Source organism: Choloepus didactylus, chromosome 15 (genome assembly GCF_015220235.1).
Source record: "Choloepus didactylus isolate mChoDid1 chromosome 15, mChoDid1.pri, whole genome shotgun sequence".
Classification (NCBI taxonomy): Eukaryota; Metazoa; Chordata; class Mammalia; order Pilosa; family Megalonychidae; genus Choloepus; species Choloepus didactylus.
Genome location: NC_051321.1, coordinates 58,429,051 through 58,573,229, shown reverse-complemented (window position 1 = coordinate 58,573,229; position 144,179 = coordinate 58,429,051).

Genomic DNA, 144,179 nt, shown 5'->3' with positions numbered 1-144,179 from the left:
TCTTTTAATATGCTGTTGTATTTGTTTTGCTAGTATTTTGTTGATGATTTTTTCATCTATATTCATGAGAGATATTGGTCTGTAGTTTTCTTTTCTTGTGGTTTCTTTATCTGGCTTTGGTATGAGGATGATGATGGTCTCATAGAATGAGTTAGGGAATGTTCCCTGCCCTTCAATTTTTTGAAGAACTTGAGAAGAATTAGAAGAATTGGAATTAAGTCTTCTTGGAATGTTTTGTAGAATTCCCCTGTGAAGCCATTTGGTCCTGTGTGGTTCTTTGTTGGGAGGTTTTAGATTGCTGATTCAATCTTTACTAGTAATTGGTTTGTTGAGATCTTTTATTTCTTCTTGAGTCAATGTAGGTAGTTTATGTGTTTCTAAGAATTTGTCTACTTCAACTAGGTTATCTAATTTATTGGCATACAGTTGTTAACAGGTAACCCTTATAATGCTTGTTATTTCAGCGGGGTTGGTAGTAATGCCTTCCTTTTTATTTCTGATAATCATTATTTGTATCCTCTGTCTCTTTTTTTAAAAATCTCTGTCAGTCAGGCTAAAGGTTTGTCAATTTTATTGGTCTTTTCAAACAACTAACTTTTGGTTTTGTTGAGTCTCTCTATTGTTTTTTTTGTTTTGTTTTACATTTATTTATCTCCACTTTGATCTTTATTATCTTCCTTCTGCTCACTTTGGGTTTAGTTTGCTCTTCTTTTTCTAGTTCTTCTATTTTTGCAGTTAGACCTCATTCCTTTTTTTCAGTTAAGCATTTAGAGCTATAAACTGCTCTCTGAACTCTGCCTTTGCAGCATCCCATAAGTTTTGCAATATTGCGTCTTCATTTTCATTTTCCTCAAGATATTTCCTAATTTCTCATTTGCTTTCCTCTTTAACCCATTTGTTGTTTAAGTGTATTCTGTTTAATTTCCACATATTTGTGAATTTTCCATTTTTCCTTCCAGTATTGACTTCTAACTTCATTCTGTTGTGGTCAGAAAATATACATTGTATGATTTAAATACTTTTTATTGAGATTTGTTTTGTGACCCAACAGATGGTCTCTCCTGGAGAATGTTCCATGTGTGCTTCAGAAGAACGTGTATTCTGTTTTCATTGGGTGCAGTGTTCTATATATGCCTGTTAGGTCTAGTTGATTTAGTGTAATGTTCAAGTCCTTTACTTCCTTATTGATCTTCTGACTAGCTGTTCTATCTATTATTGAGAATGGTGTGTTAAAGTCTCCTACTATTAATGTAGAAATGCTGATTTCTCCCTTCAAATCTGTTGGTATTGGCTTCATATATTTTGAGGCTCTGTTAGCTGCATATGAATTTATAATTGTTACACCTTCCTGTTGAATTATCTCCTTTATCAGTAAATAATGACCATCTTTGTCCCTCATAATTGTTTTTGACTTGAAGTCTATTTTATCCAATATTAGTATAGCCACCCCAGCTCTCTTTTGTTTACTACTTGTACAATATATGTGTTTTCATCCTTTTACCATCAATCTACTTCTATCTTTTACTTTAAGGTGAGTCTCTTGCAGACAGCATAAAGTTGTGTCATGCTTTTTCATCCATTCTGTCAATCTTTGCATTTTGACTGGAGAGGTTAATCCATTTACATTTAAAGTCATTACTGATAATACAGGAATTTCTTCTGCCATGTTACTATTTAGCCTTTGTGTAAGTCTCATATGTTTTTTGTCCTTCACTTCCATAAAAGCCCACTTTTATATTTATTTGCTTTGTTTTTTTTTTCAAAATCTGGATAGATTTTTCATCTGCTTTCTTTGTAGTTACCATAGGGTTAAAATTTAGCATCCTAAATATGTAACAATCATATTTGGTTTGATATAAACTTAACTACTCCAGTAGTTCTGTCTGGTTCCTTTTCAAAATTTCTACCTCTTTACTAAGTTTCTCATATTGTTCATAGATTGTTTTCCTGATATCCTTTAGTTTGTTCTCTGTACTTTCCTTCATCTCCTTGGGCAATTTTAAGATCATGTTTTTAAAAGGCTTTGTTCAGTATGTCCACATTCTTGTCTTTGTTGGTGTTTTCTGTATCTTTATCCTCTTCCTTTGATGGGTCATCATTTCCTATTTCTTTCTCTGTTTTGTACTCTTTTTTTTGGGGTACACTTTACATTTCAATATTTTAAAACATTAATTCTGGGAACTACTCCCTGGAATGTCTGTTTCTTGGTTTTGTAAACAGCTAGTGATAAGACAGAGATTTTCTTGAGCTTCAGCCTTCTGATCAGGAAGGTCTGTCCAAGGTGCATTCAGTGTGCAGGATTTTCCCTGTCTTTCTGGGCATCTGTCTTGTCCTGCACTTTCGTTTGTTAGTTGCTTTGGAGTCCCTCTGTTTATAGGAGTTTGGTTGTCCCTTCTGCTTTCCAGGAGACATACCTCCCTCTCCCAGGTATTTGAAACCAGCAGTTCTTTTTCCCAGACTGTTGGCCTCTAAAGACTTTTACACTCCTTTTGTTGTCTCACACTGCTTTTGCCAGAGAGGACTTTCCCAATTTGGTCTTTCCCAGCCAACTCAGGACCAAGGATCCACAGATGTGGCATAGACTGGCTCCAAAGTGCCCCAGGGAAGGGATCAAGAAGGGCACCAAAATCTTCTCTGATGGCTCCCCAAAGCTAAGCTTTCCTGGCATGTCCAGAAAATGCAGCCCTTCAGCTAACCATCCCTTGCAACCCTGTGGAAGCAATGTATCTTTAAATCTCCACCACCTTTGCCCCTGTAGGGGAGGGTTGAAACAATGGTTGCACTCAGAGCCAGGTCCCAGAGATCCCATCCAAACTTGCTAATCAAAACTCATGATCAGTGATAAGCCATGCCCAGCCTTCTTCTTAGGGAAAAGGTCCTCTGTCTCCCTTTATACCTTCAGCATCTAGCCAGGGACATGACCCCGTGGCAGCCTACTGTGGGGGTGGGGGATGGTCACTGATAGCTACCATGCAGAGACGGCAATTTACAGCTCTTTAAAATAATTTATCAGACTCTCCTCCCACTCTTCCTTGGATGCTGTACAGTGTTTTTCTGGCCTCTATAGTTTCAAAATAGTTTCAGACAGTACCTATCTTTGATTTTGCTTTGGTAGAAGGACTGAGTTCTGGAGCTCCCTACTCTGCCATCTTCCCTAGAACTACTTTCTCTGCCTATTCTTTTAGGAAGTAAATAGGAACCTTGGGTCATTGTGGGAAAACTATGAGTGTGTATATATATATAATTTTTTTTTTCTCTTCCCATAGAGTTGTGCAGGTGCTTTGGTTGGTAAGTCTGTTTCTGTACCTTGGGTTTCTTCTGTAGTTTTCTTAGAATCAACAGTTTTTGAGTAGGAAGGTTCACTCCACAAATCTCTGTTTTAAGACAAGTGAGGAAATGGTTTAATAATATTCCCAGGACCACATGGGCTGGTTAGTGACAGGGAGAGAAACTGACAAGGATGAGCAATTCCTAAAACTTTGAAAAGAAAGATGAAAGATTTAAAAATGTGACTGTGAGGGACAGCTAAAGATAATGGACATGTTTATTGGAGTTGGAGAAAGGACTTAAGAGGAATTTGATAACTGTCTTATTACTTGAATGGTTGCCATGTGGACTTCATGAATGCTCTAGAAAAAAGAACAATAAAACTAGGATACATTGTGGTGGCTACCACAGAGGAGGCTTGGGATCCTACTGAAAAGGAAGAGGGATAAGCAACTGGAAATCTTCAACAGAGCTATTAGTTGTGTTAAAAGTACGGAAAACCTTTTATTTGAAGGTTACCAATGGGACACTGAATGGCCATTGTCCAGGATTGCTGGTGAATGGTTTGCTGCATGGAAGAAATGCTGGACTATGAGAAAAATCACCTCCTTTTCCAGGACCATAATTCGTTCATGTACAGCAATTCAAAGGCCCAACTCCACAAGAATAAGAATGTATGTTGAAATCTAAGTGACATCTGAGCGAAATCAAGAGCAGAAACAAAATTGGTTCTAGTTTGCACAGAAGTCTTTGGGTAAAATATCCAATTATTAAAATATTAGTGGGCCTTTTGCTATGCCCCCTAATGTAAGTGGTACATTTAGGTCCAGAAACATAGGATTCCCAAGCTTCAAAGCTATCATTGGGAACTGTTAGAGTATTGACTTTGGCAGTAAGGATTCCACATCCCACCCAGAGAAGGAGGCCATGAGGAAGCTAAGGAAACGGAATTATGTATAACACACTTGATTAAGTGAAATACGTTCATTTTTCTTCTGTGTAGGGTCTAATCAGTTAGCCTGTATATGAAAGCATGGCATTAATATAGTCTAGAAGCAAGCAAAACAAAAATCACCACATTGGCAATAAACCAAACCAATAGGGAAATGGCATAGAGGTAGTAGAATAATAGCATAGCCCAAGATGACCTTATGTTTTTCCACAAATAGAACAGGAGTGAACATTATTCCTAAATGCTGTGCAATATCTGCAAAGGTAAGATGATCATTATAAATCAAAGTGTTGCAAGGAGAAGAAAAGAGCTGTAGGTAGAGACAGATGCTCCAATTAGCAAGATATCCATTTCCAAATTATTATGTTTTCAAATAAATTCTGACATGTAATTTCTGAACATTGGAAAATAATACTAAAGCAGCCCAAAAAGAAACAGGAAGTAAATCTTGGCAGAGCTGTGCGCCTTCAGCATATTACTAATCATTCATTCCATTACTGAGAAGGGGGGTGAAAAGAATGATATTCAAAACCAGACTTCAACTTAAGATGGTTTTGTCAAACTTGGAGTTACAAATAAAAACTGGCAAAAGAAGAAAAAAAATCCTGCAACTGCTAAAGCAGGCAGTTCAATCAGATAGTTTAAATTGATCTAAAAGGACCCTCATGTTCCAAAGTATCAAATAAAGCTGAGAAGTCTTATGAGCTTAATTTTACCCTGTGGTACATGGTACACATCATTATGCCTCTCAGAAAATCTATACTATTCCTACTTGCAGACATAAAATTCTGTTTTCTTTTCAATAAGTTCATTCATGCTACACAGTTGGGACCGATGTAGGCCCATAAAACTATTAACTCCAGTTCCATCTTCCCCAACCCTCAATCCATATAAGCCAATTTTTCATAGAGGAAAAGAACATGATGATGTTTGTATTGACTTCAGAAAGATGCTCTCTTGATAAAGTAGAGCAAGGGGTGGGGGGTAAGGCCATGTTTTTAAAAGTATGATTCATATATGACCTATATTGGAATCAGCTGTATTCCTTCCAACTAATGCAGTTATCTAGGCACCTCCCATACCTACCAAAACAGATTCTGTGGGGGTTACACCTGCATTTTATATAAGCTCACCAGCATTTGTAAGTACATTAAAGTTTGAGTATCATTGGTTTAAGTGGGTGTGTAAGGATTCTCTTCTCTGGTACCCTTTCATAATTTCTAGAATTTGTGGGTGCTGTAAAATTATTGTGAAGGAATGAGTGCTCAGTGTATAAAAAACCTGAAGGTGAGATGAAGAAGAAAAACATGAAGAATGACAAGTTTGAGATCAAATAATTTGAAGTCTGCATGTCTGGGTACAGACTAATGTATGACATATGTAGACATAAGCTATTGAAATCAAAAGCAATGGGTTGGGGATAAAGTGAGGGAACAATATAAAATGTCTGTGTTCTTAAGCTGTCATTTATGTCAGCCTATTGCTTGTCACTGGAAATAAGCTGAGAATCCCCTTTGTATAACACAGTGATGAATCTTGGAAATTCTTACAAGCATGTTTAAGTATCATTTGAAACCCAGCTGAAGCTTTTCTGTTTGAATTCAGTTCATACAGCTGTGGCCAATGTGATAGTAATAATGATGTTTTATGCCAGTCAATTTTCTAAACTCTTTAGATCTATTATCTCATTTAATCTTCACAACACTTCTCTGAGATAAATGGTATTATTTTTTCTGTTTTATAGACGAGAATACTGAAGCTTGGAGAATTTGAATACTTTGCTCAAGGTTTCAGTTAGTTAACAGCAGAACTAACCTTTAAACACAGAAGACTGATGTTAGGGGTTGAATTGTGTCCCTCTAAACAATATGTTGAAGTTCTAACCCCCTGTGCTGGTTTGGATGTATTATGACCCCCAAACGCTATTATCTTTGATACAATCTTGTGAGGGCTGATGTATTAGTGTTGATTAGGTTGGAACTTATTGGTTCATTGTTTCCATGGAGACGTGACTCAATCAACTGTGAGTGAAACATTTGATTGGCTAATTTCCATGGAGGTGTTACCCTGCTCATTCAGGGTGGGTGTTAATTGGATCACAGGAGTCCTATAAAGGAATTCACAGACAGAGGGACCTCAGAGCAACTGAGAGTGACATTTTGAAGAGCAGCTGCAGCTGAGAGACACATTTTGAAGATGGCCGTTGGAAGCTAACACTGACATTTTGGAGAATGCCATTTTGAAACACAACCTGGGAGCAAGCAGATGCCAGCCACATGCCTTCCCAGCTAACAGAGGTTTTCCAGATGCCAATGGCCATCCTTCAGTGAAGGTACCCTATTGTTGAAGCCTTACCTTGGACACTTTATGGCCTTAAGACTGTAACTTTGTAACCAAATAAACCCCCTTTATAAAAGCCAATCCATTTCTGGTGTTTTGCAAAATGGCAGCATTAGCAAACCAGAACACCCCCATACCTATAAATATGATCTGATTTGGAAATAGGGTCTATGCAGATGTAATTAGTTATGATGAGGTCAACCTGAATTAAGGTGGGCCCTAATCCAATATGCCTGGTGTCCTTATAAGAAAATGAGAAAAGACAGAGACATAAAGAGGGAAGATGGCTCTGTGAAGACAGAGGCAGTGTTTGAAGTTCTGCTGTCACAAGCCAAGGTATGCCTGGGCAAGCAGATGCTGGAAGAGGCAAGGGAGGATCTTCCCCCAGGGGCTTGGGAGGGAGAATAGCTCTGCCTACATCTTGACTTTGGACTTCTGGTCTCCAGAACTGTGAGAGAATAAATTTCTGTTGGTTTAAGCCACCCTATTTGTGGTAATTTGTTATGGCAAACCTAGGAAACTAAGATAATTGACACCAGAGCCTGTGCTCTAAAACAAGATGTTATCCTGCTTCAAACATTGGGAACATGTTATATAGCTTGGCTCAGCAAACCTTTTTGGTAAAAGGCCAGATAGTGACTATTTAAGGCTTTGTGGGACATACAATCACTGCCACTGCAGTGCAAAAGTCATAGGCAATACGTAAATGAATGGGTGTGGTTGTTCCAATAAAACTTTATTTACAAAAACCAGTGCCAGGCCTTGGTTTACCAACCTCTGTTCTATAATATTTTTTAAATGTCTGACCTTTATGGTGATGTAAAAGTACTACAAGTTTCTACTTTCTGGGTAAGACTTCTATGAATGATGATTTTATATTCTCTTCTGGTGTATTTGAAAATTCTGCTCTTTCTTACTGTCCAAGAGGCAAAAGGGCATGTGCTTAGAGGTGATTTCCAGAAGTGGTGATGTTTGCTTTGAGGCATTCACACTGTCTCACTGAGTTGTCCCTGTGATCAGAAACATGGATTTATGACAGCTAGCTGGACTCAAGTGCTGGGGTTTTCTAAAAGGAAAATAGTGTCTGCACTTGGAGATTGTAACTCGTGTGGGAGAGTATCAGACCTGTGCTCCAGGCTTCTTGATCTCCATGCTTTAATCCAATGAGGTGCCCAAATGAGACAAGATCAACAATTCTGAGGACTATGCTGGTGTGTATCTGTAAGCTTTCTTGCTTGGCAAAGCATATTTCAACTGAACATTGCCTGAAAACATTTGCTTCCTATTTGATTAAAATGAGGGGACACTTCCATCTAAACTCTTCAGATGGCTTGTTAAAGAGCAACTTGCAAATAATAAATATTATCAATAGTGGCTTTTGGAAATTCTCTTAACTCCCTAGAATTTCAGTTTTCTCCATCTGTGAATGGAGGCTGTCTCAGCTGCCATATTCCACACAAGTGGGCAGACTGAATGAAGAAACAGAAACCAAAAAGCCTTAATAAGCTCAGAGGACTAAATAACTGTTGTTGGTAAGGGTATTTTTAAAATTGATTGGGGTAAGGATATTACACTCCCTATGTGAGTACATAGGCTTGGTAAGTTGATAGCAGCAAAGAAGATTCTCACTATAAAATAGCTCTGGGAAAGAATTTTAACAATTCATATAAAAGTGCATTGGTTATAGGAACTGTAGAACACTCTCGAACTGTTTGAGGGTGAATCTGTATGCACTATGAAAGGGGAGTGAAGGCCTTTACGCACCATCTGCCCCCAAATGGCGGGAGTGGATGCTGACTGTGAATTCAAATGCCTCACAATGAAAATAGCCTCTTAAAAAATAAAAAAAGAAAGAAAATAGTTCCATGTGTGTTTTTAGGAGAAAGGTAAAAGAATTAGCAAGTCGGTCTTCATTCTAACAAAACTGGAAGAAGCTGAACTGTCAACCCTTGAATGGAGTCAGCAGAAGAATGATTCCTTTCCCTTACTGTTTGCTCTTTCTTTTAGACACATCAGCATTCATGTGGGCAAGGGTATGAACTGTTCCAGTGACCAGCAACTACTTGTGATACTGGGGAGACTGAAGTCCACATAAAGGAAATTAGTTCCTAAGGTATCCACAAATTAAGTTTAGAGCTCATTAAATGAGGATTATTTACATATGTGAGTTTTGAGTGCTTTTTTCTTTTTTGAAAGGAGTTTGGCTTGACGAAGGTGACATAAAGCTTAGTCAGGAATAATGCAGAGTGACATGAACCACAGTTTTTCAATAATAAACCCACTAAAGTTCTGAATAAATTCAAATTCAAATTATTATTATTGTTATAAATGCTATATTAATTGAACACTTATCCTGTATCAGGAACTTTGAAAAGGGTGAGTATAAATTAATTCACTTATTCCCACAACAACTCTATAAAGTAGTGATTTTGTTTCCCCCATTTTTACAAAAGAAAGTGGTCAGAGGCACACAGCTAGTAAGTAGAGACAGGATTTTAATCCAGATCTGGCTGATGCCAAAATACAAGGCACTTAATCACTAGCTAAAAAAATACAGGGTATCTGGGAACTGAGCTTGGTTTATATAGAATTGTAACTAGGTGAGTACAGATCTTGAATAACTTTGAAGATATAATTAAGGAAAGGGGAAAACAGCATTTTTCTTTTCTTTGGAGAAGGAACACAAAAGGTCATAATAGAAGACATCTATTCAGCAGAGGGTCCCCAAGCCAGTGTAAATGGCCCCAGCTTGGACCTTCCGAAGCCACTTTACCTAAAGTGCCACCACACATTATTTTCTTCTCCCAGCATTCTGTTCATTTCTATTATATATCTTGTCCCAATTTGAAATTATTTCATTCACTTGTTTTATGTTTATTTTGCTTATTACATTGTGAGCTCCATGAGTACTGGTTCCCAGTCTTTCTTCTCCACCATTGTATCCCTAGCACCTACCACAGCCTCTGGCACATTTTAAACACCCAATAACCCAATAGTAATAACATTTAGTGAGCATTTTTATATGCTGAGTGCTCTTCCAAGCACTTTACATGTATTATCTCATTTAATCCTCACCATGACTCTCTGAGGGAGGTATTGATATTAGACCCAGAGAGTGGGTTCTTTTATCCATCATTGATCCTTTACATTCCCTGCCCGGCACCATGCCCCCACCCCTACCCCAGGCCACCATTTAGATATGTTTTCTTTGACAAGTCCAAAATAAAACTGCTATTTATTTGTTTATTATGTGTGTGTGTGTATGTTTTAACCTTACTCTGGGATTCCTTGTCCCTGATGAATGGTCTGAATGGGAATGATTTGAGCTGAAGAAGTAACATATTTTCCCTAAGTAGCTTTAGGATAAAATAAATAAAGTCTGTGGCAAAGGGACACGTGAAAATGTTAGATTCCTCTGATATCTGGAAGGAACCACTGTTTCCTAATTGACTGTTATAGATTGGTCTTTTGGGGATTTGTACTTTCTTTTGTGAAGTTGGGCTCTTCTTGTTGGACAAACCTCAGCTAATGCCCAGCCATAAAGCTGAATTAAAGTCACTTTTATTTATCAGGTTAAAAAGGGAGAAAATAAATTTCGCTTCCAGGAAAGAATAACATCTAACAAAGGAAGGAATAAAGTAAATTTAATAGTTATTTATTGAGTATCTGGTCTATTTATATACCTGTGATTGTAGAGAATAGACGTGAAATTCAAGAACCAGTCCCACTTAAGATGCTTACATTATTTAAAGACATGAGGATATGGGTATTCTTGAGAGAAGCCTTTGGGCAATAAATCACACATCCCTTGAGGTTTGAATAAAGCTGTTGACTTACACTTTAAGTTGGTTGCTGTTAAAGGGATTTACGAGGAACCATAGTTTGTAGTTTGGTAAACCAACTATTCCAAACAACTACCTAGTATACATTTGGGTGGGAAAAAAGGACTTTGAGACTTATTAACTTAGAATATCATTGGGAAATAGGAGCTGAGAAAGACTGGGTTAGAAGATCAAGGAGGGATAAGAAGCAGAGGTAAATATCAACTAAACTTTAAGTGAAGCTGAACTAGTTCTAGTACAGGAGATGAAATTAATAGAGCTTATACATAGCACACATTTTATAAACATTTGTTTTGACTGATTTGATTTCAAGAGTGCTTATAAGAAGAAATGCCCCACTTCTCCACCCACATGTCAAGACTTGTACTCAACAAGTCTTATACTCCAATGGAAGGAAAGACAGATCAGCTGTTTATTTTTAATCATCCTTGAGAACAAGGCTCATGGAAGAGATTGCTTTATTCTCTTATCTTCCGGCCCCATCCCACACTTTGACCATGATAAATTATTCTCTCTCTTCCTCTGTTCTGTGCCCATGGGACCTCTGACTTCCATTCTTAGATGCATCTATGCCATACGGGTAAAAGAACAAAGCGAGGAGTCATTTCCTCTATTTTTTTCTGTAAACAGTCCAGGAACACTAGAGTCTGGATTGCAGGAAGTTTATACAGTAAAATGCATAATGTGTTAATGTGGTGGGCTAAAGCTGGGTTAGTGACTGAAGGAGATCAGAGGTATCACCTTAAAGAAGAGCTTGAAGGTACACTGTTATATGGAGATGACTGTTTTTAAAGAGCTACAATCTTGTTACAAAGAGCTAATCATTAGAATTTGTTAAAGATTTAAATTAATCTGATTTGCTTTTTTCCCACTTATTTAAGGAGTACCAGTTAAAGGCATGCCCCAGAGCTTGCCAGGAATCTGAGTTAAAATGCCCCTGTTGAAAAAGTTTGCAGCATCATTGGTGGATGCTATGCCAAAAAGATGCTTTACAACATGCTTCTGTCATGCTGAGATGGGGGCAGGGGGACCCCTAACTATGGGCTTTCCACACAAGGGTTGATCTCTTATCTTCCTAAGATGGAGATATGGAATGGCAGCTTTCACAGCAGTTTGATTTATCGAATATGCACAGGACAAGAGCAATATCTCTGATCACTGATTTCCAAATTATGTATGCAAGGCTGTAGGAATTTAATTGTTGAAATTGACTGGAGAACAAATCTAAAAAGTAGGCAGATACTCTGCAGACCCTGCTTAGGACTATAAACCTGAAAGTTTTTCCCAAGACATATGCACACCACTCTGCCCCATAAGATGGAGGAAAGGCTGTAGAGTAACTTCAAGGAGAAGATCTTGCAAAGGGAATTCTTTGTCTATTTTACTTCCTTAATAGCTGTGATCTCATGCAGACTATCCAAAATAATGTAATGTTTTCTTTTCTCTCTCTCTCTCCCTTTCTCTCTCTCTCTCTCTCTCTCTCTCTCCCGTCCCCTCTCTCTCTCCCTCCCTACCCCAATTTTCTCTTTCACTCTCCCTAGCCACTCTGGAGAGTTATAGAGGTTCTGCAATATACATCTGTTTCCCTCCATTCCTCTATTTGCCTCACACTACCCATTTTTGTGTTATCACTTGATAAAGTTTGTGCATATTTGGTATGGTTTATACTTGTAGTGAAATAATAGGCTTTTTTAGCAATTGAATAGGAGCTAGCAGAAATATAGATATATAATACTTTGGAGAGGGTCATAAAAGTATGGGGGTAAGTGGAACAATATATTTAGGCATTTGCCAATATTGTAATTCAGTTTTGATGGACAACGTTGGTACAAGAGTGTTTTCTTGAATAGTTGGATCCTTTAGTAGCTGGAGAAGGGAAATAATATTTTGCGGAGCTGGGGATAGGGGAGTAGTATTTTGCAGTTAATTTAGAATCACTCTGTTTCTAATTGGAGAGAATAGGACTGAGATTAATCTTTTTTAAGTTCATTAAAATGTATTTATTTGGATGGAAACTCCAGCTCTTCCCTTCCGCAGTGGACAGCAGAAAGCGTTGGGAAACTCTTCCCTTGACTCTATAATAGTTTCTGGAGCATGTGGTAGGAACTTCAGTTATTTCAGAACTTTAAAACTAAAAGTCACTCAAGAGACCCACCTCAAGAGAGATGGGAGACAGACTGACTGCCTGGACTGATGGCATGCCACCAGGAATGCTGTGCCCAGAATGGGAAAAGGACCAAACTGGAAGTGAAAAGGACTGGGAAAGAGTTCAACATTTACTGGCACTACACTCTTATATCAGAGATTTCCTCTTTCTGTGCCTCTGTTTCTTACTGTGTAAAACAGGACAGTCTAGCAAGGCTGTGATGAGCAGTGGTGTAGATTTTAAAAGTCCTGTACACAGATGACTTTAGACAAGTTACTTAACATCTTTGAGCTTCAGTTTAGTTTTTTCAACTCTAATACAGAGATAACACCCACCTCATGCACCTTTGTATATAGTGGGCTGAGTATTGGGTTCACAATAAATGGTAGGAGTGGTAGTTATTATGAATATTTTTAGTATTATCATCTGTGTTTTCAAATATCCTTGAGGTTTTGGTTCGGTATACTCCTAACATGATTCTCTGTTGTGGAACTTTGGAAGATGCATGGGCAAAAATGGCCCCAGGGAGATTTTTCAATATTGCCAAATTAGTGCAAAGAAAATTTTAGGAAACACTTAAACCCCAGCAGTGAAGATATTCCCATCTAACTTAGAACAATTTAGTAGCCATACCTACTAAAAATGTTTTTACTGGAAAGGATAGATAAAAATGTATAACAGACTGAAAAATGCAGCTATAAATCTAATTTAAATTTCTAAAGACAGGACTCTTATCTGGGCAAGGCATATCATTTAGATTTTCATGGAGACATAAATTTGTATTATGTTTAGGATAAGATATTATGAAGCCAATTAGAGCAATGTAAAAAGTTATATTAATGGGGCATTTCATCTTCCTGGCTTTGTGTGTTTTCATGATTTAGTGTCTTTTCTTTTCCCCAAGTTGAATATACCCTGGTTTACAGCAACCACTCTTTTGCTTACAGGCCATTTCTGCCTAGTTTATCCTTTTAAGTTATTTCTTTTCCCAGGATTCTGATGTTAGTCAGTGTAACATTTAACATAATTTGGATTCCCCTTTTGCATTTGGTTTTTAACAATCACATCCAGATGTTGTTTTCATTACAGCCTGATTCTCATTCATTAAAGTTTGGGTATTTCAGAATGTTTTACTATCAAAAGCATCCTTCACATTCCTTTTGGTTCACAGTGATTTAGATTTTCTCATAATCTATTTGTTTCCAACATAGGGTCATAGCATGGAAAGGAAATTTAGAGGTCGTTTAGAAATGAAGAAATGAACCCTTAAGAGACTTTATGACCAATGCTAGTGATATATCTAAGATTTGGCAAATCTAGGAATAAGCCATGAATCTTATTTCCCCAAGCCAATTCAAGGTTGAGTAACATGTGGTTGACCACTAAAATATTTTTTAGCTTTTTTTTCTTTACATTTCTCTCACTTATCTACGATATCCTAAATTTAACCCAGAAAGATATTTAGATATCTCAGGGAATGACTACAAATTAAACATGTTACATTTTGACTTTTCTTTAAATATGTGACTTTTAAAGCAAATCGTTATTTTTGTGCCTTTAAATTTGAGACAAAATTTTTACTTCTTCAATTTCTATATTCTTTGAACATTTTAAACAAAGAGGTCAAATTTTAGGCAATAAACCTTACTTGTTTAAGAAGTTTCCGTATGTAAGTCTGAAAATGAAGAGCAGTGAAGTATTCGGTAGCTCATGTGTCACTTAAGGGAATGTGTAAGACTTCAATATTTTTATCACTAGAAAAAGAAAAGTTTAAAATCTAATTCACGGGGCAAGGAAAATATCAAGAAGAGCTAAACTTTTTATTAAGTGAGACCAAAAAGAATATATATGGAAAACATATACAGTAAATGCTAGTGCATAAAAATGTTTCAATTTTAATCAAAATCCACTTTTGATTTAACTGGTATTGAAATGAGGAATGCAAAAGCAAGTTTAAGGTCAGTTTTTTTTTTTTTTTTTTAATGGGATATGTGCCAACTACTAGCAATTGAGTAATTATTTTTCCCAGCAGGATGCTCTGGGCTCACTGGAATGTGGCTTAAGATAATAACTACAGTCAAAGAAATCCTAATGCCAATGCAACATGGAATTTGTAACATATTAAGCTACATTTATATCACATAATATGAGTTTTCAGCAGCTGCTGGTAATACAGAACTAGTATTTTGTGGAAGATGGCAATGTTCACATGGAAATAACCATTGTGACACAAAATGTTTCCTTTCCCATGGCCTGAGATTTTTTTTTTTAATTTTATATTACACAATTTTAGACATACACAGAAATAAAAGTATAATGAATCCCATATGCCTATCTCTCAGATATAACAACTATTAAAATTTTGCCATATTGCTTCATCTATTTTTGAGGTGTTTTAAAGCAAATACCAGACATCATAATGTTTTATCCTTAAATACTTTGGTATGCTTTTCTTAAAAATAAGAAATTTCCTTACATATCCACCATGCCATTATCCTCTCTAACAAAATTAACAGTACTCCTCTAATGGCACCGAGCACACAGACAGTATGCAAATTTTCAAATTGTTCCCCATATATTTTTTTAAATGTTCAATTTCAATGGCTTTTAGTATATTAACAAAGTTGTGCATCCATTGCCACAATCGATTGTAGAACATTTTCATTACCCCCAAAAGAAGCCACAGTTCCCTTTAACCATCACTTCCCATTCCCTTACAACATCCCCTCCCTTGTTCTGGGCAACTATCTATATAGTTGCTTATTCTGGACATTTCATATAAATGGAACCATATGATATATGTGGTCCCTTGTGACTGGCTTCTTTCATGTAGCAAAATGTTTTTGAAGTTCATCCATGTTGTAATATCTATTAACACTTCATTCTTTTTTATGGCCAAATTATATTCCATTGTATGGATATACACATTTTATTTATCCATTCATCACTTGATGGATGTTTGGGTTGTTTTCACTTATTGCTGATTTATTTTAAAAATCCTTTTTATTATGACAATTTTCAAACACATGCAAAAAATATGTACTGACCTGGATCACATGTTCCACAGTTATCAACTCCTGGTAAATCTTTTTTCATCTATTTATCATCACTCCCTTGCTTCCCAGGTTACTTGAAGCCAATCCCATACCATTTTATCCATGAGTATTTCAGGATGTGTGTCCAAATGATAAGAACTCCTTTTTCTAAAAGAAAACAAAGCAAAGAAAAACATAACCATATTACCACCATCACAACTGATAATAACAACAGTTCCTTAAAACTATCAAATATATGGTTCATTGATATCTTAATATTAACCAAGATGTTGTCTTCATATATTAGATTTTATCTTATACTTAGTGGATGTTGAAATTGTCAAAGCCAATCGATTTATACATAGGATCATTTGATGAGCTAGTGGTAAATGCTTCCTCTTTTTTTGCAATTGCTACATATGAAGATTTTCCAGGATGAGACTACTGCATGCAGGGTTTGCCTCTGCCTGTCACTCAAATACCCTTCTCCAGGTTTAGAGGTACATAACCCTGGAGCTCAGAGACATCAGCAGAGTCAGCATTCTGAAATCTGGCAAAGACAAGTTGAGTCAAGTCTCCATGAATTGGGAAATTGGAGCACTGTGATACAGAATCCATGATCCTTCAGTCAGTAATCCTGTCTTTACATCCTAGTCGTAGATTATAGGCTAGCCCAAGACTATAGCCATGAAGGTGCAAGCAGTACCTCTAGTTGGGATGGGTGCAATTAATGAAAGTAAAAATTCCAAGTAGGAACCTGGCAGGCAAATTGAGATTCATTGAATATATCAATGCATATCTGTGTTGATTTTTTTCCTTTCTTTCTTTCCTCACTGGGGAAAAATTGTAGTGTTCAGTTTTCATTGAAACCATGAATTAGAATTTAAAATAATGTTTAAAGGCTTCTAAAATTGTTTCTTCATATGCAAAAATCTGCGTTTATCTAAACCATACAAATAAAAAAACTACTCTTCCCCTATTCTTTCTACTAAATAGTTATAGTTTTTGAGACTGCACATTTTATCTTGCAATAGAGAGCTGCATTAACTCATGGTGAATTTAGCAAATGGTGTGTGCATGCGTGTGTGTGTGTGTGTGTGTGTGTGTTTGTGTGAGACAGAGAGAGAGAGAGAGAGACCTGATTAATGTTTTCATCTCTCAATTTTGTAAACCTGACGTATACAGCATATAGTGTTAGAGTGAGCACTGAGGATAGCAAAATGTGCAAACTAATTGGGTGTAGACCACCAGCAGCTAACTGATTAGGTGGGTTTTCATCCAAATAGTGATTCTTAAGCAATTATTTTTGGGTAAATTTTCAGGACACTTGGAAACACTTGAAGCGTAAACATTTGTGTGTTTGTCTGAATTTCGTTTTGTTTTGTTTGGCAGGTCCATACCCCTCAACAATTTCTCTAAGGTGTTTATGACCCTTCTCTCTCAAAATGTGATTTTGGCCAAATCAGTGATCATTTATTGATTGCTTCCAATGATGCTGTAAATATTCAATAGGAGGTCTAGATGTGGGGAGAAGACTATATGCCCCACGGAGAGCTCAACACTTCCAGAGGTTACATGCCCTTTACAGCAATAGTAACATGTAAGTGCCTAAGTGGTAGGTTTTAAGTTGAGTTCAAGGATACAGTTCAGTGGTTCTGTATCTGTATCTGAGGAAAATGCTAGGGAAGGTTAAAAGTCACATAAAAAGAAGATGTATTTGGTATGCTAGATACAGTTTGGACCCATCCATCCTCTTTCCATTAACTTTCTTAGAGAGCTGAACCATTGCAAATGCAAAGCATTTTGCAATCTAATTAGTTGTCATTTGGAGAAAACCGGAATTAAGTCAAACTCTGGAGTTGGCAATTCCTTTGAGATTGTTACCATTTGTGTAATTCTTTGTTTTGTGAATTCTAGTCTCCTAATTCCTAACTCATTAGTGTGATGACATTAAAGATAGTAGAATATAGATAATATCAAGAGACTAACACACTGGTCATCTCAGGGGACTGGCTGAACTTTTCACATTGACACTGAAAAAGTATCTAAATCATAATCCCTTCAACTTGTGCCAATAAAAATACTGCCCAGATTCCAAATAAACCTGTTTACGCAGTTGCAAAAGTTGTATGATACAAAATACTCCTGAAAGAACGTGTAACAGCAAATTAGGACAGGAAGTGAAGCCCATCATTCCAATTCAAACTAAGAGTAGTTTTCCCCAGCTAGTATGTTAGCATTTAGTCAAAATACTTGCAGGACAAGTGACCTGGGGTTTTTAAAGGCCCTATGGGTGACAAGATAGATCTATTTCTTATTTGGAAGAGGTGATCCAAAAACAAGGGCATAATCTTTCTTAAGTGCCTGCCTCAATTTGCATTTTGGAACCAAGAGAAGAAAAATTCATTTAAAATAGATTATCTGATGATAGGGAGTCATATTTATGAAAAGAATAAGCTTCATACCAATGGTAGGACAAATAAAATGTGTTTTCTTATTTGGAGCATAATCTTTGTGTAATTAAACATGTATAATGATAATTCTCCAAACATGTAAAGATGCCCTGAGATAGCAATGAAGTCATGAATAGAAAAGATAGAAAAAATATGACCTCATCAAAGAGGATACGTACACACACACACATAAAATTACACACATATGTGCATTCATGTACTCTGGCAAATTGTTCACCCTACCAAGTTAATGGAATGCATTATATATGAAAGTAAGATTAATATTAGGGAAAAATTAGTTTCAAATTGCTCCTGAATAAAATTAAGGTAAAATATTTAATATACCACAAACTTCACATATGTCCAAAAGATATGTTCATGAAGATGATAAAATATTACTTTAATGCCTTTTGGGAAATTCAGATTTGGCATTTTCTTTTTCATCTAAGTTCAGCACCCTAAAATTCTGTTTCCTGCTTATATTTAGATATGTCTTCATGAATGTGTCTGTCCAGATAAAGTAAAATAGAGACAGAAATCAAATCAGGTGTAATTTGTTAGAAAAAGGCAGTTGACTAGGAGTTAGGCATTCTAGACATTTATTCTTCCACTACTGCTATTCTTCCTCTAGAGTGTGTCTTTGGGCAAATAGCTTAATCTCTGAACGTCAATTATCTGAGCTATACAATGAATTGTCTGGACTAGATCATTAGTGTCCTTTGTGTTCTTATAAAAATAAAATTCTAAATTGGTCTAAGTTAAATCAACATTGCCAATCCAGTTAAATCTGAGCCTCCAGCCCTTTTAAAATGGAGAATAGTTTATATGAATTACATAAAAAATTGATTGATCTCTTTTCCACCACACTTTGCCTTTGAACATACAGTCTCAGATTTTTAGTCTGTACACTGTCATTGTGGGCCTATTTATGTTTCCAAAGACCTTTTACTCTGATGATTTGATAAGAAACAATATTTTTTTTCCAAATGTATTGAGTTTTTCCCTTGGTTTGTATTAGGGTAGATAAGTCCTCTGAGTTTTTAAATGAGTTTACAGTTTCATTCCATCTCTTTGATTCAAGTTCGAAAGGATTCTATTTTGGCTATTTTATCTTTCTGCCCCTAGGAAAGCCAGACTAAGTTATCCCCAAGGTATCACTGGCAGCATTCCACACCATCTGTAACATATAAATATATTCAGTTATTCACTATATTCCAACTTAGCTAGCACTAGTAATTTTATATTACTGGGGTCTTTGAGGAGAAAGGCATTCATTCTCTACTGATTTATTCCTTGCTGTTAGTTCTGAACTTTTGATTCAGCTTACAGGTAATCTAATACAGAAACAAAACTCTTAGATTCCTCACAATGAATTAAGTAACAGAAAGTTCTGGAGCCCATTCATTGTCTTTATTGTAGTTGACTGGCTAAATACATTTGAGCACTCTTGACAGACTCCAGATTTGAATTTAGGAGACTTAAGGCAGGTCAAATCATTCTCAATAAAGGATGCGTGTCTTTGGATCTCCTCACTTGATAAAGCCTTTTGTTCACCTTCTGGACAGGGTATCGGATTGGTTTCTTTAGTTATTTATTTTCTATTTAAAAATTCCTAGTCTTTTATTTTCCTTTCTTTTCCTATCAGTGTATTAAAGGAAAACACACCTCCCTCACACTGGTGAATGGTTTCAAGTGTTTTAAATCTAAACATTGAATATTAAATTTTTGGTCTTTCATTCATACACAGCTCCATCTCCTTGGAAGTTCATAAGTACAGGAATGCTTGCATGCTGTAGATAAGTCCTTATAGTGTGAGCTCCCAGTCAGGTTAAGAAGTACAATGAAGAATGAGGCTGATTCTTGGCACAAACCTTAGTGATGATAAGACAGAAAATAATTCTAATTCCAGGTTTCCTATTACCAGTTACCTTGAAAATGTCTTAACTTTTTCAGCCTCAGATTTGGCATCTGTAAAATTGGGACCCCTGTTGTAAAGACTAAATTAGGTGAATCTGTAAAAGGTACCGTGAACAGTAGGCTTTTAATAATTGGAAGTTATTATTTTTAAGAGCTTCTTCTGTATTTAACATTGTGCTTGCCTTTGGATAGGATACTGAAAAATCACAAGGTCTGACTGTCCTCAAGGGGTTCACAATTTAAGTTTATAGTTTCTATAGATAGATTGTAGTAGACTTCATACCATGTTTGTTCATTCTTTCATTCATTTATCAATTCATTCATTCATTCAATGAGTGCTTCTTATATTCCAAACAATATCCCTAGGATCTGGGGGTATATCAGTGACATAAATACATAGCTAGAGTCTATAAAAACATACAACTATAAACTACTTTTTTCTTGCAAACCAAAACATAGCACATTTGATATTTTAGAGTAGTTATGAAAACACTCTGGCTCCAGACTACCTGGGTTCCAATCTCAAATCTATCCTTAACTATATAGTTAGTTTGGGTAAGTTATTTTTAACTGCTTTGAACCTCAATGTCCTCATCTGCAAAATGAGGTAATAACTATGTGTATCCTGATGTGAAAGATTAAATGAGTTAGTATTCATAAAGCTTTATGTATACTAACTAAATCTCGGTGTACATTAAGCATAATAAAATGTTAGCCTTGTTGTTATTGCCTATATTTCAAGTATCAGATTCTCAGTTTTCCTTAGGGAAACAGCCTCCTACCCACTCTCAGTCCATGTTTTGGCCGTGATGCATGCCTGTGATTTAGGATTGAGCTAATTAGTATAGTCCATTTTTCTCCACCCTGGTGATTGGTCAAATTAGGACCAAAGCAAGTCAATCAAGTTCAATCAAACTCCTTTCTAGGAATTTTGCTTGAGTGTCCAAGAAAATGCATGCTCTCCTTTCTAGCAAAATTTAAACTTAGTTGATACAGCCCTCCTCTTCTTATCACTCTATGGAGCTAGATAATAAAACCATCACGGAAGAGGGCAGAACAAAGAAATGGGGAGAAACAAGACACTGATAATAACATATAAGCCTCTGGATCAAAAAATGCCAAGACACTACTCCTGAACTTTTCAGTTATATGTGCCAACATACTACAGTTTCCCTATCCTATTTTATTTTTAGTGTTTGGCTAATTTAGCCAGAGTTTTTTTCTGTTTGCTTACAAGTAAACAAACCTATTGAACAACTTGTTTACTTAGAGGTTGATACAAGTTTCAGAGCATTAAATTTCTTTCCTTCCTTTCTTTCTCCCTCTACCTAATATAGTCTTTTCTTATGCTACTTTATCAGCATAAAGTTTCTACATTTGGGTAGACACCTGTGATTGTATTTCCTAGGAATGGAGCATTTCCACAATCCAGTCAAGGTGACCAGGGTACATAGTCAGGAAGAAACGACAGGGTAGAAAAAGATATAGATCGATTTAAGGTAAATAGTAGCTTTGTTTGTGTGTGTGTATCGGTTGAAAAAGGATGCTTGAATAGAAGTTTGTTACTGCATTTGTAGTAATATAAGAGATTAGCATATTTATTCAAGGAAAAACCACATCTGGAGTAATGAAGCACTACCAATTAGGCTATGAAAATAAATATATGGTTTTAAATTTTGGTAACTGCTATGAGGAAAAAATATAGGGTACAGATGTTAGTGTAAACAATCAGAATACTGTCTCATTCTTTTGTGGCTGAGGATATGAAACAATCAGCAAATTTTTTAAAAAAGTGGCAGTGACATGCTTACTTTATAACTTATTTGATTGTTATTATCTTCATTACTATTGACACCAAAAATCAAAACAAAGAAAGCTATCAACAGTATAGCTGACATTTGTCAAACATGCTGAGAATTTGCCAAGTGCTTTACATATGTAACCTGGGAGCCAAATGGGGTATCCTGTCCTTTGACAGTCACATGAAATTCATCTGCTATCTCATCCTATTTATGGAGGGAACTAAAGGATCCCTCTCAAATTCTCCAGAAAAGCTTAGAGTTGGGGGCTTAGTTTCTCTGGTTCTGAATGCTTTCTTCTATTGAATTAATACTTTTTTTTTTTTTTTTTTTAACCTCTCCTTTTGAGATTGCTGTCACAGATTTGTTACACCCACACTAGATTCTACTTTGGTCACTTATCCTTCAAAGGAACAATAACACAAAATGCAGTGTGGAAGAGATTTGTATAAAAATTGGGGGGGGGAGTGCAGAATTGAGCCAGTTTATATAGTGGAGAGGAGTTCAAATTGTGTTATTGCATGACAGATATCTTTAATGTTGACATACAGCATCCATGATCTAGTGAAAGTCTCTCAGGCATTCTTGTTGGCCATTGTCTCTCCTATAGCCATGGCCTCTGCATACCTCCACCTTCCTAGGTTTCCACTCCCCTTTCTGCTCCAAGTAAGTTCCTTTCCTGAGCTATCTACTAAAAATATATTACATTATTTAAACTTCCAACCACTTAATGAGCTATCTATGCTATTAATGTCAGATGAATAAATTTGTCCTAATGAAATAATTTGGGGTTGGGAATTATCAGTACAGGTTGAGCGTAGGGAAATTCCTTGGATTTTATATTAATATTTGGCAGAAGAAGCAAGAACATGCATAGCTTCTTGACTCCAAAGTGAGCATGAGGTATTGGGTGTGTGTAGGAAAAACAGGGTTAGTGGGATGGGGAAAAGTGGAAGATATAAACTATGAAATAAATTTAAAAAAAACCTTTGGAGTTTTTATAGTCTGGTTTGATAAATAGAAGATAAGCTAGGAAAACAATTCAAAACCCAGGTACATTTTATGCATGATTGTTCTGCAAACCCACAACTTCTCTTATAAAAGAGAAAAAAAGATATGTTCAAGTCTTACAAACAAATCAAAACGAAACAAAAAAACCTAGGCACAGGTGCCAAGAAATAGAAAACTTCTTTTCCTTCTCCCTGACCTTCATAGCAGTCATGGTTTGCAAATTCTTTTATGACTATGCAATCAAGATGTATTGCTTTCTTTTAAGATAATTATTTCTTATTTTTTGGGTAAATGTATAATTCTTTATAAGGAAAGAATTGAAGAATTTCTCCAAACCGAATTTCTCCTATCTAATGTTAAGTTAGAATGCTCATGTCAAACTGGAATGTTCTGTGCATTCAAATTTATTCCCTATATTCATTCCCTAGGGTAACAAAGAACCATAAACCGGGTGGCTTAAAACAACAGACATTTATTCTATCATAATTCTGGAAGCTCGAAGTCCAAAATCAAGGTGCTAGCAGGGCCATGCTCCTCTGAAACCTGTAGGAAAGAATCCTTTCTTGCCTCTTTTAGCCTCTGCTGTTTGCCAGCAATTCGTGGCTTTCTTTACATACATCACTCTGAGCTCTGCCTCAGTCTTCACATGACCTTTTCCCTTAGGTGTCTCTCTGTATCTCTACTCCTCTTCTTATAAGGACACCAGTCATATTGGATTATGGTCCCTCCTTACCCCACTATAACCTCATTTAAACTAATTACATCAGCAATGAACCTATTTCCAAGTAAGGTCACATTCAGAGGTGCTGGGGCTTAGGTCTTGAATATATAAATGGTAACCACAGCTGAGAATTTATCTGTAATAATTATGATGACGGTAATAATGGGTAATATTTATTGAGCTTTTATTGTATAACAAGCACTGGCTTTATATATACAATTCTTTGCAAAATTGTTATCTCCATTTTATATTTGAGAAAAGAGAAAACAGATGCAGAATTGATTATTTCTTGATTATTTTTTCCATCTTTCATTGAATGCTTCTGTGTTGATTCTTTTGCAAATTGGCATTTATGTCCTCAACTGGGGGGTGTGGGGGTGGATGGGTGATCACTACCTAATGCTTTCTTCCCATTTTATAATTAATGAAGAAATGAGATGAAAAAAAGACAAGGAAAAGAACCTGTCACCACAAATGTATAATCATAGAAATTTTAGAACTGATAGTTTCCTTAAGGATGAATAATAAAATACTAAGAAATCTGAGACATGGAAAAGTTTATTAACTTCCTCAAGGTCAAACAGGTAATTATATAATCAAATTTTCATTTGTCAAAGAAGTTAAGTGTATTAAATAACTAATTTATTTTAATGTTGTGAAATCTCTATAAATCCTCCTACATTACTTAAATAAATAATTCCCCACTAAAATTGTTTTTCAGTAATTTCATTTGGCTATTTTAGTGTGTGTTTTTCATAATCTCCAACGCTGGATTTCTCATCAATTCAGTCCTCCAGATTTTATTAGGTTTTGCGTGCTCAGGAAATAACACCATTAAAGCAGAGTTATCTTCACATACGCAGGACAATTATATTGATGTATCATGTGCTGTATTTTAATTTCAAAATTATTGCCTCATTGTTTTCTCCTGGAGCCCAGTTTTATTTCTTTCTTCTTATTGTTAAAGGTACAGCGACAAGTAATTCAGAAAAGAAAAGAAAAGGTTTGCTTAAAAAATGTAGCTAGAAAAAAATCTCCCACAGAGTGAATTCCCACAGTGTTATGGAGAATGTAAATTTAGCCCACAGTGACTCAAACAATCAAGTTAGGAATTTTAATTTAATGGTCTGTTCCTTTGAATTGTTAGACGCTCACCTCATTGTGCAAGTTGTGTTTGAATTGGAGAAAATTAAACTAAAATGTGCTGAATTTGCCCCAATCAGGTTATTCAGGGAGGTTTGATTTACAAGTTGAGTGATGGACTAAGAAGAATGAATCAATATATATAAGAGGAGTAGGTTTAGATTATTTCACTTTAATAATGATTATTATCCCTCAACATTTTAGAATTTAAATATTTGTATTTTTTTTTTTTTTTTTGCATGTGTGTGTGGTGTTTTGCTTTTGTTTTTGTTTGTTTTTGCAGTGGCTATATCATCTTAGCTGTTTTAATAGGCGTGGGAAATTATTTTATTTTCATTTCATTGTAACCCACATTCCCAAATTCTTTGTGTATTGATCAGAAACCTCAGTGCGTCACAGATTAGAAGGTTTGTGAATCAGTTCCTGCCAGAATGACTTGGTTGTGGTAAATAAATTGCTGGAGGAGAAAAAAAAAAATGCTGGATGAAAGAAAAGACAAGAATAAGAACCAGTATTTTGTACAGGACCTTAGGGAATAGTCCAGTAGGCCAAATGGGTCTAGACAATTGTGGCTTATGTTTGGGATTACAACCATAAGATTTAGTAAGATACAGCAATTTTCTTGGAAAGTAAGAAAATATATAAAAAGCTTTTCAAGAGGAAAGTTGCTTGGATAGAAAGCTTTTTATGTGCTTATCCACAAAGGAAGAAATGTTGATAAACTGAGCTCTCTGACAATAAAATATAGTTTCTACTACTTAGAGGCTTTAAAAATTAGATCTGATAGGGGTCTTATAACCACATATATTGCTTAACTCATTTCCTAGACATTGAGACTAAGGCTCAGAGATAGTGTATGCCATGCAGAAGGTCACACAGGCACAGATGGAGTAAAAAAGGTATACATGTTCCTTTACATGTCATGATGTCTCTTTGCCTTCTCTTGGCAGAACTCATCTCAAGTAGTTATTGTTGCCCCTGAGTCCCTTTCCTTGAATTTAACTTTGCTTTTAGTTTGCAGTATCCTTTTGAATGACCACAGCCATGTCACACATATAGTAGCATAATTATTCTAACCACAAGTCTTACATTAAGTAATGATAATGTAAGTTGTTCAAGATCATTTTTCTGCCAAGGTGGTTCTGAAAGCCTCCAGCCCCTCTGCAGGCAGATCCAGCTCCAGCATCATGGTAACTGGGACCAAATGTCTGATTCGTCAACTCTGGGGAGATGGCACCATCAAAGGTTAACTCAGACAGTTTTATCCACATCATTTTGGTATTTATAAAAGGCATTTCTCATGTGTTGATGAAACACTAATGCAAAACAATTAAGCCATGTGGAACAAAATGAAACTCTGAGAAAGCAAACATGAAAATATTTTAATAAAGATGGAGTATTCAGCCCTGGTACTGATTTTACCAAGGACCCCCAAAGCTGGGAAACCTGTGCTACTAAAGAGCTAAGTGGTTTTAAGTCCCTTGACTTCTCAGAATCACAGTTCCTTCACCTGTAACTCAAGAATTTGGATTAGCTTATTGTTAAGTTTCTGTTGAGTTCTAGCAAGCCACTTTGGGCATTTCTATTATCATTGTTTGAAGTGAGAAAACAATTGATAAAATGATAAAGATTGATAATCTTTTTTATCTTGATTGCAAAATTGTTCTTAGCTAAGATTAACCTCATTTATCTAACTTCCCACTGGACCCAAGGCCTTTACAAAAATCTGGATGCTTTTCAGTTTAATATGGGTTAACATATTTGTTCAGACCTTAGTACAGTAATTTTTGGAAATACTTTTCTCTCCAAATTCCTCAACAAGCAATCCTTAAGCACCAACTGAGTACAGGATACTCTTAGTATTGCGAGTTGAAAGAATTATAGAATTTGGTTGAGGTCCCAAGAGTAGGGATTGTGGTTCTGTTAGAGGGAACAGAATTATGATTGAGGGCACATTTAATTAAATGGTAAATAAGTAATCTAGAGAATAACTGTTTGTAGCCTGTTTTTATTTAACCACTTAGTTTTTCTATATAGAGGATTTCTGATCTTCAAACTCTCTTTTACAGTTTAAATAAATCTCTTAAGAATGACTACTCTAGCAGTGAATGACTGTTCTCTTGCTTTCCTTGAGTTAATTCTCAATTTAAAAAATTTCTTGGCATTTGAGTCTAATAAATTGAAGGATTATGAGAAAGAAATAATCCAAATGATTAACTCTCTCTATATTGCTTTTCTGCTATGTTAACACAGTGCTCAAACCACAAACCAAGAGATACAAGTGGGTAGAAATGATTGGCCAGCAATCATATATAGTGACTGGATAACATTCAAGACACCACAATACTGCTTGGTTCCTATGTCATCTAACAGTGTTTCTTTACTAACTGATCATCAATTTCACTTGATGTGGGAATGGTCATAGCTTTAAAAACAATCACATATCCTAGCTTTCCTTGTAGCAAGAGTAGCCATGTGATAAGTACTGTCCAATGAGATTTAAACATAAGTCACAGGATGGGGCACCCACAAACCTCATTAAGGTTAAGGAAGAGAATGACTCAAATGGTAAATGATCTTTGCCTTCATCCTTCCTTTTCTCTGGAATGCTGATGCGATGCTGGATGTAGAGAAGCCATGTTGAGTTCATAGGGTATCTGTGGACAATAGTGACATCCTAAGTATGATAGAGCAGATTGCTGGAAAGAGCCTGGGTTCCAGATGGCATCAAGGCACCCTCATACCAGCCCTGGACTCATCACCTCTCGACTTCTCATTCAATGAGGAAAATATAACTTCTGACTTGGTTAAGCCTTTTTGGGAGCATTGCTTCTATTACCTATGGGTTAACATGTTCCCTAACTGATTCAAGTACATACTATGCGGCAAAGCGCTAGAGTTAGCTTGGTAATCTGAGAGCCTTCTTGGAGTTCCTATGTCTTGTGAGGGAGACAGAAACATATATACATTACTTTAATACTATTGATGGGTATGAGTTAAAAAAACTGGCTCCATGGATATGGAAGAGAAGATAAGGAAAAGAGATTAATCCTGATTGATACCATCTGAGAAAGCTTCTTTGGAAAGGTTTTGTTAGGCCTGTTGTATTTTTTTTGTAAATGCAGGGATGATATCCATAAGCAAATGGAGACCAGAAAGACACCTGGGCAGAGGAACAACTTGAGGAAAGCTCAGAGATTCTCTGGTTTGGTCTTACCAGTTGAACAAATAGATATAAAGCAGTTTAGAATAAACATACATAAAGCAGTTTAGACTGCTCCTCCAGGAGATGGCTTCATGGAATAATCTTTTTCTAGTATTCACCTTAAACCTGCCTGGTCATCCACAATGCATGTAGCCTCCTCAGCACTGGTCATACTGAGCAGGTAATCTGGTTTAATTTTCTGACTCATAAGCAGGAAACTTTTCCCTTTAAAATTGTGGGAAAACTGATGAAATACTTTTAGAACACTACTTCTTATGTACCTACTTATATTTCCTATTCCTGTTATGTTTCCTAGGTACCTTCTTATGTTTCCTATTGCTGACATAACAAATTACCACAAATTTAATGGTTTAAAACAACACAAATGTATTTTCTTACAGTTCTGGAGGCCAAAAGACCTAAAATCAAGGTTTTGGCAAGGTTGCGTTCCTTCTGGCTCTAGGGGAAAATCCATTTCCTTGTCTTTTCCAGGTTCTAGAGTTGTCTGTATTCCTTGGCTCATGGCCCCCTCCTCCATCTTCAAATCTCTGTCTGACAATGATACTCCTGTCTCTTTGTTATAAGGACCCTTCTGATTAAATGGGCCCACTCAGACCATCTAAGCTAATCTCTCCATCTCTAGATCCTTAACTTAATCACAGCTGCAAAGTCCCTTTTACCATGTAAAGTAACTCATTATTAAGCTTCAGAGATTAGGATGTGGACATCTCTGGAGGCCATTACTCTACCTACCCACCGATCCGAATGCTCTTGGTCATTTGATTGCTAACTCATCTTCACCACTTCATAGATATCCATTGTGTAAAATATCCTCATGCATAAGCACATAAGTTAGATGAAATTATCCACTTTGTCTGGAAGATGAAATGAAGATTCAGAAAGATTAAATTAGTTGCCTATGATAATAAAAGTGAGGTAACTGGGATTCAAACCCTGTGTGTCCAACTCATAAATCTGGGACTTTAACCAGTGTACTATAAAATCCTCAGCTTTCATTCACAATAAGGCAGTGATTTTTCAAACTTTCTTTAGAAACAAAGACTTATGTTAAATGAAATCTCACATATGTAACTGATACGTCCCACTTTACCAGCTGGGAGTTCAAAACAAGGTCATCTTTCTTTTAATATTCAAATTAAAATATTCTGAGACCATCTTACTGTCATAGAGATGCCTTGTTTTGCTCCTTGGACCCTCCTTCCCATAACAAACTCAAGCACATGGGAGGTGTGTGTTTAGTACAAGACCTAGAAGCCACCACATGGAGAGAAAAAACAAGATTTCCGCTTCTTTGTTGCTGTTGCTGCCATCCGGTGTCACTGGTAGAGACGGGAGTCCAGCAGCCACTGGAGTGTGTGACTGTGGGGAAAACATGGCAGAGACCCTAGGCACGCTCGCCCACATCCTTGGCTGGTGGTGGACTCTGGATGAGAAGAGTAAAGAGAAACCTCTCTCGCATAGTGTTAGGTAAAGCTGTTCACCTAGTGTTTCTCCTGTTACCGCTTCTCTGTGAAATTGCCTCTCAAAATACAGCCATGGCCCTTTCCCCAAGGCACCTCCTCAGTGTTTCCTGAGACACAGCTCACATGCAGAACCAGGCTCCCTTACAACATCAGCATCTTAGTCCTGGAGAGTAGGGAAAATCCCTCCCCTTTCTCAGTTCCAAAATCTATCCCATTTGCTGCATGTGAATGAACGGTATTTCTTTTGAAGTGTTAGGGTTAAGATTAGGTTGCAAGTAACAACAACAAAAAACATCAAATACTAGCAATGTGAACAAGACAAATTAATTTCTTTCTCACATTCTATCTTGCTGCTTTACCATGTGTTCCTTCCTTTCCCCAGGCCCAAGATGTCTGCTAAAGCTGGGAGCTGCAGCAATTGCATCCACATTCCAGCCAGCCGGAAGGGGGAAGAGGCAAGAAAGAGCATGCCCCTTCCTTTAAGGGCCCTTTCTTTACATCCCGCTGGCTAGAATTTAGATCACCAGATGGCCATACCTATCTGCAAGGTAGCATAGGATATGTGGCTTGTATTCTGGACGGCTGTGTGTCTTTTTAAAATTGAAGAATGCTGTTTCTAATAAAAGATTAACAAGCAGCAAGCTCTGTTATAAGGGGAATACTCTACTTTATTACACAGTCACCCCATCGTATAAAAAAGATGGCAGTACAGTGCTCTGGTTGAAGCAGAGGTGGTTTCATTGAGTCCTGCCCCCCTGAGCCTTCTCGATGCCCTTACTACAGTCCCTGGGGCAGTGCTGAGATATACAGGATTCTGCAGAGATCCCTTTGAAGACCACTGTGGAACGATGACAATACATAGCTCAAAGGGTCACTTGCATTTTTTTTTTAATTAAATTCCGTTTTGAGATATATTCACATACCATGCAATCATCTATCGTTACAATCCACTGTTCACAATACCATCATATAGTTATGCATTCATCACCCCAATCTATTTTTGAACATTTTTCTTACACCAGGAAGAATCTGAACTAGAATAAAAAATAAAAGTAAAAAAGAACACCCAAATCACATACCCAATCCCACCTTATTTTTCATTTAGTTTTTGTCCCCATTTTTCTATTCATCCATCCATACACTGGATAAAGGGAGTGGGATCCACAAGGCTTTTACAATCACACTGTCACCCCTTGTAAGCTACCTTATTATATAATCGTCTTCAAGAGTCGAGGCTACTGGGTTGGAGTTTGATAGTTTCAGGTATTTACTTCTAGCTATTCCAATACAGTAAAACCTAAAATGCATTATCTATGTAGTGTATAAGAATGTCCACCAGAGTGACCTCTAGAGTCCATTTGAAATCCCTCAGCCACTGAAGCTTTATTTCGTTTCATTTCACAACCCCCTTTTGGTCAAGAAAATGTTCTCAATCCCAAGCTGCTGGGTCCAGATTCATCCCCAGGAGTCATATCCAGCGCTGCCAGGGAGATTTACACCCCTGGGAGTCAGGTCCTGCATAGGGGGGAGGGTGAGATCACCTGCCGAGGTGGCTTAGTTAGAGAGAGAGAGAGAGGCCACATCTGAGCAACAAAAAGGCATTCAGGGGAAGACTCTTAGGCACAATTATAAGCAGGTTTAGCTGCTTCTTTGCAGCAACAAGCTTCATAAGGGCAAGCCTCAAGATAGAGGGCTCAGCATACCAACCCGTCAGTCCTCAATATTTGCGAGAACATCAGCAACAATCCAGGTGAGGAAGTCCAACACCTCCGCATTTTCCTCCAGCTCCTCAGGGGGGCCCTGCATATATATTTTTATTTTCCACCCAAATTACTGTGGGATGTGTTGCTATTTCACTCTAACCTATACAAACCTACCCTATCTCTCTTCCTATTCAAAGTTCCATGTAATTGTGGTATTTGAACAAACTGACTGTAGAAGTTATATTGTTTAGAAAATATAGATCCTGCACCAAATAAGCATTTCTTCCTTTGGTCTCACATGAAAATTGAAGTTTTAACACAGTCAGTTTCAACCTTTACCCTTTGGCCCTATTTGCTCTAATCTTAACCAGATCTGCTTCATTCATATCTCTAATTGAAGTCTGGGCTTTTTTTCAGATTTTTTTTTTAACAGTTGCTGTACGCATTAATACTGACATTCATATCAGCCTAGCTCTAGCTCTGAGTTTCAGGTGTCACACAGATACCCAATGTTCCAGAGACCAATCAGGTTATACACTAAGGGATCAGCATCTCAGAGTTTGGAGACAGCCATTACAATTCAGGAATAGATTTGACTGCTGTAAGAGCTTACAGTCTAGGGACCATTACAGTAATCATTTCTCTGATTCAATTCTGAGTTTACACATGGTAGTTAGTCCATATTGGTGAGGCATTATAGTGTTTGCCTTGGTTTCTGGCGTACTTCACTCAAAATGCTGTCTACAGGATCCATTCACCTCATTGAGTGTCTCTCAGATTTCACTCCTTCTTGTAGTTGCTCAATATTCCACTGCATGCATACACCACAGTTCACCATTCTGTTTCTCAGTCGGTGTACCTTTAGGCCACCTCCAACCATTGCAAATCATGAATACTGTCTCCATAAACACCAGTGTGCAAATGTCCATTCATGTCTCTGCTCTCAGATCTTCCAAGAACGTACCCCATGATGAGGTTGCAGGACCTTATGGCCCCCACATACTTAGCATCTTGTGGAACCACTACACAGACATCCAGGAAGGCTACACCATTCTGCCTTCTCATCAAAAGTAAATAGGTAAATCCTTCTCTCCATGTTTTCTCCAGAAATTTTACCCCTATTACTTGCATTCTGTTTTGGCAAAAACTATTTATGTTTTCTGATAAATTTAAAACTTACAGAAAAATAAAAAGAATGGTATAGCAATAATAATATACTCACCACTCATATTTACCCCCATCATTTGGGTCCTTGTATAATTTTAAAGAAAAAAGCATTTCAGATTCAGCTAGAATTCCTTTTAAAAACCACAGAGACACCTTTTCCCCATTTCTGCGTCCAACCCTGCCCTCCCCAACCTGCATTATAATATTGGTGTGTGTCCTTCCAGCCTTAAAAAAATTAACACAAGTCCATACTTTATTCCAATTTCCTTAGTTTTTACTTAATGTCCTTTTTCTGTCCAGGATGCCATCCAATATACCATAGTATATCTAGTCTTCATGTCTCCTTAGGCTGCTCTTGGCTGTGACAGTTTCTCAGACTTTCAATGTTTTTGATGACCTTGGCAGTTTTGAAGAGTACTGGCTAGACATTTGTCGGCTGCTCCTCTTTTGGAATTTGTCTGATGTTTTCCTCATGATTAAACTGGGTATATGGATTTTGGGGGAGGAAGACTACAGGTATAACGTGCCATTTTCATCACAGCATTATCAAGGGGACATACTATCAACCTGATTTATCATTGTTGATATTGCCTTTGATCATCTGGCTGAAATAGTGACTGTCAGGTTTATTCTCTATAAAGAAACTCTTTACCCCCACTTTCCAGCCTGTACTCTTTGGAAAGAAATCACTATTGCAGCCCACACTTAAAGAGTGGGCATTTATGTTCCACCTCCTTGAGGGGGTAATATCTATATAAATTATTTGGAAATCTTCTGCACAGAGGATTTGTCCCTTCTCCTCCATTTATTTATTTATCCAATCATTATTTATGTCAGTATGAATTCATGGATATTTTTGTAATGCTTTGGATTATAATCCAATACTACATTATTTATTTTGTTGTTCAAATTATTTTAGCTTTGGCCTTGGGAAGCTCTTTCACTGGTGCCTATGTCCCTTTGACATACTCTTGTCAATGCTTTTTGTTTTGTTTTGTTTTGTTTTGTTTAGTGCTTCCTTATTTTCTGACACTGTAAAATGCTCCCAGTTTCACTTTATATTTCCTGCCCCAGTTCTAGAATCAGCCATTTCTCCAAGGAACTCTGGTTTCTTTTATTGGAGAATGGTAATAGAAATCAAAATCTGGGTACTGGGAAGCTTATAGTCTATTTTTATGCTTGCATATACATATATGGAGAGAATTTTCATCTTAGCAGGATTTGGTCACAAGCTCACTGGAATAAAGTTTGAATTCTGGGATTTTCAGTGTTAAGGAGACAGGTGGTAGAATTTTTAGGGTGTGGTCCTTGAGAATGCCTCCCCCAATCACAGCATGAAAGCTGTCACTTATTCAAATTAGAACTTAACCTTAATCTTTCTTTGAGTCACAAACTCCTCTTGAAAAGCTGCTGAAAGGTAAAGAGAATTTTTGCCTTGGAAAAAATGTATACATAATCCCATACAGAATTTTTTTCCCTATGATTTCTGATATTCCTGGGCTCCCCATAGTTCTGACCTAGGGAACGAGTACCCTGTGGTCAGGGCACATGGCTTTAGGGAAGAGCCAGGAAGCCCACATACCCTGTTTGCTGGATTTGTCAAACCCTATTTCCTTTGTGACCCTTTTTCTGGCCAAGGAATTGCTGCCACTTAACAAATAAATCAGAATAGCCTGACCCAATAATATAGCTTGTTTCAGTTAATTCAGTTACAAACATTTATTTTAAGCTACTCCTTTCATGTAAATCACGGTGAAGTTGTTTTGGGTCCTTTTTTGGTTTTTATGATTTTTAAAAAAACCAGGTAATGTGCATGGGTTCTTTAATTCATATCTCTTTCGATTTTGTTTATGACTCACTTCCCCTTTGCATCAACAGTTCCTACTCAAAACAGTACAGTAGGAAGGGGAGGGGGTTGCTATCTTTAGCATAAAACAGCATTTGTGCCTGTGAGGACTGATAATGGTGCAGGACTGAAAGAGTTAATTCAGTTAAATCTCAGTACATTTTTCTGAAGCTGTGTTTAACACTGATTATTTCAAGGTGGTTTTTATAATCACTTCCAAATGTTTTAATGATGCTGTTTTTCATTTTTCTCAAGACTTAAAAAAAAAATTTTCCTCTCCATATTGATTTTCCAGCCACTTTCCTTAATGCCGCTGGTTGGTGGGCCCTGTCATGCACTTTTACAGTTGGTTCCTAAAGCTTCTCTCCATCTCCCAGCCCTGTCTCTGGTCTTGTCTTCATCTGTAGAGAACGCTCTTCTCGTCTGATTCCTTGCATTTTCTCTTGCAGCCGCATACCAGTCCACCTACAGGCTCTATGTCAATCTGTCAGTCTTTGTCATAGCAACCTCCTGTTGTCATTTTATATCTTTTAGATCCCTCTGGAATATAATATACAAGATTTTTTATTTTATCTAATTTATTTATTATAAGCTTTGAAAATTGGCTTAACTCATGTTTGCATTCCTTTGGTTTTGGTTCCTTTGATATAGAAACACTTCCCTTTGCAATTCTGGCTTTCTCCAGCCTGGTGAGGGGCCCCTTGCCTGCTGTATCAGGTAGCGATAGTCAATTAGGCTGCACAAGGAAGGCAGGGCCATGACACTTGTCACATGCCACAGCTTTTGGACAGCTCTGTGTAAACACACATTACCAGACAACCCAGGCTGATGTCAGAGATTAGAGTCAGAACACGCCTGCCATTCCTTCAGACAGAGGTCCTGGTAGGTCACAATAAACAGCCACAAGATTTATGGCTTCCCAAAGAGGAAAACCAATTCCTCAGACTGTTGCTGGGTGTGATATCAGTATGCTGGACACTTGCTAACATGACACAGAGACAAGATCACTCATCAAATGTATTGCTGTAGCTTGGTGCAAAGGATGGTGGGTGTTTTCTAAAAGGTAATGATAATAAATGGGTTTGTTTTCCGTATTTCCTTTGCCTCTGTTGTCTATCTAAGTCCAGAAGCCTATTCTCAATTTAATCCAAAGTATTTATAAATATATAGCTTTTTTTCCTGGACTATGTAACTTCCAAAATTTATTGAGCCATTCTGCATTTTTATTTTGAAATCAAAGTGGTCAGGATACATGTGTTTTTAATGAAGACAAAGGGGGCGACTCAGGTTAACGTCAAGGTCTCTGCCAAGGTTAGCAGAATTGAAGCATTAATGTAGTGTCCACTATATATGTGCCTGGGTATCTAAGCTTACCAACTGTCAATTCCCCCAGGGCGAAGAACTATTTATGCATGAATAATACTAAAGTAGCTCAACCATTCAGTGAGTGGAAGGCATATTAGGTAACTTTGTGCAAAGTGTTTTTTTTTTTTTTTCTTTCTTTTTCTTAAGTTGAATCTTGGTAAAGTGTTAACATTAAATTTCAAAGTAGTGGTCAGACTAAAATAATAGTAAATTATAGACAAGTAAAAAGAATCCATGCTTTCCTACAACTGTTCAAATGTAACAGTGAAGATTGTGCAAATCATTTGGACAAACACTGTCTCCAAAACCCACCTGTTGTCTCTACACAAATCTAAACACCTGAATATTTGGAAATACCAATTTGGGGCCGATGTCTTCTCCTTCCAATCAGATGTTTTGCATCCTGGTAACAGGGCAGTGTTTCTGGCTGTGTGGTTATAAATTCTCTTTTAAGCAAATTCATCAGCAGCAGGGATTGAAGGGCAATGGCCTATATGTACAAAAAAATCTTTAGAAAATCACAGTCTCAGGGTCTCTTTAACATGACCTGGGTTTCCAGGAGATACACTTTTGTATCAAGATTTCTTCATTGATGCCCATGGAGACAACTGATTTTGACTCTGAGTTCTTTCAAACTCAAGGGAAAAAAAAGTTACTTGAATCTGGGATCTTTTATTAGTAAGATTAATTGGCATAAACTTTAATAATTGAGAAAGGATACCAAAAAGGAAGATAAAATAGGGGTTCTAATGAGAAGCACAAACCCATCCCCAAGGAAATAAATGTGAGCATAGATATAACATTATTACAAAGAACAGGAAAAAATGTAAAAACGTATAGCTGTGGCATGCAGTGATGAGCTCCCTCCTAGGGCTACGTACTGTCTTCCAATTCTGCTCCTCCTGTCATCTCCAACTTGGCAAAATTTTGCTTTTGGAGTTGAAATTCTCCATGCTTTGTTTTACCCTAAGGGAATGCATTCAGTTTTTCTGGAAGTTTTATTTTGTGAAAGCTAAATCTTTTTTGCTTTTATCTAGGCAATGATGTATTTTAGCAAACACAGGGCTGGCAGCCCCAGCGACAATTAGTCCAATCTCTGCATTGCCCCATGAGGGGATGGGAAACACCAGCTCACACCCACTGGCATCTGTAGCCACATTCATGTTTTATCTTTTTTAGTATGCCTTTCTTTCTTTTTGCTTATCTGACTGTGACCAATCGCTAGGTCAGCTTTGTTCCATTTGCTCCATGAGGTCTTTCTTAAGGAATCTGGTCCCCTTGATCTCCCTTTCCTTTAGTGTTGATTGACACTCACTCATGATTTAGCCCTTGGTGTGTACCATCTATTTCTCTTGTGCACGTAACATATATTAGCCTCAGTCTCATCAGCTAAACTGTAGGCTGCTTGAGAGACCAGAGACTATGCTTTCTGTAGGGTTCCTTCATAAATGCGAGCATTATGCTGGCCATTTAACACTGTAATATGTGTTATGTCTATACTTGTGGGTTTGATAGGCTTGGATAATCAGGAGAAGGCCCTTCTTGTGAGGAAGGAGCCCCTGGAGAATTTATTAAAATTTTTTTTTCTAATTATACTGTTCATGAATTATAAGAGATGACTGAGATTTCACAGAAAATTGCCATGAGTCAATTATTGTCCACTTATTGTGAATAAATTTCAAAAATGTTTGAGGCCAATTATTTCAGACAAAATTATCCTAACATCATTGTTTTAGCAAAGTATTTGTCAAATGCTGTCTTTTCATAATCTCTTGGGACATCTGTAGTAAGTCAGATCAGTACTTTACACATTTTTTTTCCAGGCATTAAAATCACTTGCACCTGTGTTTAAAAAATGTGACTTAAAATTATTAAGAATGCCATTTTCCCAGTTGACCCAGATCCCATAGTGCACTAGACCAGTGTTTTTCTAGGAATGGTTATCACATTTCTGGGGTAAGGTGGATGAGGTGTTTGGGGGGCACCAAAGAACATTTTAGATTTCAATAAGAGTATATTTTGGTATGTAGTAAAAAAATACAGTGGTGTATCAAATCTTGATTTCACTCATAATATTGCATAGGAAAAAGGATGCAAAACATGGTGAATGACATTAAAGAAAATGATCAAATATTTAAGTATTTACTTACTTTTTATATGTTGGAACATACATGAGGCAAAAATTGTGAATGGAACATAGCCTAAAGCCACTGATGACCTAGCCATTCACCTGGCTTTTCAAGGTGGCAGCTCTGAACATTGGTGCTATCACATGCTGGTGTGTCCTGTGAGGTCTTAATTGTTAATAGGAAGCATTCATGTACCAAAGTGGACACGATTTTCTTTTAATTGTAAGCTAAAGCAGATCTGATGGCATCTTTATAAATACCATTGCATTCACTCAGAGCCCAAAATTTTCTTTTGCATAAGAAAAGATGAGGAGGTACAGAAGAGAGTGGAAATTGATTCTATCTCCTGGTCTAACCTTGAGATTGTGTCACATGTGGGGCCACCATCCATCTTATGTGGTCATGATTCATAAACCCTACTTTCTCTTCGGTCAGGTCTGAAAACATGACATACCCAAAATCTAAAATGCATTTCTAAAAATTGGCAGTAAAGTCCATCTTTGGCTTTTTCCAATGGTAGTAATATTTGGGAAATTAAAAGACTATCCCTGCTCTATATAAGTACCACTTTGAATGTCAAGTACACAAGAAGATGGTAAAGAGCATGTCACAAATGGAAAATGGCTTATGGCTTGGCCAGTGTTGTACAAGGTAGCCATTCTTTCCAAGCTACAGAATTCACTGGCTATTTTATTACAGATCAGAGACTTATTACTGATTTCTTTCAGAAGAGCTATATGACGAAATAAGAGCCACCATTCTCTTGTTCTAATGAGGCACTAGTAGAAACAGGAATCAGTCCTCAGTGGAAATTCTAATCTCTCAGCTCCTCCAGGGAGGTAACATATCTTATTCATTGAGAAATCCTTGGTACCTAAAGCAGAGCCTGGCCTATGGAGGTACTCAGCAAAGGTCAGATGAACTCATGTGAGGCAACACAGTATCATGGAAAGAGTCTGGGTCAGGGAATCAACAGGGCTGGGTTGTACCATCTGTTCTGCCACTGGTTAGCATTTGATATTGGAGAAGTCATTCCCCTTCTCTGGAAATCAATTACAGATCTGTCATATATTTGTAAAATCAGGGTGCTTGGAATATACGATTTCAATTGTAGAAAAGTATGCCTCATTTTCATATTATGTCTATTGATATACCATACCTCTTTGTAACAAAATAATAACCACAAGCATCATCTTATGTTGAACACATTACTGAGGACTTGATGTATATTATTTCATTTGCTCCCCCTATCAAACTATTCAATTCCCATATCACACATCAGAGCACCTTGAACATGAAACCATTACTTGCTGAAGAGAGCATTCTGGTAAGTGGTAGACCCTGGAATGGGGTACCGGACTACCTAACTTCTCAGTCATGGTCCTAAACCAATTTACTGTCTCCCAAAATGCAAATTTTGTTTATAAATCCATAAATCATTGTTATTGTTACTATTAATTTTTATATTTGCTCATTCATACATGTATGAACTTACTGTATTCAATGTTAAAGAATTGATAGATAGTTGTGCCACTAATTGAAAAAGTGGGAAAAAAGGGGGAAGAAATTTGAGGTGCAGAGGAGATCATGATAATCTAATTTACTAATGATTCATCAATTAGATTCAAACATACTTTTAATTACTGGAAAAATCACTAGGCGTAAACAAAAGTTAAAAACCTTTAAGGTACATAATTGTTTAAAGTTGGTTTCTTTTTACTGGCTTTAATAGATCATAATTACTTTTCATAATTTTGATACTAACAGGGACATTTATTCAATATTTTAGAAACTTTTTAAGAGAAGCAAAACATTGACTTAGACTGAAACAAGAAATTTTGTCCTTCCCATCCACTATGAGCCCTCTTTTAAGCACAACAAGATAATAATGTAGTGTCACTATTGCTATTCTCCACCTCCCTTTGCCTACAAATCAAGACAGTCATTTTCATGATTACAAATGTGTTCATTTGAAATCAGGAATGTTACAGAATTGCTAAAGTCAACAGCATTAATGCAACTTAAATTGAAATAGTGGTTCTAATATTGCAATTATCCTAAGCTGAACCCCTCAGTAGGGAATCTGGAAATATAGTAAATGAAAGTGGTGATTTAGAACTGGAATCCAATATGGGTAATCTTTTCTCTCTCTTTTCTTCTCTCTCTCTTCAATCTTTCATCCCTCCCTCCCTGCCTCATTGTCTCGCTCTTCCTCTTCCCTCTCCCACCCTCTTTCTCTTTCTCTCTTTCAGATGAAATAGACACAGCATTATTTTCACCCGTAAACTCTTCTGGTGTAAACATTTGAGGGAATGAAAACAATATTTCTAGCTACTGTTCTTTCTTAATACAGGGGCCTGGTCTATAATAGCAAACATTTCTTCTAATAACAAACATTCTGCATTAAATGTTTATTAAATTAATTACAAGCTTTAAATCTTAATTTATGTGTACAATGTGACACAATAAAAAAAGAAAACCAAGGAATTTGATTATGAAGATACATTTCAATTTGTGAAAACTCCTACAAACTGGTCAATGATGTTTGTGTTAAAGACAATTGTATTTACTACTGTATTATCTGAGTGAATTTAATGCATCAGTAATTTAGATACCTGGAATCCTCTAAGACTGTGGATTTTGGGCATTCTCATTATATATAAAAGCATCCTGCAGTGTTCTTTGCTTAGCGAGTACATCCTGTATATATAAACCTTATCAAGGTTTCCTTGGCTCACCACAGGGGACCCTAACAAGCAAACAGGGAGGTTTTAAAGTGAAAAGGAAGAAAAACCCATCTGCCATAATGACAGTTCTACAATACTTGTGAGGAACAACGTTAATGATCAACACTGGCAGTAGAGATGACTATTTGGGGTGTGTGTGTGTGTGTGTGTGTGTGTGTGTGTGTGTGTGCGCGCGCGCGTGTGTGTGTGTGTGTGTATGCTTTACATTTGCAAGGGTACTTAAAAACCCTGCAGCAGTGACTTGCAAAAAAATTGAGGACAGTGCTGGATAAAGTATTGCTTCCCTCTACCCTTGCTGATTCTGGGACAGCCTGGGAATGCAGACTTTCTGACACAGAATGAGGCGATCTGAGGTATTAGCAGGCTTCACAGCCTAGAGTAATTATCTAGGAATGGTCAGAAATTTCCTGTGCATAACCCTCTACCTCACTCATTTTAGTTTGTGTTTGTTCTTTTTTTAATTTAAAATAGTAGAGCTTTATATCCCCTCTAAAATCTTATTCAGTACCCCAACATGAAAAACAAGAAAAAGCAGAGCAGCTGATCTTGGTGGCAAGAACTTTGGAGCTCTTGCCATTGAGGTTCTCTCCTGTTCAAGGATCTCATTAAAATTAGTTCCTTTATGGGCCATATAAGAGTATACAGAATGCTTTATTCATTCCTTTTGGTTAAGGCTCTGAGGGCCTTAACTACAATGTAAACATCTGGGAAAGTATTTGCATTCTGTCATTACTGACTAGCTATTCCTACCTTCTTTCTCCTTTGTTAGCTAGCAACAAGGTGAGTCTGAGGGGTCTGGGACAGAGAAGAGGTGAACTTTAATTTGGGGGAGAGTGAAGAGAAAAGTCAAGCATACTGTACTGTATCAGAGAGGATCTGAAAGGGCTAACATGATAAGAGGCACCAGGCATTTGGGAAACAGTTGTAGAATACAGGTTGTCTGGGAGAGGGAAATATGTAGACCAAAGGGAGGAAAGTATTGCTGAAAGAGAGAAAGTGGGTTAAGAAATAAAGCTGATACTTGCCTTTACTTTCAGGCAATTCCTAGGCTTACCAATCTGGTACTGTATTTGTTCCCATTTGGTGAGAGTCCTCATTAAAACAGAAGACCCTCTACAAAATTTTTGACCAGAGGATGGCCTGGGAGACCAATATAGTACTCCAGAAAGGAAGGAAAATTGGCCCAAACTTCCCTAGTTTTCCAGATGTAGATCTTACCTGTCAGAGCACCTTTGGTTTGGGGGTCTATTTGGGAATATTCTGGAGCACAACTAGATGATAATTGGTATCTGTGTCCTGCTTGCATTAGATATCTATCTCTGGGTATGCCTCAGAAAGGAGAGACAGGAATGCCTTCTGTTCTAGTTTGCTAAAGCTGCTGTTCTGAAAAATACCAGAAATGGACTGGCTTTTATAAAGGGGATTTTTTAGGTTACAAATTTACAATTCTAAGGCAATAAAAGTGTCCAAAGTAAGGCATCAACAAGAGGATACCTCACTGAAGAAAGGCTGGTGGTGTCTGGAACAACTCTGTCAAGCTGGGAAGGCATGTGGCTGGCATCTGCTGGTCCTTTGCTCCTGGGCTCTGGTTGCAAAATGGCTTTCTCCAAAATGTCTATGGGCTTCTGTCTCTCTTAGCTTCTCTCTCTCAACTCCTGGGCATCCTTGCTTTTTCTCCCAGGGCATTTCTCTTTAAGTGTCTGGGGGTCCTCTCTTAGCTTCTCTGGGACAAACTCTGGGCTTCATCTCTTAGCTTAGCATCTCCAAAGGTCTTTCTGTCTGCATCTCCAAGCATCTGTGTCTGCGTGGGCTCTCAGCTCTCTGAAGGACTCCAGAGATCTAATTAAGACCCACCCTGAATGGGTGGGGTTATACCACCATGGAAATAATCTAATCAAAAGGTCTCACCCATAGTTGGGTGGGTCACATCTCCAAGGAAACAACCTAATCAAAACATCTTACCCACAGTAAGTCTGCATTCACAAGACAGGATTAAAAGAAAATGGCCTTTCCTGGGGTACATAACATTTTCAAACTGACACACCTTCTCTCATAAATTTGACCCAGTCTCTGCTGGAGCCTCAAATTCTTTCCTTAGCTTTCCATGTGAGTTGGATGAAAGTTCTGAAAAGTTATCCCTATTTTCCAAAGATGGGGTGGAGAGAAGTAGTACATGTGTAAAGAAATTCAGCTGAACAACTCTGCAGTAGTTAGTGGCTGGCTTGCTTAGAATTTAAGTATACAGAAAAAAAAAAAAAAAAAGAGAATAGAGCAATTGAAAATCAGAGTGGGCCAGTTTTCCCACATTATCTACTAAATATCCTTTCTTTTCTCTTTTAACTTGTGGTGCCATTTTAATCCCATAAAAGTGGTTTTGGTGATGTCATCAAAAGTGGCAGAGTAGTGAGCTCCAGGGCTCCATCCCTCCACAAAAACAATTAATAAGCTGGAAAAACTGTCAGAATCAACTTTTGCAGAATTTTGGGCTCTAGGAAAAAATTTATCATAACCAGATGAAAGCTTAAGGAAGAAAGAAGCTTCTGTATTGTGGTAAGAAAACACTGTGGCATTCTAAATCACCCATCTACTATCTTCCACTCCCAAGACTAGGACTGTGAAGACAACAACACATACTTCTGGGGCAAGTTGCTAGTGCCAGAGGAAGCCACATGGACCTTATTCTCAAGGTGTGCTTTGACCTATCTGGTGGCTAACTCAAGCACTGTTGAAAGGGTTTGCCTTTGTTTCACCTGACTCAGAGTGTTCCCAGAGCAGGGGCAGCTTCCCCAGTGGCTTTGATCCAAAGGCAAAATTATTGGTGGAAACAGCCTGGGGCAAGGGAAAACAGTTGGGGAAAGCAACATATGGGCCAAAAAGTCTGGGAAGCAAGAGGTTAGAAAAGGAGAAATGTGGGGGAATCAGGGTTTATAAGAGATCCAACTTTGACAGGAAATTGGGAAAGCTACACACATTCCCAGGACTGCATGCATGCTCAGAAAAGGTTTAAGAAGACCCCAAGCTTTCTCCTCTGGCTGACCTTCAGGCTCTGTGCAAGCAGAAAGTGAAGGCTAAGGCAGAGTTGTAAATAGCCTGACTAAGTGTTGAAGAAATGCCCCAGCACAGAGCCGTCTTGCAAAGACTGAAAGAGTATTGTTTTTCTTTTTCTATTTTTTCTGTTTTCTTTCTTTTCTAGGTTTCAGATGCTTAAGGAAATTCTGTTAAAATACTAGCTGAGCACAAAGCTAATGCGACACAGATTTCAGTGGTCAAACATAATAAAGAAAATAGACTTTACAAAAATAGTTTAGAAAAGTCACTAAACAAAAAGAAAAACAACCAACAAAAGCAGCCATAATAAACTCCAGAGAAGGAGAATAATTTGATTTCCATAGTCACCACATTTTTATATTAAAAATGTTCAGTTTTCAAGAAAAAATATTATTAATATGTAAACAAATACTAAAATGTGTCCTAGTCACAGAAAAAAAGAGAAAGGACTATAAACTCTCCCTGAAGAATCCCAAGAATCAGTCTTAGTAGACAAAGACTTCAATATGCTCAAAGAACCATAGGAAACCATGGACAAAGAACTAAAGGAAACCCAGAGAATGATGTCTTTCCAGATAGAGAATATCATTAAAGAGCTAGAAATTATAAAAAGGAACCAAATAGAAATTTTGGAGCTGAAGAGTCCAATACCTGAAATGAAAAGTTCACTAGAGGAATTCAATAGTATTTTGGAGCAGGTAGAAGACAGAATCAGTGAATCTAAATTTAAGCCAATTGTATTTATTCAGTGTAAAGAACAGAAAGAAAAGAATGAAGACAAATGAAAAGAACTAAGAGACCTGTGGGATATCATCAGACATACCAAGATACAAATAATGGATTACCACAGAAGAGGAGAGAAAGAAGGGGATGGAAAAAATATTTGAAGAAATAACAGTTGAAAACTTCCTAACTATGATGACAGACATGAAACTACATGTCCAAGAATTCCAGCAAAATATAAGCAAGAAAAACTCAAAGATATTAACAATGAGACATTATAGTCAAATTTTTGAAAGCCAAGGGAGAGAGAATCTTGAAAGCAGCAAGCAAGAAGTGACTCATTATGTACAGGGAATACTCATTTCTACTAATTTGTCACTTGTAAACCTTTCCTACAAGAAATGGTAAAGGGAGTACTTTAAATGAAAATGATTATACACTAGACAATAACCTAAAGTTAAACAAAGAAATAATAAACAACAGTAAAGGTAGTTACCTTGGTAAATACAAAAGCCAGTATTATTGAATTCTAGGTTTGTACCTCATCTTTTTCTTCTATATGAGTAAAAGGACAAATGCAGGAAACAAAATTATAAATATATGTTAATGGGCATACAGTGTATAACAATATAATTTGTTACAATAGCAATATAAGGTAGAACAAAGCTGTAAAAGGAGAGTTTTTGTTTATTATTGAAACTAAGTTGGTATTATTCAAATGTAATATTTATAAATTTAAAATATTAATTGCACTACCCAGGGTAACCAATAAAAAAACTCTAAAAAGTATACAGAAGAAAAAACTAGAAGGGAATCATATGATTAAGTAGACCAAATCAATTAATCATAACAGAATATGATGATGGAGAAATTGAGGAACAAAAAATATATGACATATAGAAAACAAATGACGAAAAGGCAGGTAAGCCCTTCATTGTCAATAATTACTTAAAATATAAATGGATTAAAGTCTAATTAAAAGGCAGAGATTGGCTGAATGTATTAAAATAAATGATCCATTTTTTAATGGATAGCATGATATATGCTATCTATAGTAGACTATTCTAGTTTGCCAACGCTGCCAGAATGCAAAACACCAGAAATGGATTGGCTTTTATAAAGGGGGTTTATTTGGCTACAAAGTTACAACCTTAAGGCCATAAAGCATCCAAGGTAAGTCATCAAAAATCGGGTACCTTCACTGGAGGATGGCCAATGGTGTTCAGAAAACCTCTGTTAGCTGGGAAGGCATGTGGCTAGCATCTGCTCTGGAGTTCTGATTTCAAAATGACTTTCTTCCAGGATGTTCCTCCCTAGGCTGCAGTTCCTCAAAAATGTCACTCTTAGTTGCTCTTGGGGCGTTTGTCCTCTCTTAGCTTCTCTGGAACAAGAGTCTGCTTTCGATGGCCATCTTCAAACTGTCTCTCATCTGCAGCTACTCTCAGCTTCTGTGCATTCTTCAGAGTGTCCCTCTTGGCTGTAGCAAGCTTGCTCCTTCTGTCTGAGTTTATATAGTGCTCCAGTAAACTAATCAATGCCCATGCTGAATGGGCAGGGCCACACCTCCATGGAAATTAACCAATGAAAGATATCACCCACAGTTAGGTGATCACATCTCCATGGAAACATCCAATCAAAAGTCTCCAACCCAATCAACACCAATATGTTTCCTTCCCACATAAGACTGCATCAAAGATAATGGTGTTTTGGGGGACATAATACATCCAAACTGGCACAGAGACTAACTTAGATCCATACATGAATAGGTTAAAAGTAAAAGAATGGCAAAGGTTATTCTATGCAAAGAGTAACCAAAAGAGCAGGAGTGTCTAAACTAATTCCAGACAAAATAGACTTTAAGACAAAAACTACTACACTAGACAAGGACATAATATATTGATAAGGGATCACTCCTCAAGAAAACATAAAAATCTGTAAACATAATGCACCAAACAACAGAGCCCTAAAATAGCTGAAGCAAAAGCTGAAAGAATTGAAGAAAAATAGACAGTTCTACAATAGTTGGAGACTTAAATACACAACTTTCAACAAAGGACAGAAGACTAGAGAGGAGATTAATAAGGATATCTAGGCAAACCTAAGACGGCAGCTAGGAGAGACAGGGCAAAAAAACACCTCCATGAAAAATACTAGATAAAAGCCAGAAAGTGACCCAGAACACCAGTTCCAGTGATGCACCAGCTGGAAAAGGTCTGCTGAATCCACAGGGACCATGCACTTGGTGAAACCGGGAGTCTGTGTTCTGAAATGAGTGAGTGAGCCTGCTGATTATCTGGCAGCCATGCTGCAGTGTGGGGAAACCATGGGTTGGTGTTTGGAGGTGGACTAGCTCTTTTTTAAAAAACCCAAAAGCAGCTGCAGATATGGCAGCGAGAACCGCACAGTGAAGCATGGCAGGAACGGGCTGTGCGAACGCCTCAGTATCTGGCGTGGATGATAGCCTTTTGCACACCTGCTGCTAATTGTCTCAGAGTGAGGAAGGCAGAGGTAAGCCAAAAGGGGAAAAAACCATGCCCCTTGCAGCCATCTTCCTGGTGGGCTGGGAATGTTCCTGCCTGGTGTAGGCATCATAGACCAGAGCTACACCAAAAAAACCCAGTATGACAGGAAGAGTTTCCAGCAACACATGCACATGCCATAATATCAGGCATGGACAATAGCCTTTCACACACTCACAGCTAATTGTCCTGGAGCTGGGAAGGCAGAGCTGTGTGAAAAGGGGGAAATTAACACTCCCCATACAGCCATCCTTACAGCAGGCTGGGAATGCCCCTACACGGCCTGGCAGCCCAGAACTTCCCTTGAGGGACAGCATGCACTTGTGATGTAGCACAGCCTTCCCTCAGTAGAGGCCCTAGAAGGGCACAGCTTGGAAGAGGGACCCACTTGGAAATCCCAGGGACCATATGCCAATACCAAAGACATGTGGGTCAGCGACAGAGACAATCTGTGGTGAGACTGAAATGAAGGTTTAGACTCTTGCAACAGCCTTAAATCTCCAGGAACACCTGGGAGGTTTGATTATTAAAGCTGTCATCCATCCCTAACCACTCAGACACACGCTCCACATCCAGGTGGACAGCACCAACAACACACCCAAATTTGGTGCACCAATTGGACCCCACAAGAATCAGACCCCCACACACCATAAAGACAAAGTTGGGGAGAACTGGCTTGAGGCGAATAGGTGGCTCGCAGATGCCACCTGCTGGTAAGTTAGAGAAAGTGTACACCACCAAGCTGTAAATCTGATAAATTAGAGATTTGTCTTTGAATAATCCTACATATCCTAAAAGAACCCTATCAAGTTAAGCAAATGCCAAGAGGCCAAAAACAACAAAAAATTTTAAAGCATATGAAAAAACCAGATGATATGGATAACCCAAATCCAAACACCCAAATCAAAAGATCAGATGAGACACAGTACTTGGAGCAATTAATCAAAGAACTAAAGACAAACAATGAGAGCATGGTAGAGGATATAAAGGACATAAAGAAGACCCTAGAAGAGCATAAAGAAGAAATTGCAAGAGTAAATAAAAAAAATAGATGATCTTATGGAAATAAAAGAAACTGTTGACCAAATTAAAAAGATTCTGGATACTCATAGTACAAGACTAGAGGAAGCTGAACAATGAATCAGCGACCTTGAGGACCACAGAATGGAAAATGAAAGAACAAAAGAAAGAATGGGGAAAAGAATAAAAAAAATTGAAATGGACCTCAGGGATATGATAGATAAAATAAAACATCCAAATATAAAACTCATTGGTGCCCAAGAAGGGGAAGAGAAGGGTAAAGGTCTAGAAAGAGTATTCAAAGAAATTGTTAGGGAAACTTCCCAAACCTTCTATACAATATAAATATACCAAGCTTAAATGCCCAGCAAATTCCAAATAGAATAAACCCAAATAAACCCACTCTGAGACATATTCTGATCAGACTGTCAAATACTGAAGAAAGGAGCAAGTTCTGAAAGCAGCAAGAGAAAAGCAATTCATCACTTACAAAGGAAACAGCATAAGACTAAGTAGTGACTACTCAGTGGTCACCATGGATGTGAGAAGGTAGTAGCATGACATATTTAAAATTCTGAGAGAGAAAAATTTCCAACCAAGAATACTTTATCCAGCAAAGCTCTCCTTCAAATTTGAGGGAAAGCTTAAATTTTTCACAAACAAATGCTGAAAGATTTTGCTAATAAAAGACCTCCCCTACTTCAGATACTAAAGGAAGCCCTACTGACAGAGAAACAAAGAAAGGAGAGAGAGATATAGAGAAAGGTTCAGTACTAAAGAGATTCAATATTGGCTCATTAAAGGACAATAAGAGACAGAGGGAAAAATATATCTGACAAACATAAACCAAAGGATAGGATGGCTGATTCAAAAATGCCTCCACAGTAATAACATTGAATGTAAGTGGAATAAACTCCCCAATCAAAAGACATAGATTGGCAGAATGGATCAAAAAATATGAACCATCAATATGTTGCATGCAAGAGACTCATTGTAGACAGAGGGACACAAAGAAATTGGAAGTGGAAGTATGGAAAAAATATTTCATGGAAGCTACAGCCAAAAGAAAGCAGGAGTAGCAATAGTAATCTCAGACAAAATAGACTTTAAATGCAAGGATGTTATGAGAGACAAAGAAGGCCACTACATACTAATAAAAGGGGCAATTCAACAAGAAGAAATAACAATCATACATGTTTATGCACCCAATCATGGTGCCACAAAATGCATGAGACAAACACTGGCAAAACTAAAGGAAGCAATGGATGTTTCCACAATAATTGTGGGAGACTTCAACACATCACTCTCTCCTATGGAGAGATCAACCAGACAGAAGACCAATAAGGAAATTGAAAACATAAACAATCTGAGAAATGAATTGGATTTAACAGACATATATAGACCATTACATCCCAAATCACCAGGATACACATTCTTCTCTAGTGATCATGGCACTTTCTCCAGAATTGAACATATGCTGGGACATAAAACAAGGCTCAATAAATTTAAAAAAATTGAAATTATTCAAAGCACATTCTCTGACCACAGTGGAATACCATTGGAAGTCAATAACCATCAGAGACTTAGAAAATTCACAGACACCTGGAGGGTAAAAGTGAGGGGGGAGATGAAAACATTCCTGGAGGGAAAAAAGCTGAGGGACTTCATCACCAGTAGACCAGTCCTATAAGAAATGCTAAAGGGAATTGTGCAGGCTGAAAGGAAGGGGCACTAAACAATTGACTGAAGCCACATGAAGAAATAAAGATTTCCAGTAAAGATCACATGGTAAATATAAATACCAATACTACTATATTTTTGATTTGCAACTCCAGTATTTACTTCCTACAGGATCTAAAATACATAAACTGTAATGATAAATCAGTGGTTTTGGACTCAATGTCAAATAAGTCATCTTTGACAAGAACTACATAAAGGTGGGGGAATGGAGGAGTATAGGAACATAGTTTATGTGTCCTATTGAAGTTACATTGGTATCAAAGAAAAACAAGATTGTTATAGATTTAGGATGTTAAATTTAAGCCCTATGGTAAGCACAAAGAAAGTATCAGAGAATATGACCATAGAGATGAAAAGTAGAGCATGGGTTATGAGAAGTGGGGGAAGGGGCAATGGGGAGTTAATAAGAAATGAGTGTAGGGTTTCTGTTTGGGGTGAAGAGAAATTTCTAGTAATGGATGGTGGGAAGGTGATGGCATTGCAACATTGTGAATGTGATTAATCCCACTGAATGGAATGCTTGGGAGGAGTTGGAATGGGAAGATTTATGCTGTATATATGTTCCCACAATTGAAAAAAAAGACAGTCTAAATAGATAATGACAATTAAATGCCATAGATGATCCTGGATGAGACCTAAGGATAGAAGAGAAAAGGCTCAAAAGGACATATTTGGGACATAAGAAAAAAATGAAATATAGAATATAAGCTTTATATCAATGTTAAATTTCTTAAACTTAACTACACTTAATGTGATTACATAAATGAATATTCTTGTTCATAGGAAATGTATATGTGAATTACATTAGTTGTTCAAGGATGTGTGCAACTTGCTCTCATATGTTCAGAAGACAGAGCAGCAGATGATGGATGACAGATAGGGAGGGAGGGAGGGAGGGAAAGAAAGAAATGGTAAAGTGACAAAATATTACATTTGGTAGATCTGGGTATTGGTGGAGGGGGCTTGGGTGTGCTGGAGTTCTGTGTATGGGGTTTGTATTATTTTGCAACTGTCCTGTAAGTTTGAATTTATTTCAAAATAAAAAGTTAAAAAAAAAATAAGGATATCTAAGACTTGAGCAAAACTAAACCAATTAGACCTAACAGACATATATAAAACACTCCATTCCACAACATTAGATTTTTTCCCCCAAAAGTACATAGAATATTCTACAGGATAAGCCATATTTCATGCCACAAAATAAGTTATTCACAATTTTAAAAAATTGAAATCATACAAAGTATTTTCTGTGACCATAATGGAATGAAAGTGGAAATCAATAATAGAAGGAAATCTGGAAAATTCACAAATATGAGGAAATTCAACAACAAACTCTTAAACAGCCAATGAGAAGAAGTTAAAAGTGAAATTAGAAAACATTTTCAGAATGAATGAAAACAAAAATTCGACATACCAAAAATTAGGTATGCAGTGAAATCAGGGCTCATAGGGAAATTTTTAGCTATTAAAGCCTATATTAAAAAAAAAAAACCCAAACCAATAACCTAATTTATACCTTAAGGAACTAGAGAAGAACAACCTAACTTCAAAGCTAACAGAAAGAAGGAAATAATGATGATTCGAGTGGAGATCAATGAGAGAACAGAAAAACAAACCTTAGAGGGAATCAATGAAACCAAAAATTGGTTCTTTGCAAAGATCAACAAAATTGACCAAGCCATTAGCTAGACTGGAAAAGAAAAAAGAAAAGAAAAGAAAAAAAAAGAAAAGAGAGAGAGATTCAAATTAAAAAACAAATGAACAAAGATAAAGTGGAGGAAGACATTACTACATATCTTACAGAAATTAAAAAAAGGATTTTAAAAGATGAGTATGAACATTTGTACTCCACCAAATTAGATAACCTAGATGAAATGGACTAATACTAACAACACACAAACTACCAAAACTGACTCAAGAAGAAATAGAAAATCTGAACAGACAAAACTCAAATCACTTGTGTTTCTGTACACTATAATGAACAATCCAAAAAATGTCATATTTTGTCAAATGTTTTTCTGCATCCATTGAGTGCTCCACTGAATTGCGGAATGATAAGCATCCCCTGGAAGTTAGGACTGCAGAATCTCAGGCTCCATATCAGAATTATTGAATCTGTATCTGCATTTTAACAAGAACTCCATTTGTGACACTTATTAAAATTTGAGAATCACTGTTTAATATGGTCCTCCTTCTCTCTCTCTGTTTTCAGTTTTTGTTTATTGGAGTAACTGGATCATCTATCTTATAGAGTTTTGGGTTTACATTTGCTGACTGCTCCCAGTGGTATCCTTAATACATTTTGCTGAACTTTCTAATCTTCCATAAATTGGTAGTTAGATCTGGAGTTTGGGTTTCATTTTTTTGAAAGACTGTTATAAGTGATGGTGGATGTGTACATCCATTAAGAGATACCCAATGTCTGGTTTTCTCTATTTTTGCAATCTTTGTCAACTATTTGTTACCATGAGGCACAGATCATGTGAGAAAGATAGGAAAAATTCCTGATTCCTTCCCTTTATTTAAAATTTCTCAAAATGGAATAGATCAACATCCTCCAGAGTGACAATAGATTGTTTTGTTTTGTTTTAAGTCTGTTTAATTTTGTTTGCTTTTGTTTCACTGATTGATTCACTAACTTTAACATCCCTAAGAATTCATGGATTTAAACACACTTGATCTATTTCAACCCCTTTCAGGTATTATCCTTATTGATGCACAAATTTTTCCATCTTAGACCAGTTCACTTTTGAATCCTTTTGGCTTAAATTTAGTGGTCTTTTATAACTTCTCTACTTTTTAGTAGGATGAACTTTCTGGTACGTTAATCTTGTACCTTGCCTGTCTCAAACCGTTAACATTTCTTCAAGGAGACTGGTTCCTTTTGGTGTGATGTGGTATTCCAAAAATCTGAGTATCACAGGGGCTCACCCATATTGTAACTTTTTGTCTGGTGAAGTGAATCTTCATGAAATACACAGGAGACACACTAGGTTTTTGAGACTATTACATCAGAAGAAACATTTCCAACTCGGGCTAAAAGAAATAGAGAGAGGATAAAATGAAAGAAAGCTGCCAGACTCCAAAATTCTACAAGTAGGAAACAAGCTGATAAAATTATTCAAATACAAACATACACTACTTTTCATGAGAAATGAAGGGTGACTATGAGGGCAGAGCTCCAAGGGCAGAGCTGTAGGCCTAGAGGGTAGAGCTGCCCAGCACAGAGGATTATTTCCAGACCTTGAAACCTAATGAAGTTTGCCTGGTTGGATTTCAAAATTGCTTGGGACCTGTGAACTCTTTTGCCTTTATTTCCTCCTTTTTTCGTTGAATGGGAATGTCTATAATTACTATCTAATGCTTGTTCCACCATCATATTTCAGTAACAGATAACTTGTTTCTTGAGTTTCACAGGTTCACAGATGGAGAAGAATTTTGTCCCAGGATGAATAATAACTGGAGCCTCACCTATATCTAATTTAGATGATTTAGATGATGAGATATTTGACTTTTGAAAGATGAGACTTAGATGAAATATTGAATTGAGTTGAATCTGAAATGGTTTTAAGATATTTTGGTTTCTGGAAATAGTCTGAATGTATCTTGCATGTGGAATATATGAATATTTTGGGGGGTAAAAGGGCAGATTATGGCAAGCTGAAGAATGGCCCCCTAAAGATGTCCACATCCTAATCCCTGGAACACGTGAATATGTTTCCTTACATGGTAAAAGGGACTTTGTAGATGTCATTAAGTTAAATGTGTTGAGATGGAGAGATAATCCTGGATTATCTACTGGATTCAATGTAATCACAAGGATCTTTAGAACAGGGATGCTATTGGATCACAGTCAGTAGTAGGAGATGTGACAATGGAAACAAGGGGTTGGAATGACGTGAGGAAGGGGCCATGAGCCAGAGAATGCAGGTGGCCTCTAGAAATGGGAAAAGACAAAGAAGTGGATTCTCCCTGAGAGTCTCCAAAGAACTATCCCTGGCAACACTTTGACTTTAGCCACTGGAACTGATTTTGGACCTCTGACCTCCAGAAATGTAAGAGAATAAATTTGTGTTGATTTAAGTCATTAAATTTCTGGTAACTTTTTACAGTAGAAACAGAAAACAAATACATTGTTGATATTGGTCATTGTTTCTAGGTCTTTTCAGCGGCTAGAGCAAGACAATATATATATTATTTATATTTTAAATATATATATTTTAAAATATATATATTTTAAAGATAAAACACATTATGAGTTTGTATTGTTACAAACTCACATTGTACTGTTACAAATAGTCAAATTCACAACTGCATTTTTACTTAACTTCATTGACTTTACATCAGTATCTATTTTCCTCATAACTGAAAATCTCAATTTTCAGTGACAACAAAAGTATTCACTTACTGTATCCCAGATTACAAATACACAGGTCTCAGAGTGATGATACCATTACTACCACCAAAAATATGATTACCAAAAATAGTTTATTCTCATATTATATCCCACTGAGTGTACAATCAAATTACTGTCTTAAAGTCATTTGAAGTAGGTCTTCTCTGTGTGATTATGCCACCAACTGGAGAATGAGTTATCATCCTTTGTTTCATTTTTAGATTTTAATTATTGCTTTCTAATTGAATTTTATTTTATAACAATATGAAATATTTTTATGGCTCCAACATTAAATCTACAAATTAAATAAATTTGGCTTCTATCCCTGTCCTTTCCACTATGTCCTTTTCTCTTTATAAGCACATTTTTTAAAATCACTGGGCAAATATTATTGAATTATGTTTTAAAAATAGCTCAGAGAACACTTGCTCTTTACTATGCATTAGTAATATATATTAAAAAAGTTTGATTTTGGAGGTTTTAAAACATATTAAAAGTACTCAGAAAAAATTTGAACCCTTTGGAATCACCACTAACTTTGCAATTATCAACTAATGGCCCATGTTATTTCACCTTTGCCCCCCTCCACCCCACTTTTCTTACATTACTTTGGAGCAAAATCCCTAATATCATATAATTTTATCAATAAATCTTTTAGAATCTCTAAAAGATAAGGAATATTAAAAATAAAATTACGTCTAAAATATATCAGTAATACCTTAAAAGCATCAAATATACAAAATTTAAACCTCAGTTGCTTATATATGTCAACATTTATTTTTATAGTTTTTTTTTTTTTAAACTGGAATCCAAATAAGTTCCACCTATTGTGATTATAGGTGGAAATTTTCTCTTTAATCTATAAGGTCCCTAGCCATAATTTTTTTGTTTATTTTTCTTGGAAAAAAATTTTGACCTATTTTTTGGTCAAATCAGTTGTTTTTTTAAGTATTTTACAGACTGAATCCCTGTAATGTCATTTAATGTATTTCCCTGTTCTTTGTATTCCCTGAAAATTGGTATTTAGATCTAGAGTTTGAGACTTCTTCAAAAGTGGTGTTTGGTCATCAGTCAAGAGACACATATTTGGTTGCTTCTTTTTTGTGTGTAATGATCATTAATTCATTAGGGTTTGCAAAATGACGATATTTTAACAAATGATTACTTTCTTCAGTTTTAGATGAATTCTTCCATAAAGTGAAATGTCTCATCTATTTAGTCACATAAAGAAAGATAGGATAAATGATTGATTCTTTTCTTCATATTTACAAGTTTTCAAAGTAATGAGGTGGTTCCCTGGTATACTTAAATAGTAATCAATTATTTCCTTTTTATTTTTCATTCTTTTTTATTTTTTCAGAGTCACCATGAACTTATGGATTTAAGTATATTTGTAGTGTTTCAACCCACTGAAATTCTCTTCATTATCGATGCTCAAATTGTTCCATTCTTGAACAGTAGAAGGCTCTTCAATTTGGCTCCTAAATCCTCTTAACACAATCATAGTAGTTTTTGATAGTGTCTTTGCCTTTTGTAATGATATTTCATGCTTATATTGCACATTCCTTGTCCTAAACCTGGGAACAGTCATTTCTCCAAGGAGCCTTTCTTCTTATTAGAGGAAAATTGTATTTCAAGTCCATAATTTGAGGTGCTGGGGATGCACTTTACTTATTACCGGTTTGATCATTATTTTTAGGCCTTTTCCATAGGTAGAGCTATGAATATATAATTAATTCTTATGACTTTAATTCAGGGCCATATTTTTGTTTGTTTATGTCTTTGTTTTTGTTTTACTGAGCCTCTTACATTATATCAGCACATTCTCCCATTATGAGAACTCCAGTTGCCAATAATCCTGAGCCTCCTAGAAATACCATATCAAATAATGACTCGCTTGCTTGATCCCATTGAACACACACATCAGTATTGGAAGAACAGCACTCACATTACTACTAACAGAATTATGAAAACAGCTTAAAGTTATTTTACGGTTAGTTTTTCCTTATAATATATCCAATAGGAATATGTAGTCAAATTATTATGTTTTAAAGTCACTTGGAATAGTTTCTCTTTGTGTGCTAATGCCACTAACTGGATACATATAAACATACATTTGTTTCATTTTATTTTCAAATTTTACTTGTAAATCCTTATTTTTAAAATAATTTACATGATTCCACAGTCAAAACATAACACAGAATTCAGAGAAGTCTAGCTTTTGTCCCTATTTTTCTATCCTGTTCCTTCTGTTCTCTTGTAGGTAACCACTGTAAGAAATTACATATCCTCCCACTCTCTTAGTAAAAGGTTGCACACTATACATATACTTTTCTCTTATCTAATTGCATTGGTGAATATCCTCAATACAACATTTAATAGCAGAGGAGATGGTGGACAGACTTTTTCCCCTGACTTGCAGGATAGACATTAGTGTTTTCATATTAAGTAAGATACCAGTTTTTGGATGGATAGGTAGGTTAAGTAGATAGATAAAATTATGTCAAGAATGTCTCCATCATTCCTGTTTTATTTAAAATGAATGGATGCTACATTTTGTCAAATTCCTTTTCCACATCTATGGAGATGGTGATATGATTTTTCTTTTTAACTTGTTTATGATGAATTACATTAATGGATTCCTGATGTTTAAGCACATATGTGTTCCTTGAGTTAACCCTACTTAGCACTAATAATCATGTTTTAATGTGTCATTGGATTCTGTTTGCTAACACAATTTATTTTAAAACTACACAGCATTATTTGGAAGTAAGACTAGTTTGTGGTTTTTTTTTTTATGTGGCATTCTTTATCAGGTTTGGGGAGCAGGTTACATTTGTTTCATAAAAGAAATTAGGAGATTTCCTACTTTCTTCTATGTTCTGGAATAGTTTGAGATGCCTAAGGATCATATGCTCTTTAAAGTAGAATTGGTAAGAAACCATCTGGGCATAGCAATTCTTGTGGTAGATCTTTTCAACTACTATTTCTATTTTTTCTATGGAAAATGATCTCTTTAGACTTTTTGTCTCCATTCTGGTTGCTTTTGGTTAGTTGTACTTGTCTAAAAAATTATATTAATTTCTTAAACATCTATATCTTTCTCTCCAAAAGATGAAAATCCTCATGTGTTATTTCCTCTCCTATTGATTTTTCTAGAGTATTAGTTCTAGTTTGTTTTGGATGTATTTTTATTTTCATTGTTCTTTCATTTTAGAAAGCGATTTGATCACATTTACATTCCAAATCTCTTAAAGTACCCTTCTGGATTTAGTTCTATTAGTGTTTGAGTATTTTCCCTAAGAGTGGTTTGAAGGTGGCACTTTATATGGCAAATCTTCTGAGGCCTTGTTGCCTTCAGATTTAAATGACAAATTGTCAAATATAAAATCATAATCAAAGATGTTTTCCTTCTACAGATTAGAAATAATATGGTATTGTCTTCTTCCTTATTTCTTTTTAGTCTAATTCTTGTTCCATTTTAGTATAACTGCTTTCTCATTCTGCAAGCTTTTACAGTTTTTAAGTTTGTCTTTGATGCTGTTAAGTGTTAGGACAATATGTCCAGGTGTAGGATTTAATCTATTATTTGGTACTCTACAGGACCACCTTTCAATCTTTTCATCTTCTTTAAATGTGCATTATTTTCCTTACTTTATCAAATATTTCTTCATCTCTATTTTAAAAATCTCCATCCAGGGGAGGAGCTAAGATGGCGGTATAGAGAGGAGTGGAAGACTGTTAGTCCCCCCGGAACAATTCATAAATGACCAAAAAACTAGTAAATAACCTGGAATAACTGTGGGGAGACAAACATGACTGTCCACTCATCATCCACCAACCTGAATCACAGCATAAAATCTGTCAGTAAAACTGAGGACTCATGCTGAAAGCTGAGAGCGGAGAGCCCTTCCCTCATGGAAGCCTCGTGGTGCTAGAGAGCAGCACTCTCTCAGCCCAGCTCCAACTGGGGTTTTAATGTTAACTGCTAAATACAGACAGTGAATCCTCAATAAGCAGACAGAGGCTTTTGGTGACAACTGACCTTGGGAGAGTTGGGGGACATATCTGTCTCAGGACGGGGAGCCCAGAGGATCGGGTGCTATCTCTGGTGGATGGGTGAACCTGGGAGCTTTTCTGTTCCTTTCTCTCTCTGTGGAGAAAACCTCAGCCATTTTCAGCCCACAGTGCTTTGCAGTAAAGACAGCCTTGGCCATTTTAACATCAAAACACTTTGATCAGCAGAGTCAGAGAAACAAAGAACTTATTGATATGCAGATGACCTCTCTGGATGGGGCATAGCTTCCTAAGAGGAAAGTGAGGGGCCCAGCTCTACTGCCTGCCTTTCTGGAACCAGATCCCAAAGTCTGGGGGAGGAGAGCCACAGGCCACACCCTCTTAAATCAGCCAGTGACAGGCTGACAGGTGCACCTGACAGGCAGAAAAGCACAGGTGTATCAATCCTCTAAGAAAAACCATCAGGGAAACCAGATACTGAACATTTCCTCCTTCTGTGACCTGAGACTGTTCTCGTCTGGGAAAACCTGATTGGGGTGGCCTAGGAGGTCAGATGTCTAGACAACAGAAAACTATAACCTACACTAAGAAAAATGAAGCTATGGCCCAGTCAAAGGAACAAATGTACACTTCAACTGAGATAGAGGAATTTAAACAACTAATGCTAAATCAATTCAAAACGTTCAGAGAAAATTTCACAAAAGAGATAGAGGCTGTAAAGAAAACACTGGGCATACATAAGGCAGAAATTTAAAGTTCAAGAAAACAACTAGTAGAATCTATGGAAATGAAAGGCACAACACAAGAGATGAAAGACACACTGGAAACATACAATAGCAGATCTCAAGAGGCAGAAGAAAACACTCAAGAACTGGAGAACAAAACACCTGAAAGCCTACACGCAAAGGAGCAGATGGAGAAAAGAATGAAAAAATATGAGCAACGTCTCTGGGAATTTAAGGATGAAACAAAGTACAAGAATGTACATATCATTGGTGTCCCAGAAGAAGAAGAGGAGGGAAAAGGGGCAGAGGCAATAATAGAGGAAATAATTAATGAAAATTTCCCATCTCTTTCGAAAGACATAAAATTACAGATCCAAGAAGCGCAGCGTACTCCAAACAGAATAGATCTGAATAGTCCTATGCCAAGACACTTAATAATCAGATTATCAAATGTCAAAGACAAAGAGAGAATACTGAAAGCAGCAAGAGAAAAGCAATCCATTACATACAAAGAAAGCTTAATAAGACTATGTGCGGATCTCTCAGCAGAAACCATGGAGGCAAGAAGGAAGTGGTGTGATATATTTAAGATACTGAAAGAGAAAAACTGCCCACCAAGTATCCTATGTCCAGCAAAGCTGTCCTTCAAATATGAGGGAGAGCTCAAAATATTTTCTGACAAACAGACAATGAGAGACTTTGTGAACAAGATACCCACCCTACAGGAAATACTAAAGGGAGCACTACAGAGTGATAGGAGAAGACAGGAGTGCGTGGTTTGGAACACAATTTTGGGAGATGGTAACACAGCAATGTAAGTACACTGAACAAAGATAACTGTGAATACGGTTGAGAGAGGAAGGTTGGGAGCATGTGAGACACCAGAAGAGAAGAGGAAAGATAAAGAATGGGATTGTGTAACTTGGTGAAATCTAGAGTGTTCAACAATTGTGATAAAACGTAAAAATATGTTTTTTTATGAAGGAGAACAAGCAAATGTCAACCTTACAAGCTGTTAAAAATGGGGAGGCATTGGGGAAGGGATGCAATCAACATAAACTAGAGACTTTAACTAACAGAATCATTGTATTATGCTTCCTTTAATGTAACAAAGGCGATATACCAAGGTAAATGCAGATAAGAGGGGGGGATAGGGGAGGCATGTTAGACACTTGACATTGGTGGTGTTGTCTGACTCTTTACTTTGATTTAAGGTTAGTTGTCCTTTTGCTACTTCCTGGCTGTCATTTTTTTTCCTCTTTCTTTTGCCTCTCTACCTTCTTTGACTCTCCCTCCTGCCTTGTGGAAGAAATGTAGATGCCCTTATATAGACAGTGTTGAAGGTGGTGAACACATAAATATGTGACCATACAGAGAACCATTGATTGTTTACTTAGGATGGAATGTATGGTGTGTGAACAAAACCTTCTTAAAAAAAAAAAAATGGGTTGATGACAAAACCTCAAGGGCAATATACTGAGTGAAATAAGCCAGACACATAAGGACAAATATTGCAGGGTCTCACTGATAAGAACTAATTATAATACGTAAACTCACAGTCATGAAATATAAGGTACCAAAATACAGGACGAGGCTTAAGAATGGGGAGCAGTTGCTTAGTATGAGCAGAATGTTCAACTAGGATGAACTTAAATGTTTGGAAATGAGCAGGGGTGTCGGTAGCAAGATGTGAGAACTAACAGTGCCGAATGGTGTGTGAATGAGGTGGAAAGGGGAAGCTTAGAGTCATATATGTCACCAGAAGGAAAGTTGGAGGTCAAAAGATGGGAATGTGTGAAACTGAATCCTATGGTGGGCAATGTCCATGATTAACTGTACAAATATTAGAAAACTCTTCCATGAACCAGAACAGATGTATGACGATACAACTAGAAGTTGATAATAGAGGGGCATATAGGGAAGAAATATATACTTATTGCAAACTATGTACTACAGTTAGTGGTATTTCAACATTCTTTCATAAACAGTAACAAATGTACTATACCAACTCTACGAGTCAACAATTGAGGGGGGTTAGTTAGGGATAGGGGAGGATTCGAGTTTCCTTTTCTTTCTTTTTTTTTTTTTTCTTTTTACATCTTTCACTTTATTTCTTGTTTGGAGTAATGAAAAGTTTCTAAAAATTGAACAAAAATTAAGTGTGGTGATGGATGCACAGCTGTATGAGGGTACCAGGGGCAACTGATTGTACACTTTGGATCTTTGGATAATTGTATGGTATCTGAACAATCTGAATAAAAATTAAAAAAAAAATCTCCATCCAGAATTTCTATTATCCATATTATTTCACTTCTATTTCTAACCTCCATATCTCTTATTATTTTTTTATGTCCTAGCATTACTTTTCCTGTGCCTTTTGGGAAAAATTCTTCATTTGATATTCCAGCTCACTCATTTGTTTTACATGCAAACTACCATAATTCTCATAACCTCCTATTTCACCTTGTTCTTTTTTTCTGTCTTCTTGTAGTACTTAACACTACTAATGTCCTCCATTCTGTTTGGGAGTAATCCTTATATTTATTTGGCTTTCTAACAGTTCTTCTTCATGCATCATTATTGTTCAGTTTATTATCTTTATTTTATAGAAGTTTTGCTCCTCAGTTGTCTGTGAGTTCATGCTTTCCTGGGGATATCAGTCATCTATGGGCTTTCAAACTTTTTTGACCCTATTTTACAGTAAAAAATACATTTTCCTTCATGATCCATGTGCTCTATATTGATACAAAACATTATTTACCACTTTCATGAGCAATGCACTTTGTTATTTTCTGATCAATTTGATTTTATTGAAAAATACTAGTTACTATGCATTAAATCGATTTTATCATACATTAATGGGTCAGCACCCATAGTTTGAAAAACTATAGAAATGTATATTGGGGAAGGACTGAAGATCACACAAGAGTTAAGGAGGCATGAGAAGACTAAGCACTAGAACTTCAGGGACCACAGAATCCCTCAGACCGATGCAGTTTATTCCACTCCACTTTGCTTCTAAATTCTTAGACAGGAACAGCACCATGAGGTGGCAATCCCTTTATGTTACAAATTACCAGCACCAAAAGTTTGGAGGTGAAGGGGTTGGAAAAATAAATATCCAAGGGTGGCTGGTAAGCTGATACCTACATGAGATCCTCACCCCCAAAAAGATGCGCTAAGAATATCCAAATCCATGGGTCTGAGCAGTTCTGCTGATTTCTGAGGCAAAGGAGCAGTCAATGATCAGCTCAAAGCAATGCAGAGCTGAGACAAGAGCAGAACTTTAAAAATCTGCCCTGATTTATACTTCTACTGCTGGGGCCAAGCAGTCATTGCCCCAGTGGATATTCTATTCTAGGCCAATTCATAACTGCCTTTGGTTTTCTCACAGTTTTTATGTTATTTTCTCAGGTCAATGCCTCATATCCTTCCATAGTTGCCACAGAGTTGATGATGTTTGCGGAAAGCTGGTAACCCTGGGTTAAATATTTACAGGAGCCCTAAACATTTACAAGCCTCAAAAATCATGTTTTTTCATGCTCAAGACCTCAGATATCAGTCTTGAGATGAGTCTATCTCAGAATAGGAATCAGAGTAACAGAAAGAAAATACATAGTTTTCTTTTTAATTTTTTCAAACATTGTCTTCAAAATTTATTTTCTTCTGTGTTGCCTGGGTAGCACTCATTCTTAACAATGTCTAGCTAGGCTTCAATGATGAATTTTGGCAGTGTCCATATAACCAAAGGCAAACAGGGGGCTTTGGTTGCTAATGCACTGGGAATGAATTCAATCTGAATAGCTCAGGGAAAAGTCTCTGCATTTGTCTGAATCACGTGGGTAATTAAAGATAACTCAGGTCACTGCTTTTGCTGGTGGTATGTTATGGCCCATATGTAGGGATAAGTATATGCTGGGGTGATCCAACAAGCAGATAGGGTTGGCCTCTAATGCACTGTTCTGACATGAAGAGCTCCTAAAAGCACCTCTCTCCCTACCTGCTCTGACTTTTTCTCCAGGTTGGTTTTAAATTCCTCATCCTGGTTTGAAATCCGTGTTATTCTTCATTCCTTTGAGTTAGACAGCAAGGATTACAGAATTATTCCTACATGCTACTGATAAAAGCCCCCTTCAGATATTAGCATGCAGCGCATCATCAGTATCAAGTAGTGGTCATCTCCCATTCCAGTCCAGCAGGTAAGCTCTCCTCCATCTGCCCTTGTCATCCTTGTCTACAAAGATGCCTTTTCCTTCTGTGTTCCCGGATCTGTACATGCTGCCACCATCCATGCAGTTGTCCATAATGATCCTCAGCTCTTTCCTTGCTCTCACCAACCACAACCAACTCCTATTAGTTTTAACTTCTAAGTATCACTAGATTCCAGATATCTCTCACTAGATATCTGCTTTCTGCTTTTAGCCTTGTTTTCCTCTAATCCATTCTCAACATTGAAGCCATAGTATTTTGACCAGGTCAGTACTTGACTGAAAGTTTTTACAAGTCTCCCAATTTTTCTTAGAGTGAATTTCAAATGTTTTCCCCCACTAAAACATACCCTGAGACTATAACACACTTCCATTAGTGTCAGCAACTAAGGCAGTGGATCTCATGATCTATAATAATGTGGGTAGAAGAAGATATGGAGAGCATATCTGTGTCTCCAGAATGAGAAGGACATTCCTGGCACATGGTAGCTAGTCAGTAAACATTTCTTGAGTGGATGAATAAATGTTACACAGTAAAGGTAAATTTGGTAGCAAGAAGGAGTTAGAGCCAAGTTCAGAGCATCAAGTACTATGAGAAGAGAGCAGTATAGAACACTGGGAACCTATAAGGGTTTAGTTTTATGTGTGTGTGTTTGTGTGCACACTCACACATGTGCAAGCATATGAGATGGCGATTATGTGCTCTTCATGTGCTAAGCCCTCTATCAATAGTTGTTGAATAAGATGAAGGTTTTATAGATAAAATTGTAATACAATTTTTCTGGGCCAACTTAGCATCTTGCCTGGCATTTTGAACCTTTATTAATAAACGAATAACTTGACTCAATCCAAATTGAAAGCACAATTTAATACCGTTTTCTTTTCCAATATATTATTTGTGTGGATGCTTAAAAAAAAAAGGCTTCCATGGTGTATTAGTTTGTTGGCAGTGCTGTGCTCCTTCTTGAGGCTCCAAGGGAGAATCTATTTCCTTGCCTTTTACAGAATTTAGAATTTACCCACATTCCTTGGCTTGTGGTCCCCTTCCATCTTAGCAGTGGCTGAGTCTTTTCATGCAATATTACTCTGACAATGCCTTTCCTGCCTCTCCCTCTCACTAATAAGGACTCTTGTTATTACATGGGCCCACCCAGATATTTCAGAATAATCTCTCATCTTCAGGTAGCTAATTAGCAACCTGTATTCCATCTGCAAACTTCCCCTTTGCCATGTAACATAACCTATTCATGGATTCTGGGGACTAGGATGTGGATATTTGAGGGAGAAGCATTATTCTGCCTGCTACACATGGTAATATTCCCTCTGAGGGATTCTAAGAGAGTATAACACGCATTCGCATAGTGAACCCTTAAACACCACTGCCATGTGCAATTGTTCTGATCTTGCCCTGCACAATGGTGGCCAGCTGATAAAGAGCAAGTGGAGAGAGGAAATCCTGGCTCTGCTCCACTTGACAGACCTCGCCCTCAAGTGCAAAGCCGATTAAGGGCAGAGGAAGAATTGTTTTTTCCTAATTGTCACAAAAGTACCACCTAAGAAAGTCTGCTGAACTTTGTTTCATTCAAAAATCCCAAATAATTTGATCAAAGAACTATTTTTGGGAGAGACGGGCATTGGCTAACATCTAATAGCATCCTCCAAGACATTCTAAAGGACATAGTAAGGATTCTCTACCAGATATTAATATATGTAGAAAGCTCCAATAATTAAAAGCAGTATGCTACTGGCATAGAAGAAATGGTATAATAGGACATTATCAGAAGTCTGAAAATAGATCCACATATTGTTAAGAATTTAGTATAGTCAGTTTTCCAGTTTTATGTAACACTTTTTTTTTTTTTTAATTTTATTTTTTTTTACCTAAACTACTCTACTTCTGCCAAATTTGGGTTTTTAGATATCAGCTAATCACCAACTGTTTTGATCTAGAACACACTTCTAGCTTATAGTATCATTTTAGGAGCATTGTCATCCTGTTTGCTTGTGAAATTTTTGATGTTTTCAATGTTTAAAACAAAAATTTGTCCTTAGGGCAAATGCTATCAGAGTCCTTCAAAGAATAAAACAAATAGGATATATTTACATATATATTAAGAGCTTTATTTTAAAGAATTGGCTCACAAGACTGTGGGGGCAGACAAGTCTGATACTGGTAGGACAGGCAAGTAGGCTGGAAACTCAGGCAAGCATTGATGCTCCAGTCTTGAGGTAGAATTTCTTCTTCTTCAGGAAGCTTCCATTTTTGCTCTTTAGGCCTCAACCGATTGGATGAGGCCCACCCACATAAGGGTAATCCCCTTTACTTAAAACAACTGATTGTAGATGTTAAATCTACAGAATACCTTCACAGAAACATCTTGATTGGGCACATAGCCTGGCTAAGGTAATACATCAAATTAACCATAACAGATATTATGAGTTGAAATTTTTAAAATGGAAGTGCTGATACTAGTGATAATACATTTAAGGTACAATTGGAAATGATCACATAAGTCTAAAGTGTTACTTCTTTATTTTATGTAGTATATGTATTAGGTTTAAACTCCTCAACTGTCTTTTCAGTTGTTGAAGTAATATTCTAAAAGGTAATGAGCTGAATCATGGAACTATTTTGTAGGACATGTGTCTTTTTCCCTAAAAGAAAAGATACGGTGATGGAAAAAATAAGGTATCTTTAAATTTATGGATTGGGAATCAAAATGCTTTTACTTTTTCCATATGATCTATTATGCCAATACTTTTTAATGTATACTACATTCATTTCTAAATGAAACAGAGATACAAATGGATAAATTTGAGAAACAAGAAAAAGATTCACACAAAACTAGATGTAACAGAAAAAATATGGGTGAATTTTTCCATAATGTTAAATTCTGGAAAGTGTGCTAAAACTAGAAACAATAAAAAATATTAAATTTGATTACACAAAATTAAAAAAAATTACATGGCTAATTAAACACAGTAAAATGACAAATTAAAAACTGACAGAAAATATTTGTAATTTATCACAGACTAAGACTAGTAATCCCTAAAATATAAAGAGCTTTGGAAAATAGAGAAGAAAAATGCCCTATAGCAAAATATGCTAGTGATAGGAACAGAGAGATCAAGGGAAAAAAACTCAAATAGCTCTTAGCCATATGAAAAGATGTTCAACCTCTTTATACAAAAGAAATGCAAATTACAAGTAAATGCAAGTACTATTAGAAACATTTTTCACCTATCACATCACAAAAATCCAAAGTCTAACAGCATACGTGGTTGAAAGGCTGTGGGTAAACACCACTTTTATATACTGCTGGCAAGAATTAAAATGGTACAACCTCTATGGAAGGGAATTTTCCAATACCTGGTGAAATTTTGTATGCATTTAGCCTTTGATACAACAATCACCCTTGTAGGTCTCTATTATGAAAAAACTGGCAAACATTTGAAAAGATGCACAGATTATTAATTCAGCTTTAGGGGGTGATAGAAAAGATTAGAAAGAATTCAAATATTCGTCAATAGACGGTTAGTTGAATAAACTTGTACATCTGCCCAGTGTAGCACTATATAGCTGCAAAATAAAACGGGAAATATATTTCTTTACTTTTAGGACATGATCTCCAGGATATATTGATAAATGCAAAAGCAAGGTGGTAAAAGTACAAGAATGTTTATCTAAAGAAGAGGGGAATATAAAAACTTATTAACAAAACAATGGAAGGATAACCATAAAATTAAAAAGATGAAAAGCTTGTCTGTACTGAGAGTGGGGGAAAGGGTGGAGGATGGAGACGACAGACTTTTTCAAATATATCTTGTTTGGAGATTTGGCTTTGGAAACTTAAAATGATTTACATTATTTTTAAAGAAAATTTTTAAAAAGCAATCTCTTAAAATTCAAAACAAAATGGAACAAATAAACCTAACTGTATATCCAGTTGACACAATCTCAAGAAATGACTTTAAAACTTAATAATTTGACAATATGTTCCTGGTAGGATATAATCTAAGGAGGAAAAGAACAACAAATTTTTTAAAACTTCTCAATAATCACATTTTTGGTGGTAGTGGTGCTGTAGTTATGCTGTTTTCTGTGTGGTGTGGGATAAAGCAAATAAGTAATTGTATCATTGAAAACTGAGCTTTACAGCATGGGGGAAAGGAGACATGGATGTGAACCTAAAGTCCTGAATTTGAAATGGAAGCATCGTATGACCTATCAATGTATTTTATCTTAAAAAAAAAAAAAAAAAAAAGGAAAAGAAAAGAAAAGAAAGTGAGATATTTCCTATATTGGTCTTCCGAAAGGCCAAGAAACTATGGCTAATCCAGTAGCAATAAGCCCCACCAGCACCCAAATTGAGGCTTTCAAACATCATTTTCCATTAAAAAAGGGCAGGGTTTTTTTAGAGAAATGGCTGAATTTCTGATCTGGTTTAGGAAATGCACATGATAAATTTAAAACATCTTGTTGTGCTTCACAGAAAGGAAGCTACCAAATGGGCTCTGTTCAAAAGGACTCAATAGTCAATCTGAATTAGCTCCAACCAAAGATCAGACAATCTCTTATAGATGAAACATTTAAAATATCAAATATTCAAAATCAGAGTTCATACTAATATTAAAAATAATTTTGGAGAATCCTAGAGAATAGCTTATTACTTGGAAAATTAGTAAACAAAGGGTAAGAACCAAGAATTTAAACTTGCTTTCTAGTATGCTCTGTACTTTACGGTATGAAATAACTGATGAAAGCAAGTTTTTCTTTATAGATGTATTCAAGCTAATAAATGATGAAGTAATGGTAAAATCAGAATATTACCAAGGTTGAATTAGTGGATCTTGATAATTATTATAAATAACTCTAGCATTACAAAATGAGAGATAATAGATGTGCATTTCTTGATAAAAATACACAAAACTACTTATGAAATAGTTGTGCCACACCACATACACAAAACAAATCTATATCACATGGTGGAGATGCAATCAACAAAATCCAGACTGTGGGGAAATTTTATAGGGCAAAAGAGTCAGTTTCTTCAATAACAACAAAAAGGTAAAGAAAAAAACCCATGAGATTGAAGGAGACTATAAAAAGACAAGACACATATCAATGAATACACCTTATTTGAATTACAAATCAAAGAAGTAAATTTTAAAAGGGAAGGAACAGAATTGGGGATCCATAAACACTGATGGATATTTGAAGGTTTTAAGACAAGTTTTATATTTGTGTAAAGTGATAATGGTAAACACAAAATCTCTAGCTGAGAGTTATAGGGTTGTTGAAGCTGGGTTATGAGTACATCAGGTTTATCATACTACTCTCTCTACTTTAGTTTATGTTTTAAAATTTCCATAATAATAAGTAAAAAATGTCTCCATTAATTCAAATATGTGTAGTTACTAATAGCAACAATGAGAATTCCTTTATGAAGAGAAGAATTTTGATGTTCAACTTTTCTTTATTAATATTTCAAGGAAGTTAATACGATAACTTTAAAGCCAGAGACTAAATTACCTGCTCAAGCTTAACACTGGCATATTTTCCTCCCAATCAGTTTTCTGTGTTTTACGAAAGTCATTTCAAGTAAACTTAAAGATTGATTTTGAGATAAGAAATAACTTTAGAAATTGAATTTTATGGTTTAATTTCATATTTAATCTAGACCTCAAACAATTGCCTATCATTGCTTAAAGTTTTAGAAAAACTAGACATATTTAGAAATATTTCTACTATTTTTAGCAGGTACTATTGTACCTCTAATATTCAATCTGTACATTTTATTTTTATATACATTTCCAGGAATGTTTTATGTTTATAATTGGGGAATAATTTTTTGATAATAAATTTGGAAATTTGTGTCAGTGAACAAATAACTGATTTATGCCTTTGGTGTGTTGTTCTAATAGGATAGCCAATTGCAAAAACAATCACATTGTATCTGTATTTCACACTTTATACCAAAATTCATTATACATAGATTAAAACTTTAAATGTTAAAATGAAACCATAAATTACTATAATAGAAATTATTGATGAATATTTACATAACCTTTCTTGCATGAAATCAAGTCAGAAAAAGAAACCACACAAAATGATTGATAGCTTTCAAGACATAAAAATTTAACCAAAATAACCCCCAAAATCCCCCTCCACCCAACTTAGAGTCAAATGACCAACAGGTAAATATTTGCATATATATGATTAAGAGCTAATATTCTTAACATATTAAGAGCACTTATGAATTGGTGAGAACAATCATTTTTTGGAGGAAAAAATGGACTGAGGACATGAATAAATTATGCACAAATAAATGCAAATATATATGTGGGAAAAAGTTCATAATGTTTACTGGTAGTTAAATAAATGCAAATTAATGCAAGGATGAGATGACACTTTCTCATCTATCAAATTGGCAAAGATGAAGCGTTTGATTGGGCAAGTGGTTGAATTATTACTGTATATTACCATGAAAAGTAGAAATCGGCACAACGTCTCTCAGGGCAATTAGGTAGTAAATATTAAGAGTTTGGCACCTGTATAACTATAAAAGTTTTTGCAGCATTGCTTATAATTTGTAAGTAGAAAAACTGAAAGCAATCTGAAATCAAAGTGTGAGGTTTTTATTGAACCAGTTGATAGATAAAGTACAAACATTAAAATGATGCTGAAGAGTTGTATTTATTAATGTAGAAAGATGTTGATAGCTATTGTTAGGTGGGGAAAAAAAGGTGTAGAACAATTTATATTGTGCTATTCCATTTTACACATATACTAACTTATCTACATTTTATATAAGAAACACAATTTCCATTAATAAACAAATTTTAAAAAGCTGTTTTGTTTACTACTTATCTTTGAAAATAATTATGATAAGAACTTATGCTATAAAAATGTAACAATAAGAACAATCATTTGAGCATCGTAGTGTTTGCTCTTGTTGAGGTAGAGAGGCTGATGCATAGACTGAAATGTGGCTCCAGAAGCAGAGCACAGAGTAGCCAGGAAACTGCATGATGTGAGCTCACATCTAATTTTAAAATTTCACAATGAAAATAAATGTAATGCCTTTTATTTGGGGTGGCTTTAAAGGAATGGGCCATGAATAGATTTTTAAGTCTAGAATACACACACAAAACAAATATAGAAACACAGAGAAAAATATTGCCTGCCAAGGAAGCTTTGGGCAAATGGTAAGGAAAGACTAAAGCCTTTATATTAATAAATACTAACAAATAATAACTAAGGGTCTTTTAACTCAATGATGCATCAAGTCCAGTGGTCCAGTTCTTTGTCGTGATCAGATGTCTGCAAACTATCTAATATTTGAATCTGTTCCAGAAGAATGCCAGAGTTCGAATTAAGAGCATCTATCCATCCATCCATCCATCCATCCATCCAACCAACAAATATTTATTAAGCAGATGTTATATGCTAGGCGTCATTTCAGTCTCTGGGAATACTGCAGTGAATTGAAGTCTTTGCCCTCATTGAGCTTACAGTTGAGATTATCAAAGTGATGCCAGAGAAGTTAAATTTTCATAGAAAAAGTAATAAATAAGCTCTTTAAAAAAAACCAAAAATGTCATCCGCATTCACTAATAGTGGGATCACAAACAGTATGTGTCTTTAAAAAAAGACATTCACACAAAACACTATGATTTTAATGCTCTTAGAATTAATTTAACTGGAGGACAGTGTCTAGAAGAGATGAGTGGCATCTGGATTAGGTGTTCTTAACATAGTGTGTCCTCTGCTTACTCTTCCCATCTTCCAAAAGCTTAAAAGAGCAGTCAATCCCAGGTGCCTAGGTTATTAATATTTCATTCACTCTCCCACCCCTACTACCTGCTTCCAATATCCAAAGCATCACTAGGAGCTGCATTTTACTTCCAAATATTTGTTGAATATCTGCCCATTTCTCCCCACAATTTCTTAGCCATTCACAAGTAAACCACCATGTCTTGCCTAAACCACTACACTGTCTTCCTAACTGCTCTCACCACATACCCTCCTAGTCTGCTCCAATCCATTCTCTTTTCCTGTGCATTTCCACCATTAGCCACAACGGGCTACTGAGTCCCAGATGAATGGTCCAAATTGAGACGGGCTCCAAGTGTGAAATGCAAATCAGATTCCATGTAGTTAGAATGAAAAAGAGAATATGAAATAACTCATTTATAATTTTTATGTTGATTATATATTTAAATGATAATATTTGGGGTTTGTTGGGTTAAATAGCAAATATTATTAAACAATTCCACCGTTTTCTTTTTACTTTTTTAAATATGGCCACAGTAAAATTTTAAATTAGATAGATGAATCACATTATATTTCTGTTGTACTGTCCTCCTACTTACCCTCTTTCAATGCCTTCCTGTTACTCTTAGGAAAATAGGAAAATGATCCAAATTCTTAACATAGCCTGTAACTCCTTAAGATGGCTTTCCCTTTCCTGCCTCATCAGTTCTACCACTGCTCAATTTTCCTCTTGATATCCAAGCTCTACTATCAGGTCTTTCTGCACAGTGATTCTTCTCATTGTTTGGATCCAATAGTGTGTCATGAGATAAATTTAATGAATTGAGACCAGCATTAAAGAATAGGATAGAATGGAATAGGATAGAATAGAATAGAATAGAATAGAATAGAATAGAATAGAATACAAAAGTGCATCACAAGCGAAAGGGCAAATATCATTTCCTGAAAATGTTTTTTATTGTGTGTTTGTGTGTCTATATATGTTTACTGGACTATGTTGTAAAATATATTTCTTATTAAGATAAAAAGCATTTGAGAGGCATACTCTAATTCAGGGTTTCTCAACCTTGGCATTACTGATATTTTTGTTACATAATTCCTTGTTGTGGGGGAACTTCCTGTCTTTTTCAGGATATGTAACAGTATCCCTGGCCTCTACACATTACATGCCAGTAGCACCATCTACCCCCCAGCTGTAACAACAACAACAACCACAACCACAACAACAACAAAACCTCCAGACATTGCCAAATGTTTCCAGTTGAGAACCGTTGCTCTAACCCATCACATTCAGTGTTTTTTTTATTAGAGAAGTTGTAGGTTCACATAATAGTCATGTAAAAAATATCACGTTCCCCTTTACCCCCTATTATTGACACTTAGCATTGGTGTGGTAACTCTGTTAAAACTGATGAAAGAATATTAAAGTATTACTGTTAACTACAGTCCATGCTTTACATTAGTTCCCTCTGTATACCACCTATTATTAACACAGTGAAATAGTGACATCCATTTTTTATAATTTATGAAAGAACTTTCTTACATTTGTACTATTAACCAGAGTCACTGTTCAGAACAGCGTTCACTGTATTATACAGTCCCATGTTTTATCTTCTAACTTTCCTTCTAGTAACATACACATCCCAAAACTTCCACTTTCCACCACGTTCACAAACATAATTCAAAACTGTTAATTAAACTCACAGTAATTTGCTACCATCACCACTACCCATTTTGAAACATTTTCAATCAATTTAAATAGAAATTCTGCACAAATTAAGCATCAGTTTCCAATCTTTATACCCATTCTATCTCCTGGTAATGTGTATTCTAGATTCTAACTCTATGAGTTTGCTTATTAAAATTAGTTCATATCAGTGAGATCATACAATATTTGTCCTTTTGTGTTGGCTTCTTTCACTCAACATAATGTCCTCAGGGTTCATTAATGCTGTTGCATTAGGACTTCAATTCTTCTTATAGCTGAATAATATTCCATTGTATATGTATACACCACATTTTGTTCATCTATTCATCAGCTGATGGACACTATGGATGCTTCCATCTTTTGGCAATTGTGAATAATGCCGCTATGAACATCAGTGTGCATACGTCTGTTCAAATCTCTGCTTTCAGTTCCTTTGGGTATATACCTACCTAGTGGTGGGGTTGCCAGATCACACGGCAATTTCTATACTTAGTTTCTTGAGGAGCTTCCAAACTCTCTTCCACACTGGCTGCACCATTTTACATTCCCACTAGAGATAAATGAGTGTTCTCATTTTTCCACATCCTCTTCAACACTTGCAGATTTCTGATTTTTTAATAGTGACCATTCTACTAGGTATGAAATGATATCTCATTGTGGTTTTGATTTACATTTTCCTAATAGCTAGTGATGTTGAACATCTTTTCATGTGCTTTTTGGTAATTTGCATTTCCTTTTTGGAAAAACGTCTACTCAAGTCTTTGCCCATTTTTTAATTGGGTTTTTGTCTTTTGGTTGTTGAGTTGAAGGATTTCTTTTTATATTCTGGATATTAAACCCTTATGTGGCTTCCAAATTATTTTCTCCCATTGAGTATGTTGCCTTTTTACTTTCTTTATGCCAGTATTATGCCATTTTGAAAAATGTAGCTTTGTACTATGCTTTAAAAGTCAGGAAATGTGAGTCACCCAATTTTCTTCTTTTTCAAGATGTTTTTTGCTATGTGGGTCCCCTTAACCTTCCAAATAAATTTGATAATTGGCTTTTCCATTTCTGCAGAGTAGGCTGTTGGAATTTTGATTGGGATTTCATTGAATTGATTTAGGTAGAATTAACATCATAATGATATTTAGTATTCCAATCTATGAACACAGAATATCCTTCCACTTATTAGGTCTTTGATTTCTTTTAGCAGTTTTGTAGTTTTCTATGTACAAATCCTTTACATCCTCGGTTAATTTCTAGATATTTGATTATTTTAGTTGCTATTGTAAATGAATTTTTTTTCTTGATTTCCTCATCAGATTGCTCAGTATTAATGTAGTAGTGTTTCTACTGACTTTTGTATGTTGATCTTGAATCCTACCACTTTACTGAACTTGTTTATTAGCTCTAGTAGCTTTGTTGTAGACTTTCCGGGACTTTATATATAGGATCATATCATCTGTAAATAGTGCAAGTTTTATTTCCTCCTTCCAGTTTGGATGCCTTTTACTTCTTTTTCTTGCCTAACTGCTCTAGCTAGAACTCCTAGTATAATGTTGAATAACAGTGGTGACAGTAAGCATCCTTGTCTTGTTCCAGATCTTAGAGGGAAAGCTTTCAATCTTTTACCATTGAGTACAATGTTAGCTGTGGGTTTTTCATATATGCTCTTTATTATGTTGAGGAAGTTTCCCTCTATTCCTATCTTTTGAAGTGTCTTTATCAAGAAAGGATGATTGATTTTGTCAAATGCCTTTTCTGTGTCAATCAAGATGATCATGTGGCTTTCCCCTTTGATTTGCTGATGTGGTGTTTTATTTTACATTAATTGATTTTCTTGTGTTGAACTACCCTTGCATATCTGGGATAAAACCCACTTGGTCATGGTATATCATTCTTTTAAGGTGCTGTTGGATTCAATTTGCAAGTATTTTTTTGAGGATTTGCATCTAAATTCATAAGAGAAACTGGTCTATAATTTTATTTTCTTGTAGTCTCTGACTTTAGTATTAAGCTGATGTTGACTTCATAGAATGAGTTAGGTAGTGCTCCCTCCTCCTCAAATTTCTGGAATAATTTGAGCAGGATTGGTATTAATTCTTCTTGGGATGACTGGTAGAATTCATCTGTGAATCCATCTGGTCTTGGGCTTTTCTTTTTTGGGAGGTTTTTGATGACTGATTCAATCTCTACTTGTAATTAGTCTGTGGAGGACTTCTATTTCTTCTAGAGTCAGTGTAGGTTGTTTGCGTGTTTCTAGGAGTTTGTCATTTCATCTAAGTTATCTAATTTGTTGGCATACAGTTGTTCATAGTATCCTCTTATGATCCTTTTTATTTCTGTGGAGTCAGTAGTAATATCCCCGCTCACATTCTGATGTTATTTATTTGCATCTTCTCTTTTTTCTTTACCCATCTAGCTAAGTGTTTGTCAATTTTATTGATTTTGGTTTTGTTGATTCTTGCTTTTGTTTTTTATTCTCAATTTCATCTGTTTCTGCTCTAATCTTTGTTATTTCTTTCCATCTGCTTGCTTTGGGATTAATTTGCTGTTCTTTTTCTAGCTCCTCCAGGTGTGCAACTAGGTCTTTGATTTTAGCTCTTTCTTCCTTTTTAACTTAAGTGTTTGGGGCTATAAATTTCCTTTTTAGTACTGCCTTTGCTGCTTCCCATAAGTTTTGGTATGTATTCTCATTTTCATTTGTTTCAAGATACTTACTGATTTTTCTCGCAATTTCTTCTTTGACCAACTGATTGTTAGGAATGTGCTAACTTCCAAACATCTTTTAATTTTCCAGTTCACCACCTGTTATTGATTTCCAGTTTCACACCATTATGGTCATAGGAAGTGTTTCATATAATTGCAATCTTTTAAAATTTATTTAGATTCTTTTGTGACTCAACCTGTGGTCTTTCCTGGAGTGTGATCCATGAGCACTTCAGAAGAATGCAATTTCCTGTTGTTTGGGCTGCAATGTTCTTTACAAGTCTGTTAGGTCTAGTTCATTTATCATATTATTCAAGTTCTCTGTTTCCTTATTGATTCTTTGTCTAGATGTTTTATTTTTTGATGAGTGTGGAGTGTATTGAGTATCCAACTAGTATTGGAGAGCTGTCTATTTCTCCCTCCAGTTTTGCCAGTGTTTGCCTCATGTATTTTGGGGCACTGGGTTAGGTGCATAAGTATTTGTGATTGCTATTTCTTCTTGGTGGATTGGCCCTTTTATTAATAGATAGTGTCCTTTGTCTCATAAGAGGTTTGCATATAAAGTCTATTTTGTCCAATATCAGTATAGCTATTTTTGGTTACTGTGTGTGTGGAATATCTTTTTCCAAATGTTCACTTTCAACCTATTTGTGTATTTGGGTCTAAGCTGAGTCTCTTGTAGACAGCATATAGATGGATCACACTTTTTATCTATTCTACCAATCTGTGTCTTTTGATTGGGGAGTTTAATCCATTAACATTCAATGTTATTACTGTAAAGGCAGTACTTCAACCATTTTATCCTTTGGTAGTTATATCTCATATATATATATATGTATTTGTTTTTTTGTCTTTTTTACCCTTTTGGTTACCCTTACTGGTAATCTTCATTTCTACACTGTATTCCAAATATTCCAAGCTCTCTCTCCTGTCTTTCCCTTTCATCTTGAAGACCTATCTTTAATCTTTCTTGTAGAGCAGATTTCATGTTGATGAACTCTCTCAGTTTCTGTATATTTGTGAACATTTTTAATTCTCCCTCATTTTTGAAGAGCAGTTTTGCCAGATAAAGAATTTTTGGCTGGCAGTTTTTCTCTTTCAGTACTTTGAATATATCATAACACTGCCTTCTCATCTCCATGGTTTCTGATGAGAAATTGGCACTTTATCTTATTGAAGATCCTTCAAAATGTGATGAATTGCTTGTCTCTTGCTATTTTCAGGAGTCTTTCTTTATATTTTGCATTTGATATCTAATTAGTATGTGTCTAAGAATAGGTTTATTAGGATTTATTCTGTTTGCAATGTGTTGAGCTTCTTGGACATGTATATTTATATCTTTCATAAGAGTTGGGAAATTTTTGGCCTTATTTTCTCAGATATTTTTTCTTCCTCCTTAACCTTCTCTTCTCCTTCAGGGACACCCTGACACATATGTTTGCACACTTTGTGCTGTCATTCAACTTCCTGAGACTCTGCTCATTTTTTTCCATTCTTTTCTCTATGTGTTCTTCTGTCTGTAACATTTTGATGGCCTGCCTTCTAATTTGCTGATTCTTTTTCAGCCTGTTCATATCTGCTGTTGCATACCTCTAGTTTATTTTTAATGTCTTCTTTTGTGACTTTCATTCTCATACTTTCTGTCAGATTTCTTTTCATACTTTTAAATTCTTCTTTATGCTTACCCAGTATCTTCTTAATATCCTTTATCTCTTTATGCATATTTTCCTTCATCTCCTTGAAATGATTTAGGAGATTTATTTGAACATTTTTGATTAGTTGTTCCAAATTCTGTCTCCTCCAATGTTTTAATTTGTTTCTTTCTCTGGACCATGTCTTCCTTTCTTAGTATGGCTTGTAATTCTTTGTGGACGTCTTGGCATTTGAGTATCTCTATCAGTTTACTTTGAAGGTTAGTGTTTCAGTTTGCTAAAGCTGCTGGAATGGAATGCAATGAGTTGGCTTTTATAATGGGAATTTATTAGCTTACAAATTTACAATTCTAAGGCCGTGATAATGACCAAATTAAGGCATCAACAGGACCAACACCTTCTCTGAAGAAAGGCCTCCGGCATCCGCATCCGGGGTTCCTCTGTCACGTAGGAAAGCACATGGCTGGACTCTGCTGGTCCTTCTCTCCTGTGTTTCTTTGCTTTCATCTCCTGGCTTCAGTGGCTCTCTCAGCTCCCCTGGGAGCTTTCTTCTAAGCTTCTCTGGGTGTTTCTCTCTCTGAACTCTCTTGGCCTTTTCTGTATTTTATCCTCTCATACAGGACTCCAGTAAAGGATAAGACCCACCTTAAATTGAGTGGGTCACATCTCAGTTGAAATAACCTGATCAAAATGTTCCACCCAAAATAGGTCTGTACTCACAAGAATGGATTAAAAGAACATGGCTTTTTCTGGGGTGTGTAACATCTCCAAACCGGCACAATCAGTTTCTCTCTCTTGCCTGGCGTTTAATTGTAAATTGGCTTTGTGTCTCTTCTTTGAGACTTGGTTCAATTTTTTTCTAGACCTTTTGAATTGCCTGTGTTTAACCATTCAGAATTTTTAAACTCTTCTTCATCTGATTCTTGCCCTAGATATGTAGTACAAGTTTGCACTGTTTTTTGCAATTGATTCACTCCCAAGAGAAAGCTTCCTTTCCTCTTTTCCTTCCCTGGGAATCTTGATCTGTATTGTTTGTTTTTGTTTTGCCTTTATAGTTTTTTTTTTAAAACCCTCCTTTTGTTGCCTCTAGCTAATTTTGCCTGGTAAACAAATCCTGGAAGGAGGGTCATCCCAGTGAGAACTCACCCAAGTCAGTATTTCCTAGCAAAACAGGGCCAGGGACTCATGAAGGGGATGCAGACCAGTTCCAAAGAGCTTGGGGAGAGGGTCAGGAAGGAAGCCAAAAAGCCTTTTTGATGGCTCCCCGGAGGTGCGCTTTCCTGGCCTGCCCAGGAAATGGAGCTCTTTAGCACACTGTTCCCTGCAGTTTTAAGGGGACCCTGTATCTTTAAGCCTTCAGTGACTGCCACTGTCAGGAGTGGAGTTGAAACAATGGCCATAGCACCCTTTGTCTGGGCCAGGCTAAAACAGCATCTCAGAGCTGGGACCTAGTGTTCCAAATTCACCAATCAAAGGCCATGATCAGTGCTTGGCTGTGCCCCAAGAATGGGGCAGGGGTTTCCACATCCCTTTCCATCCACAGTAGCCTGGCAGGGACTGGACTCTGAGGTACCCCACCTTAAGAGTGGGGGATGGGTGTCTGCAGCCACCACAGTCTGCTAATGCTGCCGTTATGCAAAATACCAGAAATGGATTGGATTTTATAAAGGGGGATTTATTAGGTCACAAATTTACAGTTCTGTGGCCATAAAAGTGTCCAAGCTAAGGCATCAACAAGAGGATAGCTTCACTGAAGAAAGGCCTATGATATCTGGAACACTTCTGTCAGTTGGGAAGGCATGTGGCTGCTGTCTGCTGATCCTTTCCTCCTGGGTTCTGGTTTCAAAATGGCTTTCTCCAAAATGTCTCTGGGCTTGTCTCTCATTAGCTTAGCATCTACAAATGTCCTTCTGGCTGCATCTCCAAGCATCTCCAATCATCAGGGTCTGTGTTATCTCTTAGATTCACCTGGGGACAAACTCTGGATTACGTATCTTAGCTTCTCTCCGAAATGTCTCTCTCAGATTCTCTTGGGGAGTTTTGTCCTGTCTGCTCTCTGTGTGAGCTCTCTTTAAAGGGGTCCAGTGATCTAATTATACCCATCCTGAATGGGTGGGGTCCACACCTCCATGGAAATAATTCAATCAGAGGTTCCACCTTAATCAACAGACTAATCAGTCTGTCCCCACAAGATTGCATTTAAAAAAAAAAAAAAAAAAAAAAGATTGCATTAAAAAGAATATGGCTTTTCTGGGGGATATAATATATCCAAACCAGCATGGCTGTGCCCTACCCTCTGCCCCGTTCTTGAGGAAGAGGGCTTCTACATCCCTCCCCATCCACAGGAACCTGCCAGGGACTGGACCCTGAGGTACCCCACCTTAAGAGTGGGGGATGGGTGCCTGCAGCCACCACGGAGCAAGCTACCCACAGTTCTTTACCACAGTCTCTCAGCATCTTTGTCCTGCTCTTCGCTGGGTGCTGTATAGTGCTCCCCTGACCTTTGGAGCCCCAGAACATTTGTTTCAGACAGTTCCTGCAGTTCCTGCCTGTTCACTAGCTGCTTTTGGAAGAGGAGTGAGTCTTGTAGCTGCATACGCCACCACCTTCCTTGGAAGTCCATGTTTAATCTCACAACAGAATTTTTTCAAAAGCTGTTCTCACATCCTGAAAGGCACTTTTCACCCCACCTCGTCTCACCCATCATTTCAATTATACTCTCCTTGAGAAAGTCTTCCTTAAATTCTTCAGGTAGGTCTTATCCTTCCATTATATGCATTCACAAGAATATGTGCCCTAATTCAAGAACTTAACAATTTACAATTTTCCATTTATTTCTGTGATTATTTGATTACTATCTACCTCCCTTACTAGGATGTTCGTTCTCTGAAGTCAGATATTGAGTATGATTTTGGCCATAATACAACATTAAACAAATATGTATTCAGTGTCTGTATAATGGCTATATACTAGGTGCTGGGTATCCTGTGGATAGCTGAACCAGCAAAGTCCCTGCCTGTCTTTGAGTTGCTGACAACTCCCTGTCAGGAAGACCCCAAATACATAAACAGACCAATATTTAAGTCCAAATTAGAGACAAAATGGTGCTAAAATAAAGAATAATGTGTTTGGGATTGGGAAAACCAATTTAGATATAGTAGTCAGGGGAAGCACTCACTGAGGATATTGACATTAAGTCAAATTTGAAGGATTAGAAGGATCCTACTATATAAAAACAAGGAAAGAACATTCTAAGCAAAAATATCATCATATTAAAAGGCCTTATAATAAGTTCCAATCAGATTTTTAAATGATCACTCTGCTGTGAAAAGAATGCATGAGAGGAGACTAAAAGAAAAGAAAGGGCGCCCACTTAGGTACTCATTTGAGTCCAGGCAAGTTATATATATATTTAGATTTATATTCATAATCAGAGTTATATATAAGAATTGACATACTAGGTTCTTAGTAACTATTTGTTGATTTAATATCTATTGAGTGAACTCATTCAACATTCACTAACATAATTAGAGCTTTTAAAAATGAGGACAACGTTGGAGTACATTTTGAGTGATTGCCTTTTATTTTTGTCACCATATCTGCCTGTTAAATTTCAGTTCAAATTTTACATTGTCTAGGAAAAATTTCCCTGTACTCTCAGACAAAATTAATCTCTGTTTCCAGAGTTATATTCTCATAGCAAATTCAATCTAGCACCATTATAGCATTTATCACTGTCTACCTGGGATAAGATATTTATGTATTCATCAGCCCAACTATGTTATGGGGGCAGCAAAGGCTGAGAATTTTTTTTTAATCATTTTGAATTCTGATACAACAGACTGTATATAGAAGACATTAACTATTGTTGGCTGAGTGGAATGAAACCCATGAAAAATTACTTGGGAAAAATTTAGTCTTTTAAAAATTTGCTTTGATGACCTTGAAGTCTAGAATAATTACCCAAATGGACAGGAAATTGTTTATTCTTTTAATTTCAAGTTAAATTTTACTTTGAAAAGTCAATGTTTTAAAATGTTTCAACTCCAGAGATATCAAAGGGTAGTTTCTCTAATACAGTTTTTGATGATGCATTTTGCCATGGGACCTAAGAGAACCTATATTTTCATTACTCTATGATAAATATCTAGGAGTGGAATTGTTGAATAAGTGTATGTTTAACTCTATAAGGAATCACCTAATATTTTTCCAAAGAGGGTTACCACTTTGTGCTCCACCAGCCAATCATTTTTATGTTAGCCAGTTTAGTGGGTATGAATATCTCACTGAAGTTTTAATTTGCATTTTCCCAGTGATTAATGATGTTGAGCACCTCTTCATATAACTATTGGCCATTCATTTACCTTCCCTTGAGAAATATCTGTTCAAGTCTTTTGTCCAACTTTTAAACACTGGGTTGCATGCCTTTTTATTATTGAATTGTAGGTGTTCTTTATATATTATGGATATAAATTCTTTGCCAGATATATGTATTGTGACTACTTTCCTCTGGTATGTAGCTTGCCTATTCATTTTCTTAATGATAGTTTTTGATTAGCAGAAGTTTTTAATTTTGAAGAATTTCAATTTCACAATTTTTCTATTTTTATGGTTGATGTTTTCTATGACCCAGCTAAACACATCTCTGTTGACTCCAACTCATGTAATTTTATTCTATGTTTTCTTTAACAAGTTTTATGATTCTAGCTTTAATGTTTAGGTATATGATTAGTCTCAAATTATTTTCTTTGTGTGCTTTGAAGTAGGGATGGTAGGGAGTTATTTACTTATGGATACCCAGATTTCCCAGGACCATTTTGTTGAAAAGATTTTTATTTCTCTCTTAAATTACTGTGTTTATTATATAAAACTTTAATTGACTATATATAGGTGAGTCAATTTCTGGACTCCATATTTTGTTATTTTGATTTACTTTTTTATCCTTGAGCCATATTGACTTGATCACTGTGGCATTATAGTAAGTGTAAAAATTATATATATATATAAGTCCTTCAACTTTGTTCTTCTTTTGTAGAATTGTTTTGACCGTTCTACTTCTTTTGCATTTTCACATACATTTTAGAATTTGCTTGACAATATCTAAAAAATCCCTGCTAGGATTATGAATGGGATTGTGTTGAATTAGACCAACTTGGAAAGAATTGATATCTTAATGATACTGAGTCTTCCAATCCATGAACATGATCTATCTTATCATTTATTTAGGTATCCTTTAATTTTTTTCAACAATGTTGCATAGTTTTCATTGTAGAAGTCCTGTATATATATTATTAAGTTTATAACTAACCACATTTAATGCTATTGTTCATAGCATTCCCTATTATTTTTGTAGTTATGTATAGGATTTGTAGTGATGTCCCATCTTTCATTGCATATACTTATAATTTGTGTTCTCATTGTGTTTGTATGTGTGTGTGTGTGTCTCCTGTTCACTCCAGCTAGAGGTTAATTTTATTAATCTTTTGCAGAAGAAACTTTTGTTTTTGTAGATTATCTCTGCTTATTTTTATTTGATTTATCTCTGATATTATCTCTGTTATTTCCTCTTCTTGACTTACTTTTGGTTTAATTGTGATAAAGTCCAATTTAACAACTTTTTTTCTCCCACACCCTCCCCCATTAGGTGAGAAACTGTTTGAGATCATGGACCATATCTTATGCTGGTCATGTAAAACCTCAATGAATTCTAAATGAGTTCTGGAAATCAGAATTGGGAGGTTCCAGTTCTCCACTATGTCACTTGGTTAACATTTGCATTAGTTATCTATTGCTGCATAATAAATTACCCCCAAAGCTTCTTGTCTGAGACTTAAAATGGAGTCAGGGAAATGTACAAACAAAAAGGCCCTCAAACCACTCCAAAGCCCCCAAACTGGCTGTTATAAATGAAACCTAAGCAGCTAACAAAACCATTCCCTTCTGAAAAAAAAAAAATTTCTAAGATCCTTGCCCTAACCAAATTTTCCATTTTTTTTTTTCCTGTCCTTTTTTTCCTTTTAAAAACCCTTGCCAGAGACAAAACAAACCCAACTTGAGACACAATACAGGTTGCTACCTGAATATGTGCACCCCAGATTACAATTCTAAGACCCCAAATACATGCTTTCATTGCTTTACAATTCAGTTTGTTATTTTTCTGTTGGCATAATTGTGAAGGGTAGGACCCAAGAAGAATGGGCTACTCCATTTTGGCAGAACCAGAACTTTCAATCGTAAGATTTAAAATTTATAAAAATCACAATTGGCCTTTTGTTATTTTTCACTTCACATGCTGCACACTAATCTATTAGGAATTCATTTGCTGCCCAATCCTCCTTGTCAAACCAGACCCTAGAATATCAAAGGCAGACTATGTTCAAAACATCATCAATGTGTAGAAAGAAGGCTTAAACTGTCATCAGTAATTTCCCTATCTAAAGCAGACTTTTAAAAAGTGTCTTTAGATGATAAATGATAAATGAGAATATTTTATCTAGAGATAAGTGTGATATTTTCTCTGGATTTATATCTACCATTTAGCAAGTTCAGTTCATAGACATATTTTTTGAAAAATATCCCTTTTAGGTTAATTTCTTCATATCTAAAGTAGTGGCCCAGTGGGAAGCAATGGCCAATCTATTCCCCAGTGGCATCAGGGGAAATACTGTGTTCATCATCAATCTTGTGTTTCAGTCCTCCAGGGAAGATTATATTTGTAGAATGTTGTAAAGTTAATACATTTAAAAGATTATCAAAGGGATTATAAATATAATTATGGCTTTTTAATTCTGTGCATACACTAGAATCACCTGGAAAACTAGTAAAAATAACACTTATGGATTTGCACTGCCCCAAATCAATTAAATCAGAATATCTTGGGTGAGGCCTGGGCAACAATATTGTTTAAAGCTCATCAGACAATTCTAATGTCCATCCAAGGTTGAAAACAACACATATAGGCAGGAGTTGCCTTCCTTGACAAAGGAATTTATATGTTATAACAAATTGCATCAATCATACCCATTAAAAACTCGGGACTAATTGGAAGATGTTCTGGTTAAATGAGATAGGCGACTCAAAAACAGTCCCTTCAAGATTATCCCTCCCAACTTGGCTAATGACTTATTTTGCTACCAGGAAGTCCTTTTCAAACCAGTAAAAAGAGTGGATGGACAACTCTCTAAAAGTATTTCCCCCCAACAGATAAAGAACCAAATGCCATGAATGAATATGGAGAGATGGATGCTCTAAAATCTATGCCTCTTGTAGAGAAATCCTGTTAACAACCATTAAGGTCAGCCCATAGAGTTCCTAAACTCTGAAACCTGCAAGTGCTGACTTATATAACAGAAATCTTACTTTTTGAGAAGTACATGCCAGTGAGCCTACCCGGTATAGAGCACTGAAACTGTGGGATTCCCTGTGTAGTGAGCATTCCCTGAACCCAATGCTCCTGGTAGACAGCTCACCATGGACCTGACATACCAAACCCATTTAGGCCATGGAAACATAAGTAGGAGTCTTCATTTTTGAAACTTCCCAGGGCTTCTGGTTTGGTTATCCATAGCGGTGAGTTAGCCACACCTGGAAAATGATAATGGACTTTCACCCAGGGGAGTGGTGCCAGGCTAAGAGAAGACAATAAGAATATTTGGTCCCTCATGCTGGAAAGGGCTGGGGAAAGGTGCCAGTTCCTGAAGTTGGGTACAGGCTCACAGGTTAGATAATGTGTCAGGGCTTTCATATGAAAAACAAGACTCTGTGTCAGTGGAATCTTACAAGGAGCCTTAATAGAAATTTCTGGAGGAAGAAAAATATATGAAGAGATAGGTATTGTTATTAGGGTTGAAATGTCAGAGGTTGTTTAAATCACCCTTCAAGGAATGCAGCTTCTACAAATTATCATCTTATTCTCCCTTAGGAATATGGACAAAGGATTGGAGAATACCAGTTATAGCCATCTCCTTTTCCTGGGAGAGAAGTAGGCCTGTGCATTGTCATAAAATGAATCTCTCCTACTTAAGTTTTCATCAAATATTTGCCTGAGGGCCTTTCATGGGCTCTGACCAATTAAGAGGACTTCCAAAATTGATCTCATTTACAAAACTCTGTTAGTATTTCATTCTTTACAGCTTATCCTTATTTCTTATTGATACTGCTGCAGTGTCTGCAGCAGTTGGCTCTGATGTTCAGGTATTTTTAAACATACCATTTTTCTCTTGATATAGGGTTTAATATTTAAGAGTTAGAATAAGTTTAATATTTGGGATTTTCTATTTAAATAGCCCATTTTTCTTGGCTTTATGAAAACAGTAGCCAGCCCCAGAATGCCACAGTTTTCAGAGAGAAAGATCACCTTACTGATGTCTTGATTTTGGACTTATCCTAACCTTAAAACTGTGTAAATTCCTGTTGTTAAATCAACTCATTGCATGGTATTTGTTTTAGCAGCTAGGAAATTAAAGCAATGATGGATAGATACAAGACATGAGAATATTCAATTCATTTTCACTTAATGATAGTTGCAAACTTTTTCTAAAATGAAGACTATTTTCTATATGTATGTTGGATGTTAGAGAAGAAATTGAGGAAAAATAAATTCCATTTGGACTTCATAAGCAAATGACTGATGAAGAGATGTCAGCTGCATTGCATTACTATTTTCCATATTGGCTAATGAAATTATGTGCTCATTAGTATTGGGTCTATAAATGAGAGGTTAAAAAATGTACATGCTCTTACAAGTGAAATATTTTCACAGAGCCAAAGGAAGCTTGACTAATTTGAGTTATATTTAAATCCTCTGTCATTTGTAATGATTAACATCATGAGAGAGTAAAGGAGTAATCAGCTTCTAATTTTGACTTGACCAGTGACTCACCAAGAGAACTTGAGAAATTCTCTTAACCCATTGGCTGTATCTCCTCATCTATAAAGGATAAGACTTAACCGATTCTTGGGACTCCTCCAAGTTCTGTGATTCTGTGTCATCTGAAAAAATATTTTAAACTTAAAACAAATTTATAACCACCATATTTGTAATAAAATTGATTTGGTATTATTAAAGCATATTCTTTTAGGAGGTCTAGGGGATCAGGGTCATGTAAGAACTGAGATATATTCAAGGCTGAGAAATACTCAAGGGCCAAGATTCATGCTACAGCTCTGGTAATTAAACTGCTTAGCTTGCAAAGGAGAATGGAGCTGATGATACATTATCATGAGATATGATAATGTAAATGAAAATGCTTTACAAACTATTTGGAGCCTTATAAATGTCAGGCATTAGGCATTACTATCTTTTCAATTTACTGAGGGACCTACTACAGAACTGACTTCAACAAGGCCATGTAATAGGGACAATTTGGAAGAAAATCCAAACTTCATTCCTACATTCCTTCTATTCCTTCATCTCACTGACATTTATTGAGCTCCTTCTCCTTGTAAAGTACCAGTGGGAGAATTAAAAAGCTGTCTAACACACTATCACTATCCTAAACAAATCTTTAACCTAGTAAATACGATATCACTGCACAATCTATTTTTCTTAAGTGGTTTTATGTGTAGAAAGATTATTCTCCCTGACTAGGTTTTAAATTCTTTGAAGGCCCAAAATAGACTTTTTTTTTTTTTCTTTTTTTAACTCCTTCACAATGTTCAAAGGACTATTGGGCACATTGATTCTAAAATATATTCTTTGGTGGAAAAATAAAAAATATTCTGTAGTGATAGAGTTTAGAGCCGCTGAAGTACTATACAAATATGGGTTATTATTTATGTTAGAAACTTTCTCTGGTGCAACATGAGACACCTATAATTTCTAAATCCATCAATCTAGAAATTATACTGGATCAATAATAGCCAATAATAATAACACCAAGAATAACAACTTCTTTGAGGATTAATAATGTGCTTGGCACCGTTATGTGTTTATATTTATAATCTTATTTATTCCCCATAACAATTCTATTAAGTTGGAACTATTATTATCTCCATTTTACAGATGAGACTAAGGTTTAGAGATGATAACGAAGTTCACATGGTTAGTGAGTGGCAGAATTAGAAACTGAATCCAGGTAATATAGTTGCCAACATCTGAAAGGGGATACTGTTGTTGGAAGCTAAATATATCTGATTTACTGCATTAAACAATACCTGGAATTCTAGATCAGTCTAGATCAGCCTCAATGGAGGGTGACTGTTCCCACTTGGAGGTGTCTGACAATGTCTGGAGGCATTTGTAATTGTCACAACTGAGAGGGTGCTGTAGAATCTAGTGGGAAGAGGCAAGGGGTGCTGCTCAACATCCTCCACTGCAAAAGGCAGCCCCTCACAGCAAAGAACCATCTGCCTCATAATGTCAATAGAGAAACCCTGACCTAGACCTCTGTATCCATGCCAGGATGGTTCTATTGTAAGTCAGTGGCTTCCTACTTACGGTTCAGGCTGTCATGAACAAACATGACGATCAGACCAACACAAGAACTCAGGTAAGCACGAGGGGGCAGTTCATATTACCTCTTATGTAGAAGGCAATATTATGGGGGGTATTTTCCCTTAGAAAGTAAAAAAAAAAAAAAAAAAAAAAAATGTTATCTTTTGATATTTATTACTTTTTCATTGAATTTGGAATCTGTAAATACTTGCTTTATAGGGCATCCTGCCACCTGCCACCTTCCACTCCACTTCTTACTAATTTAGACTGATGTCCTATAGCTTTTTGAAATATAAAACATAGCTGAAGTCTTTCCTATATTTGAGACTCTTTCTATCTAACAGTTATATGGCTTCATCTATGAGTATTTAAGATAAATAGCTTTAGCAATTTCATGGTACTTAAAGTCACATTTCTTGATAATCTCTGGATTTTCAGGGACCATTAGAGATTCCTCTGTGAATCTTGGAATAATGAAAAGTACATTCTAGCAAATACTTTAGGTACTCTGCTATTGCTGCATTGATTTAGAAACACATTTCTAAATCAATTTTTTTTTTTTTGCAATTTTAACTTGCAATAAAACGAGTCTTAACAAAAGTGCCCTTTGCAATCTAAATGCTCAGGTTTGAGAACAGCAGGCCAAATTGAGAATTAATTAACATTTTAAAGTCATAGTGCTATATTGTTTAATCCTAAATTGTACTTCAAATAGGGATTGATTTCTAAGCCATAGCAAAACATCTTTTCCCTCTTTCCATGGCCTTTTTAATAAAAAATATGGATAGTGCAAATTTATAGAATATGATTAAATAATGTAATCGCTAAATGTTTTTGATGAAGCCTTAATAATATCCTATTACAGAATCCATGTTCTCCAAGTCATCTTTATAACTTTGAGAAAACAATTATTACTGAATAAGTAAGACAGAAAACCAACCAATACTGAGCACATTAGTATAATTTATGTATTCATAAAACTGATAACAGACATTTATTTCTAAAAATCCTTAAAGCACAGATAATAATGGAACCAGTCAGCAATTTGCCACTTGCAATTAATCACTCTCTTCATATTCACAACATTCAATTTTTCTTGCTATTTGAGAGAGTAATGATTAATTGATAAAAGTTTAACAAGTGCACTAATAGCAGGTGCTCCTAATTGCAAAGTCTTCAGAATGATTCTCCCCAAACCTACTTTATGCTAATTTGCACATTAGTCATAACACTTCATGATTTTACTTTTAAAATGATTTTTCTTTTAGTCACTCTAATTTAATTAAGAATTTTAACTAGTTACATGTATCAAGAACACCAATGAATTTTAAATTTGTGAGTTTGATTACCATAAGAGATTAACAAGAAGACTCATAAAAATGCACGGCTGCCAATTAGAAGTATCAGCACTGTGTAAATTAGAATTTGTTAATTGGTTTAGCAAATGGAAATTCAATTTTTTGAAATTTTATGAACTGAAAAATTGATTATATTTTTGTGTGCCTCCAGAAATATCTTATTAGTGCTAATATTTGTTTCAGTGGTTTCTGAAATTATACTTGTGTTTTAGCCACAAATGTTCTATTCCATTTATTTCAAAAATATCTGATTTTAGCATTCATTGTTTCATCCACACACATTTGCCCTTCGCCATCCGCACTATTAAATGAATACTTAAGAACACATTTTTCTTTCATCTGTCTTTGCTCTCAGCAAGACAGATAAAATATGCATTCTAGGTATGGTTTGTTATTTTGTACTTTCAATATTAAAGTGCATGTAATTAATTTAGTTTCCTTAAACACTATGTGTTTATGACAAAACTTACTGATGCTTTTACAAAGATGCATACTAAAACAGCATTTGAGGCATGCAGATTTATACTGTTTGCCTCTAGGAAATAAACCCAGTAATCTTGCATTTTATAATTACAGGAAGAACATAAGTTATATTTCACTATGCATTGTAGAATGGGAAGGTTTCTTAGCAATGTAAGATCAAAATCTGTTCTCGGCAAGGTACATACATACTCTGAGCACTGACCTTCTAACAATTACTCCCATGCTGAGTTGCAGTCAAGAAACAGAGGGCAGAATTTAGAACAGGACTAAAGTATTCTTATGGCTGAGTCTACATAATCTAAGTGAGGAGGTGGGGGGGAAGAGTAGGGCATGGGATTGTTCCGTGAACTTGGCACTCTTCATTTTCCAGATAATTGAACTCATTCGATGATGGTCATGCATACCCTCACCCTGTCCCCTTACTTCTCTGGCCTTTCCCAAAGCCATTTTTGAAAACCACAATGCCAGATAATCTCTTTAAAGGCCCCCAATTCAACAGATAATTATTTGACTGTTCAAAACCTCTTGCATTAATGAATTATCTTCATTTAGTTCAATTAGGTTACACTATCCATGATTAGCTCCCAAAGGGATAAGCCACAGAATAAGACCAAAGGCAAAGGAAGCATGGACTTACTGCCTTCCAGTAAGGGAAGGGACTTCACATTTATGGAGAACAGGATTCACAGATGGTTCTGTGCATTGTTGTCTTTAAGCAGGAACTGAGGTGCACACAAATAGAGTTGGGAACCAAGTAGCAGCAGGAAGCCCTCCAATGGAAGTGGGGAGATGGAGGGGGTGCTGTAGGAACTCAGGGATAAAGGAGATGAGGTCACTAGAAATCAACGGGGTCTCAGGGAGCAGAATGGCCCCTGACTATTGAGAAATAGGGTAGTTTGTTTAATGCTGATCTTTTCCTTTTTTCACTCTCCCCCACCTACATGATGTTCATGTTATACCAGTTTAAAAAAAAGAAGTGCAAACAACCTAAATTTCCAAAATAAAAGATTGTTTAAATATAATTGGATATTAGTGGAATATTATGCACCAAAATAATGATGCAAATACATATATATTGACATGGAAATAGGTTCACTCTTTATTAATTCATTTATTCATCAAATATTGTTTTATGCCTATTATGTATCAGGCTCTGGTCCAGAGGTTGGAGATTCAGCAGTAAACAAAACAGACATGTCCTCATGAAGTTTACCTTCCAGTGGGAGATTCAGACAGTTAAAAACTAAATAAATATGTGGAGTGATAATTGCTACAAAGAAATATAAGGCAGAGTAACGGGTCAGAGAATAATGGGAAAGACATTTGAGTAGAAACCAAAGGGACATGGGGAAGGGATGCATGCAGAAATAGGGATAAAAACATTCCTAGCAGAGGGTAAAGACAGCATGAAAGTTTGGAATTGGGAGTAAGAAGGCCAGAAGCAGGGATAGAAAGATAGACTGGGGTTGAAAAGGAAGCAAAATAGGAAGGGTGAGAAATAAAGGAGACAAAAGAGGGCAATGATGGTAGCAAGTTGGGGGCATTTTTGCACACTTACTCAACCATCCTTTCCAAGGATTGTTCTGTAAGAAAGGAAGCAACACCTGCCCAGAGCTGGTGATACTCTGGATGTAAGGAGGCATTACTCAGTGGTATGCTTTAAAAGTGCTTATAAAGCAAGTGGGTCAAATACATTGTCTCATAGCTAACAGAGGTGGACAAATGTGCCTACACTCACAACATGTTCAATTAAAAATGAAAACACTATGTGGGCCAAACAGATACCTATCCATGGGCTCTACAGGGCCTTTGGGCTGGAAGTTTTACCCACGTTTTAAATCCACTTAATGGCCATTTCAGGACAGAATGTGCTGGAAGCTCAGGAAAAACATGCATTACGGTCAGAGGAAAATGCCCAAGCAGATTTTCTCTGGGAGTGCATCAGCTTTCCCTTCTGATTCATCAGCCTTTTGCCTCTTCTCTAGGTATACCCCAGGACATTTTCTCTAAGAATAGAAGCCCTCTCTGAGCTTCACTACTTTTAAAACTTATCTCATAATGTGGCCCTGTGGACTTTTAAGTCTGTTCATAGTCTGTAAGAAGATTCTGATTCTCCAGTATCCGTTTGGGGCATTTTAGGGGAATCCTGAGCAAAACCATTCCACATTCGAAGCCACAATTTCTTAGGTTATTAATGAAGATAATAATATTTATCTTTCACACAGGGTGGTGTTATGGTTATTAACAAATGCTCAAAGGGTGTTTTGAAGATTACAAATGTCAGCTGTTATTGTGATTGTTATTGACTAATGCTATAATCCAGAGTTAGAATGAGCAACATGTAATGGCTGGCACATCGTTCGTATACACGTTCCATCCACTGGAGGAAATAAATTTAAGCTAAGCATAATTAATTAATGTTTATGAAACATGTTCTGAGTCTGAACTGTTTTAAGTGCCAAGGGCAGTTTTGAGAAACCCCCATAGTTTTGGTTTGAACCTTGAAGTAATATTAGATTTTTATTGGCTTTATTTAGATTATGGATCATATACTCAAAGTTTCATTTCTGTTTTCTGTACAAGTGCCTGATAGCCTGCTGACATATCATAGTTGTCCAATAAAGGCAAGTAAAAAAGTTGCAATCTCCTTTCTTTTCTCTTCATTTGCCTCCATATTTAAAAAACAATAGGCTAGAGAAGAAGAAAGATGCTCTTTTATTTTTGGCAAAAGATAATTCAAAATCATTGCTAATGGGAATATGGAATCTTCTTTCTCCTACTTACCAACCAAGAAAATGAAAACTATTTGCTCTGGGAAGTCTAGTTGTATCACTCTTAAATCATTTATAGTCCACTAAGTGCTTTGAATAATGGAGAAGCTAAGAGGGCCCATGATTTAATTTTGTCTCCTGCGTTTCTTTAGTATCTTTGTGCTTTCTTGCATTTAGGGTAATAGCACAGAAAAGAGAGTTGAGGAAGTTTTCTTTCTTTCTTTTTCTTTTTTTTTTTTAAAGAAAACTATTAAAAGCTTTACAAGGGGGAAAAAAAAAAAAAGCTTTACAAGGGACTTGAGCTTTAATAAAACCTGTCTGTATGCAGGAAGGCCAAATCTCCAGGGGTCTGGAAAGAGGAAACCTCAAAGTTAAACATTTGAAAGCAAACTAAATTCATGACTTTAACATGATTTCCTTTCTTCTTCCACCCTTATCCTCCTTATAATAGATACAACATTGCTTCAGCACATTTTTTAATCAGAATGTCTCCATAGATCACAGTGTCAAATAATAAGAGCATATTTACCTGATATTTTAATTTATAAAATGCTGTTTTACAGATGTGTTATTTTCTATCAGTTTTCTACTGCCACTGTGACAAATTGCTACAAATTTAGCAACTTCAAACAAAGCCCATTTATTTTTTCACAAGTCCAGGCACAGTTGGCTCAGCTGGTTCTCTGCGCCAGGTTTCACAAGGCTGAAATCAAGGCATCAGCAGAGTTGAGTGCCTTTTTTTATGCTCTAGGGATGAATTTACTTCCAAGCTCATTCATGTTTTTGACAAAATTCAATTCCATGTGGTTGCAGAACTGAGGTCCTTGTTTCCCTGCTGGTTGTTGACCAGGGGTCATTCTCAGCTTTTAGAGGCTACATGCGTTCCTTGGCTCGTGGCCCTCTTTCTCTATCTGCAAAGCGGCCAATAATGGGCCAAACCCTTCTCATGCTTGAACCTCTTTCATCTTTTCTTCTGCCTCAACTCTCCTCTGTCTTTCTTTTCTGCCTCATCTCGCCTGTGTTTCCATAGGGGGCAAATTCTGTTCCTATGGGAACATTGGGCCCACCTAGATAATCTAGCATAATCTCAACATCTCAGGGTTGTAACCTTAATGGTATTGCAAAATTCCTTTTGCCATGTAATGTAACATATTCATAGATTCCAGAAATTAAGGTGTGGACATTTGGGGGAGTCATTTTTCTGCCTATGTCTCAGTAAATGATCATACTAGGCTAGGTGGATGCTATTATCTTGGTTTTATAGATGAAGGAACTGAGGATCTCAGTAGAATAACTGTTTTAACCCAGATCACAGAGCAAATAAATGGCAGCACATGACATGGCCCAAGGGAATGACTAAAATCCTGTCCTTTTTTCAGTTATTCTTTGTTTTTAAAGTTCATTAAAAACAGTAGGTGTCATTTCTATACTAAGCTTGAGAACACAGGGATGACAGAGGAAGTTTCTGCACTCAACAGATTCACAATCTTACAGATAAAACCAACACATAAGCAAGTAATTTTAACATAGTTTGTGAAGGCTTGATGAGGACAGAGAGATAGTAGAGTCAGGGAGGGGAATGAGCAGGCATAGGAAAGACTTCCAAGAGTAGGTTAATGCTTGGAGAGACTCAAGAACGAGTAGGAGTTCATCAGTTAGAAATGTGGGATGTAGTGGCAACAGCTTGTGCAAAGGCTTGGCCCCCAAGAAAGGCTAGGCCTCCTTCAAGAACAGGCAAATGGAATAGAGAAGAATTGACAGATGAAGTTGTAAAGGTGGGTGGAGTTATATCGTGAAGAACTTTTCTCAGAGGGTGAGGTACTCCAAATTGTTTACTTGAGTTTTATGACCACCTCTGCAGCAGGAAAAATGAAGGTAACCACATGGGTTGTAGTTGGGACATTTTTTAAATAGAAGAAAGTGAACGTAATGATAGCTAGGCAAAAGTACAGTTATTCATTACACCAGTGGAAACAAATTACCTGGAGATCTTGCTAAATGAAGTGTATGCTTAAAAATACCAGGGTAAGACCTGAAATACCACATTTTTAACAAGCTCTTAGGTAATGCTAATGCTACTTGTCCATGGAACACATTTTGAGTAGCTAAGGCACTATACTATCTATTGATAAAGCCATGCAAAGCATGTGAAAAGATAAATACAATTTTAAAAATGCAAGCAATGATACAGGATAATGACAAAAGAGATGTAAGATGAGGGAATAGCAAACAAATTTAAAGGTAATAAGTACTAAGGAATTCAAAGGAAAGAGAACTTCCTTTAGGCTAGGTCAGCAGTTCTTAAACCATGGTTCACAGACCCCTGGGGATACCTGATACACTTGCAAGGGCTCTGTGAGCTCAAAACTGTTTTCATAATAATACTCTGTTGTTATTTGGCTTTTTCTCTGAATGTTCATGCAATGATGGTACAAAACCAATGATAAGTAAAATTCTTAACATGAATCAATGCAGGGACACCAAATTGTACAAATAGTTATAGTATTAATCATTGCCATGCCTTCACAGGAAAAAGAAAAAGAAAATTCCAGTTTTACATAAGAATGTCCTTGTTGAAGCAGTAAAATTAATTAATTTTATTAAATACTAATCCTTGAGTATCTGTCTCTTTGGTACTCTACGTGGTAAAATGGAACATATGCATAAAACATTTCTGCTGCACAGCAAATTATGGGATTGTTAGATTGATTGTGTATTAAAGAAACTGTGATTTTGACATTACTATGTCATTATTTGGGTGACATAACACTGAGACAAGTTGTCCAAATGACCAATGCATGATGTTACAAAATTATGCATGGGTGAAAGATCCATTCAAAGTGCAGAACAGACATATGGATATCAATATAACTGTATAAAAAGCTCATTCATATGGTTTCAGATCCACATTACAATTAATATTTAAGGAACTACCACTTTTTCAAGCTTGGGTGTAGTATCCAAAAAGAATACCAACAATTATCTAAAAGAGCTATTAAAATACTCCTCACATTCCCAGATAAATATCTGTGAGGACCAGATTTTCTTCATAAAGTTCAATTAAAACATGCATTGCAAAAAAACTGAATACATAAGTGTGCTGGTTTGGATATATTATGTCCCTCAAAACACCATTATCTTTGATGCAGTCTTGTGTGGCAGGAAACATATTGTGTTGATCAGTTGGAAACTTTTAATTGGATGTTTCCGTGGAGATGTGATCACTCAGTTGAGAGCGAGATCTTTCATTGGATAATTTCCATGGAGTGTGGCCCCGCCCATTCATCATGGGCCTTGATTAGTTTACTGAAGCACTATATAAGCTCAGACAGAAGGAACAAGCTTGCCACAGCCAAGAGAGACACTTTGAAGAATGCACAGAAGCTGAGAGAGGAGTTGAAACTTACAGAGACATTTTGGAGATGGCCTTTGAAAGCAGACTTTTGCTCTGGATAAGCTAAGAGAGGAAAAATGCCCCAAGAGCAACTGAGAGACATTTTGGAGAGAAGCTAAAGCCTAGAGAGAAACGTCCCTGGAGAAAACCATTTTGAAACCAGAACTCAGGAGCAGACACCAGCCATGTGCCTTCCCAGCTCAGAGGTTTTCCGGACGCCATTGGCCATCCTTCATTGAAGGTACCTGATTGTTGATGACTTACCTTGGACACTTATGGTCTTAAGACTGTAACTCTGTAACCAAATAAACCCCCTTTATAAAAGCCAATCCATTTCTGGTATTTTGCATTCTGGCAGCATTAGCAAACTACAACAAGAAGCTAATATGAGAACTCAGCTATATTCTTTTAAACCAAATATTAAAAGGATTTCCAAAAATGTGAAACAATGCCACTCTCCTCACAATTTTTTTTTTTTTTGCGTTGGAAAATATAGTTATTTGTCAGAAATGTTTGCCACTTATTTTAACATTTATTAGTGTTATTGTTGTTTAAACTGGATTAAAAGTTAAATATTTCAAATCTTTTCAGTTAAAAATTTTCTAATTCTATAAATATTTACTGAAGTAGTTCACATAAATAAAAGCTCTTTGGAGTTCTTAATAGGTTTTACTAGTGTAAAGCTCTCCTGAGACTAAAAATTTGAGACATACCAGCCTAGGTTAATCAGAAAAGTCTCAGATTGCTAGGTTTTACCACTAAATATTACCTTTTATTATGAAGTCTATTATGACAGAGCAAACATGTAGGTTCTTACTCTTAGAATAAGCTTCTGTGATCCAGCTGGGCAACTTTGATATTTTGGATATTTATTTGAAATAGAATCTATGCTATTATAATATTTCAGATTAAAAAAACACAAAAAAAATAAAAAATAACTCAAATAAATATAGTTGGTTTTATTCAAATGCTGCAGCATGAAATAGGGCATTAAATATTTGATCTTTTAATAAAAATTTTATTCTTCAAAATAAAATTTATTTATCAAGTCTCACATTTCTGAAATAAATGTTATTTGGCAGGGCTTCCTTTGTCTTAGTTTTTCTATTGATTTTTTGAGATGTCAAAACATACTTAAATAGATGCTTAGAGTTAAAAGTTCTCACTTTTTCATTTTTTGGCACTTTGCTTTTCCTTATAATGCTAAAGTAAAGTTTGGGTCACTAGAGGGTTGGCTAATAAATATGTTTCACCCTAAGGTATCACCTCAAGCTGAGGTTATGCAGTTTCTTATATAAACAGTCACTAGACAGTCATATTCCTTCTATCTAAAAATAAAACTTTAGAAAAATAAAACTTTAGTGTTCCATATATCCAGGTTTGTAGGGGAAGGTCAATAATGATAAATGAATATACTCATTGTTTTGTTTGCTAAAGCTGCCAGAATGCAATATACCAGAAATGGGTTGGCTTTTACAATGGGGTTTTATTAGTTTACAAATTTAAGCTCTAAGGTCATGAAAATGCCCCAACTAAAGCATCAACAAAATGATACCTTCTTTAAAGGACAGACACTGGCATCTGGATTTCCTCTGTCAGACAGCAAAGCACATGGCTGGCATCTGCTGGACCTTCGCTCCTGGGTTTTGTGTCTTCCTCTCTCAGCTTCTCCAGGGGCAGTTTCTCTCCAAACTTCTCTGGGTGTTTCTCTCTCTACTCTCTGGGCTTTTTCTTTTATCCTCATAAAGAACCTCAATAAAGGATTAAGACCCACCTTGAATGGGCTGGGTCATATTTCAATTGGAATAACCTAACCAAATATTACCACCCACAATAGATCTGCACCCATAGGAATGGATTATAAGAACATGGCCTTTTCTGAGGTACATATACATAACAGCTTCAAACCAGCACACTCAAATAATGGAATCTGGTGAAATACCAACCCACATAGATATCCATACTGTTATGATCTACTCATACAGGCAGTCAACAAATGATATGGCTCAGCAATCTCCAATTCATAGAATTCCAGATTTCAGTAGAAAGTTTTATACCACTGTCAGATTGTTCAATTTTAACACAGGCTGAGTTCTAAAAATTAGATGATCTATTGCAAGAAGCCAATCAAAAAGACAAAAGTTAGTTCCAGTTGACCAAGATGGCAGTGTAAGACACTCCAGGGAGCCATTTCCCCCACAGAATCTTTGAATAACTGGAAAAATTGGCAGAGCCATCCTCCCCAAGACTATGGTAAACAGTTAAAGGGTTGTGGTAACTGGGCAAGTGCCAAATCAAGAAAACACAGAATTAAAAAATGGTAGAAGATGCTGGTGGCATCTTCATTTGCTGGCCCCTGCCCCAACCCTCCCCTGGGGCCAGCCTGTCCTCCCATTGTGAGTCCCTGGTCATGTTCTGGAGGGAGCAGAATAAACCCTATATGCATACAACAGTGCCTGTATATATGTGCCAGTCTATCTGGTGGAAACCTGAAAGACTGAATCAGGAAATTTGTCTCTGGTTATTTCCTTACCAGAACTTCCCTGCAGGAAGAAGCAGATTGCAGACACCTAAAGCAGGGTAAGAAACAATGAAGCAAAGCAGTCTGCGGCAAAGGATTACCTGCTTTAAGACAAACAATAGAATACCAGGGAGGGGGGAGAAACTCTACTTCACAAGGAGCAGAGGGAGCAAATTCCTATACATGGTAGAATTCCTAGGGCTAGGAGCAAGTACCAGTCCAGGACAAGACTGGAGCTCAGAAAAGATAGAAAGGACCCTATATTTCATTTTGTCTTGGAGTGATCTCGTTGATAGGAGGGATAAACTCCAAAGAAGAATACCAGCTAATGCAGAACAAATTTGCTAAGACTGTGAAAGGTATTTTTTTTTCATTAATTTGTTTGTTTATGTTAGTTCCTGGCCTCAAGGAAATCTCTGTCATATCATTAGCTAGATACAAATTTAAGATATACAAAAATTAGGGACTAAATCCCAGAGATAAAACTTTAAACTATTAAAATACATAGTGTACACATCCCAAAGTAATTTGGACAGAGAATAAAAATATATATGCAGGGCCCCCCTGAGGAGCTGGGGGGAAATGTAGAGATGTTGGCTTCCTCACCTGGATTATTGCTGACATTCTCATAAACATTGAGGACTGGTGGTTTGATGTGCCGAGCCCTCTATCATGGGACTTGCCCTTATGAAGCTCATTACTGCAAAGGAGAGCTAAACCCGCTTATAATTGTGCCTAAGAGTCTCCCCCCGAGTACTTCTTTGTTGCTCAGATGTGTCCCTGTCTCTCTAGCTAAGCCAACTTGGCAGGTGAACTCACTGCCCTCCTCCCTATGTGGGATCTGATCCCCAGGGGTATAAATCTCCCTGGAAACATGGGCTATGACTCCCAGGGCTGAATCTGGACCAGGCAGCATGGGATTGAGAACATCTTCTTGACCAAAAGGGGGATGCAAAATGAAATGAAGTAAAGTTTCAGTGGCTGAGAGATTCCAAACAGAGTGGAGAGGTCACTCTGGTGGGCATTCTTATGCACTATATAGATAACCCTTTGTACGTTTTAATGCATTGGAATAGCTAGAAGTAAATACCTGAAACTATCAAACTGCAACCCAGTAGCTTTGACTCTTGAAGATGATTGTATAGCAATGTAGCTTACAAAGGGTGATAGTGTGTAAACACCTTGTGGATCATACTCCCTTTATCCAGTGTATGGATGGATAAGTAGACAAATAGGGACAAAAAACTAAATGAAAAATAGGGTTGGAAGGATGGTTTGGGTATTCTTTTTTACTTTTATTTTTTATTCTTATTTTCACTTTTTCTGGTACAAGAAAATGTTCAAAAATATATTGGGGTGATGAATGCACAATTATATGAAGGTACTGTGAACAATTGATTGTACACTTTGGATGATTGTATGATATGTGAATATATCTCAATAAAATTGAATTAAAAAAAATATATAGTGTGCAACAAAACTTTACAAGACAAATGAAAAAACAGAAAATGAAGACCCATCCAAAGGAACAGGATAAAAATCCAGAAAACATAAATAAAGAAGATAAGATTTTGGACAGACTCAAAAAAGAATTTAAACAGTGATCCTCAATATGATCAAGGAGATAAAGAAAAATACAAGGAAATAACTAAAGATATTAGGAAAACAAAGGTGTACTATATGCAAATCTCAATAAAGAAATAGAAATTTTAAAAGGAACCCAAGAAATAACAGAGTTGACTGACTATAATAACTGAAATGAAAAATTCCCTAGTGGGTTTCAACAGCACATTGGATCTGGAAGAAGACAGAATCAGTGAACTCAAAGACAAAACAATTGAAATTATTCAGACTGAGAAGCAGAAAGAAAAAAGAATGAAAAAAAAAGTGAACAGCACCTCAGAGGCATGTGGGAAACCATGAAGCAAAGGAGAAGAAAGAGAGAAATGGGCAGAAGGAAAATTCAAAGGAATAATGGAGGAAACTTTCCAAATTTAATGAAAGACATGAATATACACATCAAGAATCCCAATGAATCCCACACAGGATAAAGTCAAAGAGAACTATGTTCAGACACAGAGTAGTCAAGATGTTCAATGCCAAGAACAAGGGGAAAGTTCTGAAAGTTACAAGAGAAGAGCAATGTGTTATGTACAGGGAGCCCCAATGAGATTAAGTGTTGATTTCTCATTGGAAACCATGGAGATAAAAATGCTGAAAGAAAACAAATGTCGACTAAGAATTTTATACCCAGCAAGACTGTCTTACAAAAAATGAGAGAGATTCATACCCATATAAACAAAAGCTGAGGGAGTCTGTTACCACTAGACCTACCTATAAGCAGTGGTAAAGGAAGTTTGTCAGACTGAAAGGAAATGACACTAGACAGTGGAATAAAGTGGCCTAAAGATATAAAGACCTCTGGTAAAGGTAGCCATATGTGTGATTATAAATACTAGTACTAAAATATTGTATTTTTTTGGACATAATTCCATGTTTACTTCTTAAAGATTCTAAAATGCAAATTTATAAAAAGTAATGTTGAATCTGTAGATTGGGGCATACAATGTATAAAGATATAATTAGTAATAAGCACAACAAAACAGTGAGGGGGAGGGAGGGGTGCAGGAACAGTGTTTGTATATATTATCAAAGTTAAGATGGTATCAAATCAAATGTGATTGTTATAGATTTAGGGTGCTAAATTTAAACCCCATGCTAACCATAAAGAAAATATCTGAAAAATATATAATAAAGAAATGAGAAGGGATTCAAAATGATACACTACAAAAAATCAAATAAACATGACAGTAGGCATTAACAAAAGAACTGTGGGGCAAAAAAGGTATAATACTTACAAAAATCAAACAGCAAAATTTCAGAGGAAGTCCTGCATTATCAGTAGTTACTTTAAATGTAAGTGGATTAATCTCTCCAGTCAATAGACAGATTGGAAGGAAAAATAAAGAAGCATGACCCAACAAGAGGCTATTTGAAAGAGACTCACCTTAAATTCAAAGACATAAGTAGTTTGAAAATGAAAGGATAAATATATATATATATATACCATCCAAATAGTAACCAAAAGAGAGCTGGGGTAGCCAAGCTAATAACAGATAAAATAAACCTTAAGGAAAAAACTGTTATAAGGGACAAAGAAGGCCACTACATACTGAGAAAGGGGTCATTTCAAAAAGTAAACATAACAATTATAAATATATATGCAACTAATGGCAGGTCCCCCAAATACATGAAGCAAATATTGAAAAATTAGAAGATAGAAATAGAAGGTTCTACTTTAGTAGTAGGAGACTTCAATACAGCACTTTCAGCCATGTATAGAACATTTATACAGAGGGTCAATAAAGAAACAGAAGAATTGAATGACACTAAAGACCACGCCTACACCTAACAGACATATATAGAACACTCCCCCAAACAGAAGTAGAATACACATTCTTCTCTAGTGTACCTGGGTTATTATCCAGAAGAGACCACGTATTAGGCCACAAAACAAGTGTTAATAAATTATAAAATTATTGAAATCAAACAGTGTATTCCCTCTGACCACAAAGGGATGGAGCTAGAAATCAGTAACAGAAGGAGAATTAGAAAATTAACAAATATGTGGAAATTAAACAACACACTCTTAAACAACCAGTGGGTCAAAGAAGAAATCACAAGGGAAATCAGAAAAAATCTTGAGACAAATGAAAACAAAAATACAACATACCAAAACTTAGGGGATGTGAAAAGGCAGTGCTGAGAGGGAAACTTCTAGGTATAAATGCTTACATTAAAAAGGAAGAATGATCACAAACCAGAAACCTAACTTCACAACTGAAGAATCTAGAAAAAGAAGAACAAATGTAAACCCCAAGCAGGTAGAAGGAAAGAAGTAACAAAGATTAGAGTGAAAATAAATGAAATAGAGAATTTTGAAAATGGAGAGACTCAATGAAAGCAAAAGTCAATTCTTTGAAAAGATCAATAAAATTGACAAACCTTTAGCTGGAATGATAAAGAAAAAAAGAGGAGACACAAATAACTAAAATCAGCAATTAAAGGGGGGACATTGCTGCCAACCCCATAGAAATAAAAAAGACTATAAGAGGATACTATGAACAACTGTATGCTAACAAATAAGATAATCTAGAAGAATTGCATAAATTCTTAGAAACACATGAACTACTCAACAAGAAACAGAAGATCTCAACAGACCAATAATAAGTAAAGATTCGATCAGTAATCAAAAACATCCTAACAAAGAAAAGCCCAGGACCAGATGACTTCACTGTGAATTTTACCAAACATTCCAAGAAGAATTAACACCAATCCTATTCAAACTCTTCCCAAAAATTGAAGAGGAGGGGAGTCTTCCTAACCTAGTCTATGAAGCCAGCATAGACTAGGTAACCCTAATGCCAAAGTTAGATAAAGATATCACAGGAAAAGAAAATTATTTACCAGTATCTCTCATGAACAAAGATGCAAAAAATCCACAACAAAATGCTAGCAAACCTAATTCAACAGCACATGAAAAGAACTATACACCATGATCAAGTGATCAAAAGGGACTTATCCCAAGTATGGAAGGATAGTTCAATATAAGAAAACCAATTAGTATCATACACTGCATTCACAGAATGAAGGATAAAAAACACATGATCATCCCAATTGGTAGAGAAAAGTTATTTGACAAAATCCAACACCTCTTCTTCATAAAAACATGAAGAAAACTAGGAAGAAATTTCAACATAATAAACAGCATATATGAAAAAAGCACACAGCTGACATAATACTCAGTTGTGAAAGACTGAAAGCTTTCCTTCTAAGATCAGGAACAGGACAAGGAAGCCCACTATCACCACTGTTATTCAATATTATTCTGAGTTCTAGCCAAACCAATTAGGAAAGAAAATGAAATAAAAGACATCCAAATTGGAAAGGAAGAATTAAGAATCCCTATTTGCAGATGGCATTATCTATATATAGAAAATCCTGAAACATCCACAACAAAGCTTCCAGAGCTAATGAAAGAACTCAACAAAGTGGTGGGCTACAAGACCAATATGAAAAAGTTAGTAGTGTTTCTATACACTGGTAGTGAAAAATCTGAAGAGGAAATCAAGAAAAAAAATCCAGGTACAATAGCAATTAAAGAATCAAACTAAAAGAACCAAATATCTAGGAATAAATCTAGGCAAGGATGTAAGGGACTTTTACACAGAAAACAACAAAACATTGCTAAAAGAAATCAAAGAAGAGCTTAACAAATGGAAGGACATTCCATGTTCATGAATTGGAACACTCAATATTATTAAGATATGAATTCAACCCAGAGCAATTTACAGAATCATTGCAGTCACAATAAAAAACTCCAACAGCCTTCTTTCAGAAATGGAAAAGTCAATCAATATAAAACCAAATTTCTATTGAAGTGTAATGGACCCCAAATAATCAACCTATCTTGAAAAAGAAAAACAAGGTTGGAAGACTCACACTTCCCAATTTTAAAACTATTTTTTCTAGTTTGCTAATGCTGCCAGAATGCAAAACACCAGAGATGGACTGGCTTTTATAAAAGGGGGGTTTATTTGGTTACACAGTTACAGTCTTAAGGCCATGAGGTGTCCAAGGTAACACATCAGCAATCGGGTACCTTCACTGGAGGATGGCCAATGGTGTCCAGAAAACCTCTGTTAGCTAGGAAGGCACATGGCTGGCATCTGCTCCAAAGTTCTGGGTTCAAAATGGCTTTCTGCCAGGACATTCCTCTCTAGGCTGCAGTTCCTCAAAAATGTCACTCTCAGTTGCACTTGGGTTATTTGTCCTCTCTCAGCTTCTCTGGAGCAAAAGTCTACTTTAAACGGCCATCTTTGAACTATCTCTCATCCACAGCTCCTCTCTCAGCTCCTGGGCATTCTTCAGAGTGTCCCTCTAGGTTGCAGCAAACTCACTCCTTCTGTCTCAGCTTGTATACTGCTCCAGTTATCAAGGCCCATGCTGAATGGGTGGGGCCACACCTCCATGGAAATTATCTCATCAGAGTTATCACCTACAGTTTGGTGGGGGCCATCTCCATGGAAACACTCAAAGAATTCCAATCTAATCAGCACTAAAATGTCTGCCCCACAAGACTGCATCAAAGAATATGGCTTTTTCTGGGGGACATAATACATTCAAACCAGCACACTATTTACAAAGCTACAATAATTAAAACCACATGGGTCTGGAGCAAGACAGACATAGATCAGTGGAATTGAAATGGGAGTTCAGAAATAGACCCTCACATCCATGGCCAGTTTAATTTTGACAAGGGTGCCAAGTCCACAAATGGGGAAAGAATAGTCTCTTCAACAAATAGTGCTGGGAGAACTAATTATCCATACTCAAAAGAATGAAAGAGAACTCCTATCTCACACCATATACAAAAATTAACTCAAAATGGATCAAGACATAAGCATAAGAACCAAAACTATCAAACTCCTGGAAGAAAATATAAGGAAGCATTTTCATGACCTTATGTTAGGCAATGGTTTCTTAGACTTTATACCAAAAGCACAAGCAACAAAGCAAAAGATAGATAAATGGGACTTCATTAAAATTAAAAACTTTTGTGTATCAAATGACCTCATCGTAAAAGTAAAAAGACAACCTATGGAATGAGAGAAAATATTTGGGAACCACATATCTAATAAGCTTTTAATGTCAATCCTACAAAATAACAACAAGAAAAAGACAAACAACACAATTAAAAAATGGGCAAAAGACTTGAATAGACATTTCTCCAAAGAAGATGTAGAAATGGTCAATAGGCGACAGACAGCATTAGCCATCGGGAAAATGCAAAACCAAAACTATAATAAGATAGCATTTCACACCCACTAGAATGGCCATTGTTAAAAATGCAGGACATAAAAAGTGAGAAGATGGTGCCATAGAGAGCAGTGGAAGCTAGTTAATCCCCCTGGAACAACTAATAAACAACAAGGACCAACTAGTAAATAATGCAGAATAACTGTGAGGTGGGAGGTGGGGGACAAACATGACTGTCCACTCATCATACACCAACCTGAATTGGGAGGAATGCTCAAGATTGCAGCATAAAATCTGTAAGTAAAAACTGCAGATCCATACTGGGAGCCCTCTTCCCCATGGCCTGAGCTGCAAAGCCTTGTGGTGCTAGAGAGCAGCTCTCTCTGAGCAAGTGAATACAGCTGAGCTGAGCTCCAACTAGGGTTCTAATTAGCAAATGTGGACTGCTCAATGCAAGCTATGAATCCCTAACAAACAGAGGCTTTGGGTGATGACTGACCTTGGAGAGCCAGAGGGTGGCCACAGACTGGCCCTGAAGGGAGCTTTCTGTCCCTGTTTCGGCTCAGTGGAGAAACCCTCAGCCATTTTCAGTTCCCAGTGCTCTGAAGCAGACAAGGGTGGAGATAGCACAGGCAGAGACAGACCATTGAAATGCTAATGACCACTCTGTAGGGGGTCTATCTTCTCTAAGAGGAAAGAGGTGGGGCCCAGCTCTATTAACCCGCCTTCCAATCATAACCAGACCCCAGAGCCTGAGGGAAAACAGCCACAGGCCACACCTCCTTATACCAGTCTGGAGTTACAGGCTGACAGGCACTACCTGCTGGGCAGAAAAGCACAATGACCTGAGGCATCACAGGGTGTACCAGTTTTCTAAGACACACCCCCAGGGAAACCTGATACTGAATATTTCATCCTTCTGGGACTGGAGCCCGTTTTGGTCTGGGAAAATCTGATTGGAGTAACCAAGGAAACCACGCCTAGACAACAGAAAACTACAACCCACACTAAGAAAAATGAAGTTATAGCCCAGTCAAAGGAACAAAATTACACTTCAACTGAGATACAGGAATTTAAACAACTAATATTAAATCAATTTAAAAAGTTTAGGGAAGATATGGCAAAAGAGATGAACTATATAATGAAAACACTGGGCGTACATAAGCCAGAAATCAAAAGTTCAAGAAACCAACTGGCAGAATCTATGGAAATGAAAGGCACAACACAAGAGATGAAAGACACAATGGAAACATACAACAGCAGATCTCAAAAGGCAGAAGAGAACACTCAGGAAGTGGAGAACAAAGCACCTGAAAGTCTACACATGAAAGAACAGATAGAGAAAAGAATGGAAAAATATGAGCAACACCTCCGGGAACTTAAGGACAAAATGAAAAGCAAAAGTGTACATGTCATTGGTGTCCCAGAAGGAGAAGAGAAGGGAAAAGGGGCAGAAGCAATAATGGAGGAAATAATCAACGAAAATTTCCCATCTCTTAAGAAAGACATAAGCGCAGCATACCCCAAACAGAATAGATGCGAATAGGCCCATGCCAAGACACTCTAATCAGATTATCAAACATCAAAGATGAAGAGAGAATCCTGAAAGCAGCAAGAGAAAAGCGATCCTTCACATACAAAGGAAGCTTGATAAGACTATGTGCAGATTTCTCAATAGCAACCATGGAGGCAAGAAGGAAATGAGATGAAATATTTAAGATACTGAAAGAGAAAAACCACCAACCAAGAATCCTATATGCGGCAAAACTGTCCTTCAAACATGAGGGAGAGCTTAAAATATTCTCAGACAAACAGACAATGACAGAGTTTGTGAACAAGAAACCTGCTCTACAGGAAACACTAAAGGAAGCACTGCAGACATAAAGGAAAAGACAGGAGTGAGAGGTTTGGAATACAATTTTGGGAGATAGTAGCACAACAATGTAAGTACACTGAACAAAGATGACTGTGAGTATGGTTGAAAGAGGAAGGTTATGACCATGTGGGACCCAGAACAAAAGACGAAAGATAAAGACTGGGACTGTATAACTCAGGGAAACCTAGGGTGCTCAATGATTGTAATAAAAGGTACAAATACATTTTTACATGAGATAGAACAAACGAATTTCAACATTGCAAGGTGTTAAAAATAGGGTGGGATTGGGAGGAAAATACAATCAGTGCAAACTAGAGACTATAATTAATAGAAACATTGTATTATGCTTCCTTTAATATAATAAAGGCAATACACCAAAGCCTATGGGGGGGTGGGGGGGAGATAGGGGAAGGGTATGGGACTCCTGGCATTGGTCATGTTGTCTGCCTCTTTATTCTACTTTAGGTTAATGCTATCTTTCCTTTTGTTGCTTTCTAGCTGCCATGTTTTATTTTTTTCCTCTCTCTCTCTTCCTCTTTTCTTTTTCTTTTGTCTTCCTGCCTTCTTTGACTCTTCCTCCTTCTTTGTGGAAGAAATGGAGATGTCCTTATATAGATAGTGGCGATGGTGCTGAATACATAAATACGTGACTATACCGGGAAGCAACGATTGTTTACTCAGGATGGAATGTATGGTGTGTAAACAAAACCATCTTAAAAAAATGGGTTGATGAAGAAAACTTGAGGGCACTATATTGAGTGAAATAAGACACATAAAGACAAATATTGCAGGGTCTCACTGATATGAACGAATTATAATATGTAAACTCATAGACATGAAATAAAAGTTACCACAATACAGAATGAGGCTAAAGAATGGGGACTGGTTGCTTATTATGAGCAGAATGTTCAACTAGGGTGAACTTAAACGTTTGGAAATGGACAGAGGTGATGGTAGCATGTTGTGAGAATAACAGTGCTGAAAGGTGTGTGAAGGTGGTGGAAAGGGTAAGCTCAGAGTCACGTATGTCACCAGAAGGAAAGTTAGTGGTTAAAAGATGGGAATGTATAAAATTGTGAATCTTATGGTGGACAATGTCTGTGATTAACTGTAGAAATATTAGAAATCTCTCTCACAAAATAGAACAAATGTATAACACTATAACTGGAAGTTAATAATAGACAGGCATATAGGAAAAAAATATACCCACTGCAAACTATATAATACAGTTAGTAGTATTTTAGCATTCTTTCTTCAACAGTAACAAATGTACTATACCAAAACTATGAATCAGTAATGGAGGGGGGTGGTTAGGGGTATGGGAGGATTGAGTTTACTTTTTTTTTGTCTTTATTTCTTTTCTGGAGTAATGAAAATGTTCTAAAAAATGAAAAAAAAATTAATTGTGCTGATGGATGCACAGCTATATGATGGTACCATGGGCAACTGACTGTATACTTTGGATCTTTGGATAGTTGTATGGTATGTGAACAATCTTAATTAAAAAAATTAAAAAAAATATGTTTGAGAGGATGTAGGGAAATAGGAACCCTCATTCATTGTTGATAGGAAAATAAAATGGTGCAGCTGCTGTGGAAAAGAATTCAGCAGTTCCTCAAAATGTTAAGTATAGAATTAGCATATGACCCAGCAATCCCACTATTAAGAATTGAAAGCAGGGACTCAAATAGATATTTGCACATCAATGTTCATAGCGGCATTATTCACAATTGCCATAAGATGAAAGCAACTAAAGTGTCCATCAATGGATGGATAAATAAAATATGTTATATACATAAAATGGAATATTATTTATCCATGAAAAAGAATGAGGTTCTGATGCCTGCAATAACTTGGATAAATCTTGAAGACATCATGGTGAGTGAAATAAACCAGACATAAAATGATAATTATTTTATTATCTCTCTAATATGAAATAAATAGAATAAGCAAATTCTTAGAATCAGAAACTACATATAGGTTAGCAGGGCTGGGTTGGGGGTAGGTGAAGGAGAGTTAATGCTTAATTGGTATGGAGTTTTGTTTGGGGTGATGGAAAAACTTTGGTAATTAATGGTGGTGATGGCAGTACAACATTGTGAATGTAATTGACACTACTGAATAACATATGGGAATGTGATGGTTAGGTTCATATGTCAACTTGGCCAGGTGATGGTGCCCAGCTGTCTGGTCAAGCAAGCACTGGCCTAACAATTCCTGTGAGGATGTTTGTGGCTGGTTGATAAATCAACAGGCTGGTTTGTTGAATTATCAGTCAATTGACTGCAGCTGTGACTGATGACTCACCGAAGAGCGTGTCTCCGGCAATGCGAGAATGCAATTTGCTGGATTTAATCCAATTAATCAGTTGAAGACTTATAAGCGAGACAGATAGAGGACCTTCACTTCTTCAGCTGCCCAGCGAAGTGTTTCCTGAGGAGTTCATTGAACACGTTCATCGAAGATCCCAGTTCATTTCCTGAGGAGTTAGTCGAAGTTGCCTGTTAGTTTCCTGAGTTCATTGGACACCTTCCTTGGAGTTGACAGTTTGCTGACTGCCCTACAGAATTTGGACTCATGCATACGCACAGTTTTGTGAGTCACTTTTATAAATTTTATAGTCATAGATACCTTTCATTGATTCTGTTTTCCTAGAGAACCCTAACTAATACAGGGAATATGGTTAAAAGGGGAAAATTTAGGTTGTATATATATTACTAGAAAAAAATTAAAAAACGAAAAACCATGGGACTATACAACACAGTGAATCCTAATGTAAACTATTGACTATAGTTAATAGTATAATTATAATATTGTTTCATCAATTGTAACAAAGGTACCACACTTAAGCACAGTGCTCATAGTAGGGAAAGTGAATGTGTGCAAGGAAGTATATATGATTTCTGTATTTTCTGCATGATTTTTCTGTAACCCTAAACTTCTGTAAGTAAGAAAAAGCAAAAATAAACATATAAAGGTTGGTGGTTAATTTATATAGGATAAGTCCACAAAGTAAACATATTTTGAGGAAATATTTTTAAATTATTAGCTTGCAAATAAGTTGACAGTCTTCTCCAATTCGAAGTTTATACTTGCTTCTTTAATCGAATACCTTAAAAATGGTATATATATTTTAATGTTTATTTTTCATATTCTCATATTTTCTCTTTTGCTTTCATAGTAACAGTCTTAGTGACTATTACTGGGTCAATTCTGAATTCAAAGGAGATCTTTCCTATTATTTGGCATTTTATTTATTTAATAAACACTTATATAGTGCTTATTATATTCTTAGGTATAGTTCTAGATGCACTACAAATGTTGACACATTTAAATCTCCTAACAATAGGACAGACGAAGAAATTGAAGACCATAGAGGTTAGGTTACTTGCTGAAGATCACAAGGCTATTGATCTGTAGAGCCTAGGCAATATGACTCAGAGACTCATCCTTAAGCAAGATGCTATCCTGAAAGAGTGCTTTAAATGGAGATAATTTTAAAAAGAATATTCCTAAATACAGAGTTGGTTCATTTTGGAGGGAATTACCTTAATTAGGATGTACTTGTGCCTTGGACACATACCCTTAAGCTTATAGCACTTCAGAGAAAACATTCTTGGGAAGTGGAGGCCAGAGAGGATAGAAGGTGTAAAGATTTGGGGTTAGAGGAAAATTTTGCAATGCCCCTCAGTGTTTGCCAGTAAAATACCCACCAGTAACAGCAGTATGCAAACCCTGGTGGCTTGGGACAAGGGTGTTGCAAGTGACAAATGTCTTTAAAATGTCATGCTTTATCTTATAAATGTCCTTGAATTAATACATACATAATATATTTTAATATAAAAATTGTGTTTTAAATTACCCATCATTGAGTAAAAATGATCCTCCAGAAAATCTAGTTGCCATAATTCTTTGTGACTTGAAGTGGTTTCTGGTACACTGCCTGGTTCAACCTTAGTTAGAAAAACCTAGTTTCATAAAATAGTTTTGGGGGACCATGGAGGATTCTCTCCTTTTCTCCTTTTGTGTCTCCTCTTTGTGCATGATTGCTTAGGGACTCTGTACTTAGCACCACCTTGGTTGTGTAACTCTGAATACGAGAGCTAGAGGGAACCAGGAATAACAACTCCATAAGGTAAGTAGGTTTGCCAGTCACAGAATGATGTTCCTTTCACTTCCCCTTCTAACCAGGCAGGTAACATAAATTAGTGAAATAGTCCCTGTATGTGTGTTGTAGGAAATGTTGGGGCTCTGGCACACTGGAAGGCACAGGCACCTTTAATGTTGAACTGCATTACACATCCCTAGTCCAGTGAGAATGGGAACCAGGTATGCCAGGTATTCTGATTTTAAAAATTAGAGGAACCAGAATGTTGGATTATTATATAAAATGAAAATGTTTAATTTGGTAAAAAATTCAGATCTCTGGCCTATGCTTATCCTTTCTTTTAGGAATGGAGACCAACATTTATGTTGCACAATTGTGTGTGCCTTTGGGTGGATGGGAACTCTCTGGCTGTACATGTTAGGGAAGGTATGAGAAAAAGTCCCAAGAGGGAGAATTAAGATGACTCTTCTTGAAAAGGATAAAGAATAACTTTATTGTTTTTATGCTCTTATTCGCTGAGGAACACACATTTCTTAGATTCTCTCTTTTGTGCAAAAGCAGAACAACTGTTTCCCTTCCTATGAAAAACACTCTTTGTATTTTGAAAGTAATTAAAGCTCGCTTTGCCCATATATTTGCTTTCTTTAGACAAAATAACCCCAAATCCTTAAATACTTCCTAAAGTATTTCTTTTCTTCTTACTCTTTAATCATTTTCATTACAGACCTCTGGACCCTCATTATAATCATGGCTTGCTTATAATGTGATCATACTGGAACAACTTGTTCTCATAAAAACTCAGCTAAAGCTAAGTACAGATAAAAGTTTATTTGCCATTACTACATGTTATGTCTATGTTATTCTCAAACAACATTGCATTTCTGATCAATATGTTACAAGTGCCACATCATTTCCACTATATATATACATGAGTAGTCAGTTCTTTCTTAACCTTGTGCCGTAACTTGCAACTTTTACTGCCTTAAAAATTCACCCAATATATATGTTTACTTTTTTCCATATTTGGAATGCTGGAAATTTTATACCCAATAAACAATAAGCGCTTAAGAGCTGTTTGTTGAGTGAAATAACTCAAATATGCCTAAAACAATATATCCCACAAAAAAATTTTATTGAATGTAGTAGAAGGTCCTTGTATCTTAGACTTGAGCTCCTAAAGAGAAAGATCTGTGTCTAAGTCTTGGTTCTTTCTCCTTATTAACTATGTGGTTTGATAAATTATTTAAATTCCCTAAAATTTAATTCCTATCCTAGAAAATGTGCATAATAATATCTACCTTTAAAATTATTTTGAGGTTTTATATGATATTTTGTATGTAAAATGTTTAGAAGAGTCTTTGGTACATAATGAATCCCCCAGAAATGCTAGATTAGGAAAAAATACCAAACACATAGAGCAATGTAGCTGAATAATTGAAGAAGAGAATGTTTTCCTCATCTCATGTTCTCCCTTCTGGTAGATCATATACTGGAAATTATTTCTGGACTCTAAGAATTCCCATCCATGATGTTATCTCTTGATGCTACACTTTCTCATCTTTCTGCTCAAATTAAATGTATAGCAGAGATGTCTAGTCCTATTAAAATACTCACTATGCAACATTTACATTTCAAAATCAGCAATTGCATCAGTTTTATTTTTTCCTATTACCTTTATGAGATATATACACTCTGCTGATGCAAAAAAGAAATGTCAAAACTACTACAGAAATACTTTATAGAAGAATAAAATATTTGCATGTACAAGAGGGGTGGTCTCTTTGCAAGGAAAGGACCAGGTCTTACCCTGGGTGTGCTCCAGAGCAAATGCTTGGTAAGCTCTTCTTGGTTGTTGATGGTGGCAGTGGAGATGATAATCATGGCATGGATGAGTTTCTATAATAGAAGCAAGGGCTTAGCCTCTAGAGGAACAGAATAGGAAGTATTTTGGTGAGTATCAGACTCCGGCAAAGCTGTAGGAATGACAGGAAAAATAAGAGGAAATGACAGTTCAGAAGTGATTCACAGCAACTTGAAAATAACAAACTGGCAGATTTCATGGATGTTATAATTCACAAATCTAAAATGGCCACCAATTTACCTCCTGAAGTGTATGCCTCAGCAGAATTTGTAGTTTAATGTAAAAATTTAGTTTCTTTAGAAGGTGGTGAGTTGCTCAGGAACAGAACTTTTGCAAAGCTTATTAATTGTCATCAAATGATAGTATTTAGGGGTGGCATCTATTAGCACAAGTTATTATAAGTTGATAACTCACATAACATTTATATTAAGCTTAGAATTCATTAGAATAATTTTAGAAATCTAGATGACCTTGCAAGACAATTTCATCTTCAGCTACTACGGTTGATCATTTCTTCTCAGAGCTACTTCAAAATTGTAGTGTGTCTCAAGGACAAGTTGAATTTTATTTTTATTCCTTTCCAACTTTACCTTTTCTGGAAAAAAAGGTCATTGACAATGAGCCAAATAAACTCTTACTATCTTATCTCATCATTCTTACTGGTAGGCTTATTCTCAAATTAACATTTTTCCATACAAAGAAGTCCAACATCCTGGAAATTATAATGTAATACTGCTGGCCCCCAAATGCTTGGAGGACCAATTTGTTGTCTATGTCAACTTGGAATGATTGAGTACACAAATGTGTAGAAAAATAGTGAAACTAACAATACTCTAGGAACCAAGTGACTGAATTTTGCATTCGTTTTTACCATTTCCTAGCTGTGTGATCTTAGGCAAATAATTTGATCCTCACTTTCTCCCTTAATTAAATGGGATTGATGACATAATGGCTTCTCAATGGTGTTTGATAGACCAAAGGTGATAATGCAAGGTCATTTAAAAGCCGTAAGGAAGTACAACACCAATGTTAATAATAGGGTGGTATATGGGAATCCTGTATTTTATGCATTATTGCTTTGTAAACTCACAACTTCTCTAATTAAAACAAAACAAAACCATAAGGGCTGAGCATATGTAAGGCAATACTACTTCTACTCCTTCTACTATTATCACTATTATGACTGCTACAACCACTACTACCAACAATACTACTTTATCTTTGGGTTTGCTTTAAGTAGCTATCTTTTACGCTGGGTTTGAATATAATCAATATGTAGATGAACTAAATATATACATCCCTCCCACACTTGTATAATTAAGAACAAAGAAACATTTTGGAAAATGTAGTATTATGCTTTTGTTATTTGTTTTTAAATAATATTAATAACGCCTATTGTAAAAATTTTCAAAAAGGATACAAAATTATGAAATAAAAAGTTAATGAAAGAATGAATGAAAGTCTTCAATTATACTGTCCCAGTGCCATGTCCCAAGCACTCAGTCTGTGCTTCTTAGTTTACTGAAAGTTTCTATAGAAGTAGAATATCAGATAAGGGCCATCAGATACTTTGCCTTTTAGTCGGAAGACAAAACTAACTTAGAACACTGGCATAAATAAATAAGTTTTGGCACAGGGTAAAGTAATCTTTTTGCAAGTTGTTCTTCTGTCTACATGGAACATTACAACATCATTCTTTTTATTTTTAATAGATTTTCAGGTTATCTCACAGTTCCAAGTTTCTGATTTAGTTTTTCTGGACTACATTTTGAGTTCCTTATTACATATGTATAATCACTTTGATTTCAGCAATCAAATGTACCTGAATCCAATTGCAGGTTTCCAAAAGACAGCTAACGCCAGTCATCTTAAAAGGAGGTGGGGATAAACAAAATGCCATATATATGTACGATGGAATACTATGCAGCAGTAAGAAGCAACAACGTCTTGAAACATATGGCAACATGGATGAAACTTGAAAATATAACTCTGAGTGAAATAACTCAGACACAAAAGGAGACATACTGTATATTACCATTTCTATGAATTATCTGAACAATGTAAAATCAGTGTCTTATAATGTAAGAGTATGGGGGCCCTAGTGATAGACAGTAGCTAGTGAGGGGGAATGATAATCTAATATGTTCAGATATGTTAATGATGGTGAATTCAAAGGTGTGGTAATGGATAGGGGTGATGATTATTCATTAATGGGATTATAAGTATCAGAGCTGTACGGAAGGTGAATAGGGATGAAAGGCATTGTTTAAAGGCATGTTTCTCACAGATCAGCACCACAAATATAGATAGTTGCTTGCATGATATACTTCTAAAGTATGACACTGGCACAGAGAGTTGACAACAGAAGCGTACATGGAGAAAATCTACACATTGCGTACTAGGGGCTATATTAATAGGAATACTATACTCTATATAAAAGTTTCACTCACTAAGTTTTTTTGTTAGTAACTTAAATCCTTCAGAGTGCCCCTATGCCAGCTAAGTTCTGAAACCCAGCATCAATAGCCTCTTCAAGAACATCAACTAGATATGTCCTGTGCCAGTTTGAATGTATTATGTGCCCCCAGATGCCATTATCTTTGATGTAATCTTGTGTGGGCAGACCTATCAGTGTTAATTAGATTGCAATTCTTTGAGTGTTTCCATGGAGATGCATCCCACCCAGCTGTGGGTGATGACTCTGATTGGATAATTTCCATGGAGCTGTTGGCTTGCCCATTCAGGGTGGGTCTGAATTAAATTTCTGGCACACTATATAAGATCAGACAGAAGGAGCAAGCTGCTACAGCCAAGTGGGACACTTTGAAGAAAGCACAGAAGTTGCAGATGAGAGACAGTTTGAAGATGGCCATTGAAAGCAGATTCTTGCTCTGGAGAAGCTGAGAGAAGACAAATATCCCAAGTGCAACTAAGAGTGACATTTTTGAGGAACTGCAGCCTAGAGAGGAATATCCTGGGAGAAAGCCATTTTGAAACCAGAACTTTGGAGCAGACACCAGCCACGTGCCTTCCCAGCTAACAGAGGTTTCCCGGACACCACTGGCCATCCTCCAGTGACGGTACCTGATTGCTGATGTGTTACCTTCGACACTTTATGGCCTTAAGACTGTAACTGTGCAACCAAATAAACCCCCTTTTATAAAAGCCAATCCATTTCTGGTGTTTTGCATTCCAGCAGCATTAGCAAACTAGAACATGTCCCCTTTGCTCATAAAGCTGACACCCCTTTTCAACTTGAACAGGTTAGGGTAGTCACTGCCTAGACATCCCTGAAGATCAGGAAAGTGATTAAACTAGAGGAAAGGGTAGCAACAGACAAGATGGAATTTAACAAAGGATTATGAATACCGACTCTTTATTTTCTTTTTCTTAGTTGCTAGGGTATTAGAATAGTTAGAAGGAAGGAAATGAAATGGTGGAATGGTAACCCATAGCATCCTTTGAAATTTGTTCTATAGCTACTTGTTAAATTGTAATTTGAAAGCTATACCTTTTTGTATATACATTAGATTTAACAATAAGGAAATGACTGAAACTATGGTACTATAACTCCTAATAATTTTGGAAATTTCCAATATATGTACTAGTTAAATCACACTTTGAAAGATATTACCTTTTTGTATATATGTTGTATTTCATAATAGGGAAATAACTGAAATTGTGGAATTGTAACCTATAGCATTCTGTGAAATTTTCTCCCTAACTACCTGTTAAATTGCACTTGGAAAATTATCACTTTTATGTATATATGTTATACTCTACAATAAAAAAATATGATAAAAAAAAAGGAGGTGGGGTGGGGAGGATAGATCTATGGGTGAGAAGCAAGATCAGGTAGATAAGGATGTAAGTAGACCTGCCAAAGGTGGCATAAGATGGAGATGGAATGACTACTTGAAGTAAAATCTGGTTGCTGATATTGGCAGGACTAAGACTGTGTATGGTGGGCTCAGGTAGGGGTTATAGAAAGGTGGTGGGTCAAACAGACCTAGACACATGCTTTTGCTTCAATTAACGCTTAAGCATTTCTCCACATAAGTCTAAATGACTACATGACAGTCATGGATATATCAAACTGACTTAACCAATTACTATTGTCGTGCATTATATTGTTTCCAGTTTTGTATTATGACTACTGGCCATAAGGAATGCCTTTGGGCATCAAGGTCTCTCTTCACACTTCTGCTAATTTCTTTAGAATAGAATCCCTGTACTAGAAGTTCAAGGTCAAAGGATATGAAATTTTAATCTCATATATAAAAATTTGCTTAATTATTTGCCAGGTTTATAACCTTTTGCACTTAACACAGCATTGATGCCTGAAAGGGCCCATCTCACTGCTTCTTCCACATCCTGAGGATTCTCCTTTATTTAATTTCTGCTAATTTGACAGGAAAAGGGCATCTTGTCTCCATTTCCTTGATTGCCAAATGTCTATTAAATATTTCTATTTCTTCTTTTGTGAATTTCTGATTAATATAGAAAACCTCACATAAAGTTTAATAATTTGTATGAACTTTTTATACAGTTATGATCTCAACCCATTGCCATATTTGTTGTGATATTTTCAGTTTTTTTTTTTTTTTGCCTTTTAATCTGGATTATGTTATTTTTCATTTATAGAATCAAAATTATTTTATGAAATCAAATTAATATCTATTATCTTTATTATTTATTTCATTTCTTTCAAACAACACAAATCAAAGGCAATGATGCAAGATAACTTAATAATCTAAGCTACTACTACTATAACTGGTTAATACTACTACTGCCACCACTTCAACCACCATTTTAATTTGGGGCATATAGAGTAAAAGGTGAAAGTCTCTCTTGATTTTTCCTCTTCCCCTAAACCCACTCACAAGAGGTAATTTCTAGCAGTTTAATGTATATCCTTTCAGGGTCTTCTTTTATACGCCCTCATCTTTCTTATACCAACAGGTTTTGAGCCCAGTAAAACCAACTTTCAAAATACATCTTTCATTCTCCACTTTTTCTTCCCAGGCATGTTTTCTGGTCCAAGACTTCATCAGCTCTTGGAATAGCCTAATATGTGGTCTCCCAACTTTGATTCTATCTTTCTGAACAATCCATTATCTTCAGAGTGGCCCAAAATGATCATTTAAAACTCATTCTAATTTAAAACCTTCCAGTGGTTTTTCCACTGCCATTAAGTTAAAATGCAACATCCTTAACCATCTTATAAGGTCCTGCAGGGATTAACTCCAGCCTGTTTCTCCAGCCTCCTATGTTGCCTCTTTCCTATTTATTATCAGTTTTTTTTTCAGTTCCTTATAGCTCTTTCCAACTTAAGCTATATACTGTTTCCTCTCTTAGGATGCTTTTCCCTCTCCACTTGTGTAGCTAATTCCTACTCACTCTTCATGTGAAATATTACTTCTTCGGATGTTCTTCCTTCAGTTTCTCCAATTTAATTAGGATTTCTCTTTCCATACTTTAAATTTTCCATTGTAATACTGATGGCAATTGTTAATGAATAATCATTTGTACAATTATTTACTTAATATTTGCCTCCCCCAATAGACCAAAAACTCCGTGATTATCCGTCATAGCCACTTAATGGGAAAGGTTTGTCATATTCACTTATTGAGAAAGGGAATACTATCCTGGATAGGGCACCAGGAAAACTTTCAAGTGTTGACATTGTTGCACATCTTGATTTGGGTGATGGTTACATGAATGTATACATTTATTTTTAAACGTTGCCTTGGTTTGCTAAAGCTGACAAAATGCAATGTATGAGAAATGGGTTGGATTTTACAATGGGGATTTATTAACTTACAGTTTACAGTTCTTAGGCCATGAAAATGTCTAAATTAAGGCAACAACAGGACAGTACCTTCTTCCTGATGAAAGGCAGCTGGTGATCTGGGGCTCTGTCACATGGGAAGGCACATGGTGGCATCTGCTGGTCCTTCTCTCCCAGGTTTCATTGACTTCTCAGCTTTTCTGTGTGTTCCTCTTTCTTAGCTTCTGTCTCTCTCAGCTTCTCTGGGGTTTTTCTTCTGTCTTTTATCCTCTTAAAAGGGACTCCAATGAGAGAATTAAGACCCAACTTGAAAGAGGTGGGTCACATCTCAATTGAAATAACCATCAAAAGTCCCACCTACTTTATTAGGTCTACTCCCACAGGAATGGATTAAGAGAACATGATCTTTTCTGGGGTTCAGATAGCTTCAAACTACCATACTCCACCCTTTGGGCCCAAAAAGACATGTTCTTTCCATATACAGAATACATTCATTCCAACACAATATCATAAAATTCTTAAACCACTTCAGTAACACTATTAAGTACCAAGTCTCATAAAAAGCAGTTACAGGTATGGTCTGGGGCAAAATTCCTCTCTCGCTATGAAACTTAGAACAAGTTACCTGCTTCTAATATACAAAGGAGGGACAGCCATAAGATAAAATTTCCCATTTCCATAAGGAGAAATTGGAAGGAAGCGTGTCAAGGGACCCAAACAATTCCGAAATCCTGCAGGGTATATGCCATTAGATTCCAGGCCTGAGAATTATCTACAGAATGACATTTTGTCCTTGGGGCTTGATAGAGCATCAGCCCCACCCTTTCCAAGGGTTTACAAGAAGTTCTCCTCTCTCCAGATACTGGGGTGAGGGCTCCAACATCTCCAAGCATTGAGGCCATGCTCTCAGCTCCAACCTCTTCAAGCATTAGGGTGGTGGCCAGGGTCTGGGCCATCTCCATGGCACAGGCTCAACCCCTCAGAACAGTGGGGTGGCAGCTACACTCTCCCTGGTCTCTAGGGCACATCCTAATCCCTCTTAGAACAGTGGGATTGTGTCTAGACTCCCCAGTCGCTGGGGAATATGCTCTACCCTCTCTGAAGCCTGGGGTAGCAGCACTCTTCCTCAACAATGGGGTAGCCAAGCCTTCTGCAATCCCCCAACCATCTGAGAACAGTGGGGTGGTACGCCTGCCCTCCACAAGCTCCAAGGAAAACTAACCCTTTCCGTGATGTGGGTGGGCCTTTCACCCAAGGTGTCTTTGCTCCAGACATCAGTTTCCATGATTCTGCATTTGAAGTCATTTTTCCTTCAATCTATCTCTTTTCTGTCCCTTTTAGTCCAAGTTGGAAGTGGTTCCATTCATACAGATCTGACAAAAACTTGTTGGTTTTGCATGTAGTACACAGGGGTCCCAACCATCAGACAATAGGACTTTTCACAAATCCTTTCTGGATAATTGCCTTTCCAGTTTTGACTCGTACTGAAATGGCTGACTTGTTCCATGTTCAGTTAGGGACACTATCCTCTGGAGACTCATTTTCCAGAAGCTCAGTATTTTCCAAACCATCAATTTCTGGTTTCTTTGTACCCAAGAGTTCAGTTATCAGCTTATCCCTTTCTTCTTGAATTTTACCATAAATGCAAAGAGAAGCCAGGCTGCACTCTCCACATTTAGTTTGGAAATCTCCTCAGCTAAATATCCAAGCTTATCACATTCAAATTCTGCCTTTCATCTGACATCAGAATTCACTTTTTCCAAATTATTTGCCACTTTAAAATACGGATTCTTTTCTTCCAGTTTGCAATGACACATTCATCATGTTTGTCTAAGTCCTCCTCAGAAGTACCTTTAGCATTCATATTTCTACCAGCAATCCCTTCAAAGCAATCTAGGCCTTTTCTATCAAGCACCTCACAATTCTTCCAGAATCTTCCCCTTACCAATTTATAAAGCCATTCCAGCATTTTTGGTATTTGCAAATAGTAGCACCCCACTTTCCTCATACCAAAATCTGTTTTGGTTTGCTAAAGCTGATAAAATGCAATATATGAGAAATGGGTTGGATTTTACAATGGGTATTTAACTTACAGTTTACAGTTCTTAGGCCATGAAAATGTCTAAATCAAGACAGCAACAGGACAATAACTTCTTCCTGATAAAAGGCTGCTGGTGATCTGGGGCTTTTTCACATGGGAAGACACATAGTGGCATCTGCTAGTCCTTCTCTCCCGGGTTTCCTTGCCTGCTCAGCTTTTCTGTGTGTTCCTCTTTCTTAGCTTCTATCTCTCTTAGTTTCTCTGGGGTTTTTCTCTGTCTTTTATCCTCTTAAAACAGACTCCAATGAGAGGATTAAGACCCACCTTGAATGAGGTGAGTCACATCTCAGTTGAAATAACCGAATCAAAAGATTTCACCTATAATAGGTCTACACCCACAGGAATGGATTAAAAGAATATGATCTTTTCTGGGGAACAAACAGCTTCAAACTACCAAACATGTATACAATTTTAAATGTGTAAAAATGCTTAATATTTCTGTTCTTTTCCATGCATCAATTGTAACAAAGGTACCACACTGATGTGAACTGTTAATAATAGGGAAAACTGCATGTATGATTGGGGTATATGGGAACCCTGCATTTTCTGAATAATTTTTCTGTAAACTTCAGCTTCTCTTATAAAAAAAGAAGTAAAACAAAACAAAGAAAAAGGAGCCTATTTTTGTTCAGATATTGAGGGAGAGTGTGCTCCATAAAGTTGGACCCCACCCTGACCCAAGAGGTGAATGTTGATTAGTTTAAGCCAATCATGGCAGCCTGCTACCCTTATGGGCATGTGATTCAATCTTTGCCACTGAGATATAAAATAAAGTCTTTGGGGGTGGGGGACTCTTGGAAAAGTTCTCCTCACCCTTTAGAAGAGACCGAAAGTTAGAATTCATTCCTTCATTCCTCTAGATTCCTGATTTTGAAGTTGTGATGCTTGGAGATGCTGCAGCCAACTTGAGATGATGCTAAGAAAGCTGAGATTATTGTAGAAACACCAACCCAGGTATCTTTCATCATTAAGTCCATGAATTAACAAACAATAATATTTCCTTTGTCCAGACATTTTTATATGAAACAGTAAATTTTAGTCTTTGCTGAAACCTCATTTAGATGTGTAGCAGAAGCTGTTAATGCACCAGCCCATCCCTTTCACTCACCTGAGATGATCTGCTGCTGCAATTGCTAGTGTTTAGAACTCTGAGAGTTTTCCACCTCAATTGCCTGCACTTCCTCACTGCCATAAGTAATGCTGAAGTGGGGGAAGGAGGAGTTAAAATGCTCTTCCCTATGCCTCAAACAATAAGGAATGAAATATGATGGGTAAATGTCCCAGCCTTCCCACCCTTTGGTGGGGTGTTTCTGAAATGTGCCTGTGCCAGTTTGGATGTATTCTGTCCCCCCAAATGCTATGATCTTTGATGCAATCTTGTGGGGCAGATGTATTAGTGTTGATTATGTTGGAATCCTTTGATTGAGTGTTTCCATGGAGATGTGACTCAATCAACTGTGGGCAAGACCCTTGGATAATTTCCATGGAGGTTTTATCCCACCCATTCAGGGTGGGTCTTAATTGAATTACCGGAAACCTATAAAAAAGAGATCACAGACAGAAGGAGGTGCTGCAGCCAAGAGAGACACTTTGAAGAATGCACAGGAGCTGAGAGTGGAGCTGGAACACAACCTGGGATCAGCAGATGCCAGGCATGTGCCTTCCCAGCTAACAGAGGTTTACTGGATGCCATTGGCCTTCCTTTGGTGAAGGTATACTCATGTTGATGCCTTCATTTGGACATTTTCATGGCTTCAGACTGTAACTTTGTAACCAAATAAACCCCTTTTATAAAAGCCAATCCATTTCTGGTATTTTGCATAATAGCAGCACTATCAAACCAGAACAGTGCCCCATATTGTTTCTCAGAGGACCTTAAGATTGAGTCCCACTTACACACCACAGATACACACTTATTAACTCACCCTTTACTGGCCTTTCTGCCTTCCCAGTCTTACTTTTCCAGTTTTCTCAAATTTGCTTTTCCTGACCTTGGGATTACCTTCTACATCAATTATATTTTCCTAAAACCTTGCCTAAGGGTCTGCTTTTGAGGAACCCAAATTAAGACAACTTGGGTTCTGTTCCCTGCAGCTGAGAGCATTCTGATATAGATGTTTTAATCAGCATGGGTGTAATAGAACTTTCTGGAATGGTGGAAGTGTTCCATAACTGTGATGTCCAATATGATAGCCATTAGCTACATGTGGCTATAGAGCACTTGAAATGTAGACAGTGAGTGAGGAAATTAATTTTTAATTTTATTTAATTTTAATAATTAAAATTTAAGTGACACATGGCTAATAGCTATCATATTGTAGCAGAGTGCTAGATGCATTCCAATGAGGATTGATTAAATTAAATAATTACATTCTTGCCTTAAACATCAGAATTATATCACATAATCCTATATTTTGCACAATAAAGTATTGTGTAGGCCAGGCTATGTGAAGAATACAAAGGTGAATAAAACAAAGAGCTTCTGCCTTCAAAAGACAATCTAGGGACTTGGGGAAGATGGCAGCATAGAAAGAAGTGGAAGACTTAGTCTCCCCCAGAACAATTCATAAATGAACAAAAAACCAGTAAATAACCTGGAATAACAGTGGGGAGACAAACGTGACTGTACACTCAACATCCACCAACCTGAATTGGGAGGAATGCCCGAGATCACAGCATAAAATCTGCAAGTAAAACTGTGGACCCACGCTGAGAGCCGAGAACCTAGAGCCGGGAGCCCCTCCCTCACGGAAGCTGCGCTGTGCACTCTCTCAGCCTAGCTCCAAGTGAGGTTTTAATAGTAACTGCTCAATGCAGACAACGAATCTTCAACAAGCAGACAGAGGCTTTTGGTGACAACTGACCTTGGGAGAATTGGGGGACATATCTGTCTCAGGATAGGGAGCCCAGAGAATCGGGTGCTATCTCTGGCTGACGGGTGAACCTGGGAGTTTTTCTGTCCCTCACTCTCTCTCTGTGGAGAAAACCTCAGCTGTTCTCAGCCCACAAGGCGTTGCAGTAAAGACAGCCTCAGACATTCTGCATTCTGAAACGAGCTGAGAGCTCTGCAGCACAGCCCGGCGGCCAGGGCTTCCCTTGAGGGACGGCACACACTGGTGACATAGCACGGCATTCCCTCGGCTGAGCTCCTGGAGGATTGTGGCTGGGAGGGGGGACCTGCTTGCAGAACCCAGGGAGGCTACGCCAAGTCTGGTGGTTTGTGGGACAGTGAGAGAGAGGGTCTGGGGCTGAACTGAAATGAAGGCTTAGACTCTTGTGGCAGCCTTGAATCTCCTAGAACCTGGGAGATTTGAACAGTACAACTGCCCTTCCTCCCTGGCCACCCATACACACATGCCACATTCAGGGCGGACGGCTCCAGCAACACACCCAAATTGAGTTCTCCAACTGAACACACAAGAATCATTTCCCCACACACCATGGGAAAAAGGTTGAGAACTGACTTGAGGGATATAGGTGACTCACAGACGCCATCTGCTGGTTAGTTAGAGAAAGTGTACATCACCAAACTGTGTCTCTGAAAAATTAGATCAATATCCTTTTTTTTTTTTGGTTACAACTTGAAAGAACCCTATCAAGCAAAACAAATGCCAAGAGGACAAAAACAACAGAAAATCTTAATGCATATGATAAAACCAGATGATATGGAGAATCCAACTCCAAACACACAAATCAAGATGTTGGAAGAAACAATATACCTCACACAATTAATCAAAGAACTACAAACAAAGAACAAAAACATGGCAAAGGATTTAAAGGACATCAAGAGGACATGGCCAGGATATAAGTGACATAAAGAAGACCCTAGAAGAGCATAAAGAAGACATTGCAAGAGTAAATAAAAAAATAGAAGATCTTATGGAAATAAAAGAAACTGTTGGCCAAATTAAAAAGACTCTGGATATTCACAATACAAGACTAGAGGAAGCTGAACAACATCTCAGTGTCCTAGAAGTCCACAGAATAGAAAATGAAAGAACAAAAGAAAGAATGGAAAAAAAAAACGAAAAAATCAAAATGGATCTCAGGGATACAATAGATAAATAAAACGTCCAAACTTAAGACTCACTGGTGTCCCAGAAGGGGAAGAGAAGGGTAAAGGTCTAGAAAGAGTATTCAAAGAAATTGTTGGGGAAAACTTCCCCAACCTTCTACACAATATAAACACACAAAGCATAAATGCCCAGCAAACTCCAGATAGAATAAATCCAAATAAACCCACCCCGAGACATATTCTGATCAGACTGTCAAATACTGAAGAGAAGGAGCAAGTTCTGAAAGCAGCAAGAGAAAAGTAATTCACCACATACAAAGGAAACAACATAAGACTAAGTAGTGACTACTCAGTGGCCACCATGGAGGCGAGAAGGCAGTGGCATGACATATTTAAAATTCTGAGAGAGAAAAATTTCCAGCCAAGAATCCTTTATTCAGCAAAACTCTCCTTCAAATTTGAGGGAGAGCTTAAATTTTTCACAGACGAACAAATGCTGAGAGACTTTGCCAATAAAAGACCTGCCCCACTTCAGATTCTAAAGGAAGCCCTACCAAGAGAGAGACAAAGAAAGGAGAAAGAGATATAGAGAATTTTAACAGACATATATAGTACCTTACATCCCAAATGACCAGGACACTCGTTTTTCTCTAGTGATCACAGATCTTTCTCCAGAAGGGACCATAAGCTGAGACATAAAACAAGCCTCAAGAATTAAAAAAAAAAAAAAATGAATATACTCAATGAACATTCTCCAACCACAATGGAATACAAATAGAAGTCAATAATTTTTGAACTATAACTCCACTATTTACTTCCTGCATGATAAAAAATACACAAACTCTAAGGACAAATCAGTGGTTTTGAACTCAATGTCAAATATGTAATTTTAGACAACTATATAAAGGTGAGGGAATGAAGGAGTATAGGAACATAGTTTATGTGCCCTATTGAAGTGAAGGTGGTATCAAAGAAAAACAAGATTGATAGGGATTAAAGAGGTTAATTTTAAGCCCCACAGTAAACACAAAGAAATTATCAGAGAATATAACCATAGAGATGAAAAGTAGAGTTTGGGTTAAGAGAAATGGGGGAAGGGGCAATGGGGAGTTAAGAAATGAGTGTAGGGTTGCTGTTTGAGGTGAAGGGAAATTTCTAGTAATGGAGGGTGGGAAAGAGCATTACAACATTCTAAATGAGATTAATCCCACTAATGGAAGGCTAGGGAGAGGGTGGAATGGGAAGATTTAGGCTGTATATATGTTTCCACAACTGAAAAAAGAAAAAAAAAATACAGTCTAACTAGACGACAATTGAATGCTAAGGATGAACTTGGATGGGATTGGATTGTGGAGAACAGGTGGCTCAAAGGGACACAGTTGAGACATAAGGAAAAGGAAATATAGAATGTAAGCATTGTGTCATTGAATCTCTTATACTTCTTAGCTGCGCTTAATGGAATTACATAAAAGAATGTTCTTGTTCATGGGAAGTACATACGTGAATTATAGTGTATGTTCAAGAATGTGTGCAGCTAACTCTCATATGTTCAGAAGACAGAGCAATAATGATGGATGATAGGGAGGGAGGGAGGGAAAGAAATAGTGATGTGACAGCAAGTTAAAGTTGGTGGATTGAGCTATCGGGGGAGGGGGGTCAGGGTATGATGGAATTCTGTGTATTGGGCTAGTATTGTTTTTGCAACTATTCATGTAACTTTGAATTTATTTCAACAACAACAACAAAAAAGACAATCTAGCCAAAGAAGCACACATACAAATAAATATATAAAAGCAGAAGGTACATGTTGCAACAATGGTATAAACAGAACACTTTGGGAAAAAAAGGATACACAATTTCTGTGGTGGGAATCTAAAAATACTGAGGTGGCATTTGAGTTGGGTAGTGAAGATACAGTGACCTTGGGGAAGGACAAAGAGGAATGCACTTTTATAGGTGAATAGGGAAAAAGACATAGGGAAGCAATATGAACAAGAAGCATGAGAATGCAGATGCTATGGTAAAATTGGGCTATATACTAAAACTCTAGGTAAGGTCCAGAACGTGTGGAGCTTTCCATTTCTTGTTAACACACTTAGATTTCATTATTCTTCGAGCAATAAAGAGTCATCAAAGATTTGAACTTGGGTGGTGATGATGTTTTGGCAGTGACATAATCAGTTAGATAAAGGAACGATTAGACACATAGAAATCAGTTAGGAGGTTACAGTATTCGTCCATATAAGAAGTGATATTGACATGAACTTTGTACACAGTGATGAGAAAAAGAAAACAAAAAACAAGGGGTAGTTTCAAACACCTATCACAGTTAGACCTGGCATTGTCTGAACACAAACTGAAAGTAGGCTGTGAGAAAGAAGAGTTGAAGATGGCCCCAAGAGAATGTAAGGGACTAGCAGGTTTGGGAGGGGTGGAGGAGATAATGAATTTATTGAGATGAAAAAGATGCACATCAGACATCTGGACATGCAAATGCTGGATGCTGCTAGTTAGATATGTCAAAAGAAGCTGTGTGTTTGAATAGGAAGAAGAATGAGAGGAGGCTCTTGAAGGTCATGTGCAGCTCAAAAAGGATAAAAGTATTTGGAAAAACCAAAGTGAAGCAATGGAATGGATTCTTTTTAAGAACTACATTACACTTTTAGTGAATATTGAGTACAATATTGTTATATATTCCTAATTTGTCTTGTTAACTTGAGCTCATTATTCTAGTCTCCTGAGTTTATTTTTTGACTACCAGTCATCATACAGGAAAGTTACCCAATATTTCCAATTGTTTTCATTTTTTTTTAGCATATGAAAGTAATTTCAGAAATAAAATAATTGAATAAATGGAAAGACTAATGAGTTTCCTAGAAAAGGGAGCAGTATTGTAAAAATTGTGTAGTAGATGCTGTGAGGCACTCATTCACTGAGGTTGGGAGTATTGGCCTCTAGCAGCTCATAGTTGAGCACATCTCCAAGTAATGTCATTGGTCTTGCTCATTGCACTCCCTCTTTGGAACCTGGCTGCATCTATTGACTGGTGGATGTAGCTCCTTGTCTCATTTTGGGTAAAATGTGAAGAACAATCCCTGCTCCATAGCTCCCTGTGGAATTGGCTAAAGCATCTGCTGCAACTTCATCAGAGTTCAACTTCTCCCTTTGAATCCCTTCACTCTCTTACAGGTGTAATTACCATGAGTACTCCCAAATAAACTTCCTGCATGGAAATCTCTATCTCAGCATATGGGAGAACCCAACATAAGATGAATTGCAAATAAAAATCTCAATAGGTATTTTTTAACATGACAAAACCATTTTGGACATCATTTAAAGCATCAGGATTATTTTTTTCATTGGAAAAAGAAGATTAATGAGGTTGTCTTTTCAAGTCATATTAATTTAATGGCACTGGTGCAATAATAAAGAGACAAATGAATAGATGATAATAGTTATCTCAGAAACAGAACCCACTACCTACAAGAATTTATTATATTATAAAGGCCACTGACATCACAAAATATGGTAAAGATTAATGGCATAACAAATCAAAGAGGAAGAGAAAAATTATTCAAAAATATGGTGGGGCATCATGATGGAAAAAATAATTTTAATTCTTATATTAGGCACTGAAATAAATCTCACATAGATTAAAAATGTTAGTTCAATCTCACTAAAAATCAAGTGCAGTGGTTTGGACTGTGTATACCCCAGAAAATCATGTTCTTAAAGCTAACCCATTCCTGTGGACATAAACCTGTTGTAAGAACTTTTGATGAGGTTTCTTCAGTTAAGGCATGGCCCAGGGTGGGTCTTAATCCTTTTACTGGAATCCTTTGTAAGAGAATGAAATTCAAACAAAGATAGAGAAATCCATGGAAGCCAGAAGCTGAAAGCAAGGAAACCCAGGAGAGAAGGCAGAGGCCAGCAGATGATGCCATGTGCCTTGCCAAAGGAGTCCAGGATCTCTGGGAACCACTCTTTGGGAAGAAAGTATTACCTTGATGATGTTTTGATTTGGACATTATTGTCAGCCTTAAAACTGTAAGCCTTAAAACTTAAAATTGTTAAGCCAATCCATTTCATGGTATCTGCTTTGAGCAGTCTAGTTTAGCAATGTTATAGCAAGCAAAAACATCAAGGAATCAACTTTATATAGAGAGATACTATCTTTCACTTGACATATTCACTTCATGTGTGTAGATGAAGGTACGGGGGGAAAGGGGTACTCATATGCTATTGGCAGAAACCTAAATGTGAAAGCTTTTGAAAGAGAAGTTGACATTTTCTATGAAAATTTAAAATTTGTGTATCTTCAGTTTAATTTGTTAAACTTTTCAAATGAAGAATAAGTATATATAATATATATTATATGAAGAAAATATATGTGTGTATCATTGCATATACATGTTCTGAATCACATAAAAAGTTTTTCTTTTAATACCTTTCAAAGTGTTATTTCATTTGACTACTCCAAGTATTCATTTGAGTATACCACAAGGTGGCAGTGTGCAGATACTACTATCTCCATTTTCCTCATGGAAAGAATGAGGCTCAGAAAGTTTAATAACAAATAGCAGAAGATGGTGGCATAAGAAAGGCACAGCAAATTTCTTCACTGTGGAATACTAGAGAACAGGCAGAAAATGAATGGGACAGTGCTTCCAGGGTATGAGTGGTCAGAGAGGGACTTCTACAATATATAGGGAGGAACTAGATGAAAATGTGGAGAAACTATGACTGAAAAGATGGGTCGAGTTAATTCAATTGTGACTGCCCCTGGGCCTGCCGGCTGGAGCAGGTGAAAGAGGAACCATGAACTTCCACACTCCCATCTCTGCAAACAGTGGAGGACAACACCCTCCTCAGTGCAGCTGGGATCACCCATGTGGGAATGTGGGAACTAACAGAATTGTGTTATCCACACACAGACTTTGCTGCAATGCATGGTATCTACCCCCAACCCTGAGGTAGGCCTCTGTGGGTGCCTGATTTGGGGGAGGACTGGGGGACCAACCACTTGAGAGGAGACAGGAGGCAGCAGAAAAAACAGAGCTGACCTTACAATTAGCAAGCAACAGAGACATTCTGTGTTCCTTTGCCTTCAGTCTTCCTCCAGGGAAGCCCATGGTGCTTACAGCTTGCATGGATGGAGAGGCAGCGACAAGGGAGAGTGCCACATGGAAGCACCTAGAGGCCCTCTCCCACTCCAGAAGCTCATGGGTGCATGGCGGGCCGGGATCTTGTAGACTGATCAGGGCACTTCTGAGATGGCTGAGGGCTGGGGATAGTGAAAACCTCAGCCCCCCAGGCCAAAATTAATCCATTTGGAAGCCTGGAAATCACCAAACCCAGCTTGCCTTCAAGCAGACTCTCCACTGAGGGGCAGAGTGCCAATACCCTCATCCCCAGGGCTGGTGGTCTCCAGCATACAGAAACCATATTTTTGCCTGGTTTTGGGTCCCTCTCAATGGGCTGCCACAGTCAAGGAAAAGCATGCTTGATGAGAGGAGGAGGCCCAAGAGTGCCATCTGCAGGGAAGTCAGGGAAGCTGCAAACTGGAAAATCCCTGATCTGCCACACCTCCTAAAGATGTCCAAATAGACTTGCAGCTCCAAAAATAGCATTATCAAAGTAATCAAATCCTAGAAATCAGCAGAAAATCACAAAGCACATGAATATCCAAGAAGATATGGCCAAGCCAAATGAACAAAATAAAAAGTCAGAGGAGACAAAAACTTGGAACAACTAATTTAAAAAGTACATACAAATCTGCAAAACAACTTCAATGGGTTGGCTAAAGACATAAAGGATATCAGGAAGAAACCAGAAGAGCATAAAGAAGAGTTTGAAAGAGTAAATAGAAAAAGTGCTGATCTTTTGGAAATGAAAGATACTGTAGATCGAATTAAAAATATACTATAGACAAACAGCAGCAGATTTGGAGAGGCAGAATAAAGGATAAGTGAACTAGAGGACAACAATTGAATGCAAAACACACAAAAGAACAAATGGTGAAAGAAGATGGAAAAATTTGAATTGGACTTCAAGTAAATGATGGACAACATGAAGCGCACAAATGTAAGAATCACTGGTGTCCCAGAAGAAGAGTAAAGGGCTAGGAAGAATATTTCAGGAGATAATTGGAAAAAATCTTCCCAACTCTTATAAAAGACATGAATATGCAAATAAAAGAAGCTCAATGAACTACAAATAGAAAAAATCCAAATAGACCCACTCCAAGACACATACTAATCAGACTGTCAAATGCTGAAGAAGAGAAAGTCCTGAAAGCAACAAGAGAAAATTAATTAATGACAAACAAGGGAAACCACATAAGACTAAGTACTGACTACCCAATGGGCACCATGGAGGCAATAAGGCAGTGGTATGATACATTTAAGATTCTGAAAGAGAACAATTGCCAACCAAGAATCTTTATCCAGCAAAGCAGCCTTCAAAAATGAGGAAGACATTAAAATTTTTACAGACAAACAAATGTTAAGAAAATCTGTTAACAAGGGACCTGCCCTCCAAGAAATACTAAAGGCAGTTCTGTCAGCTGAAACAAAAAGACAGGAGGGAGAGGTTTGGAGAAGGGCACAGAATTGAAGTATATTAGTATAGGTAATTTAAAACATAAAAAGAGAGAGGGAAAAAACAGATCTGACAAATAAAAACCAAAGAATAAGATGGTTGGTCCTAGTACTGCATTTACAGTAATAATTTTGAATGTGAGTGGGTTAAACTCCCCAATTAAAAAATACACACTGGTAGAATGGATTAAAAACTATGATCCTTAGATATGCTGTTTACAAGAGACTCATCTTAGACCCAAGGATACAAATAGATTAAAAGTGAAATGATGGAAAAAAAATTCCACACAAGTTGTAAACAAAAGAAAGCAAGGGTAACTGTACTAATATCAGATAAAATAGACTTTAAATGCAAAGATGTCATAAGAGACAAAGAAGAACACTATATAATAAAAAGGACAATTCACCAAGAAGAAATAAAAATCATAAATGATTATGCAACCAATAAAGGAGCTCCAAAGTATATATGAGGCAAACACTGGCAAAACTGAAGGGAGCAACAGAAATTTCTACAATAATAGTGGGAAACTTCAATACACCACTCTCTTCTATAGCTAGAACAACCAGACACAGGATAAATAAGGAAATAGAGAACCTAAACAATGTGGTAAATGTGTTAGACCTAACAGACATATATAGATTGTTGCACCCCAAAACACAAGGATTTACATTCTTCTCCAGTGCTCATGGAACATTATCCAGGACAGATCATATTCTGAGGCACAAAATAGTTCTCATTAAATTATAAAAGACTGAAATTATTCACGTACTTTTTCTGACCATAATAGAATGAAGCTGGAAATCAATAACCACCAGAGAACCAGATCTTTCACAAATATACTCTTTTTTTTTCCTAAGTGAAATGTTTACATTTATATTGAATTATGCACTAAAACAGGATGAGTTCTACTAGTCAATGAGACTTTGCCAAAGCAGAATCACCTCCATTGGGGAGGTCCAGTCAGTTTGCAGCAGTGATCCCAAAGCAGGAAACACAGGGGAGAAGCCTGGGGGACCCCTCTCCAAAAGGTGTCCTTTCAAAAGGCTCCAACTCACTTCTCCCACATGCATCCACACAGATTTAGGAGATAAGACAGGCTCCTCATTTTCATATATTTTGAGTTTCTTCTTCACTGCAATAAATATAAAATTGGCAATGTCATACACCACAGCACAATCAATATTTCAGGCTTTAGCATACAACTGTAAACAGTGACTAGGTTAAAAAAAATAAAAGGTAACAGAAAGTTGGGATTTCTTTTAACAATGAGAAGCAGAATTCTCAAGAGCAGGGCATGAGCTACTCAGTATTTGTTTTGTTGGGTTAAGGCTTTTGATAAAAGATTCAGGTTTCAATAGATGTTCACCATTCAACCATGGCAGATAAAGCACTGGCTATGACAGTCCAGTGTGTGGGCAGCAAAACAACCTGCCCTAGATAACTGTGAGCAGTAAACTAACCAGTTGTTTTCAAAATATGACTGTGGAAATCTTTACCATTTCCATCACTAGTTACCATTTAGCATACCAGGAATAGGTGGGGAAATGAATTGAAAATTGCTGGGAGAGGAACAGAATAATACCTTTGCTAGCCATCTGGAAGGTTGGCCCCTTAATCACAATGACAACTAGGACATTTCACTTGGGCAGTGCATTAATCTTTTTTTTAAAGAACAAAACAAAAAATAAGTACAAAGAGGTGAACGCCAAAGACTAAGCCTTAAGTTTTGTCACTGTAGCAAACTGGGATGGTCAATGAAAAATACTTTGTAAACAACACACTCTTAATCAATCAGTGGGTCAAATGAAAATGAGAATACAACATATCAAAATGTATGGGATGCAGTAAGAGGGAATTTATAGCCCTAAATGCACACCTTATAAAAGAAGAAAAAGGGGGAGCTGCAGGCTGATGAGCACCACCTGTTGGGCAGGATAGGAAAAGCAGAGTTTAGAGGCCTAACAGGTAAGTCTGACAATATTCTGGATCTCCTTCTCAGGGAAACTTGATACTGATTACATCCTCCTCCTGAGACCTGGGCCTGTCTGGTCTGGGAAAATCTGATTGGGGCAATCAAGGAAACCAGATGCTTAGACAAGAAAAAATTACAATTCATATAAGGAAAAATGAAGATATGGCCCAGTCAAAGGAAATAACTTACAAACATACAATTCAAGTGAGATACAGGAATTGAAGCAATTAATTAAAGATGTTCAAACAAATCTTCTACGTTAAATCAATGAGCTGAAGGAAAATGTGCAAAAGAGATGAAAGTTATAAAGAAGACACTGAATGACCATGAATAAGAATTTATAAGCTTGAAAAGAACAAATGGCAGAACATACGGGAACAAAAGCCAAAATAGAAGAAATGAAAAAACACAATGGAGACACACAACAGCAGATTTGAAGAGGCAGTAGAAAGGATTCATGAACCAGAGGACAGAACATCTGAAATTATATACACAAAAGAACAGATAGGCAAAAGGATGGAAAAATAAGAGTAGGGTCTCGGGGAATTGAAGGAGAACATGAAGCACATGAATATACATGTCATGGATGTCCCAGAAGGAGAAGAGAAGGGAAAGCGGAAAGACAGAGTAATGGAGGAAATAATCACTGAGAATTTCCCATCTGTTATAAAAGATAAAATTACAGATCCATGAAGTGTAGCATACCCTAAAAAGAATAGATCCAAATAGACCTATTCCAAGACACTTAATAATCAGATTATCAAATGTCAAAGACAAAGAGAGAATTCTGAAAGCAGAAGAGAAAAGAGATCCATCATATACAAAAGAAGCTCAATAAGACTATGTGTGGATTTCTCAGTAGAAACCATGGAAGTAAGAAGGTAGTGGTACGATATACTTAAGAAACTGAAAGAAAAACTACCAAACAAGAATTCTATATCTGGAAAAACTGTCCTACAAAAATGAGGAGAGTTTAAAATATTTTCAGACAAACAGACACTGAGAGAGTTTGTGAACAAGATAGCTGCTCTACAAGAAATACTAAAGGACAGGCAGATAGGAAAGATAGGAGAGAGGTTTGGAGAAGTGTGTAGAAATGAAAACTTTCCATAAGGGTAAAAAGAAAGAGAGAGGAAAAGAAAAATAAAATAAAATATGACATAAAATCCAAAACACCAAATGGTGGACCATAGATATTTCATTGAGTGAAATTAGATGGTTTAAAGAGAAAGGGTAGGGGCATGTATGACACCAGAAGGAAAGATAGAAGATAATGAATGGGATTGTATCACTTAGTGAAACCTAAATTGGTCAATGATGGTGATTAAATGTACAAAAATAAGAATGTTTTTACATGAGGGAGAAAAAATGAATTTCAACATTGCAAGGAGTTGAAAATTGGATGGTATAGGGGAAAATACAATCAATGCAAACTAGAGTCTATAGTTAACAGTAACATTGTAAGATGCTTCCATTAAATGTAACAAAGGCAATATACCCAAGCTAAATTTCTATTTATAGGGGGATATAAGGGAATGGTATGGGATTCTTCATGCTGTTGTTGCCTGACCTTTTCATTTTATTTTATTTTATTTTATTTTATATTTTCCTTCTATCTTTTATTTTTTTATTCTTCATTTTTTCCCTCTACTTCCTCTTTCTTTGCAAAAGAAATGGAAATATCCTCATATAGATTGTGGTTGTGAATGCATAACTATGTGATTATACCAGGTATAACTGTTTACTTAAGATGGATTGTATCAGGTGTGAATAAAACTATTAAAAAAATAAACAGAGGATACAAAAAAAGGAAGAAAGAGTTAAAACCAAAGTCCTATCTGGACAACTGAAGATCCTAGAGAAAGAAGAGTAAACTAACCACAAACATAGTAGAATGAAAGAAATAACAAGGATTAAAGCAGAAATAATTGAACTGAAGAAGAAGAACAACAACAATAAAAAAAATGATAGAATCAATAAAACAAAGAGTTTGTTCTTAGAGAAGATCAACAAGAATGACAAACCTTTAGCTAGGGTGACAAAGTAAAAAAGAGAGAAGATGCAAATAAAGAAGGTCAGAAATAAGAGAGTCATCATCCACACAGACCCCAAAGAAATAAAAAAAAGTCACAAGAGGATACTATGAACTACTGTACACCAACAAGCTAGACAACTTATAAGGAATGGAGAATTTCCTGGAAATACATGAACAACCTATATTGACTGAGGAAGAAATAGAAGACCACCACAAACCAATAACAGGAAAAGAGATCCATTCATTCATCAAAAACCTTCCTAAAAAGAAAATCCCAGGGCTAGATGGCTTCACAGGTGAATTTTGCCAAATATTCCAAAAAGAACTGATGCCATTCCTGCTGAAACTCTTCCAAAAAATTGAAGAAAATGGAATACTACCTAACTCATTTTATGAAGCTAAAATCACTCTAATACCAAAACCAGATAAAGATACTACAAGAAAGGAAAACTACAGGCCAACCTCCCTAATGAACATAGATGCAAAAATTCTCAACTAAATGCTTGCAAATCAAATTCAAAGACACACTACAAAAATTATACGCCATGACCAAGTGGGGTTCATTCCAGGCATGCAAAGTGGTTCAACATAAGAAAATCAATCAGTGTAATACAGCATATGCACTGGTTTGAATCTATTATGTACCCTACAAAAGCCATGTTCTTTTAACCCAATCTCGTAGGTATAGACTTACTGTGGGTGGGACATTTTGATTAGATTATTTCCATTGAGATGTGACCCCACCCATTCAAGGTGGGTTTTATTTAGTTTACTCAAGTCCTTAAGAGAGGATAAAAGGCAGAAATATTTTGAAGAAAGTTCAGAGATGCTTGGACATAAATGCCCCAGGAGAAGCAAGCAGAGAAGCTAAGAGAGAAGCTCAGAGACACATTTTGGAGAGAAGCTAAGATATGTAATCCAGAGTTTGCCCCAGAAGAACCAAGCGGAGCTGACACAGACCCAGATGCTTGCAGATGCAAAAAGAGGGATATTTTGGAGACAGTTGTTGAAACCAGAACCAGGAGAGAAGCTAAGAGATGAAATCCAGAGTTTGCCCAAGAGAAGCTAAGAGAGGACCCTCAGATACTGAGAGAGAAACACCCTGGAAGAAACAAGCAAGGATGCACAGGAGCTGAGAGAGAGACAAGCTAAGCAGAAGCTAACCCCGGGAGATTCCTAGCAGACCCCAGCCATGTGCCTTCCCATGTGACAGAGGAATCCAAGATGCCATCGGCCTTTCTTCAGAGAAGTTATCCTATTGATGCCTTAACTGGGACATTTTCTTGGCCTTAGAACTGTAAACTTGTGAACTAATAAAACCCCATTGTAAAAACCAATCCATTTCTGATATTTTGCATTCTGGTAGCTTCAGCAAACCAAAACAACACATTAACAAATTGAAAGGGAAAGATCATATGATCATCTCCATTGATGCTGAGAAAACATTTGACAAAATTCAGCATCCTTTTCTGATAAAAACATTTCAAAGGGCAGGAATCAAGGGAAACTTCCTCAATATGATAAAGGGATCATATGAAAAAACCTACAGCCAGCATCACACTCAATGGTAAGAGAATGAAAGCTTTCCCCCTAAGATCTGGAATGAGACCAGGATGCCCACTGTCATCACTATTATTCAACATTTTGCTAGAAGTTCTAGCAAGAGCAATTAGGCAAGTAAAAGAAATAATAGGTGGAACGATATTCCATGCTCATGGATAGGAAGTCTAATGTCATTAAGATGCTAACTCTACCCAAATTGATCTACAGATTCAATGCAATACCAATCAAAATTCCAACAACCTACTTTGAAAACTTGGAAAAGCTAGTTGTCAAATTTATTTGGAAGGGAAAGGGGCCTCAAATTTCCAAAAACATCCTAAAAAAGAAGAACAAAGTGGGAAGACTTACACTTCCTGACTGTAAAGCTTACTATAAAGCCACAGTGGTCAAAACTGCATGGTATGGGCACAAAGATAGACATACTGATTGATGGAATCAAACTGAGAGTTTGGAAATAGGCCCCCAGATCTATAGTCAGTTGATTTTTGACAAGGCCCCCAAATCCACTTAACTGGGATAGAATAGTGTTTTCAACAAATGGGGCTAAGAGAACTGAATATCCATATCCAAAGGAGTGAAAGAGGACCCTTACCTCACACCCTATACAAAAATTAAATCACAGTAGATCAAAAACCTAAATATAAGAGACAGTACCCTAAAACTACTAGAAGGAAAATATAGGGAAACCTCTTTAAGATGTGGTAGCTTCTTGGACCTCACACCCAAAGCACAAGCAGTGAAAGAAAAAAATAGATAAATGGGAACTCCTCAAAATCAAATGCTTCTGTGCTTCAAAGGACTTTGTCAAAAAGGTGAGGAGGCAGCCAACTCAATGGGAGAAAATATTTGGAAACCATATATCTGATAAAGGTTTGATATTCAGTATACATAAAGAAATCCCACAAATCAACAACAAAAGGCAAAACAACCCAAATTAAAAAAAGGGCAAAAGATATGAATAGACATTTTTCTGAAGGGTAATACAAATGGTTAAACAGCACATGAAAAGATGTTCATCTTCATTAGCTATTAGGGAAATGCAAATCAAAACCACAATGAGATATCATCTCATACTAATAAGAATGGCTGCCATTAAACAAACATGAAACTACAAATATTGGAGTGGGTATGGAGAAACTGGAACACTTATTCATTGCAGGTAGGAATGTATAGTGGTGCAACCACTGTGAAGTCAGTTTAGCGTTTCCTCAGAAAAATTAATATTGAGGTGCCCTATGATTCAGCAATTCCACTCCTCAGTATAAACCCAGAAAATCTGAAAGCAGTGACATGAACAGACTTTTGCACACCAAAGTTCATAGCAGCACTATTCACAATTGCCAAAAGATGGAAACAACCCAGAATATTATGCAGCAGTAAAAAGGAATGAGGTCCTGTAGCATGTGACAACATTGATGAACCTAGAGGACATAATGCTGATTGAAATAAGCCATACGCAAAAGGATAGATATTGTATGATTCCACTAATATGAACCCTCTAGTAAAGGTAAACTCAGAGTCTTAAAGTGTAGAATATAGGGGACCTAGAGATAGACAGAAGCTAGAGAAGGAGGAGTGGTTACCTAATAGGTACAGACTTGTTAACAAGGTTGAACTCAAATGTATGAGAATGGATAGAGGTGATGGTAGTTTGCTGGTGGGAATACAAGTAATAGAACCATTTTAATTGAAAGAGGTTGTTTAAAGTCATGTATCTCACCATTTAGCACTATAAATATAAATAAGTTTGTGCATGAAGTACTTCAGAGGTATAAAGCTGGTACAAGGAGGTAATAATAGAGTGGCATGTGGGAAAAACTACTTGCTACCTGCTGTGAAGTATATTGAACAGGAATACCTTACTAGTAGCACACCAATACTAGAGGTAAATGAATGGAGCAGGACAAGAGTTATGGGGTGTTGTGGGTTTTCACTTTGGCGTGGAGGTGTCTATCTGTTATTTTTCTCTTTGGAGCAATGAAAATTGTTTATAATTGAGAGTGATGATGACTATACAACTGAATGCGGATACTGTGAGATATTCATTGTTTATTTTGTAGAGATTATATGATATGTGACTATATCTCAACAAAATCTTTTGATTCAAAATAAATAAATAGATAAATAAACAGAAAGATTTAAGTGCTAGAGAAAATGTGGAGAGAGAAGTATAACTAGTCAATGTTGGTAGGGTAGTAGAAGGGTGCAGCCCCTCCAGAGGGTAATGTAGCAGATCCTAAATACAGGGTTGCCACATGATTAGGGAAGCCTGTTACTAGGGATATACTTGGAAGAACTGGAAGCTGGGACTCGAATAGACATTGGCACACTGATGTTTATGGTGGCAATTTTCACATTAGCCAACAGTTGGAGGTGGCCTTAGGGTACATGGACTGAGCAGTGGAAGGGCAAACTGGTGTATACAGATGATGTAATATTGTGCAGCTACAGAAAGGAATGAAGTCATGAGACATGCAACAGGGTGAATGAACTGTGAGGACAATATGTTGAGCAAAATAAGACAGAAACAAAAGACAAATATTGTATGATTTTGTTTAGAAACAGTTATAAGAAAATTAGAGCTTAGATTGTAAGCTCTTACTCAGTCACATTTATTCCTGAGTTTTAAGTGTTATTTTTAAATTTTGAGATGCTGTGCTCTATGTGTATAATTTGGTATTTCCCTGGATCTTTGGGTACCTGTGTGACATCTAAAACTCAATGTTAGAGTTCTGCAGCTTGGAAGTCAGCATTATTTCATAAAGCAACTGTTAAAGAAGCTGAAAAAGAGATCACACTTCAATTAGAGATGTGAACGAAGCTGATCTGGTTGGGAGTAAGATAAATCAGAACACAGGGTAAAGGACAATATTGTCTCTATTTTAAAAATTCACCTTCTGTGTGAGACCAAAAGAAGAGATGTTTACTATGTCTGAAATTTAAATTTTCTGTAGCACAGAATCTAACTTAACCTGTGTAGCCAGTTTATTTAAACAACCAAAACACATGAAGCCTAGAATTGAGAACGAGATCTTTTAATTCTGTGCAGTTTAATGTAATACACTGATACATTCCAGTGTATGTTGGGCAGATAACAAAAAGTATTTGTAAAGTCCCCTGATGGACTAGAGACAAAAATATGAAACTTTTAAATTTCCCCACCTAGGAAATTTCTGATACTGTATTCTACTGTATTCTACTGGGGTCAGGTTGTAAATGATTGAGAACATAGAGGAAGCAAATCTTGTGCCTCTCCTTGTTCAGTCTGAATTTTCCTACACTCTTTCATGGGGGTTTCTGGTTTATTTCATGATTCATTGGGACATAATAAACTCTCTCCTTCCTTCCCTTTGTATTAGATATTAAGGATTAGAATTGCTGTTCCAATTTCCCTCTTCTTAACTTCCTTAACTCAGTGCCTAAACACAGCCAACACTCAACGAATTGTTTTTCAAATAAATTACAGAATGCTAATCTGAGATGAGGCATCCCTTGATCTATTTCCAGATGTTGCTTTGTGCTTGTTTTTTTTTTTAATGTTAGTGCAAACATATTACTTTTGTAGTTCTTGAGTTAGAATTTTTAACAATCACTACTGCCTCAAACTTTGCATGATCTGTAACAGCCAAGTATCTTCAGGTAGGCAAAAAAGGATTTTGCATCTTAATTATGCTTGATGCACCAATCTTCCTTCAATTCCTCCTATGAGTTTCTTTTGAGCTAGGAAGACTGATTGTTGGTACTCTACTGGTGATTTCAGTGTAGACCAATTTGGGACTACCTCAAAGACTATCTAAGAATTTTTAACTCCAGAAATATAGCACAAATATGTCAAAAGATAGAGTAGGTGAACAACTTTACAATTATTATAGTGAAGCTTCTTTGTTTCTTAATATTCACCTTAACCTGCTATCTCCTACTGAATGGTACTTTACTTAACAGTAATAACAACAAATATAATGATAATAGTAATATCTAACACTTATTGAGTTTACTATGTATGAGGCATGACTGAAAGTATTTTACATGTATTAACACAATATTTTCAAGACAGTACTATTGTTATTCCTATTTTACAGTTGAGGAAATTGAAGCAATAGAGAGGTTAAATAAATTGTCCAAAGTCACACAGCTAGAGAGTGGTGAAGCTGTAACCGAGAAGTTAGGATTTAAGAATTGATGATGATTACTGAATCATTATATAGATATTCCTTTTTACTTTCTGATATATTTGAATAGACAGAGGGAAATACCTGAGTGAACTGAAATCCAGCTGCCTTGATCTCTGATGATTGTGTAGCCTTTATCTTGTACCCTTGTGATCGTAAAAACCTTGTGACTAACCTTCAGTTGTACCCATTTTTCCAGCTTTTCAATTTCAAAGTCTTATGATCACTAAGGACAGCCCCTAATATTTATTAATGAACGGTCTTGGGTTATCCCAGAACTAACCCACCCCAGTCCCAAGTAATCTTGATAACCGAAGCTGGGTCTAACCAAAATGGGCCCATGTGACATGCGCAGTAGCTTAGACTTTAACTACTAGTCACCTATACCTCATTATAATACTAAAAATCATGCCCATCATCGTTTAAGGTTGTCGTTTTCTTACATACACTCTGTGACTAAGCATGTAGTCAATCTGCGCATGCTCAATAATTAGATCACCTCTAATTATATCATCCAGAGCCATTGTACTCATTATCCTAAAACCTGTCCATCTTTTGATGCTATTAAACTATCAGAATTACTGCAGCTCAGGGAGATTTTGGACCGATAGGCCATCTGTTCTCCTGCTTTATGCCTAGCAATAAAATTCTTTCTCTTGTTGAAACTCCAGTGTCTCAGGAATTGGTCATTTGAGTGCATCGGGCAAAAAAATCCACCCCCTTGGTCTGGTAAAAAACCCATGATTTCCACCCAAGCAATCTAGTTCCAGAACCCACAGTATGCTCTGTATTATTTTTGTTATTATTAAATGTGCTCTCCAAGTTGGAAGTTTTAGAGGATTGGCAGTGAAATACTGCAGTATAAACTTGGCTGGTCTTTGCTCTCAGTTTCTGGGGAAGTAACTTCTGAATCTTGGGAATTTCCTGTGAGAGGAGTATCTTTAGTTCTTCAAGGTGGGCCCAGGACCTTGCCTGATAGGTCATATGCTAATGAGAAACTGTCAGGAGCCAGCCACACCTTTAGCCTTAGGGTGGGGGCAGCCACACAAGAAAGACCAACCAGGTGATTAGCAGGTTGGGGCTCTGAGCCAGGTCATATCAGCCCCTCCCCCCAACCTCTAGGGGTAGGGGTGGGGGTGGGGGCTGCAGATCGAGTTATCCAAGTAGACATTGATTCTATCAATCATGCCTAAATAGTGAGACCCCCCTATAAATTCGGGACATTCAAACCCATGAAGAGTTTCCTTGATTGAGAAAATACATTGCTGCTGTGCCTGGAAGGTGACATGTTCTGATTCCATGTGGAGAGGTCACAGGAGCTTGCATTTGAGACTGTCCCTGACCTCATCCTATGTGACTACTTCTAGCTTCTTCTTTGTATCTTTTTACTACAGTAAAGCTCCAATAGTAAGCACAGCACTTTCAGTGAGTTCTGCGAGTTGTTCTAGGGAATTATCGAACCTGAGGAAGCAATAGAAACCCGCGAATTTGCAGTTGGTCACAAGCAGGAGTGGCTTCAGCCCCTGAACTTGTGATTGGGGCCTGAAGGCCAATCTCGTAAGGATTGCTTGTGACCTGTGGAGTCGGGCCTAACTCCTGGTCAAGTCAGAATCGAATTAGATTGAGTCACTGCAAAACAAAAATGATACCCTTTACAAGAACAAAGGAAACTTGTTTCTTAGAATGCATCAATGTATTTCTTTATTCTTTTCAAACTCCCAGTATTTCGGCTTCCATTTTTAAGTGTTGGCCAATTTCAAATATTTCAATTTTATTGGTTTCTGTCCTTTGCCACCTAGCCTTTTGCTATGCATAACTGTGTGTGTGTATAAAGACATTATAGGACAAACCAAAGGTAAATTGTTAGAGGAGGTATTCTTAGTAAGTCTTCTGCCCAGACTCTAAAGCCTTCCGGGCTATTGACTGTAGCTTGTAAATTTTCTCACAGGCTGATTTGATCTGTCTTTGAAGGAAGCCCAAACTAGGCAGTAAAGGTGAATGAGAGGAACAAAACAAAGGAGAGTAGTAGTGATGTGAAGGACTCCCAGTAGTTTTGAAGAAAACAAATATAAACAGTTTAAATCAAAAATACTAAAAAGGAAAAGCAATTTAGTAGTATAAGGAGAAAAAAATCAGGAATGTTTGGAAATAAAAGTCAGTCTTAGAGGATCAGAAATTTAGTAGTAATTTTTTGTCAATCAGAGAAAACAAAAAATTTAATGTCTACATAGAATTGAAGGTATATTTAGGAAAGGGAAAAAATGGCATCATTACTACAGAATCTCAGAAAAATGAAGGAAAAGAAGAAAGGAAAAGTCAAGGAGATGGATAAGGAAAAAATGTGAGAATGTAATAAAAAAGAGAAAGAAAAATGTTGAAGGGGCAATATTTACAGAGTCTTTGCTATGATTTTTTTTAAATGACTAAAAGCCACAGATAAATAAAATGTTAGAGAAAAGCAGACTCGAGTCTTTCCCACAGCTGGTTGCTAAAGTAAAGGCTGTATTGTTTATTGTGACAACTGACTGGCCAGATAAATTATGATTCAGTAAGTTACAAGTATGGGAAATGGAATGGAAATGTACAAGGGACCAGGCAAACTATAAAACCACAGTGGCTTTATCAGTGGACTCATGTTGAGTTCATCTAGTTGATGAACATCCTTATCAGCCAGCAAATATAAATGACTTATGGGAATAATATTTCAAGGCATAATGACACAGCTATATCTAGTATTCTTCTAAGATCTGGGTTATTAAATATTAAATATCAAAGCTGTAAATTATAGTAGCAGCTTTATATAACTAAATTAAATTCAAACAAAACCTAATTTCCTTAATCATTGGCTGTAATCCTCCAGGAACATATGCTATTAACTCAAATACAAATGGCATAGAAATTGTATGAGTTAAGTTATTTAATATCAAATTCTAATCCAAGGCAGACTTCTGTATAAATCTCCTATAGGAATTTTAACACTTCTACAATCCTTTTGGCTTTTTACAAAGTAACTAATCTTTTCATACTCGGATTTCTTTACTCCTTTTTCCAATTTTCTCTCTCTCTTTTTCTCAGCATATTCTAGGTCAAATGTTTTAAAGAAACATCCATGTTGTATTTTTTATCCACAGTTATCACAATCTGAAATTTTACACAGAGAACTAATTAAACATAACAGTGATTATTTATAGATTAAATTAACAGTTTGTGACAATGTATGACAGAGCAAACCTAAAATTGTAAAAGACTGATCAGTGTAATTTGGCCAATTGTCCTATGGCCAAATGTTTATCATGGAGTTTGTTCAAGATGAAGTGCATTTTGTCTATTGTAGTTATGAATCAATGGCTTAAATCAATTAATTTTTTGGTCTTCTGGAAAAAGTTAACTATTTTTTTAACAGTCCATTGTGGGCATAGACAAAATAATACATGAAAGGAAGGGAAGGGTTAGTTCATATAGTGGGGATATACACAGCATCAAAGAGATGAGAGTCCTGGGGTAAAAATGGATGCTTGGGAAGCTTGGGCTTCTTTTCCTAACTAATGCAAACAGTGATGGGAGGCAAGGGGAGTAACTTTATAAAGTCTTAGGAGGAGGGTAATTAATTCAGGTTTTATTCCTGAATGTCAGACTTCTGAATGTGAGGATGGGACAGTCCAGGTCTGCTTTGAATACAACAAGATTCCTGTCTTACTGTTCAAGATAGTAGGCTGGTCAGCAAAAGGAGATGATTGCTTTCCTGATGATCAAAAGGTGGCAATTATTCCCTTCTGCATCTATAAGCCAAAGATTCCTAAATTTTACTTTT